This window comes from Cervus elaphus, chromosome 9, assembly GCF_910594005.1.
Source record: "Cervus elaphus chromosome 9, mCerEla1.1, whole genome shotgun sequence".
Classification (NCBI taxonomy): domain Eukaryota; kingdom Metazoa; phylum Chordata; class Mammalia; order Artiodactyla; family Cervidae; genus Cervus; species Cervus elaphus.
Genome location: NC_057823.1, coordinates 20,088,831 through 20,229,142, shown reverse-complemented (window position 1 = coordinate 20,229,142; position 140,312 = coordinate 20,088,831). Strand labels below are relative to the sequence as shown.

The following is a 140,312-nucleotide window of genomic DNA, read 5'->3' as shown; positions in this document are numbered from 1 at the left end:
TATACAGTAAGACCTTGATTAGTTTATATATAGTTGTGTGTGTCTGTTAAACTCTGAATTTATCCCTCCCCCTGCCCCTTTGGTGACCATAAGTTTGTTTTCTATGTCTGTGAGTCTATTTCTGTTTTGTAAATAAGTTCATTTGTATCATTTTTTAGACTCCGCATATGATGTTTGTCTTTCTCTGTCTGATTTGCTTCACTTAGTATGAGAATCTCTAGGCCCAAGTATGTTGTTATAAATGACATGATTTCATTCTTTTTCATGGCTGAGTAGTATTCCATCGTATGCATATGCCACATCTTCTTTATCCACTCCTCCATCAATGGACGTTTAGGTTCCTTCCAGAAGTAGACATGTTTTTCAGTAGATGAGAAAACTGAGGATCAAAGAGGGGATCACATTTTAAGGTCACATGCTAAGTGGTTGGAGCTGGAATGTGAGTGTGATGGACCGAAATGTGTCACCATCTCTGAACAAAACACGTTTGTTAAAGTCTAACTCCAGGTCCTCAGAGTGTGACTGTGCTTGGAGATGGCGGTCTTCACAGAGGTGATGAAGCTAAATGAGGTCATCAGGGTGGGCTCTGATCCACGAGGACTGCGTCCTTAGGAGAAGAGGAGGTTAGAACACGGACACCTGAGCAGAGGGAGAACCGTGTGAGAACACAGGGAGAAGACGGTTGTCTACAAGACGAGCAGAGAGGCCACAGAGAGACCCAGCCCTGCTGACATCGTGACTGTGGGCAACTAGCCTCCGGACCACGAGAGAATATCTATCTGTTGCTTAAGCCACCTACGTGTGTATGTGTGTGTGTGTGTGTGTGTGTATTTGTGCACATGCGTGCTCAATTTTGTCTGCCTCTTGGTGACTCCATGTAGCCTGCTAGGCTCATCTGTCTATGGGATTCTTCAGGCAAGAATACTGGAGTGGGTTGTCATTTCTTTCTCCTGGGGATCTTCCCAACCCAGGGATGAAGCCCAGGTCTCTTGCATCTCCTCTTTGGCAGGCAGATTCTTTCCCACTAGCACCACCTGTAGTATTTGGTTATGGAAAGTCCCAGCAAATGAATGCACTGATACGAGTTCTATCCGCCAGTGTATTCTAAGCTCGTGGACAGAATTATCACTTGTTTGGGCTGTCTTGTTCTTTTTTGGCCATGCCATGTGTGGCATGTGGGATCTAGTTTCTTCATCAGGGACTGCACATTTGCCCCCTGCATTGGAAGCACAGAGTCTTAACCACTGAACCCCCGGGGAAGTCCTCAAGGGCTGTCTCCTTCTGATGTTCCTCTCCTTCCAGAATCTTTGACAGTTGCAGAGGCTCAGACCTGGAGGCCCACTTTCTTCTTACACTGTTGGAGAATTGCTTCTTCAAATTCTGGCCCCTAATTATCCTGTGTTTGGGGAGCAAATATGAAGACTTCTTATTTTTCTCTCACAGCTCTGTCTGTCCACATCCTCTTCTGTTGATACTTTTGGTTCTGTCCAAACAAGGTCTACTTACAGTTCCTCTAGCTGTGAGATGGAATAATCACTAGAAAACCATTCAGAGAACTAAATTTCTGCAGATATTTTGCAGAGGGAGAGTAGGTGCGCAACAATGTCTGCAAACACCAGCAATGCACTCAGAGAGGAACGTTCCATTAGATTACACGAGATTAATGTAGGTTCATGTAACTATGTAGGTTCATGGGTGTAACCATGCTGTAACTGTGGATGAGGCAGGACTTCCAAGGAACATTTCTTATCTGTCCGGGTGCAGTTAGGAAACACAAAATGTATTAGTGTTTGTTGTTTCATTTCAGTTTTAAAGGGAGTGTACATTTAGATTGTTTCTAAGCTTTCTAAGGTCTTTATAGTTGTGTATTTATAGTTGTGAAATAAGATCAGCTATCTATTTTAAAAAATATTTCTTTAGCTACGCCTGGCTTAAGTCGGGGCATTGCAAGATCTTTGAACTATGTTGCAGCATGCGGGATCTTTAATTGCAACATGAGGGATCTAATGACTTGACCAGGGATCAAATCCTCCTGTCCTGCATTGAGAGCTCAGAGTCTTAGCCACTGCATCACCAGGAAAGTCCCAAAATTAGCTATTTATTTAAACAAATGCTTAAATGAAAAAGAGAACACAATTCACTAGCAATCCTCTAAGCACATGTCTTCTGATCCACTTATATAATATAAAAATAATTTGGTCCCTTTATACATACTATGCAAAATCTAACAATCTTGTCCCTTCATGCGGCATGCACAATAAAATAATTAGAATGCTGGGTACTCTTCATTTTGGAGTTAATCTTAGCAATTTTACCAAGAGAGTGATTTACATACAACAGACTGTTTCTTTTCACAGTATAAGATTTGATGCATTTTGACAAACTCTGATGCAATCAAGATAGAGAACATTTTTGTCATTCCTCCTAAATTTTCTTCATTCCTTTGATCATCCTTCCCTCCCTCCACTCCTGGCCCTAGGCAACCCTGGAAGATTGAACCTGTTCTTCTTGGTTTTTTTTGTTTGTTTGTTTGTTTGTTTGTTCATTTGTTTTTTAATGTTTTTTTTTTTTTTTTTTTGCTGCAACACGTGGCATTTGGATCTTAGTTACCCAATCAGGGATCAAACCCAGGCCCCCTGCCTTGGAAGCGTGGAGTCTGAACCACCGCACAACATGGGAAGTCCCAGTATTTGCCTCCTGTTGATTTGCTTTGTATCTCACTGAGAGGATGGCTATATGCCAAGTTCTAAGAGTCATCCTAGGGAGTCATTGAACTGGGCATGGTTCTGGGGGGTTGTCAATAAATCAGCCCTACTTGGCGGGGGTCTGAGGAGCCCAGGATAACTAGGAATCTTTCAGAGAAAGCAGGGGCTCTGGTCTTTGTCAACTGTTTCCTTCTCAGAGCTCCTTTTCCTTTAGTCTAGTAGAAAGGCTGTTGCTGCTCACCCCCAAATCCGTCAAATCTCTGGTCATCTTTCTGGGGTCAGGGGAGGATCAGGATATTCACTAGTTCCCCTTTTGTCTTCTTCCTCTTTTGCCTCTTCATTTTCTAGGATACAACGTCCCACGGAATCCCTTTCCAGCCGCTGTGATGCTCCCAGTCTTTGAAGGAAGCAGACTTGGTGGCTCAGACAGTGAAGAGTCTGCCTGTAATGCAGGAAACCCGGGTTCTATCCCTGGATCTGGAAGTTATCCTGAAGAAGGAAATGGCAACCCACTCCAGTATTCTTGCCTAGAGAATTCCATGGACAGAGGAGCCTGGTGGGCTACAGTTCATGGGGTTGCAAAGAGTCAGACACGATGGAGCAACTAACACTTCACTTTCATCCTTTCCAATAAGCATAGATGATGCTGAGCATTGGGATTTGGGGGAGTACAGAAGTCTCTAATCTTGAAGTGAAGGGCAGGGAGGGTTTCCTGTAAGAGGTGATATTTATATGGGAAAGCTTCTTGGGGGAGATGATAATTACACTGGGAGGCTCCCTGGTGGAGGTGATAGTTACATGGGAAGTCTCCCTGGAAGACGTGATATTTACACTAGAAAGCTCTGCTGCCCTCTCAAGAGGTGATGTTTACATAGGAAATATACATAGGATATGGGACCCATGAGCATCCATGACAGACCTCAGTTCCTAAGACAGCTCAGTTCAGTTCAGTTCAGTTGCTCAGTCGTGACTCTTTGCGATCCCATGGACTGCAGCGTTCCAGGCATCCCTGTCCATCACCAACTTCCGGAGCCAACTCAAACTCTTGTCCACTGAGATGGTGATGCCATCCAACCATCTCATCCTCTGTTGTCCTCTTCTCCTGCCTCCAATCTTTCCCAACTCTTTTCCAGTGAGTCCGTTCTGCACATCAGGTGGCCAAAGTATTGGAGTTTCAGCTTCAGCATCAGTCCTTCCAGTGAATATTCAGGACTGATTTCCCCTAGGATTGACTGGTTGGATCTACTCATTGTCTAAGGGACTTGCAAGAGTCTTCTCTAGCACCGCAGTTCAAAAGCATCAGTTCTTCAGCACTCAGTTTTCTTTATAGTCAAACTTTCACATCCATACATGACTTTTAGAAAAACTACAGCTTTGGACCTTTGTTGGCAAAGTAATGTCTCTGCTTTCTAATATGCTATCTAGGTTGGTCATAACTTTTCTTCCAAGGAGTAAGCGTCTTTTAATTTCATGGCCGCAGTCACCATCTTCAGTGATTTTGGAGCCCCCCAAAATAAAGTCTCTCACTGTTTCCATTGTTTCTGCATCTATTTGCCATGAAGTGATGGGACCAGATGTCATGATCTTAAGTTTCCTGAATGTTGAGCTTTAAGCCAACTTTTTCACTCTCCTCTTTCAATTTCATCAAGAGGCTTTTTAGTTCCTCTTCACTCTCTGCCATAAGGGTGGTGTCATCTGCATATCTGAGGTTATTGATAATTCTCCTGGCAGTCTTGATTCCAGCTTGTGCTTCAACCAGCCCGGCATTTCTCATGATGTACTCTGCATATAAGTTAAATAAGCAGGGTGACAATCTACAGCCTTGACGTACTCCTTTCCCAATTTAGAACCAGTCTGTTATTCCATGTCCACTTGTAACTGTTACTTTTTGACCTGCATACAGATTTTTCAGGAGGCAGGTCAGGTGGTCTGGTATTCCCACCTCTTTAAGAATTTTCCACAGTTTGTTGTGATCCACACAAAGGCTTTGGCATAGTCAATAAAGCAGCTGTAGATGTTTTTCTGGAACTCTCTTGCTTTTTCAATGACCTAATGGATGTTGGCAATTTGATCTCTGCCTTTTCTAAATCCAGCTTGAACATCTGGAAGTTCACAGTTCACATACTGTTGAAGCCTGGCTTGAAGAATTTTGAGCATTATTTTGCTAATGTGTAAACAATTGTGTGGTAGTTGAACATTCTTTGGCATTGCATTTCTTTGGAATTGAAATGAAAACTGACCTTTTACAGTCCTGTGGCCACTGATGAGTTTTCCAGATTTGCTGGCATATTGAGTGCAGCACTTTCACAGCATCATCTTTTAGAATTTGAAATAGCTCAACTGGAATTTCATCACCTCCACTAGCTTTGTCCATAGTGATGCTTCCTAAGGCCCACTTGACTTCGCATTTTAGGATGTCTGGCTCTAACTGAGTGATCACACCATCATGGTTATCTGGGTCATGAAGACGCTTTTTGTATAGTTCTTCTGTGTTTTCTTGCTGTTTCTTCTTAATATCTTCTGCTTTTTTTAGTTCCATACCATTTCTGTCCTTTATTGTGCCCATCTTTGCATGAAATGTTCCCTTGGTATCTCTAATTGTCTTGAAGAGATCTCTAGTCTCTCCCATTCTATTGTTTTCCTTTATTTCTTTGCACTGATCACTGAGGAAGGCTTATTTATCTCTCCTTGCTATTCTTTGGAACTCTGCATTCAAATGGGTATATCTTTCCTTTTCTCCTTTGCCTTTAGCTTCTTTTCTTTTCTCAGCTATTTGTAAGTCCTCCTCAGACAACCATTTTGCCTTTTTGCATTTCTTTTTCTTGGGGATGGTCTTGATCACAGCCTCCTGTACAATGTCACAAACCTCTGTCCATAGTTCTTCAGGCACTCTGTCTATCAGATCTAATCCCTTGAATCTATTTGTCACCTCCCCTGTACAACCATAAAGGATTTGATTTAGGTCATACCTTGATGGTCTAGTGATTTGCCACACTTTCTTAAATTTAAGTTTGAATTTGGCAATAAGGAGTTCAAAATCTGAGCCACAGTCAGCTCCCAGTCTTGTTTTTGCTGACTGAATAGTTTCTCCATCTTTGGCTGAAAAGAATATGATCAATCTGATTTTGGTGTTGACCATCTGGTGATGTCCATGTGTAGAGTCTTCTCTTGTGTTGTTGGAGACAGCTTAGTGTCTAATGGTGGGAAGGGGTTCTTAGGCTCCCCTGAAAGCTGACTCTGCCATGAGGATTCTTATTTTGGGGTTGATTGATGGAGGGGATAGCAGAGGATGAGTGAGGGGAAGAGGGTTTGTGTGCAAACCCTCTAAATGGTGTCCAACTCTTTGTGACCCCATGGACTGCAACAGCAGACTTCTCTGTCCTTTACCATCTCCTGGAGTTTGCTCATACTCATGTCCATTGAGTCAGTGAAACCATCTAAGCACCTCATCCTCTATTGCCCCCTTCTTTTGCCTTCAATCTTTCCCAGCATCAGGGTCTTTTCCAAGGAGTCAGCTCTTCTCATCAGGTGGCCAAAATATTGGACCTTCAGCTTCAGCATCAGTCCTTCCAATGAATATTCAGGGTTGATTTCCTTTATGATTGACTGGTTTGATCTCCTTGCTGTCCAAGGGACTCTCAAGATTCTTTTTCAGTACTACAGTTTGAAAGCATCAGATCTTTGGTGCTCAGCCTTCTTTATGGTTTAACTCTCACATCCATACATGATTACTGGAAAAACCATGGCTTTGACTATCTGAACCTTTGCCGTCAAAGTGATGTCTTTGTTTTTTAATATGCTTTCTAGGTTTGTCATAGTTTTCCTTCCAAGGACTAAGCATTTCTTAAATTCCATGGATATAGTCATGGTCCTCAGTGATTTTGGAGCCCAGTCTGTCACTGTTTTCACTTTTTCCCATCTATTTGCCATGGAGTGATGGGACCAGATGCCATGATCTTAGTTTTTTGAATGTTGAGCTTCAAGCCAACTTTTTCACTCTCCTCTTTTATCCTCATGAAGAGGCTCTTTAGTTCTTTGCTTTCTGCCATTAGAGTGGTATCATCTGCATATCTGAGGTTGTTGATATTTCTCCCAGCAATTTTGATTCCAGGTTGTGATTCATCCAGCCCAGCATTTCACATGATATATTCTGCATAGGAATTCAATGAGCAGGGAAGGAGGGTAAGATGGAAGAAAGAGTTGAGCAAGGAGGTGGTCCTACCTGGAGCCTAGGCTTAGCCTGACCCCATAGGGCTCCCTGGAGCCTGAATAACACCCCCGAGTTGACTTCACCTTGGGGCGAGGTTTTTACCTTCACGACCATTGGTTATTGGCCACGAGTCAGGTCTGAGGGTTTGTGCAGGCATTGAACTGAAGAGCAGTTGTCTGGAGAAGGGGAAGCTGTGAGCTGTTAGCAGGGAACACCCATAGAAACTGAAACTGGGGGATGGGCGCTCCAGCAGCTAAAGGAGGCTGGACAAGGTCACCAACAGCGTCCATTACAGGAAACTTGGGTTGGTTTAGGATGACTGGAGCTTTGGAGGGATGAGGGTGCAATGAGGCCAGAGGCGGACCAGTGTAAGGCTGGTCAGGGTCTTTGTGTGTGTGTGTGTGTTTGCATTGTTCTTCTTTTAATTTTTAAAGATTTATTTATTTTTAATTGAAGAATAATTGCTTACAAGATTGTGTTGGTTCCTGCCATATATCAGCATGAATCAGCCATAGGTAGACCCGTGTCCCCTTCCTCCCTCCCACCTCCCATCCCATCCCGCCCCTCTAGGCTGTCACAGAGTCCTGGTTTGAGTTCCCTGAGTCATACACCAAATCCCCACTGCTGTTTATTTGACATATGTTAGTATGTGTGTTTCCATGCTCCTCTGTCCGCTCGTCACACCCTCTCCTTCCTGCCCCTGTGCCCCCAAGTCTGTTCTCTCCGTCTGCTTCTCCGTTGCTGTCCCGCAGATAGGTTCATCAGTGCCATCTTTCTAGGTTTCATATATATGCACTAATATACAATATTTGTTTTTCTCTTTCTGACTTACTTCACTCTGTGTACAAGGCTCTAGGTTCATCTATCTCATCAGAACTGACTTAAATGTGTTCCTTTATATGGCTGAGTAATATTCCACTGTATATACGTACCACAGCTTTTTTATCCATTCATCTGTTGATCGACATCTAGGTTAGTTCCATGTTCTAGTTATCATCAATAGTGATGCAATAAACATTGGGGTACATGTGTCTTTTTCAATTATGGTTTCCTTAAGGTGTGTGCCCAGTAGTGGGACTGTTGGGTCATATGGTAGTTATATTCCTAGCTTCTTAAGGAATATGCATACTGTCTTCCATAGCAGCTGTATCCATTTACATTCCCAGCAATAGTGCAAGAGGGTTCCCTTTTCTCCAAACCCTACCCAGCATTTATTGTTTGTAGACTTTTGATGATGGCCATTCTGACTGGTATGAGATGCTATCTCATTGTAGTTTTATTTTGCATTTCTCTAATAATGAGTGATGTTGAGCATCTTTTCATGTGTTTATTAGCCATTTGTGTGTCTTCTTTGCAGAAATGTCTGTTTAGATCTTTGGCCCATTTTTTGATTGGGTCATTTATTTTTCTGGTATTGAGCTGCAGGAGTTGCTTGTATATTTTTGAGATTAACCTTTTATCAGTTATTTCACTTGCTATTATTTTCTCCCATTCTGAAGGCTGTCTTTTTGCCTTGTTTATGGTTTCCTTTGCTGTGCAAAAGCTTTTAAGTTTAGTTAGATCCCACTTGTTTATTTTTGTTTTTATTTCCATTACTCTAGGAAGGAGGTCATAGACAATTTATGTCATAGGGTGTTGTGCTTACATTTTCCTCTAAGAGTTTTATAGTTCCTGGTCTTACATTTAGGTCTGTAATCCATTTTAGTTTATTTTTGCATATTATTTTTATTTTTTATTATAATTTTTATTGGAGTATTGTTGATTTACAAAGTTACGTTAGTTTCTGCTGTATAGCAGAGTGAATCAGTTAAACGTATATATATCCACTCTTTAAAATTCTTTCACCATATGGGTCATTACAGAGTATTGAGTAGAATTCCCTGTGCTATACAGTAGGTCCTTATTAGTTATCTATCTTATATGGAGTTGTGTGTATATGTCACACCCAATCTTCCAGTTTATATCCCACCCTACTTTTCCTTCCAGTACCCATAAGTTTGTTTTCTGCATCTATGACTCTATTTCTATTTTGTAAATAAGTTTATTTGTACCATTTCTTTTCAGATTCCACACGTAATCGATACCGTATGATATTTGTTCTTCTCTGCTCACTCAGTCTGACAATCCCTAGGCCCATCCATGTTGCTGCAAATGGTATTACTTTGTTATTTTTTTTATAGTGGAGTAGCGTTTCACTGTATATAAGTACCCCATCTTCTTTACCCAGGCCTCTGTCGATGAACATTCAGGTTGCTTCTATGTCTTGGCTGTTGTGAATAGCGCTGCTCTGATCACTGGGGCGCGTGCATCTTTCTGAATTATGGTTTGCTCTGGGTATATATGGGCTTCCCTGGTGGCTCAGATGGTAAAGAATCTGCCTGCAATGCAGGAGACCTGGGTTCAGTCCCAGGGTTGGGGAAGCCCCTGGAGAAGGGAATGGCTACCCACTCCAGTATTCCTACCTGGAAAATTCCACAGACAGAGGAGCCTGGTGGGCTATACAGTCCTGGGGGTCGCAAACAGTCAGACACAACTGAGTGACTGACACTTTCACTGGGTATATTAGGCAGGGTCTTGAGTGCTGTATTAATGAGCCCTGCACTTCATCAAGGTTAATAGGAAGCCATGGGAGGATTTAGGGTATAGGAGGAATGTAGTTTAGCCCGGCAGGGCTGTCCTGGAGCCATCCCTCCCCCCACACTCATTAAGAGTACAGTTGAGTGACGTCTCTGGGGCCTCTCCAAACTGACTTCTTGAGTCATGAATGTTCTTTCAATTTCCCCTTTGCCAGGAAAGTCACAAAGGTTAGTCTTCCGCAAGTCACTTGAGTAGAGTTGAACATTTCCTTCCCTTTCTTCTCTCCTTACGCCCCCGCTCATCCCTAGAGGATCTCTGCCATCCAGATGTCATAGCCTTGGTCACCTCTTTAGTGTCTGAAGAATGACTGACATCTTCAATCCTCAGTCACTCACCAGGACCCCAGACCCTCTCTGTGGTTGGTAGAATGATGAGCCTCCCTTCCAATCCCAGCCAGGTTGACCACATTCTAGTCCCCAGAAATGGTGAATATATGACCTTATACAGCAAAAAGCACTGTATAGGTGCGATGAAGTTAAGGATCTTAAGACAGGAGATTATTCTGGATTATCTGAGTAGGTCTAATGTACTTACAAAGTCCTTTTAAGTGGGAAGGAAGGAGGGTCAGAGAGAGAGAGATGGAGATGAAGAGAGAGAGAGAGGTTGAAGACAGAGAAATCTATCTACCTTTTGTCTATCTATCGTTTATCTATCATCTATTGTCTGTCTATCTATTGTCTGTTAATCTGTCTGTCTATCTATCTATCCATCCAGCCATGGAGTGAATGTGTGTGATAGAGGGAGAGAGAGGTAGATTTAGAAGATACTACATTCCTGGCTTTGAAGGTGGAGGAAGGTGCTTTTTTTTTTTTCCCAATTATTTTTATTAGTTGGGCGCTAATTACTTTACAATATTGTAGTGGTTTTTGCCATACATTGACATGAATCAGCCATGGATTTACATGTGTTCCCCATCCTGAACCCCCCTCCCACCTCCCTCCCCATCCCATCCCTCTGGGTCATCCCAGTGCACCAGCCCCGAGCACTTGTCTCATGCATCCAACCTGGGCTGGTGATCTGTTTCACACTTGATAATACACATGTTTTGATGCTGTTCTCTCAGATCATCCCACCCTCGCCTTCTCCCATAGAGTCCAAAAGTCTGTTCTATACATCTGTGTCTCTTTTTCTGTCTTGCATATAGGGTTATCATTACCATCTTTCTAAATTCCATATGTATGCCTTAGCATACTGTATTGGTGTTTATCTTTCTGGCTTACTTCACTCTGTATAATGGGCTCCAGTTTTATCCATCTCATTAGAACTGATTCAAATGTATTCTTTTTAATGGCTGAGTAATATTCCATTGTATATATGTACCACAGCTTTCTTATCCATTCGTCTGCTGATGGGCATCTAGGTTGCTTCCATGTCCTGGTTATTATAAACAGTGTTGCGATGAACATTGGGGTGCACGTGTCTCTTTCAGATCTACTTTCCTTGGTGTGTATGCCCAGAAGTGGGATTGCTGGGTCATATGGCAGTTCTATTTCCAGTTTTTTAAGAAATCTCCACACTGTTCTCCATAGTGGCTGTACTAGTTTGCATTCCCACCAACAGTGTAAGAGGGTTCCCTTTTCTCCACACCCTCTCCAGTATTTGTTGCTTGTAGACTTTTGGATAGCAGCCATCCTGACTGGCGTGTAATGGTACCTCATTGAGGTTTTGATTTGCATTTCTCTGCTAATGAGTGATGTTGAGCATCTTTTCACATGTTTGTTAGCCATCTGTATGTCTTCTTTGGAGAAATGTCTGTTTAGATCTTTGGCCCATGTTTTGATTGGGTCACTTATTTTTCTGGAACTGAGCTGCAGGAGTTGCTCGTATATTTTTGAGATTAATCGTTTGTCTGTTTCTTCATTTGCTATTATTTTCTCCCATTCTGAAGGCTGTCTTTTCACCTTGCTTAAAGTTTCCTTTGTTGTGCAAAAGCTTTTAAGTTTCATTAGGTCCCATTTGTTTAGTTTTGCTTTTATTTCCAATATTCTGGGAGGTGGGTCATAGAGGATCCTGCTGTGATTTATGTCAGAGAGTGTTTTGCCTATGTTCTGCTCTAGGAGTTTTATAGTTTCTGGTCTTACATTTATATCTTTAATCCATTTTGAGTTTATTTTTGTGTATGGTGTTAGAAAGTGTTCTAGTTTCATTCTTTTACAAGTGGTTGACCAGTTTTCCCAGCACTTGTTAAAGAGGTTGTCTTTTTTCCATTGTATATCCTTGCCTCCTTTGTCGAAGATAAGGTGTCCATAGGTATGTGGATTTATCTCTGGGCTTTCTATTTCGGGGCTTTGAACCAAGGAATATGGACTACCTCCAGCAGCTGGAAAAGACAGAGAATGGATTCTTCCTTCAGTTCAGTTCAGTTCAGTTCAGTTGCTCAGTTGTGTCCGACTCTTTGTGATCCCATGAACCGCAGCACACCAGGCCTCCCTGTCTATCACCAGCTCCCGGGGTTTACTCAAACTCATGCCCATCAAGTCGGTGATGCCATCCAGCCATCTCATCCTCTGTTGTCCCCTTCTCCTCCTGCCCCCAATCCCTCCCAGCATCAGGGTCTTTTCCAATGAGTCAACTCTTTGCATGAGGTGGCCAAAGTACTGGAGTTTCAGCTTCAGCATCAGTCCTTCCAGTGAACACCCAGGACTGATCTCCTTTAGGATGGACTGGTTGGATCTCCTTGCAGTCCAAGGGACTCTCAAGAGTCTTCTCCAACACCACAGTTCAAAAGCATCAGTTTTTCAGAGCTCAGCTTTCTTCACAGTCCAACTCTCACATCGAACCTCTAAAAGGAACGCAGCCCCCCTGACACCTTGATTTCAGGCCCTTATCCGCTGGATCATCAAAAAAGCAAGAGACTTCCAGAAAAACATCTATTTCTTCTTTGTTGACTACGCCAAAGCCTTTGACTGTGTGGATCACAATAAACTGTGGAAAATTCTGAAAGAGATGGGAATACCAGACCACCTGACCTGCCTCTTGAGAAACCTGTATGCAGGTAAGGAAGCAACAGTTAGAACTGGACATGGAACAACAGACTGGTTCCAAATAGGAAAAGGAGTACGTCAAGGCTGTATATTGTCACCCTGCTTATTTAACTTATATGCAGAGTACATCATGAGAAATGCTGGGCTGGAGGAAGCACAAGCTGGAATCAAGATTGCCAGGAGAAATATCAATAACTTCAGATATGCAGATGACACCACCTTTATGGCAGAGTCAAGAGGCACTAAAAAGCCTCTTGATAAAAGTGAAAGAGGAGAGTGAAAATGTTGGCTTAAAGCTCAACATTCAGAAAACTAAGATCATGGCATCTGGTCCCATCACTTCATGGCAAATAGATGGGGAAACAGTGGAAACAGTGTCAGACTTTATTTTTTTGGGCTCCAAAATCACTGCAGATGGTGACTGCGGCCATGAAATTAAAAGACGCTTACTCCTTGGAAGGAAAGTTAGGACAAACCTAGATAGCATATTAGAAAGCAAACACATTACTTTGCCAGCAAAGGTCCGTCTGGTCAAGGCTATGGTTTTTCCAGTGGTCATGTATGGATGTGAGAGTTGGACTGTGAAAAAAGCTGAGCTCTGAAAAATTGATGCTTTTGAACTGTGGTGTTGGAGAAGACTCTTGAGAGTCCCTTGGACTGCAAGGAGATCCAACCAGTCCATCCTAAAGGAGATCAGTCCTGGGTGTTCACTGGAAGGACTGATGCTGAAGCTGAAACTCCAGTACTTTGGCCACCTCATGCAAAGAGTTGACTCATTGGAAAAGACCCTGATGCTGGGAGGGATTGAGGGCAGGAGGAGAAGGGGACGACAGAGGATGAGATGGCTGGATGGCATCACCGACTTGATGGGCATGAGTTTGAGTAAACTCCGGGAGTTGGTGATGGACAGGGAGGCCTGGCGTGCTGTGATTCATGGGGTCCCAAAGAGTCGGACATGACTGAACGGCTGAACTGACTGACTGACTGAAGACTCATTTGGGATTCTGACCTCCAGACCTGTAATGTAATAAATTTGTGTTGTCACAAGCCACTAAGTTTGTGGCGATTTGTTTTGGTGCAGCAGGAAACCCATACACCACCTCATCCCTCCCCCATCACCCCTGGGGAATCTGCGCTGGATTGAAAAACCTGATTCTTTAGTGCAATCTCCAAAGGTCAGTTCCTCCATTGGTTCCAGACTCCCTGCCCACATCCAGGCATTCCCCCCATTCTGCTGTTCCTCTCCATCTCCACAGCCCTTGCCCTAGTCCAGGTCATTACCCTTTTCTTCTCCCCATCTCCCCACCCATGACCACATCCTGCCTGACACCCGTGCTACACAACGTGAGTGTTGTAAGATACCAGCGTGACCGTTACTCCCTTGCTGAAATGTCTTCTATTGCCCTACAGAGAAGGTCTAAACTAGCTCACACATACTGGAAAGTCCTGCCTGAAGTGAAATTGCTGAAATTGCTGACATTACGGGTACCGCACCTTTGATGAGTAACTGTGACCACATAGCAAGTGGGATAATAAAAATGTCGATAGTAACTGATAGTATTGAGCATTTTTTTTTTTTTTTTGAATCAGGAAGGATTTAGGGTTTTGTCACATTAAACTTTAAACCCTGTGATATCATGATTATACTTTTTTTTTTTTTAACTGACAAGGACTATTGCTTCTAAGTATATCAGTCAGCTTTTGTTATGTAACAAGTTGCTCTCCAAATGTAACAGCATTAAAACAATACATTTTTATTTTCTTTGCAGTTTCTGAGGGTTGGGAGTCTGAAGTTGGCTTAACTGGATAGAGCTGGATCAGGTCTTCTCAGGAGAACATTGTCAAGTTATTGGTTGGAATCTTAGCTCTCCCTCTTGTGGGCATCTCCACAGTGCTACTTGAGTGTCCCCACAACATGATAAACTAGCTTCCCCCCACCCCACCCAGTGAATTATCTTGAAAGAAAGAGGGGAAACCACCATGACTCTTACAATCTCAGATGCACTCTTACAATCTCAGACACCACACAATGTCACATCTTTCCTTTTTCTGATCTTTAGAAGCAAGTCACTCTGTTCAGCTCATACCCAAGAAGGGAAGGATTAGGTTCCCCCTCTTGAAGGGAAGAATATCAAAGAATTTGAGTAACAGCCAAGCCTTGGAGCTTTCCCTGAATGCCAGGCTCTCTTCTAAGAATGTCACAAACAGCCACTCCTCTGATGCTCACCTCAACCCCAAGAGATAGAGCCTACTATTATCAAGCCCATTTTATAGATGGCAATGTTGAGGCAGAGAGAAATTAAATGCTGGAGAGGGTGTGGAGAAAAGGGAACCCTCGTACATTGTTGGTGGTAATGTAAATGATATAGCTACTATGGAGAACAGTAGGAGGTTTCCTTAAAAAATGAAAAAATAGAGTTAGCATATGATCCTGCAGTGCCATCCCTGGGCATTTATCTGGAGGAAAACACAACTCAAAAGATACATGCACCCCTATCACAGCAGCACGATTTACAGTAGCCAAGACATGGAAGTAACCTAAATGTCCATTAGCAGGTGAATAGATAAAGAAGATGTGATATGTTTATACATGGGAATATTGTGTGTGTGTGTGCTAAGTCACTTTAGTCGTGTCCAACTCTTTGCAACCCCATGGACTGTAGCCTGCCAGACTCCTCTGTCCATGGGATTCTCCAGGCAAGAATACTGGAGTGGGTTGCCGTGCCTTCCTCCAGGGGATCTTCTTGACCCAGGGATCAAATCCACATCTCTTGCATCTCCTGCATTGGCAGGTGGGTTCTTTACCACTAGCACCACCTGGGAAGCCCATTGTGGAATATTACTCAGCCATAAAAAGGATGAAATGCCATGTGCAGTAACATGGATGGACCTTAGATTGTCATACTAAGTGAGATATTAATACAATAAATCAGAGAAAGACAAATGTTATATGATGTCACTCATAGGTAGAATCTAAAAGATCATACAGATGAATATATTTACAAAACAGAAACAGACTCATCAACATAAACAGCAAACTTATGGTCACCAAAGGAGAGGAGGGAAAAGGGATAAATTAGGAGTTTGGGGTCAAAAAATACACACTACTATATATAAAATAGGTAACCAACAAGGGCTTACTCTATAGCACAGGGAACTATACTCAATATCTTGCAATAACTATAATGGAAGAGAATATTTAAAAAGAGTATATATATATGTATATATATGTATCTGAATCATTTTACTATACACCTGAAATAACACAAATTGTAAATTAACTGTATTTCAATAAAAATAATAAAAAAAGAACTCGCCCAGGATCACACATAACCAGCAAGTGGTTCAGACAGTATCTGAACCCCCAACAATCTGATGCCAGAGTCTTGTGTTTATCTTCTGCTGCTGCGGCTGCTAAGTCGCTTCAGTCGTGTCCGATTCTGTGCGACCCCATAGACGGCAGCCCACCAGGCTCCTCCGTCCCTGGGATTCTCCAGGCAAGAACACTGGAGTGGGTTGCCATTTCCTTCTCCAATGCATGCATGTATGCTAAGCTGCTTCAGCCATGTCCGTCTCTTTGCGACCCGATGGCACTTCTCTTAAACATGACATGGCTCTGCTTACCCTGCTTCTTGGGGGACTTTGCTGGCTTGTAACTGCAGCCTCACCATGTAGGGTCTCTTGATGAATGGTCAGAACCACTGATGAATCTGCTTCAGTCATCATCACTCCAAGGTGGATATTTTGCCTTGCACAGAGCAAAAACGAGAATATAAAAACAAGCAGCGGGACTTCCCAGGTGGGCCAGTGGTGAAGACTCTGCATTTCCACACACTGTTGTATTTTAAATGGATAACCGATAAGGACTTGCTGAGCACAGGGAACTCTGCTCAATGTTATGTAGCAGCCTGGATGGGAGGGGAGCGTGGGGGCGAATGGGTACATGGATATGTATGGCTGAGTACCTTCGCCGTTCACCTGAAACTATTACAAAGTAGTTTGCTAATTGGCTATGTGCTGTGCTTAATTGCTCAGTTGTGTCTGACTCTTTGTGACCCCATGGACTGTAGCCCACCAGGCTCCTCTGTCCATGGGGGTTCTCCAGGCAAGAATACTGGAATGGGTTGCCATGCCCTCCTCCAGGGGATCTTCCCAAATCAGGGATGGAACCCAGCTATCTTGCATTGCAGGCAGATTCTTTACTGTCTGAACCACCACTCCAATACAAAATAAAAAGTTTTAATAAAAATGAGTGAAAGAAAGAAATAAACAAAATAGTAGGACAAAAAAAGACTGCACTTTCAATGCAGGGCACAGAGGTTTGATTACTGGTGAGTAAGCTAAGATCCCATATGTCTCATGATGTTGCCAAAAAAATGAAAAAAAAAAAAAAAGCAACAAAGTAACATTTTTTTGGAAACCATTGGTTATACAATTAAATCTAGGACTAAAACTGTTTAAAAAAAATAAAAGTGGAACTCTCATTCCAAAAACACAGGGGTGGTCTTTGCACCTAAGTTTTTTTTTTTGGGGGGGGGTTTTGTTAATAGTGTTTCTTTTTTTTTCCATTTATTTTTATTAGTTGGAGGCTAATTACTTTACAATATTGTAGTGGTTTTTGTCGTACATTGACATGAATCAGGAGTGGGGATCGGGATGGGGAATCCATGGCTGATTCATGCACCTAAGTCTTAGCGTAGAGCAGATGTTTTGGGAGCCTGCCCACACCTGTGACCCTCAATCCTTCAAGGCATGCTAGACTAACATCTGCCAGTCACTGCATTTTGTTATCAATCGGGTTGGTACGTTATGAGCCCATTCTATCTGCTTGGAGGCCAGGTCTTGGGTTGTGTGTGTGTGCACACGCACATGCGCACTCTGCTTGGTTGTGTCTGACTCTTTGTGGCCTCATGGACTATAGCCCACCAGGCTCCTCGCTCCATGGGATTCCCCAGGCAAGAATACTGGAGTGGAGTTGCCATTTCCTCCTCCTGGGGATCTTCCCAATCCAGGGACTGAACCAGAGTCTCCTGTGTCTCATGCATTGGCAGGTGGATTCCTAACTACTCAGCCACCTGGGAAGCCCAAGTCTGGAGCTGACACAGCCTTAATCAGTGACTTACAGTAGCTGGTGGATAAATACAACTCCTTCGCTCCCTGGTTGGGATAACTCTAAGAGTGTGCTCTAAGCTGCCTTCCAGAAGTCCCCAGCCGCCTTAAGTTTTAGTTTCTACTAGATAACTTGCTTGAGAACATCCACTGTACGTTCTTTCCCTTCCCTCTCTCACTTCCCCCATCCCCAGCTGGAGTTTTCTGGGGTCACCTCTCTGATGAACTATAATATTATGGAAAACCCCAAAAGAACTTTTTGGCCAACCCAATGCTTTCATTAGAATCCTTGTCTCAGGGTCTATACCTGGGGGACCCTAACTAAGACATTCCTCGATCACCATATTTATGAGATGGGGTGTGTGTGTGTGTGTGTGTGTGTGTGTGTGTGTATGTGTGTGTGTGTGTGCTGGGTTGGGGATGGTACTAGGAACTGGGTATAAGTATCACTGTCCAGTGATCAGGTATTGTAGGGAAATGAAAACAAGTAAAATGGTGAAAACTCTAGACCTTGGAGTCAGAGGATCCTGGTTTCAAATCTTGGGTTCAGATAATCTTAGACAAGTCATGTCTCCTCTCCAAGCCTTGGTTTCCATTTTTAAAAAGTAATTTTGTTTATTTATTTTTGGCTGTGCATCTCTGTTGCTGGGCCGGCTTTTCCCTAGTTGTGGAAGGCAGGGGCTAATTTCTAATTGTGGTGCACGGGCTTCTCATTGTGCTGGCTTCTCTTGTTGCGGAGCAAGGGCTGTAAGGCACTTGGACTACAGTAGTCGCAGCTTCTGGACTCTAGGGCACGGGCTCAATAGTTATGGTGGGCGGACTTAGTTGCTTCTCGGCACGTGGGATCTTCCTGGACTAGAGATGGAACCCATGTCTACTGTATTGGCAAGTGGATTCTTTATCATTGAGCTGCCAGGGAAGCCCTTGGTTTCCATTCTGATTGTACTTTTTTTTTTTTTTTTTTTGGTGAAATAGGCAGAGGTAAGAATCCCTACTATGTGACATTGAATGATGATGAGATTAAATTTTATTGGACACATGTTTAACAGTGTGTGATGCTCGATGGCTATGATGTTGTTTGTATGGGGCAGGTTGAGAGGGGACCCTTGAGTTTGGGGCTGGCTTCCTTGAGGTTAGGTAGTGGTAGCTCATTTATTATTGGGTACAATAAAATAAATGGGCTTTCCTCGGTGGCTGAAGAACCTGCCTGCCAATGCAGGAGACACGAGAGATGCGGGTTCAATCCCTGGGTCAGGAAGATGCCCTGGAAGAGGGCACGGCAACCCACTCCAATATTCTTGCCTGGAGAATCCCACAGTGAGAGGAGCCTGTAGGGCTACAGTCCATGGGGCCACAAAGAGTTGGACATGACTGAAGCAACTTAGCATGCATGCAATAAAATAAGGCGATGAGATATGGGAGATAGATCTTGGTAGGGGTAAGGGAAAAGTGAGTGGGAAGAAAAGAGAGAGAGAGGGAGATAGACCCACACAATGACCCACTAACCAGATGAACTTATCTTCATTGTGGAGAAAGGAGAGACTTAGAGGCTTGTCAGAATTTCCTTTCTGAGGAGAGGCAGCTCAGCAGAAAAGGACGTGATGCTCTGGTTGCCTTGAGCAATTCACGCTCTGCCCTCCCCTTCTCTCCACGCCCTCAGTTGTTGAAAACCCTGGGAACAGAGGAGAAGTACTCCTCTTTGAATGGCAGGACCTGCACGATGTGGAGCTTCAGTTTTCTCCTCTTTTGGGGTGAGTGTGAGGTGGAATAGGAGGCCTGGGGGAAACAGACTGTGAGGAAGAGGGAGGACCTCGACTGTCTAGCCAGGACATCATGATTCTAGGCTGGATGCTGTACAATTTCATTGGGGAACTTTGACCAAAAAATCAGTCCAGGGAATTCATCCATCAAGGAAGAGTTTTGTTACAGTCCTTCATTTATGTATTTCTTGAGCACCTACTATGTGCCAGGTGCTGTTTTAGGCACCAGGGATAGAGCCGTGAATGAACAGACAAGGTTCCTGCCCTTGAGAAGCTGACAGGAAGGAGACAGGAAGAAAGGCAACCTCTGACGGTAATAGCAACCTTCTAAGTTCCTGAAACAGACTGCATTCAACCTTCACTAAATTCCTCTGATATCAGTTCATGAAAAATCCCATTTTACAAAGGAGAAAAAATGAGGCAAAGGAGACGCAATCACTTGCCCAATCCCAGTTAGCTAGTAAGGGGTTACAGCCAGGATTTAAAAGTGGGCAGCCTGGTGACTCAGATGGTAAAGAATCTGCCTGCAATGTGAGAGATGTGAGTTCGATTCCTGGGCTGGGATGATCCCCTGGAGAAGGGAATGGCTACCCCCTCCAGTATTCTTGCCTGGAGAATTCCTTGGGCAGAGGAGCCTTGTTGGCTACAGTCTATGGGGTAGCAAAGAGTTAGACACAACCCAGCAACTAACACTAACAACCCGGTTGCAGAGTCTGCAATTTTTTTCTAAACTGTGCTGCTCCAAATAACAAGTAAACAGAAGCATTTCAGGGAGTGACAATTGCTAGGGAAGAAATTGCCATAGAGTGTGACTAGGGATTATGTAGAAGGGGGAAGTCAGGGAAGCTATTTCTGAAGAACAGTGAGATGGAGATAACCTTGTTCTTTTTCTTCAGATGTCAGCTTTCTCTAGGTTTGATTTTTTTTTTTTACAGAAATATTTATTTATTTACTTGTCTGCGCCATGTCTCAGTTGTGGCATGTAGAATCGTTTTTGGTTTCGGCACATGGGGTCTAGTTCCCTGATTGAATCTGAGTCCCCTATATTGGAAGCTCGGAGTCCTAATCACTGGATGACCAGGGTAGTCCTCTTATAACAAATTTTTAAACCTAAGCATTTTGACTCTGGAGCTGATATGCTTAAACGTGATGCTTTGTTGCCTCTAAAATAATTAAAGAGCAAGAGAATTTCAGTTAGTGATAAGGCTTCCTGATAGCTCAGTTGGTAAAGAATCCACCTGCAATGCAGAAGACCCGGGTTCAATTCCTGGGTAGGGAAGATCCCCTGGAGAAGGGATAGGCTACCCGCTCCAGTATTCTTGGGCTTCCCTTGTGGCTCAGCTGGTAAAGAATCTGCCTGCAGTGCAGGAGACCTGGCTTCAGTTCCTGGGTTGGGAAGATCCCCTGGAGAAGGGAAAGGCTACCCACTCCAGTTTTCTGGCCTGGAGAATTCCATGGACTGTATAGTCCATGGAGTCGCAAAAAGTCAGACACGACTGAGTGATTTTCAAAAAAAAAAAAAAGAAAGGTGGGAGTTAGGTTCCTTGGGACTTGTTGACTGGAAGGATGCATTAGAAGGAGCAGGTCACTTGTGGACCACACCATCTTAGCAAGTGCTAAAATGTAGACTTGCTTCTTTGAAGTGTCAGCACTAGTGCTGGCCATTAGCGCTCCAATCCTGCCCTTAATATGCAAAGAGTGGTGATGATGATGGTGGTGATAATGATGGTGCTGGTGGTGACAATGGTGATGCTGAAGACAATGATAATGGCAAAGATACGGTGGTGGTAGTGGTGATGATGAAGATGATGGTGATTATGATGGTGTTAGTGATGGTGATAGAGAAGAGCTTAATTCTGCAGTAGCTGAAATGCCTTTTAGACATTAAAAAAAAAAAAAGAATTGTGGGCTTCCCTGATGGTCCAGGGGTTAAGATTCTGTGCTTCCACTGCAGAGGGCCCCGGTCTGATTCCTCGTTGGGGAACTATGATTCCCCTGTGCCGAGTGGCATGGCCAAAATAAAATTAAGAATCGTCTTACCCTCCCATCCAATTTAATACTATGGATATACTATGAGTTTCCCCGGTGGCTCAAATTGTGAAGAGTCTGCCTGCAATGCAGGAGAGACCTGGATTTGATCCCTGGGTAGGGAAGATGCCCTGGAGAAGGAAATGGCTACTCATTCCAGTATTCTTCCTTGGAGAATTCCACGGACAGAGGAGCCTAGTGGGCTATAGTCCACGGGGTCACAAAGAGTCAGACATGACTGAGCGACTAACACTTAACACATGGCAACTCTATGGATATGCTATATACTTATTTATATATTATGTGCATATCTGTATGTGTTCTATACATAAAATAGCAAGATTTTTTTCATCTCTTCCCAAGAGCCAAGGTTTGCCTTTTTAAGGGAGAGGTTATTCCCTTTGAGAATGCTTGTTTAAATGTATGTTTTAGAAAAATAAACTTGAACAGATAGAGAAACCCAAGCTAAAAGTTAGTAATTGTATTTTAGTAATTACAACCACCGAAACATATGATTATAGTTTTAAAGCATTGAAATTTCTTTGCGTAGAATTTGTCGAGGCTCCTTCTCCAGCATGAAATAAACTGGAAGTGTAAGGATAAATCTCCCTGAGGCAGATACAGGCTGGAACCTGAGAACTTAGAAGGTGGACTTTCATTGTGTTGGTCTAAGTTTTCTCTTTTGCCTTGTAACTCTGATTTCGTTGGTTCATCAACTTGTGTTTTACAGCCTGTTACTGAAAGGTGGTGAGTCCAGCCGCTCACTGCTCAAAAGCCAGTAAAAAGGCCAGGTTGGTGGGAAGTTTGCTTTATTTCCAATGTTGGCAACTGAGGATGGAGGGCAGACATCTGTCCAAAGGCTAACTCCCCTACACTGGCAACCAGTGGGACAAGAGTTTTTATGGACAGAGGAGGAGGCCACACGCAGAAACATCATGGTCATCTTTGACAGTCATCTTCAGAGTGGTCATCAGTGGTCTAACCAGGTTGTTTTAGGTACAGTTAATCTTCAGTTCCAGGATCGGTTTATTTCCATTTCTTTGAGGCCAGTTCTCAGAATTGTGGCAGTTTATGTCGTGGTTACTGTCTGGTTATCATGCAGTTAACTTCTCCACCTGGTGGGGCTTTCAGTATAAGGCAGCTCACAGGCTGTGGCTCGGAAAATTATCTGTAGCCCTGGAGAAGGAACTGAAAGTCCTTGACTATGCTTAACGACTACATTAATTATTATTTGGTCTCCTTTGTTTCTCCCTGTTCTCATTTCTCTGATTAAACTTATTCTTTAATTAAAATTTCCCACAGATAAAAGGCAGGCAGAGGACCTGGAGGCTGGGGGGAGGCACAAGGACTGTAGGGTCTTGCTCCATTTCAAGCCCAGAAAAAAAAATGTATGTTTTTGAAAATCAGCTGGAACTCTTTGTAACTGAAAAGGAAATGAAGGTAATACAAACAAAATGAAACACAAAGATGAAGTGCCAAAAGCAGGAATGGTTGCTGTGAAGACTATGTAATAACTCATGCTTGTCACTCAGCTGGGGCTTTCATCTAGGCTCATCAGACTTGTTTCTAGAGACTTCCCTGGTGGTCCAGTGGCTAAGACTTTGAGCTACCAATGCAGGGGACCTTGGTTCAATCCCTGATCAGGGAACTAGATCCTGCATGGCACAACTAGAGTCTGCAAGCCACAGTGAAGATCAAAGATCCAGTGTACTGCAGCTAAGACCTGGCACAGCCAAATAAATTAATAAATATTAAAAAACCCTGCTTCTATGAGACCACTCCAATTTTTCAGGTTGAGTCCAGAGAACTTCGTGACGCATCGTGGTGTTTTTCTTTTCTTTCCTCACAGGGTGTTGTGGTATATACTCCTGGGAAATGTTAACATCATCCTCACTGGAATCAATGACATGGCGTAAGTTGGACAAAGAGAATCCATATGCCCAATGTGGTGGGGAGGGGATGCTTCTGTCCCAGGAGGCTGCACCACCTCTGGACACTTGTCCAGTGTCTGGACACTAGTCAGTGGCCAAGAGTGGGATAACATCCCGTCTCCTGGTTCCCACCCGAGCTCTTTCCCTTGTGCCTTAAAATTGCTGTGTGACCTCAGGCAAGTCACACAACCTCTCTGATCTTCAGTTTCCTCAGCTGCAAAATACAGGTAATAAGGGTTCCTATCACACAGGAATGTTGTGAAGCTTAAATCCAAAGAGGTAACTTTGCCAATCATCTGGCTTCATAAATGGTGGTGCCATGGGAATGGGTATGGAGTTGAATCAAACTACAACTCAATGTGAAAAGAAATGCATTTTTGGATGTTTTGTTAGGTATTCTCATCTTCCACGCAAGCTCCTGCTGGATTCAGGAAGAGAAACATTGTCAATTCTTAATGTTCTCAGTGTCTCAGTTTTCTGGTTCAGCATTGTTTGGGAAACTCAGTCTATATTGTAGGAAGAGTTAATCTTTCAAATTTTCTCACCCTACTCTTGTTCCTACCAAGATGATGTGTGGGTGTTGTCACAGGGGAAGCCTGTGGGATCTTGCAGCTGTGAAGTATGGACTCTGAATGAGGTGTTTTGTCCATTGGTAAAGCATGGTAATGGCACTGGAGTAAACTAATGTATATTTACCCCTGGGAACTGGCTGGAAAACTTGTTGCATTTGTTAGAGTACCCCAAGCTACAAATACACCCCAGTCAGTGGCTTAAGAAAAAGAAATTTAATTCTTGTTTGTTCAAAAGTCCAATGAGGAAATCTCTTGCTAGTGGGTGGTTTTCTTACACGAGGTGATTCAGGCCCAGATGCTTTCTGTTTGTGACTCAGCCACACTAGTGCCTTGGAGTCTCTGCAGACAGTGGAGAAGGCACCTTATTAAAACTCATGCTTAGCAGTGACACTTGTCACTTCCACTCAGGGTCACATGACCATACCTGGATACAAGGTGAGCTGGGAAATATAGTCCAGGACAGGGTAGTTGCCTTCCACAGTCAATTTTATACCATAGAAAAGAAAGTGTGGTGTTTTTGTTTGATCTTGGGCTACTGAGCTATCTCTGGCACAGTTAGAGCCCATTTTAATGGAATACTATGCAGCTCTTAGGAAAGCGTGAGTTCAGTCATGTGAACTGGCTTGGCACATTGCCCAAAACATCATTTTCTTAATTTTTTTAAATTATAGAAATAAACATTCAAAGGTGAGGAAAATAGTATAACAAATTCTCACATACGTATCGCCCAACTTCAACACTTGGCAAGTTTTTCTGCTCTTGGCTTGTAAGACTTACTGTAACATGAAACAAAAAGTTATAAGTAGAACAGAGTGGTTGAAAAAAACTTTCAGTGAACATGTCCTAGATCTACAGTAGTCACTAGTCAGTGGAGCTTCTGAGAACTTGGAGTGTGGCTAGTGTAACTGAAGAATTAATGCTTCATTTTACTTAATTTTAATAGATTTCAGTATAAACAGCCATCTACTGTATTGGACGGTATATTGCATGATACCATTCGCATTAAGAAAATTGTGTTAATTTGTACATTTATTTATATTTAATATATTTACATGACTGAGTTTGTGAACAGGACCTAACCTAAAGTATTCACTCTTTTTGATGGTGGTGATCTCTTGGTGTAAGAATGGAGCACAGGGGAATCTTCACTTTTAATTTTATATACTTCTACATTGTTTGAATTTTTACAATAAGTAATTATTATCTCCTTAGAAAAAGATGAAAGCAAATGAAACAACAGATACACAGCACTATATATAAAATAAATAAGCAACAAGGTCCTACTGTATAGCATGGGAAACTATATTCAGTATCTTGAAATAATATATAATGAAAAAGAATCTATGTATGTATATATATGAATCATTTTGCTATATCCCAGAAGCTAATACAATGTTGTAAATCAACTACAATAAAAAAGGAAGCAAAGTTCAGTTCAGTTGCTCAGTTGTGTCCGACTCTTTGTGACCCCCATGGACTGCAGCACTCCAGGAGTCCCTGTCCATCACCATCTCCAAGAGCTTGCTCAAACTCATGTCCACTGAGTTGGTGATGCGATCCAATCATCTCATCCTCTGTCGTCCCTTTCAGGACCAGCACCTGCTTTTGGTTAGTTTCCAAAGAAGCAGAGTCAGAGATGAGGATTCTTGCGAGTAACTTACTAAGGGAGGACTCCCAGGAGACACTTGCAGGGGAGGAAGGGGAACAGAGATTGGGCAGGGGGAAGAACAAGTCATTCAGAAGGTGTTTCAGGAAAGTTCTAGTCACAGCCTGATCCTGCCAGGAGCTCTGGAGTATGAATTACACCGGAGGCTGTTACACTCCCACGTCTGTCAAGCAATGCTTCTAGGCCAGCGAGACAGTGTGAGATGGGATGCCAATCAGGTAAAGTGAAAGCAGGCAGTATCAAGAATGGCTGTTATTTCCCCCTACCTATTTTTTTAAACTTTTTTTTTTTTTTTGACTGCACTGCACAGCATGTCTGATCTTAGTTCCCTTACCAGGGATTGAACCTCTGGCTCCTGCGATGGAAGCAGAGTTTTAACCACTGGACCACCAGGGAATTCCCCCACCCCCTTTTTAAGGGCTTCCCAGGTAGTGCTAGTGGTAAAAAAACCTGCCCGCCAATCCAGAAATGTAGGGAGACATAAGAGACACAGATTGGATCCCTGGGTGGGGAAGATGCCCTGGAGGAGGGCATGTCAACCCACTCCAGTATTCTTACCTTATCATGGACAGATGGGCCTGGAGGGCTACAGTCCATAGGGTCGCACAGAGTTGGACATGACTGAAGCGACTTAGCACACACGTACCCCTTTTTAAAAACTGTTTTTAATTTTTTTCCATTTATTTTTATTAGTTGGAGGCTAATTACTTTACAATATTGTAGTGGTTTTTGCCATACATTGACATGAATCAGCCATGGATTTACATGTGTTCCCCATCCTGATCCCCCCTCCTGCCTCCCTCTCCATCTCATCCCTCTGGGTCTTCCCAGTGCACCAGCCCTGAGCACTTGTCTCATGTATCCAACCTGGGCTGGTGATCTGTTTCACCCTTGATTTTTTTTTAAATTGAAGTATAGTGAATTTACAATGTTGTGTTAGTTTCAGATATCCAGCAAAGTGATATACATATATATGTATATATATATTCTTTTTCATATTCTTTTCCATTATAGGTTATTATAAGCCACTGAATATAGTTTCCTGCGCTGTATAATAGGTCTTTGTTGTTTATTTTATATACAATGGTGTGCATCTGCTAATCCCAAAGTCCTCATTCATCCCTCCCCAACACCCTTTCCACTTTGGCAACCAGAGATTTGTTATCTGTGTCTGTGAGTCTATTTCTGTTTTGTAAATAAGTTGTCTGTATCATATTTTTAAAGATTCCATATATAAGCCATGTCATATGATATTTGTCTTTCTCTGATTTACTCCACTTAGTATGATAATCTCTGTTGCTGTAGATGACATTATTTCATTCTTATTTATGGCTGAGTGATATTGCATGGTATATATGTACCACATCTTCATCCATTCATCTGTGGGTGGACAAGGGTTACTTCCATGTCTTGGCTATTATAAATAGTGCTGCCATGAACATTGGTATCCACCCTTTGTTACCTGGCACGGTGTGAAGAATTCATGAGGAGTTCCTTCCTCCTACCTGATGAAGGCAAATCCTCAGGAAGAGGCTGGGTTTTCCTCTTTACATCTCCACTCCCACTTTCACAACTCACCACCGTGATCATTGGTGTCCAGAGAAACAGGGAGCCTGGTTTGAGACAATGGGACACAGCCAGCTCTCAAAGGATCTACTGACTTCTTTTTTCTTGCAGGTGAACGGCCACGGCGGTCACCATCGAATCTTGGTAAGAGACTCCCCCATCTCGAAGGCAGTTAGACCTTGGGCAAGTGCCTCCCTCTCTTGGTTTTGTCACCTGATTACTAGGTATAGTGTGATGTGTGTATGCTAAGTTGCTTCAGTCATGTCCAACTCTTTGCACCCACCAGGCTCTTCTGTCCATGGGATTCTCCAGGCAAGAATATTGGAATGGGTTGCCCTCCTCCAGGAGATCTTCCCCACCCAGGGATTCAACCTGCATCTCCTACCTCTCCTGCACTGGCAGATGGGTTCTTTACCACTAGTACCACCAAAGTGAGGATTCAACTCCATGTGGAGTTGTCACGAGATGGGCTGTGGAATTGCCCTTCCTGGGTTTGAATCTTGGTTCTAGGGCTCATGACTCCGACAACTGTCATGGCAGTCCGAGCGCATGTTGGAAAAGAATTTCCAGACACGAGCGTTTCAGAAGGAAGTATGTTTATTAAGGGCAAGGAGCAGAGATAATAAAAGTGAAAGTGAAAGTCGCTCAGTCGTGTCTGACTCTTTGCGACCACCTGGACTGTAGCCCACCAGGCTTCTCTGTCCATGGGATTCTCCAGGCAAGGATATTGGAGTGAGTAGCCATGCTCTCCTCCACGGGATCTTCCCAAACCAGGGATCGAACCCAGGTCTCCTGCATTAGCAGGCAGATTCTTTACCGTCTGAGCCACCTGGGAAGCCCACATATAAATATGTGCAAAGATTTATTGTAAGGAATTGGCACACATGATTTTGGCAAGATCTGCAGACCAGAGAAAATTTGGAGAACTGAGCAAAGGTGAATGTGGCTAGCGGGACCAGGTCGAAGATGAGCCAGGAAGGCTGACAGGTGCCCGGTCACACAGGACTGACTGTGTTGCTACTCTGGTTTGGGATGGGTTTGAGTTATGAGAGGTAGAGCTAGAGGAAAGTGATAGGAAACTCAGAGTTGAGAGATCACAAGTGGTAATACACCAGAAATCTGCAAAAAGAAGTTTTGCCTCTGCAGATGAAAGAGGAAGCTGGAAATGAGAAGAAAGATAGAACCTCAGGCATCATGCAGGGAAGGGAAATAAACAAGGCATGTTGTAGGTGACAAAGAGTCTGGCTCTCAAGACCTTAGTAATGAACAGCCATAATTTTCATAGTTTTTAAAATGAATTAATTTTAAATTGGCATATAATTGCTTTACAATGGTGGTTTCTGCTGTATAGTGAAGTGAATCAGCCATAAGTACACATGTATCCCCTCCCTCTTGGGGCCCCCTGGCCCCCACCCCACCCATCTAGGACATCACAGAGCATGAGCTGAGTGCCCTGTGCTAGACAGCAGTTTCCCACTGGCTGTCTATTCTACACATGATAGCATATATATGTCAGTGCTACTGTCTCAGTTTGCGCCCCCCTCTCCTCCCCCTGCTGCGTCCACAAGCCTGTTCTCTACGTCTGCGTCTCTATTCCTGCCCTGTGCATAGGTTCATCAGCACCATTTTTCTAGATTCCATACATGTGCTTTAATATGTGATATTGTTTTTCTCTTTCTGACTTACTTCACTCTGTAAAACAGGCTTAGGTTTCATCCACTTTACTACAACAGACTCAAATTTGTTCTTTTTATGGCTGAATTGTATTCCATTGTATAAATGTACCACAACTTCTTTATCCATTCATCTGTCAATGGGACATCCAGGTTGCTTCCATGTCCTGGCTATAGAAAATAGTGCTGCAATGAACATTGATATACATGTGTCTTTTTGAATTATGGTTTTCTCAGGGTATATGCTCAGTAGTGGGATTTCTGGGTCATATGGTAGTTTCATTCCTAGTTTCTTCAGACTATACTACAAAGCTCCACTCATCAAGATAGTATGGTACTGGCACAAAGACAGAAATATAGATCAGTGGAACAAAATAGAAAGCCCAGAGATAAATCCACACACCTATGGATACCTTATCTTTGACAAAGGAGGCAAAAATATACAATGGAGAAAAGACAATTTCTTTCACAACTGGTGCTGGGAAAACTGGTCAACCACCTGTAGAAGAATGAAACTAGAACACTTTCTAACACCATACACAAAAATAAACTCAAAATGGGTTAAAGATCTAAATGTAAGACCAGAAACTATAAAACTCCTAGAGGAGAACATAGGCAAAACACTCTCTGACATAAATCACAGCAGGATCCTCTTTGACCCACCTCCCAGAGTAATGGAAATAAAAGCAAAAATAAACAAATGGGACCTAATGAAACTTAAAAGCTTTTGCACAACCAGGGAAACTTTAAGCAAGGTGAAAAGACAGCCTTTAGAATGGGAGAAAATAGTAAATGAAGCAACTGACAAAGAATTAATCTAAAAAATATAAAAACAGCTTATGCAGCTCAATACCAGAAAAATAAATGACCCAATAAAAAAATGGGCCAAAGAACTAAACAGACATGTCTCCAAAGAAGACATACAGATGGCTAACAAACACATGAAAAGATGCTCAGCGTCACTCATTATCAGAGAAACACAAATCAAAACCACAGTGAGGTACCATCTCACACTGGTCAGAATGGCTGCCATCAAAAACTCTACAAACAATAAATGTTGGAGAGGGTGTGGAGAAAAAGGAACCCTCTTACACTGTTGGTGGGAATGCAAACTAGTACAGCCACTATGGAGAACAGTGTGGAGATTCCTTAAAAAACTGCAAATAGAACTGCCATACAACCCAGCAATCCCACTGCTGGGCACACACACTGAGGAAACCAGAATTGAAAGAGACTTGTGTACCCCAGTGTTCATCACAGCACTGTTTACAATAGCTGGGACATGGAAGCAATCTAGACGTCCGTTGGCAGATGAATGGATAAGGAAGCTGTGGTACATATACACAATGGAATATTACTTGGCCATTAAAAAGAATGCATTTGAATCAGTTCTGATGAGGTGGATGAAACTGGAGCCTATTATACAGAGTGAAGTAAGTCAAAAAGAAAAACACCAATACAGTATATTAACACATACATATGGAATTTAGAAAGATGGTAACGATAAACCTATATGTGAGACAGCAAAAGAGACATAGAGATAAAGAGCAGACTTTTGGACTCTGTGGGAGAAGGCGAGGGTGGGATGGTTTGAAAGAATAGCATTGAAACATGTACATTACCATATGTGAAATAGATCCCCAGTCCAACTTCAATGCATGAAACAGGGCACTCAAAGTTGGTGCCCTGGCACGACCCAGAGCAATGGGATGGGGAGTGGGGTGGGAGCGGGGTTCAGGATGGGGGACACTTGTACACCTGTGGCTGATTCATATCAGTGTATGGCAAAAACCACCACAATATAGTAAAGTAATTAGCCTCCAACTAAAATAAATACATTAATTAAAAAAAAAAATCTCCATGCTGTTCTCTGTGTGTATGTTTGTTAGTAACTCAGTCGTGTCTGACTCTTTGTGACCCCGTGGCCTGTAGCCTGCCAGGCACCTCTGTCCACGGGATTCTCCAGGCAAGAATACTGGAGTGGGTAGCCATTCCCCTCTCCAGGGGATTTTTCCAAGCCAGGGATCAAACCCAGGTCTCCTGCATTGAGGGCAGATTCTTTACTGTCTGAGCCACCAGGGAAGCCTGCTGTTCTCCACAGGGCTTCAGTTTTGGCTCATCCTCTTGTTTAAAGCTCTGCTGCTCACTGTGCGGTCCAAGGACCAGCACTGTCAGCATCATTCAGGGACTTGTTAGAAATACAGAATCTCAGGTCCCTCCTGAGACCTGAATCAGCATCTGATTTCCCCAAGATCTCCTGGGGAATCCCAGGTGAGGCAGATGCTACTGGTTGTGGACCCCACTTGGAGTAGCGAGTACCCAGGACAGTGGTTCTCATGCTTTTATGGCACACAGGTCACCTGAGGATCTTGCTAAAAGGCAGATTCAGATTTAGTAGCAAGGGGTGGGGCAGGGCCTGAGATTCTGGGCATCTCCATCAGACTCCCAGGCTATGGGGAAGCTGCTGGTCCATGGATCACACTAGGAGCACAAGGGTCTGGGGCTTACCAGGTCCTTCACTGAGCATGCTTGGTGACTATTAGTTTTCGAAGGCTTCCAAAAGGACCATAAACCAAGTGGCTTAAAGCAACAGAAATTTATCCTTTCATAGTTCTGGAGGCCAGAAGTCCAAAATCAAGGTGCTTTCTCTGAGGGATGTAGGCGAGAATCAGGGCCAGTCTCTCCTGGCTTCTGGTGTTGCTGGGTCATTGTTGGTGGTCCTTAGCTTGTAGATGCATCCTTCTGATCTCTGCCTCAATCATCATGTTTTGCTCTCCATCTCTGCCTCATCTCTTGTCCTTAGAAGGATGCCAATCACACCAGATTAAAGGGCCATCCTGCTCTAATATGGGGGCTTCCCAGTTGGCACTGGGAAAGTAGTAAAGAATTCTACCCATACCAGTCACCTTCCTCCTCTCCCTCGCAGCTCCACTCGGGGCTCTAACCCAGATTTCTTCTCCGTTGCCTAGATGCGAAGGGGTGTACAGATACCACCATGTGTCCAGCGCATGCAACCTGCACCAACACTTCAACAAGTTACTACTGCGCTTGCAAAGGAGGCTTCTTGTCCAGCAACGGATTGAAGACATTCAAGGGCCCAGGAGTGGAATGCAAAGGTGAGTTCATGCCCCATCAAACCCTGCGCCCGCCCCCGCCTACCCCCAGCATTTGGTAGTAAAATCAGATAGAAGCTGGCTGGGCAGCCGGTGTAGGTAGGTATCCCCAAGCATTGTTTTCTTTCTTTCTTCCTTCCTTCCTCTGCCTCTCCCTCCTCCTTCCTTCCCCCATCTCTTTCTTTCTTAATTTCTTTCTAATATAAGAATAATTCCTGTTCACTAAAAACTCTAATGATTTGAGTCAGAATAAAAAAAAGAGGAACTTCCTGGTGGTCCAGCTAAGATGCCATGCTCCCAATGCAGGGGACCTGGGGTTCGATCCCTGGTCAGAGAACTTGATCCCACATGCTGCAACTAAATATCCTGCATGCTGCAACTAAGACCTGGTACAGGCAAAAAAATTCTCATAAAAACAAAAAGCAACTTATGCTGTATGTCAATATCCAGAAATAAACACTGATTTTCTTCCTGTCACTTCTTCATGCAAATAATTTCTAATATGTATTGAGTACCAGGCCCTGTGTGGAGGTCTTTATGTGCATTTACAAATAGGCACTGTGATGATCTCCATTGTACAGATGAGAAGACTGAGGCTTGGGGAGCTAAAATGACTTGTTTATGGTCATTGAACAATTGAACTGGAATTCAAATCCAGGTTTTTTTGAGTCTAATGGCAGTCTCTCAATCACTTACCTATTTGTCACACTCCAGATGTGAGGCATTGGGGAAATGTATTTAATCTCTCTAAGCTTCAATCTTTCCATCTGTAAAATGGGTGTAAAGAGTACCTACCTTAAAGGATATTTGAGAAGATTAAATGCAGTAATGTATGCAGTGTGCTAGGCACATGTACAATCCTAACAGCTACTATTAATATAAATAATAGAAACTAAAATAATTTCTAGAATGAGCTAAGTTTTTGGTCTATATTCCATATATTTAGACCCAAACTCTTCTCTTGACAGTAAAGGTCTGACTGTGCCTCTGACATAATTTGCAAGGGTCTGCAATCTATTTCTATAAGGGGTCAGATAGTAAATATTTTGGAGACTGCAATTTGTATGATCTCTGTCTTAAGTACTCAATACTCCAGTTGTAGTGCAAAAGCAGCCGGCAACAATACCTAAATGAATGAGCAGAGCTGTGTTCTAATAAAACTTTATTTACACAAATAGGTGACAGTCCAGATTTGATTCATGGGCTATAGTTTATTGAACTCTGAACAAGATTTCCATTTAATAAGTTATTTCCATTATTATAGTTCCCAGGGAGCTCCAAACATCATTTTCTTAAAAAAAATTATTCATTGACATATAGTTGATTTACAATATTATGTTAGTTTCAGGTATTCAGCAGAGTGATATATATATATATATATATATATATATATATATATATTCTTTTCCACTATGGTTTATTATAGGATATTTAATATCATTCCCTGTGTTATTCAGTAGGACCTTGTTTATCCATCCTATATACTATACTTTGCTTCTGCTAATCCTAAACTCCCAATCTACCCACCCCCACCCTTGGCAACTACAAGTCTGTTCTGTATATCTGTGAGTCTATTTCTATTTTGTAAATAAATTCATTTGTGTCATATTTTAGATTCCACATATAAGTGATGTCATATGGTATCTGTCTTTTTCTGTCTGACTTACTTCACATGGTATAATAATCTCTAGGTTCATCCATGTTGCTACAAATGGTATTATTTATTCTTTTTTATGGCTGAGTAATATTCCTTTGTATATATGTACCACACTTTCTTTATCCATCCCTTTGTCAATGAAAATTTAGGTTACTTCCATGTCTTGGCTATTGTAAATACTGCTGCTATGACTATTGGGGTATATGTATCTTTTTAAATTATAGTTTTGTCCTGGTATACGCCCAGGAGTGGAATTGCTGGATCATAAGCAATTCTGTTCTTAGTGTTTTGAGGAACTGCCATACTGTTCTCCATAGTGGCTGCACCGATTTACATTCCCACCAACAGTGTGTAAGTGTCCCCTTTCTCCACACTCTCTCCAGCATTTATTATTTGTAGAATTTTTAATTATGGGCATTCTGACCAGTGTGAGGTGGTACCTCATTGTAGTTTTGGTTTGCATGTTTCAAATAGTTAGTAATGTTGAGTATTTTTCCATGTGTCTATTGGCCATCTGCACAAACATTTAAAAACAAATCTTTGAGCTACAGTTTATGGGTTACTCAGTAAACATAGTAGCCTTGTTGGGCTCTTGTTTTTAGATTAAGGATGGAAGCAACATTTCCCATCTAGAAAATGGTGGATACTACATAAAAATCTTCTCTACTCTATGTCTTTGACCTGTGGTACCTAATACATTGTGACTATTTTATAGTTCCTTGTCAAATGAAGGAATGTGCTACCTTATTCCTTATGTCAGCTCTAGACTTACTCACCCTGCAGTTGATAGACAATTATGTGCTTCTAATGTTTCATTACTTAAGGCTTGAATGAACATTACTAATTGCATGACAAGTGCATAGAAAGTGTTTATTTAGGGTGATTTGGCAGAGCAGGGCTAAAGGAAATTAGGGGAGGACCAGCCTTCAGATGGTAAAGAATCTGCTTGCAATGCAGGAGACCTGAGTTCAATCCCTGGGTCAGGAAGATCCCCTGGAGAAGAGAAAATCTACCCACCCCAGTAGAAGTACCTGGAGAATTCCATGGAGAGAAGAGTCTGGCGGGCTCCAGGGGGTTTCAAAGAGTCAGACATGTCTGAATGACTTTTACTTTCCCTTTTTTTCTTTTCACCCCATGGTACCATGACTGCACAATTCTATTGGCACTTCAATGAGTAAATTTGTATAATGGGTTTGCAAAATGTTCTGGTTTATTTCTGGGTAGCAGCAAACTTTGTGCATTAAAACACCAATGATCATTTATTTTGCTCCTGAATGAATCTTCTATTGGGCTGAGTTCGCTGACAATGGCTTGACTTTGTTCCACACAGTGTCAGTTGAGTTGGCTCAACTGGGAACTAGAGGATTCATTTTGAAGGAGGCTCACCCACAAGGCTGGCAAGCTAGTGATGGCTGTTGCCTGGTTGCTCTGCCAGGGCTGTGGGCTGGAGGTCTTAGCTCTTCTCCATGAAAGCTATTTTTTCATGGCTTATTGAGCTTCCTCACAGTATGGCAATTGAGCCAAGCATGAGCATCTCAAGAGAAGGTGTGGAAGTGTGTGATATTTTGATGACTTATTGTGGTATTTTGATGACTTAATGTCACCACCAACATAGTCACAAGTATGCTCAGATTCAAGTAGAGGAAATATAGACCCCACTGCTTGATAGAAGTACCAAAAAAGGGCATTAAATTAAGGGTATATGGAACAGAAGGCATTGTTTCAAACATCTTTGGAAAATACAAACTGTATTTGAAGAAGATTTGTAACTCTGACTCTTTTTCTCTCCAGATATAGATGAATGCTCTCAGAGGCCCACACCATGTGGCTCTAACTCAATCTGCAGAAACCTGCCTGGGAGATATAGGTGCAGCTGTAGGACTGGCTTCTCTTCTCCCACTGGAAATAACTGGACACCAGGAAAGGGAGGTCGCTTCACCTGTAGAGGTAAGAGCTCAGACTCTCCGGCATGGGTCTTTGGTGGACAGCTCCTATTGTTAGGAACGTGTGTTTCTAACTTTAGACAACTAATTCTTTGCCTGCTCACTCTCCTCCACTGCTCCTCAGACATTAATGAATGCCTCTCTCGTGGGGTCTGCCCAGGGGATAGTCTGGGTATTTGGGAACATCAGGTGGCAAACAGGTGGAGTGAATCTCCTCTTTTCAGTCTCCTGTCCACACTTCCTCCCCTGCCTTCAATGGGGTTTTCATTTCTACTCACCAGATGTGGATGAATGTGCCAATTCCAAAAGTTGCCCAGAGCATTCGACTTGCCATAACAGTCTTGGAAGCTACTCTTGCGTCTGCAACCCAGGATATGTATCCAGAAGTGGAAAGAAGAGTTTCCAGGGACCAGGGGAGACGTGTCAAGGTAGGTGCAGGGGTCTTCTGGGAATCATGTCCAATCTCTTTGGAAAGACAGCAGTGCTGGAGGAAGAGTTCGAAGTTGAGGCAGGTCTCAGCTGAGTTCAAAGTCTTGTCTGCAGAACTGAAGCCAGTAGTCATTCATCCATTCATGCATTCATTCAACAAACACTTCTTGAGCACCTACTATATAGAACAGCACTCTTCAAGGGATGGAGGATACTGCAGTGAGTAACACAGGCAAAAATGTTTGTTCTCCTGAAACTTCTTGATGAGGCTGGGTAGAAACAGATAATAAGCAACATACGTGAATGCATCTGCTATTCAGGCTGACTTTGGTGAGGATGACTTAACTTTGTTCCACAAAGTGTCAGCTGAGCTGGTTCAACTGGGGGCTAGAAGATCCACTTTAAAGGGGCCTCACTCACAAGGAGAATCTGGTGCTGAATGAAGCTGTGGGATGGAGGTCTTAGTTGTTCTCCACACGGGCTGTTTGATCACAGCTCTCTGAGCTTCCTCACAGTATGGTGGCTGAGTCCAACATGAGCATTCCAAAAGAACAAGGTGAAAGTGCCTGAGATTTTTATGACTTAGCACAGTCATTTTTTTACCGAGTGTCAGCACTGCCTAGTCACAAACATGCTCAGATTCCAGAGGAGGGAATATAGACCCTGCTTGATGGAAGAAGTACCCAAGAAAAGACATTGAGTTAAGGGCATATGGAATAGAAGACATTGTTTCAACCATCTTTGGAAGGTCCCAGCTGGATTTGAAGAACATCTGTAACTGTGACTCTCTTTCTCTCCAGATATAGATGAATGTTCTCAAAAGCCCCCACCTTGTGGTCCTAACTCAGTCTGCAGAAACCTGCCAGGAAAGTATGAGTGCAGCTGTTTGACTGGTTTCTCTTCTCCCACCGGAAATAACTGGATCCCTGGAAAGCCGGGAAATTTCACCTGTAAAGGTAATGAGCTCAGACTCTCAGGCATTTGTAGACTGCTCATATTGAGCTGAGTACATGGTGTGCTAAACTGAGACACCTAATCGTTGGTCTGCTCACTCTCCTCCACTGCTCCTCAGACATTAATGAATGCCTCTCCCGTGGGGTCTGCCCTGAGCATTCTGAGTGCACCAACTCTTTGGGAAGCTACCGTTGCAGCTGCAAAGTTGGATTCACCTCTAAAAACTCCATCTGCGAAGGTACAGAGAACCGGATCTTTTTTAGCTACTCAATGAATTAAGAACTTTATTTGATGATGCTATGAGCTAGAGATTTTGATCTTCATTATAGGGATGATCCAAATAAGGCCCAGAAAGGTAAAGTGACTAGCTCAAGGATGCACAGCTAATAAGTAGAAAAACATGGATTGGAACCCTTGTTGAGGGTGTGCTATGAGTGAAGCTGTGGGTCAAGCAGTATTTGAGAGTACTGGAGGATTCAGTCCCTAGCCTGATTTATGCCCTGCTTGGGGCGGGGGTGATATTTACAATGTCTGGAGACTCTTTTGTCCAAACTGGTGGTGGTGGTGGGTTGGTTTGTGTAACAGTCCACTGGTGGGTAGAGACCAGAGATCTTGCTAGACATCCTCCAATGCACAGAATAACCTGCCCACAAGCAAGAAGGCTCGACCCCAAATTTAAATAGCACTGAGATAGAGATGCTCTTTCCCAGGGAGATCTCAGACCCAAACAATCGAACTTTGCCCTAAAAGGTATAAGACCTGAGAGGGATTCTTGATCCTTGCCCCCTTTCCATATTAAATGATTCATCATGTCATTGGGCAATCTACCTGCAAATGTGTCTTGAGTCTCTCCACTCTTTTCCATCCTTGTTGTAGGTTTCAACATTATTGCAGCAGTCTTCTCACTGTTCCTAATGGTCCTCCCTCAAATCTATCATTTACACTGCAGCCAGAATGTAATACTCTCACCAAGAGATAATGGCTCCGTTTTCCTGAGTCTGCACAACACTATTATTTATTTATAGTGAGGATGGCTCCACCAAGGAAGGCATGGAGTGATCCTCTTGGATACATCATCTTGTAGTTAGAGATATTTGAAGTCATCTCTGACATTTCTGATCTATTTGTAGCATTTAGCCATTGTTGGGTAAAAAATCACCCCGAAAGTTAGAGGCTAAAACAACCACAATTGTTTATCTCTTGATTCCATGTGTTGGCACCTTAGGTTCGACCCTGCTGCTCAGTTCTTCTGGTCTCCACTGGGCTTGTTCATGTGTCTGTGGTCAGCTGTGTGTCAGCTTTGGCAGTCTTGCCTGGGCTGTCTTTCCTATCTGGGACTCATCTGGGATGATCCATCTCTCTTTCACTTTGTATTTTTCTTATTAGCCTGGGGTTTGTTCAAATGGCAGAGGCAAGGGAACCAGTGTACGAGCAGAAATAAATAGGTTTCTTGAGGTCTAAGTTTGGAAGTGACACCACATTGCCTCTGCCATTTTAATTGTACAGTGCAAGTCACAGAGCCAGCTAGAGTTAAGGGCTGCTGACCCAAAGTCCACATCTTAAAGAGAGGAGTGGTAAGGTCACATCGTGTAGCACAAACCTCATCCCAAGGTGCGGACACGGGGAGGAATAAAGGATGACAACCATTCCTGCAATATATGATCATTACAGTTTGAAATGAATGCCAGCCTTTTGCTTGCATACAATCAGCCAGAATTGATTCTCATGTCATGCCTATTTGCAAGGGAACTTAGAAAGAGTGAGAAAGTCTGGATATTGGGCGGGCAGCTGGTGGAGAAAGGTGGGGTGAATCTCTTGTTTGCAGCATTCTGTTCTCACTGCTTCTTCTATCTTGACCCGGGCTTTTATTTCTACTTACCAGATGTAGATGAATGTGCCAATTCCAAAAGTTGCCCAGAGCATTCGACTTGCCATAACAGTCTTGGAAGCTACTCTTGCGTCTGCAACCCAGGATATGTATCCAGAAGTGGAAAGAAGAGTTTCCAGGGACCAGGGGAGACGTGTCAAGGTAGGTGCAGGGGTCTTCTGGGAATCATGTCCAATCTCTTTGGAAAGACAGCAGTGCTGGAGGAAGAGTTCGAAGTTGAGGCAGGTCTCAGCTGAGTTCAAAGTCTTGTCTGCAGAACTGAAGCCAGTAGTCATTCATCCATTCATGCATTCATTCAACAAACACTTCTTGAGCACCTACTATATAGAACAGCACTCTTCAAGGGATGGAGGATACTGCAGTGAGTAACACAGGCAAAAATGTTTGTTCTCCTGAAACTTCTTGATGAGGCTGGGTAGAAACAGATAATAAGCAACATACGTGAATGCATCTGCTATTCAGGCTGACTTTGGTGAGGATGACTTAACTTTGTTCCACAAAGTGTCAGCTGAGCTGGTTCAACTGGGGGCTAGAAGATCCACTTTAAAGGGGCCTCACTCACAAGGAGAATCTGGTGCTGAATGAAGCTGTGGGATGGAGGTCTTAGTTGTTCTCCACACGGGCTGTTTGATCACAGCTCTCTGAGCTTCCTCACAGTATGGTGGCTGAGTCCAACATGAGCATTCCAAAAGAACAAGGTGAAAGTGCCTGAGATTTTTATGACTTAGCACAGTCATTTTTTTACCGAGTGTCAGCACTGCCTAGTCACAAACATGCTCAGATTCCAGAGGAGGGAATATAGACCCTGCTTGATGGAAGAAGTACCCAAGAAAAGACATTGAGTTAAGGGCATATGGAATAGAAGACATTGTTTCAACCATCTTTGGAAGGTCCCAGCTGGATTTGAAGAACATCTGTAACTGTGACTCTCTTTCTCTCCAGATATAGATGAATGTTCTCAAAAGCCCCCACCTTGTGGTCCTAACTCAGTCTGCAGAAACCTGCCAGGAAAGTATGAGTGCAGCTGTTTGACTGGTTTCTCTTCTCCCACCGGAAATAACTGGATCCCTGGAAAGCCGGGAAATTTCACCTGTAAAGGTAATGAGCTCAGACTCTCAGGCATTTGTAGACTGCTCATATTGAGCTGAGTACATGGTGTGCTAAACTGAGACACCTAATCGTTGGTCTGCTCACTCTCCTCCACTGCTCCTCAGACATTAATGAATGCCTCTCCCGTGGGGTCTGCCCTGAGCATTCTGAGTGCACCAACTCTTTGGGAAGCTACCGTTGCAGCTGCAAAGTTGGATTCACCTCTAAAAACTCCATCTGCGAAGGTACAGAGAACCGGATCTTTTTTAGCTACTCAATGAATTAAGAACTTTATTTGATGATGCTATGAGCTAGAGATTTTGATCTTCATTATAGGGATGATCCAAATAAGGCCCAGAAAGGTAAAGTGACTAGCTCAAGGATGCACAGCTAATAAGTAGAAAAACATGGATTGGAACCCTTGTTGAGGGTGTGCTATGAGTGAAGCTGTGGGTCAAGCAGTATTTGAGAGTACTGGAGGATTCAGTCCCTAGCCTGATTTATGCCCTGCTTGGGGCGGGGGTGATATTTACAATGTCTGGAGACTCTTTTGTCCAAACTGGTGGTGGTGGTGGGTTGGTTTGTGTAACAGTCCACTGGTGGGTAGAGACCAGAGATCTTGCTAGACATCCTCCAATGCACAGAATAACCTGCCCACAAGCAAGAAGGCTCGACCCCAAATTTAAATAGCACTGAGATAGAGATGCTCTTTCCCAGGGAGATCTCAGACCCAAACAATCGAACTTTGCCCTAAAAGGTATAAGACCTGAGAGGGATTCTTGATCCTTGCCCCCTTTCCATATTAAATGATTCATCATGTCATTGGGCAATCTACCTGCAAATGTGTCTTGAGTCTCTCCACTCTTTTCCATCCTTGTTGTAGGTTTCAACATTATTGCAGCAGTCTTCTCACTGTTCCTAATGGTCCTCCCTCAAATCTATCATTTACACTGCAGCCAGAATGTAATACTCTCACCAAGAGATAATGGCTCCGTTTTCCTGAGTCTGCACAACACTATTATTTATTTATAGTGAGGATGGCTCCACCAAGGAAGGCATGGAGTGATCCTCTTGGATACATCATCTTGTAGTTAGAGATATTTGAAGTCATCTCTGACATTTCTGATCTATTTGTAGCATTTAGCCATTGTTGGGTAAAAAATCACCCCGAAAGTTAGAGGCTAAAACAACCACAATTGTTTATCTCTTGATTCCATGTGTTGGCACCTTAGGTTCGACCCTGCTGCTCAGTTCTTCTGGTCTCCACTGGGCTTGTTCATGTGTCTGTGGTCAGCTGTGTGTCAGCTTTGGCAGTCTTGCCTGGGCTGTCTTTCCTATCTGGGACTCATCTGGGATGATCCATCTCTCTTTCACTTTGTATTTTTCTTATTAGCCTGGGGTTTGTTCAAATGGCAGAGGCAAGGGAACCAGTGTACGAGCAGAAATAAATAGGTTTCTTGAGGTCTAAGTTTGGAAGTGACACCACATTGCCTCTGCCATTTTAATTGTACAGTGCAAGTCACAGAGCCAGCTAGAGTTAAGGGCTGCTGACCCAAAGTCCACATCTTAAAGAGAGGAGTGGTAAGGTCACATCGTGTAGCACAAACCTCATCCCAAGGTGCGGACACGGGGAGGAATAAAGGATGACAACCATTCCTGCAATATATGATCATTACAGTTTGAAATGAATGCCAGCCTTTTGCTTGCATACAATCAGCCAGAATTGATTCTCATGTCATGCCTATTTGCAAGGGAACTTAGAAAGAGTGAGAAAGTCTGGATATTGGGCGGGCAGCTGGTGGAGAAAGGTGGGGTGAATCTCTTGTTTGCAGCATTCTGTTCTCACTGCTTCTTCTATCTTGACCCGGGCTTTTATTTCTACTTACCAGATGTAGATGAATGTGCCAATTCCAAAAGTTGCCCAGAGCATTCGACTTGCCATAACAGTCTTGGAAGCTACTCTTGCGTCTGCAACCCAGGATATGTATCCAGAAGTGGAAAGAAGAGTTTCCAGGGACCAGGGGAGACGTGTCAAGGTAGGTGCAGGGGTCTTCTGGGAATCATGTCCAATCTCTTTGGAAAGACAGCAGTGCTGGAGGAAGAGTTCGAAGTTGAGGCAGGTCTCAGCTGAGTTCAAAGTCTTGTCTGCAGAACTGAAGCCAGTAGTCATTCATCCATTCATGCATTCATTCAACAAACACTTCTTGAGCACCTACTATATAGAACAGCACTCTTCAAGGGATGGAGGATACTGCAGTGAGTAACACAGGCAAAAATGTTTGTTCTCCTGAAACTTCTTGATGAGGCTGGGTAGAAACAGATAATAAGCAACATACGTGAATGCATCTGCTATTCAGGCTGACTTTGGTGAGGATGACTTAACTTTGTTCCACAAAGTGTCAGCTGAGCTGGTTCAACTGGGGGCTAGAAGATCCACTTTAAAGGGGCCTCACTCACAAGGAGAATCTGGTGCTGAATGAAGCTGTGGGATGGAGGTCTTAGTTGTTCTCCACACGGGCTGTTTGATCACAGCTCTCTGAGCTTCCTCACAGTATGGTGGCTGAGTCCAACATGAGCATTCCAAAAGAACAAGGTGAAAGTGCCTGAGATTTTTATGACTTAGCACAGTCATTTTTTTACCGAGTGTCAGCACTGCCTAGTCACAAACATGCTCAGATTCCAGAGGAGGGAATATAGACCCTGCTTGATGGAAGAAGTACCCAAGAAAAGACATTGAGTTAAGGGCATATGGAATAGAAGACATTGTTTCAACCATCTTTGGAAGGTCCCAGCTGGATTTGAAGAACATCTGTAACTGTGACTCTCTTTCTCTCCAGATATAGATGAATGTTCTCAAAAGCCCCCACCTTGTGGTCCTAACTCAGTCTGCAGAAACCTGCCAGGAAAGTATGAGTGCAGCTGTTTGACTGGTTTCTCTTCTCCCACCGGAAATAACTGGATCCCTGGAAAGCCGGGAAATTTCACCTGTAAAGGTAATGAGCTCAGACTCTCAGGCATTTGTAGACTGCTCATATTGAGCTGAGTACATGGTGTGCTAAACTGAGACACCTAATCGTTGGTCTGCTCACTCTCCTCCACTGCTCCTCAGACATTAATGAATGCCTCTCCCGTGGGGTCTGCCCTGAGCATTCTGAGTGCACCAACTCTTTGGGAAGCTACCGTTGCAGCTGCAAAGTTGGATTCACCTCTAAAAACTCCATCTGCGAAGGTACAGAGAACCGGATCTTTTTTAGCTACTCAATGAATTAAGAACTTTATTTGATGATGCTATGAGCTAGAGATTTTGATCTTCATTATAGGGATGATCCAAATAAGGCCCAGAAAGGTAAAGTGACTAGCTCAAGGATGCACAGCTAATAAGTAGAAAAACATGGATTGGAACCCTTGTTGAGGGTGTGCTATGAGTGAAGCTGTGGGTCAAGCAGTATTTGAGAGTACTGGAGGATTCAGTCCCTAGCCTGATTTATGCCCTGCTTGGGGCGGGGGTGATATTTACAATGTCTGGAGACTCTTTTGTCCAAACTGGTGGTGGTGGTGGGTTGGTTTGTGTAACAGTCCACTGGTGGGTAGAGACCAGAGATCTTGCTAGACATCCTCCAATGCACAGAATAACCTGCCCACAAGCAAGAAGGCTCGACCCCAAATTTAAATAGCACTGAGATAGAGATGCTCTTTCCCAGGGAGATCTCAGACCCAAACAATCGAACTTTGCCCTAAAAGGTATAAGACCTGAGAGGGATTCTTGATCCTTGCCCCCTTTCCATATTAAATGATTCATCATGTCATTGGGCAATCTACCTGCAAATGTGTCTTGAGTCTCTCCACTCTTTTCCATCCTTGTTGTAGGTTTCAACATTATTGCAGCAGTCTTCTCACTGTTCCTAATGGTCCTCCCTCAAATCTATCATTTACACTGCAGCCAGAATGTAATACTCTCACCAAGAGATAATGGCTCCGTTTTCCTGAGTCTGCACAACACTATTATTTATTTATAGTGAGGATGGCTCCACCAAGGAAGGCATGGAGTGATCCTCTTGGATACATCATCTTGTAGTTAGAGATATTTGAAGTCATCTCTGACATTTCTGATCTATTTGTAGCATTTAGCCATTGTTGGGTAAAAAATCACCCCGAAAGTTAGAGGCTAAAACAACCACAATTGTTTATCTCTTGATTCCATGTGTTGGCACCTTAGGTTCGACCCTGCTGCTCAGTTCTTCTGGTCTCCACTGGGCTTGTTCATGTGTCTGTGGTCAGCTGTGTGTCAGCTTTGGCAGTCTTGCCTGGGCTGTCTTTCCTATCTGGGACTCATCTGGGATGATCCATCTCTCTTTCACTTTGTATTTTTCTTATTAGCCTGGGGTTTGTTCAAATGGCAGAGGCAAGGGAACCAGTGTACGAGCAGAAATAAATAGGTTTCTTGAGGTCTAAGTTTGGAAGTGACACCACATTGCCTCTGCCATTTTAATTGTACAGTGCAAGTCACAGAGCCAGCTAGAGTTAAGGGCTGCTGACCCAAAGTCCACATCTTAAAGAGAGGAGTGGTAAGGTCACATCGTGTAGCACAAACCTCATCCCAAGGTGCGGACACGGGGAGGAATAAAGGATGACAACCATTCCTGCAATATATGATCATTACAGTTTGAAATGAATGCCAGCCTTTTGCTTGCATACAATCAGCCAGAATTGATTCTCATGTCATGCCTATTTGCAAGGGAACTTAGAAAGAGTGAGAAAGTCTGGATATTGGGCGGGCAGCTGGTGGAGAAAGGTGGGGTGAATCTCTTGTTTGCAGCATTCTGTTCTCACTGCTTCTTCTATCTTGACCCGGGCTTTTATTTCTACTTACCAGATGTAGATGAATGTGCCAATTCCAAAAGTTGCCCAGAGCATTCGACTTGCCATAACAGTCTTGGAAGCTACTCTTGCGTCTGCAACCCAGGATATGTATCCAGAAGTGGAAAGAAGAGTTTCCAGGGACCAGGGGAGACGTGTCAAGGTAGGTGCAGGGGTCTTCTGGGAATCATGTCCAATCTCTTTGGAAAGACAGCAGTGCTGGAGGAAGAGTTCGAAGTTGAGGCAGGTCTCAGCTGAGTTCAAAGTCTTGTCTGCAGAACTGAAGCCAGTAGTCATTCATCCATTCATGCATTCATTCAACAAACACTTCTTGAGCACCTACTATATAGAACAGCACTCTTCAAGGGATGGAGGATACTGCAGTGAGTAACACAGGCAAAAATGTTTGTTCTCCTGAAACTTCTTGATGAGGCTGGGTAGAAACAGATAATAAGCAACATACGTGAATGCATCTGCTATTCAGGCTGACTTTGGTGAGGATGACTTAACTTTGTTCCACAAAGTGTCAGCTGAGCTGGTTCAACTGGGGGCTAGAAGATCCACTTTAAAGGGGCCTCACTCACAAGGAGAATCTGGTGCTGAATGAAGCTGTGGGATGGAGGTCTTAGTTGTTCTCCACACGGGCTGTTTGATCACAGCTCTCTGAGCTTCCTCACAGTATGGTGGCTGAGTCCAACATGAGCATTCCAAAAGAACAAGGTGAAAGTGCCTGAGATTTTTATGACTTAGCACAGTCATTTTTTTACCGAGTGTCAGCACTGCCTAGTCACAAACATGCTCAGATTCCAGAGGAGGGAATATAGACCCTGCTTGATGGAAGAAGTACCCAAGAAAAGACATTGAGTTAAGGGCATATGGAATAGAAGACATTGTTTCAACCATCTTTGGAAGGTCCCAGCTGGATTTGAAGAACATCTGTAACTGTGACTCTCTTTCTCTCCAGATATAGATGAATGTTCTCAAAAGCCCCCACCTTGTGGTCCTAACTCAGTCTGCAGAAACCTGCCAGGAAAGTATGAGTGCAGCTGTTTGACTGGTTTCTCTTCTCCCACCGGAAATAACTGGATCCCTGGAAAGCCGGGAAATTTCACCTGTAAAGGTAATGAGCTCAGACTCTCAGGCATTTGTAGACTGCTCATATTGAGCTGAGTACATGGTGTGCTAAACTGAGACACCTAATCGTTGGTCTGCTCACTCTCCTCCACTGCTCCTCAGACATTAATGAATGCCTCTCCCGTGGGGTCTGCCCTGAGCATTCTGAGTGCACCAACTCTTTGGGAAGCTACCGTTGCAGCTGCAAAGTTGGATTCACCTCTAAAAACTCCATCTGCGAAGGTACAGAGAACCGGATCTTTTTTAGCTACTCAATGAATTAAGAACTTTATTTGATGATGCTATGAGCTAGAGATTTTGATCTTCATTATAGGGATGATCCAAATAAGGCCCAGAAAGGTAAAGTGACTAGCTCAAGGATGCACAGCTAATAAGTAGAAAAACATGGATTGGAACCCTTGTTGAGGGTGTGCTATGAGTGAAGCTGTGGGTCAAGCAGTATTTGAGAGTACTGGAGGATTCAGTCCCTAGCCTGATTTATGCTCTGCTTGGGGCGGGGGTGATATTTACAATGTCTGGAGACTCTTTTGTCCAAACTGGTGGTGGTGGTGGGTTGGTTTGTGTAACAGTCCACTGGTGGGTAGAGACCAGAGATCTTGCTAGACATCCTCCAATGCACAGAATAACCTGCCCACAAGCAAGAAGGCTCGACCCCAAATTTAAATAGCACTGAGATAGAGATGCTCTTTCCCAGGGAGATCTCAGACCCAAACAATCGAACTTTGCCCTAAAAGGTATAAGACCTGAGAGGGATTCTTGATCCTTGCCCCCTTTCCATATTAAATGATTCATCATGTCATTGGGCAATCTACCTGCAAATGTGTCTTGAGTCTCTCCACTCTTTTCCATCCTTGTTGTAGGTTTCAACATTATTGCAGCAGTCTTCTCACTGTTCCTAATGGTCCTCCCTCAAATCTATCATTTACACTGCAGCCAGAATGTAATACTCTCACCAAGAGATAATGGCTCCGTTTTCCTGAGTCTGCACAACACTATTATTTATTTATAGTGAGGATGGCTCCACCAAGGAAGGCATGGAGTGATCCTCTTGGATACATCATCTTGTAGTTAGAGATATTTGAAGTCATCTCTGACATTTCTGATCTATTTGTAGCATTTAGCCATTGTTGGGTAAAAAATCACCCCGAAAGTTAGAGGCTAAAACAACCACAATTGTTTATCTCTTGATTCCATGTGTTGGCACCTTAGGTTCGACCCTGCTGCTCAGTTCTTCTGGTCTCCACTGGGCTTGTTCATGTGTCTGTGGTCAGCTGTGTGTCAGCTTTGGCAGTCTTGCCTGGGCTGTCTTTCCTATCTGGGACTCATCTGGGATGATCCATCTCTCTTTCACTTTGTATTTTTCTTATTAGCCTGGGGTTTGTTCAAATGGCAGAGGCAAGGGAACCAGTGTACGAGCAGAAATAAATAGGTTTCTTGAGGTCTAAGTTTGGAAGTGACACCACATTGCCTCTGCCATTTTAATTGTACAGTGCAAGTCACAGAGCCAGCTAGAGTTAAGGGCTGCTGACCCAAAGTCCACATCTTAAAGAGAGGAGTGGTAAGGTCACATCGTGTAGCACAAACCTCATCCCAAGGTGCGGACACGGGGAGGAATAAAGGATGACAACCATTCCTGCAATATATGATCATTACAGTTTGAAATGAATGCCAGCCTTTTGCTTGCATACAATCAGCCAGAATTGATTCTCATGTCATGCCTATTTGCAAGGGAACTTAGAAAGAGTGAGAAAGTCTGGATATTGGGCGGGCAGCTGGTGGAGAAAGGTGGGGTGAATCTCTTGTTTGCAGCATTCTGTTCTCACTGCTTCTTCTATCTTGACCCGGGCTTTTATTTCTACTTACCAGATGTAGATGAATGTGCCAATTCCAAAAGTTGCCCAGAGCATTCGACTTGCCATAACAGTCTTGGAAGCTACTCTTGCGTCTGCAACCCAGGATATGTATCCAGAAGTGGAAAGAAGAGTTTCCAGGGACCAGGGGAGACGTGTCAAGGTAGGTGCAGGGGTCTTCTGGGAATCATGTCCAATCTCTTTGGAAAGACAGCAGTGCTGGAGGAAGAGTTTGAAGTTGAGGCAGGTCTCAGCTGAGTTCAAAGTCTTGTCTGCAGAACTGAAGCCAGTAGTCATTCATCCATTCATGCATTCATTCAACAAACACTTCTTGAGCACCTACTATATAGAACAGCACTCTTCAAGGGATGGAGGATACTGCAGTGAGTAACACAGGCAAAAATGTTTGTTCTCCTGAAACTTCTTGATGAGGCTGGGGAGAAACAGATAATAAGCAACATACGTGAATGCATCTGCTATTCAGGCTGACTTTGGTGAGGATGACTTAACTTTGTTCCACAAAGTGTCAGCTGAGCTGGTTCAACTGGGGGCTAGAAGATCCACTTTAAAGGGGCCTCACTCACAAGGAGAATCTGGTGCTGAATGAAGCTGTGGGATGGAGGTCTTAGTTGTTCTCCACACGGGCTGTTTGATCACAGCTCTCTGAGCTTCCTCACAGTATGGTGGCTGAGTCCAACATGAGCATTCCAAAAGAACAAGGTGAAAGTGCCTGAGATTTTTATGACTTAGCACAGTCATTTTATTACTGAGTGTCAGCACTGCCAAGTCACAAACATGCTCAGATTCCAGAGGAGGGAATATAGACCCTGCTTGATGGAAGAAGTACCCAAGAAAAGACATTGAGTTAAGGGCATATGGAATAGAAGACATTGTTTCAACCATCTTTGGAAGATCCCAGCTGGATTTGAAGAACATCTGTAACTGTGACTCTCTTTCTCTCCAGATATAGATGAATGTTCTCAAAAGCCCCCACCTTGTGGTCCTAACTCAGTCTGCAGAAACTTGCCAGGAAAGTATGAGTGCAGCTGTCTGACTGGTTTCTCTTCTCCCACCGGAAATAACTGGATCCCTGGAAAGCCGGGAAATTTCACCTGTAAAGGTAATGAGCTCAGACTCTCAGGCGTTTGTAGACTACTCGTATTGAGTTGAGTACATGCTGTGCTAAACTGAGACACCTAATCGTTGGTCTGCTCACTCTCCTCCACTGCTCATCAGACATTAATGAATGCCTCTCCCGTGGGGTCTGCCCTGAGCATTCTGAGTGCACCAACTCTTTGGGAAGCTACCGTTGCAGCTGCAAAGTTGGATTCACCTCTAAAAACTCCATCTGCGAAGGTACAGAGAACCGGATCTCTTTTAGCTACTCGATGAATTAAGAACTTTATTTGATGATGCTATGAGCTAGAGATTTTGATCTTCATTATAGGAATGATCCAAATAAGGCCCAGAAATGTAAAGTGTCTAGCTCAAGGATGCACAGCTAGTAAGTAGAAAAACATGGATTGGAACCCTTGTTGAGGGTGTGCTATGAGTGAAGCTGTGGGTCAAGCAGTATTTGAGAGTACTGGAGGATTCAGTCCCTAGCCTGATTTATGCTCTGCTTGGGGCGGGGGTGATATTTACAATGTCTGGAGACTCTTTTGTCCAAACTGGTGGTGGTGGTGGGTTGGTTTGTGTAACAGTCCACTGGTGGGTAGAGACCAGAGATCTTGCTAGACATCCTCCAATGCACAGAATAACCTGCCCACAAGCAAGAAGGCTCGACCCCAAATTTAAATAGCACTGAGATAGAGACGCTCTTTCCCAGGGAGATCTCAGACCCAAACATTCGAACTTTGCCCTAAAGGGTATAAGACCTGAGAGGGATTCTTGATCCTTGCCCCCTTTCCATATTAAATGATTCGTCATGTCATTGGGCAATCTACCTGCAAATGTGTCTTGAGTCTCTCCACTCTTTTCCATCCTTGTTTTAGGTTTCAACATTATTGCAGCAGTCTTCTCACTCTTTTTAATGGTGCTCCCTCAAATCTATCATTTACACTGCAGCCAGTATGTAATACTCTCACCAAGAGATAACGGCTCCGTTTTCCTGAGTCTGCACAACACTATTATTTATTTATAGTGAGGATGGCTCCACCAAGGAAGGCATGGAGTGATCCTCTTGGATATGTCATCTTGAAGTTAGAGATATTTGAAGTCATCTCTGACATTTCTGATCTATTTGTAGCAATTAGCTATTGCTGAGTGAAAAATCACCCCAAAAGTTAGTGGCTAAAACAACCACAATGGTTTATCTCTTGATTCCATGTGTTGGCACCTTAGGTTCGACCCTGCTGCTCAGTTCTCTGGTCTCCACTGGGCTTGTTCATGTGTCTGTGGTCAGCTGTGTGTCAGCTTTGGCAGTCTTGCCTGGGCTGTCTTTCCTATCTGGGACTCATCTGGGATGATCCATCTCTCTTTCACTTTGTATTTTTCTTATTAGCCTGGGGTTTGTTTAAATGGCAGAGGCAAGGGGCCCAGTGTACGAGCAGAAACAAATAGGTTTCTTGAGGTCTAAGTTTGGAAGTGACACCACATTGCCTCTGCCATTTTAATTGTACAGTGCAAGTCACAGAGCCAGCTAGAGTCAAGGGCTGCTGACCCAAAGTCCACATCTTAAAGAGAGGAGTGGTAAGGTGACATCGTGTAGGACAAACCTCATCCCAAGCTGCGGACACAGGGAGGAATAAAGGGCGACAAATTTCTGCAATCTATAATCATTACAGTTTGAAATGAATACGAGCCTTTTGCTTGCATACAATCAGCCAGAATTGATTCTCATGTCATGCCTATTTGCAAGGGAACTTAGGAAGAATGAGAAAGTCTGGATATTGGGCGGGCAGCTGGTGGCGCAAAGTGGGGTGAATCTCTTGTTTGCAGTGTTGTGTTCTCACTGCTTCTTCTACCTTGACCCGGGCTTTTATTTCTACTTACCAGATGTGGATGAATGTGCCAATTCCAAAAGTTGCCCAGAGCATTCGACTTGCCATAACAGTCTTGGAAGCTACTCTTGCGTCTGCAACCCAGGATATGTATCCAGAAGTGGAAAGAAGAGTTTCCAGGGACCAGGGGAGACGTGTCAAGGTAGGTGCAGGGGTCTTCTGGGAATCATGTCCAATCTCTTTGGAAAGACAGCAGTGCTGGAGGAAGAGTTCGAAGTTGAGGTAGGTCTCAGCTGCGTTCAAAGTCTTGTCTGCAGACCTGAAGCCAAAAGTCACTCATCCATTCATGCATTCTTTCAACAAAGAGTTCTTGAGCACCTATTATATAGAAAAGCACTATTCGAGGGATGGAGGATACTGCAGTGAGTAACACAGGCAAAAATGTTTGTTCTCCTGAAACTTCTTGTTGAGGGTGGGGAGAAACAGATAATAAGCAACATACGTGAATGCATCTGCTATTCAGGCTGACTTTGGTGAGGATGACTTGACTTTGTTCCACAAAGTGTCAGTTGAGCTGGTTCAACTGGGGGCTAGAAGATCCACTTTAAAGGGGGATCTCTCACAAGGAGAATCTGGTGCTGAATGAAGCTGTGGGATGGAGGTCTTAGTTGTTCTCCACACGGGCTGTTTGATCACAGCTCTCTGAGCTTCCTCACAGTATGGTGGCTGAGTCCAACATGAGCATTCCAAAAGAACAAGGTGAAAGTGCCTGAGATTTTTATGACTTAGCACAGTCATTTTATTACTGAGTGTCAGCACTGCCAGGTCACAAACATGCTCAGATTCCAGAGGAGGGAATATAGACCCTGCTTGATGGAAGAAGTACCCAAGAAAAGACATTGAGTTAAGGGCATATGGAATAGAAGACATTGTTTCAACCATCTTTGGAAGATCCCAGCTGGATTTGAAGAACATCTGTAACTGTGACTCTCTTTCTCTCCAGATATAGATGAATGTTCTCAAAAGCCCCCACCTTGTGGTCCTAACTCAGTCTGCAGAAACTTGCCAGGAAAGTATGAGTGCAGCTGTCTGACTGGTTTCTCTTCTCCCACCGGAAATAACTGGATCCCTGGAAAGCCGGGAAATTTCACCTGTAAAGGTAATGAGCTCAGACTCTCAGGCGTTTGTAGACTACTCGTATTGAGTTGAGTACATGCTGTGCTAAACTGAGACACCTAATCGTTGGTCTGCTCACTCTCCTCCACTGCTCATCAGACATTAATGAATGCCTCTCCCGTGGGGTCTGCCCTGAGCATTCTGAGTGCACCAACTCTTTGGGAAGCTACCGTTGCAGCTGCAAAGTTGGATTCACCTCTAAAAACTCCATCTGCGAAGGTACAGAGAACCGGATCTCTTTTAGCTACTCGATGAATTAAGAACTTTATTTGATGATGCTATGAGCTAGAGATTTTGATCTTCATTATAGGAATGATCCAAATAAGGCCCAGAAATGTAAAGTGTCTAGCTCAAGGATGCACAGCTAGTAAGTAGAAAAACATGGATTGGAACCCTTGTTGAGGGTGTGCTATGAGTGAAGCTGTGGGTCAAGCAGTATTTGAGAGTACTGGAGGATTCAGTCCCTAGCCTGATTTATGCTCTGCTTGGGGCGGGGGTGATATTTACAATGTCTGGAGACTCTTTTGTCCAAACTGGTGGTGGTGGTGGGTTGGTTTGTGTAACAGTCCACTGGTGGGTAGAGACCAGAGATCTTGCTAGACATCCTCCAATGCACAGAATAACCTGCCCACAAGCAAGAAGGCTCGACCCCAAATGTAAATAGTACTGAGATAGAGACGCTCTTTCCCAGGGAGATCTCAGACCCAAACATTCGAACTTTGCCCTAAAGGGTATAAGACCTGAGAGGGATTCTTGATCCTTGCCCCCTTTCCATATTAAATGATTCGTCATGTCATTGGGCAATCTACCTGCAAATGTGTCTTGAGTCTCTCCACTCTTTTCCATCCTTGTTTTAGGTTTCAACATTATTGCAGCAGTCTTCTCACTCTTTTTAATGGTGCTCCCTCAAATCTATCATTTACACTGCAGCCAGTATGTAATACTCTCACCAAGAGATAACGGCTCCGTTTTCCTGAGTCTGCACAACACTATTATTTATTTATAGTGAGGATGGCTCCACCAAGGAAGGCATGGAGTGATCCTCTTGGATATGTCATCTTGAAGTTAGAGATATTTGAAGTCATCTCTGACATTTCTGATCTATTTGTAGCAATTAGCTATTGCTGAGTGAAAAATCACCCCAAAAGTTAGTGGCTAAAACAACCACAATGGTTTATCTCTTGATTCCCTGTGTTGGCACCTTAGGTTCGACCCTGCTGCTCAGTTCTTCTGGTCTCCACTGGGCTTGTTCATGTGTCTGTGGTCAGCTGTGTGTCAGCTTTGGCAGTCTTGCCTGGGCTGTCTTTCCTATCTGGGACTCATCTGGGATGATCCATCTCTCTTTCACTTTGTATTTTTCTTATTAGCCTGGGGTTTGTTTAAATGGCAGAGGCAAGGGGCCCAGTGTACGAGCAGAAACAAATAGGTTTCTTGAGGTCTAAGTTTGGAAGTGACACCACATTGCCTCTGCCATTTTAATTGTACAGTGCAAGTCACAGAGCCAGCTAGAGTCAAGGGCTGCTGACCCAAAGTCCACATCTTAAAGAGAGGAGTGGTAAGGTGACATCGTGTAGGACAAACCTCATCCCAAGCTGCGGACACAGGGAGGAATAAAGGGCGACAAATTTCTGCAATCTATAATCATTACAGTTTGAAATGAATACGAGCCTTTTGCTTGCATACAATCGGCCAGAATTGATTCTCATGTCATGCCTATTTGCAAGGGAACTTAGGAAGAATGAGAAAGTCTGGATATTGGGCGGGCAGCTGGTGGCGCAAAGTGGGGTGAATCTCTTGTTTGCAGTGTTGTGTTCTCACTGCTTCTTCTACCTTGACCCGGGCTTTTATTTCTACTTACCAGATGTGGATGAATGTGCCAATTCCAAAAGTTGCCCAGAGCATTCGACTTGCCATAACAGTCTTGGAAGCTACTCTTGCGTCTGCAACCCAGGATATGTATCCAGAAGTGGAAAGAAGAGTTTCCAGGGACCAGGGGAGACGTGTCAAGGTAGGTGCAGGGGTCTTCTGGGAATCATGTCCAATCTCTTTGGAAAGACAGCAGTGCTGGAGGAAGAGTTCGAAGTTGAGGTAGGTCTCAGCTGCGTTCAAAGTCTTGTCTGCAGACCTGAAGCCAAAAGTCACTCATCCATTCATGCATTCATTCAACAAACACTTCTTGAGCACCTATTATATAGAAAAGCACTATTCGAGGGATGGAGGATACTGCAGTGAGTAACACAGGCAAAAATGTTTGTTCTCCTGAAACTTCTTGTTGAGGGTGGGGAGAAACAGATAATAAGCAACATACGTGAATGCATCTGCTATTCAGGCTGACTTTGGTGAGGATGACTTGACTTTGTTCCACAAAGTGTCAGTTGAGCTGGTTCAACTGGGGGCTAGAAGATCCACTTTAAAGGGGGATCTCTCACAAGGAGAATCTGGTGCTGAATGAAGCTGTGGGATGGAGGTCTTAGTTGTTCTCCACACGGGCTGTTTGATCACAGCTCTCTGAGCTTCCTCACAGTATGGTGGCTGAGTCCAACATGAGCATTCCAAAAGAACAAGGTGAAAGTGCCTGAGATTTTTATGACTTAGCACAGTCATTTTATTACTGAGTGTCAGCACTGCCAGGTCACAAACATGCTCAGATTCCAGAGGAGGGAATATAGACCCTGCTTGATGGAAGAAGTACCCAAGAAAAGACATTGAGTTAAGGGCATATGGAATAGAAGACATTGTTTCAACCATCTTTGGAAGATCCCAGCTGGATTTGAAGAACATCTGTAACTGTGACTCTCTTTCTCTCCAGATATAGATGAATGTTCTCAAAAGCCCCCACCTTGTGGTCCTAACTCAGTCTGCAGAAACCTGCCAGGAAAGTATGAGTGCAGCTGTCTGACTGGTTTCTCTTCTCCCACCGGAAATAACTGGATCCCTGGAAAGCCGGGAAATTTCACCTGTAAAGGTAATGAGCTCAGACTCTCAGGCGTTTGTAGACTACTCGTATTGAGTTGAGTACATGCTGTGCTAAACTGAGACACCTAATCGTTGGTCTGCTCACTCTCCTCCACTGCTCATCAGACATTAATGAATGCCTTTCCCGTGGGGTCTGCCCTGAGCATTCTGAGTGCACCAACTCTTTGGGAAGCTACCGTTGCAGCTGCAAAGTTGGATTCACCTCTAAAAACTCCATCTGCGAAGGTACAGAGAACCGGATCTCTTTTAGCTACTCGATGAATTAAGAACTTTATTTGATGATGCTATGAGCTAGAGATTTTGATCTTCATTATAGGAATGATCCAAATAAGGCCCAGAAATGTAAAGTGTCTAGCTCAAGGATGCACAGCTAGTAAGTAGAAAAACATGGATTGGAACCCTTGTTGAGGGTGTGCTATGAGTGAAGCTGTGGGTCAAGCAGTATTTGAGAGTACTGGAGGATTCAGTCCCTAGCCTGATTTATGCTCTGCTTGGGGCGGGGGTGATATTTACAATGTCTGGAGACTCTTTTGTCCAAACTGGTGGTGGTGGTGGGTTGGTTTGTGTAACAGTCCACTGGTGGGTAGAGACCAGAGATCTTGCTAGACATCCTCCAATGCACAGAATAACCTGCCCACAAGCAAGAAGGCTCGACCCCAAATGTAAATAGTACTGAGATAGAGACGCTCTTTCCCAGGGAGATCTCAGACCCAAACATTCGAACTTTGCCCTAAAGGGTATAAGACCTGAGAGGGATTCTTGATCCTTGCCCCCTTTCCATATTAAATGATTCGTCATGTCATTGGGCAATCTACCTGCAAATGTGTCTTGAGTCTCTCCACTCTTTTCCATCCTTGTTTTAGGTTTCAACATTATTGCAGCAGTCTTCTCACTCTTTTTAATGGTGCTCCCTCAAATCTATCATTTACACTGCAGCCAGTATGTAATACTCTCACCAAGAGATAACGGCTCCGTTTTCCTGAGTCTGCACAACACTATTATTTATTTATAGTGAGGATGGCTCCACCAAGGAAGGCATGGAGTGATCCTCTTGGATATGTCATCTTGAAGTTAGAGATATTTGAAGTCATCTCTGACATTTCTGATCTATTTGTAGCAATTAGCTATTGCTGAGTGAAAAATCACCCCAAAAGTTAGTGGCTAAAACAACCACAATGGTTTATCTCTTGATTCCCTGTGTTGGCACCTTAGGTTCGACCCTGCTGCTCAGTTCTTCTGGTCTCCACTGGGCTTGTTCATGTGTCTGTGGTCAGCTGTGTGTCAGCTTTGGCAGTCTTGCCTGGGCTGTCTTTCCTATCTGGGACTCATCTGGGATGATCCATCTCTCTTTCACTTTGTATTTTTCTTATTAGCCTGGGGTTTGTTTAAATGGCAGAGGCAAGGGGCCCAGTGTACGAGCAGAAACAAATAGGTTTCTTGAGGTCTAAGTTTGGAAGTGACACCACATTGCCTCTGCCATTTTAATTGTACAGTGCAAGTCACAGAGCCAGCTAGAGTCAAGGGCTGCTGACCCAAAGTCCACATCTTAAAGAGAGGAGTGGTAAGGTGACATCGTGTAGGACAAACCTCATCCCAAGCTGCGGACACAGGGAGGAATAAAGGGCGACAAATTTCTGCAATCTATAATCATTACAGTTTGAAATGAATACGAGCCTTTTGCTTGCATACAATCGGCCAGAATTGATTCTCATGTCATGCCTATTTGCAAGGGAACTTAGGAAGAATGAGAAAGTCTGGATATTGGGCGGGCAGCTGGTGGCGCAAAGTGGGGTGAATCTCTTGTTTGCAGTGTTGTGTTCTCACTGCTTCTTCTACCTTGACCCGGGCTTTTATTTCTACTTACCAGATGTGGATGAATGTGCCAATTCCAAAAGTTGCCCAGAGCATTCGACTTGCCATAACAGTCTTGGAAGCTACTCTTGCGTCTGCAACCCAGGATATGTATCCAGAAGTGGAAAGAAGAGTTTCCAGGGACCAGGGGAGACGTGTCAAGGTAGGTGCAGGGGTCTTCTGGGAATCATGTCCAATCTCTTTGGAAAGACAGCAGTGCTGGAGGAAGAGTTCGAAGTTGAGGTAGGTCTCAGCTGCGTTCAAAGTCTTGTCTGCAGACCTGAAGCCAAAAGTCACTCATCCATTCATGCATTCTTTCAACAAAGAGTTCTTGAGCACCTATTATATAGAAAAGCACTATTCGAGGGATGGAGGATACTGCAGTGAGTAACACAGGCAAAAATGTTTGTTCTCCTGAAACTTCTTGTTGAGGGTGGGGAGAAACAGATAATAAGCAACATACGTGAATGCATCTGCTATTCAGGCTGACTTTGGTGAGGATGACTTGACTTTGTTCCACAAAGTGTCAGTTGAGCTGGTTCAACTGGGGGCTAGAAGATCCACTTTAAAGGGGGATCTCTCACAAGGAGAATCTGGTGCTGAATGAAGCTGTGGGATGGAGGTCTTAGTTGTTCTCCACACGGGCTGTTTGATCACAGCTCTCTGAGCTTCCTCACAGTATGGTGGCTGAGTCCAACATGAGCATTCCAAAAGAACAAGGTGAAAGTGCCTGAGATTTTTATGACTTAGCACAGTCATTTTATTACTGAGTGTCAGCACTGCCAGGTCACAAACATGCTCAGATTCCAGAGGAGGGAATATAGACCCTGCTTGATGGAAGAAGTACCCAAGAAAAGACATTGAGTTAAGGGCATATGGAATAGAAGACATTGTTTCAACCATCTTTGGAAGATCCCAGCTGGATTTGAAGAACATCTGTAACTGTGACTCTCTTTCTCTCCAGATATAGATGAATGTTCTCAAAAGCCCCCACCTTGTGGTCCTAACTCAGTCTGCAGAAACCTGCCAGGAAAGTATGAGTGCAGCTGTCTGACTGGTTTCTCTTCTCCCACCGGAAATAACTGGATCCCTGGAAAGCCGGGAAATTTCACCTGTAAAGGTAATGAGCTCAGACTCTCAGGCGTTTGTAGACTACTCGTATTGAGTTGAGTACATGCTGTGCTAAACTGAGACACCTAATCGTTGGTCTGCTCACTCTCCTCCACTGCTCATCAGACATTAATGAATGCCTTTCCCGTGGGGTCTGCCCTGAGCATTCTGAGTGCACCAACTCTTTGGGAAGCTACCGTTGCAGCTGCAAAGTTGGATTCACCTCTAAAAACTCCATCTGCGAAGGTACAGAGAACCGGATCTCTTTTAGCTACTCGATGAATTAAGAACTTTATTTGATGATGCTATGAGCTAGAGATTTTGATCTTCATTATAGGAATGATCCAAATAAGGCCCAGAAATGTAAAGTGTCTAGCTCAAGGATGCACAGCTAGTAAGTAGAAAAACATGGATTGGAACCCTTGTTGAGGGTGTGCTATGAGTGAAGCTGTGGGTCAAGCAGTATTTGAGAGTACTGGAGGATTCAGTCCCTAGCCTGATTTATGCTCTGCTTGGGGCGGGGGTGATATTTACAATGTCTGGAGACTCTTTTGTCCAAACTGGTGGTGGTGGTGGGTTGGTTTGTGTAACAGTCCACTGGTGGGTAGAGACCAGAGATCTTGCTAGACATCCTCCAATGCACAGAATAACCTGCCCACAAGCAAGAAGGCTCGACCCCAAATGTAAATAGTACTGAGATAGAGACGCTCTTTCCCAGGGAGATCTCAGACCCAAACATTCGAACTTTGCCCTAAAGGGTATAAGACCTGAGAGGGATTCTTGATCCTTGCCCCCTTTCCATATTAAATGATTCGTCATGTCATTGGGCAATCTACCTGCAAATGTGTCTTGAGTCTCTCCACTCTTTTCCATCCTTGTTTTAGGTTTCAACATTATTGCAGCAGTCTTCTCACTCTTTTTAATGGTGCTCCCTCAAATCTATCATTTACACTGCAGCCAGTATGTAATACTCTCACCAAGAGATAACGGCTCCGTTTTCCTGAGTCTGCACAACACTATTATTTATTTATAGTGAGGATGGCTCCACCAAGGAAGGCATGGAGTGATCCTCTTGGATATGTCATCTTGAAGTTAGAGATATTTGAAGTCATCTCTGACATTTCTGATCTATTTGTAGCAATTAGCTATTGCTGAGTGAAAAATCACCCCAAAAGTTAGTGGCTAAAACAACCACAATGGTTTATCTCTTGATTCCCTGTGTTGGCACCTTAGGTTCGACCCTGCTGCTCAGTTCTTCTGGTCTCCACTGGGCTTGTTCATGTGTCTGTGGTCAGCTGTGTGTCAGCTTTGGCAGTCTTGCCTGGGCTGTCTTTCCTATCTGGGACTCATCTGGGATGATCCATCTCTCTTTCACTTTGTATTTTTCTTATTAGCCTGGGGTTTGTTTAAATGGCAGAGGCAAGGGGCCCAGTGTACGAGCAGAAACAAATAGGTTTCTTGAGGTCTAAGTTTGGAAGTGACACCACATTGCCTCTGCCATTTTAATTGTACAGTGCAAGTCACAGAGCCAGCTAGAGTCAAGGGCTGCTGACCCAAAGTCCACATCTTAAAGAGAGGAGTGGTAAGGTGACATCGTGTAGGACAAACCTCATCCCAAGCTGCGGACACAGGGAGGAATAAAGGGCGACAAATTTCTGCAATCTATAATCATTACAGTTTGAAATGAATACGAGCCTTTTGCTTGCATACAATCGGCCAGAATTGATTCTCATGTCATGCCTATTTGCAAGGGAACTTAGGAAGAATGAGAAAGTCTGGATATTGGGCGGGCAGCTGGTGGCGCAAAGTGGGGTGAATCTCTTGTTTGCAGTGTTGTGTTCTCACTGCTTCTTCTACCTTGACCCGGGCTTTTATTTCTACTTACCAGATGTGGATGAATGTGCCAATTCCAAAAGTTGCCCAGAGCATTCGACTTGCCATAACAGTCTTGGAAGCTACTCTTGCGTCTGCAACCCAGGATATGTATCCAGAAGTGGAAAGAAGAGTTTCCAGGGACCAGGGGAGACGTGTCAAGGTAGGTGCAGGGGTCTTCTGGGAATCATGTCCAATCTCTTTGGAAAGACAGCAGTGCTGGAGGAAGAGTTCGAAGTTGAGGTAGGTCTCAGCTGCGTTCAAAGTCTTGTCTGCAGACCTGAAGCCAAAAGTCACTCATCCATTCATGCATTCTTTCAACAAAGAGTTCTTGAGCACCTATTATATAGAAAAGCACTATTCGAGGGATGGAGGATACTGCAGTGAGTAACACAGGCAAAAATGTTTGTTCTCCTGAAACTTCTTGTTGAGGGTGGGGAGAAACAGATAATAAGCAACATACGTGAATGCATCTGCTATTCAGGCTGACTTTGGTGAGGATGACTTGACTTTGTTCCACAAAGTGTCAGTTGAGCTGGTTCAACTGGGGGCTAGAAGATCCACTTTAAAGGGGGATCTCTCACAAGGAGAATCTGGTGCTGAATGAAGCTGTGGGATGGAGGTCTTAGTTGTTCTCCACACGGGCTGTTTGATCACAGCTCTCTGAGCTTCCTCACAGTATGGTGGCTGAGTCCAACATGAGCATTCCAAAAGAACAAGGTGAAAGTGCCTGAGATTTTTATGACTTAGCACAGTCATTTTATTACTGAGTGTCAGCACTGCCAGGTCACAAACATGCTCAGATTCCAGAGGAGGGAATATAGACCCTGCTTGATGGAAGAAGTACCCAAGAAAAGACATTGAGTTAAGGGCATATGGAATAGAAGACATTGTTTCAACCATCTTTGGAAGATCCCAGCTGGATTTGAAGAACATCTGTAACTGTGACTCTCTTTCTCTCCAGATATAGATGAATGTTCTCAAAAGCCCCCACCTTGTGGTCCTAACTCAGTCTGCAGAAACCTGCCAGGAAAGTATGAGTGCAGCTGTCTGACTGGTTTCTCTTCTCCCACCGGAAATAACTGGATCCCTGGAAAGCCGGGAAATTTCACCTGTAAAGGTAATGAGCTCAGACTCTCAGGCGTTTGTAGACTACTCGTATTGAGTTGAGTACATGCTGTGCTAAACTGAGACACCTAATCGTTGGTCTGCTCACTCTCCTCCACTGCTCATCAGACATTAATGAATGCCTTTCCCGTGGGGTCTGCCCTGAGCATTCTGAGTGCACCAACTCTTTGGGAAGCTACCGTTGCAGCTGCAAAGTTGGATTCACCTCTAAAAACTCCATCTGCGAAGGTACAGAGAACCGGATCTCTTTTAGCTACTCGATGAATTAAGAACTTTATTTGATGATGCTATGAGCTAGAGATTTTGATCTTCATTATAGGAATGATCCAAATAAGGCCCAGAAATGTAAAGTGTCTAGCTCAAGGATGCACAGCTAGTAAGTAGAAAAACATGGATTGGAACCCTTGTTGAGGGTGTGCTATGAGTGAAGCTGTGGGTCAAGCAGTATTTGAGAGTACTGGAGGATTCAGTCCCTAGCCTGATTTATGCTCTGCTTGGGGCGGGGGTGATATTTACAATGTCTGGAGACTCTTTTGTCCAAACTGGTGGTGGTGGTGGGTTGGTTTGTGTAACAGTCCACTGGTGGGTAGAGACCAGAGATCTTGCTAGACATCCTCCAATGCACAGAATAACCTGCCCACAAGCAAGAAGGCTCGACCCCAAATGTAAATAGTACTGAGATAGAGACGCTCTTTCCCAGGGAGATCTCAGACCCAAACATTCGAACTTTGCCCTAAAGGGTATAAGACCTGAGAGGGATTCTTGATCCTTGCCCCCTTTCCATATTAAATGATTCGTCATGTCATTGGGCAATCTACCTGCAAATGTGTCTTGAGTCTCTCCACTCTTTTCCATCCTTGTTTTAGGTTTCAACATTATTGCAGCAGTCTTCTCACTCTTTTTAATGGTGCTCCCTCAAATCTATCATTTACACTGCAGCCAGTATGTAATACTCTCACCAAGAGATAACGGCTCCGTTTTCCTGAGTCTGCACAACACTATTATTTATTTATAGTGAGGATGGCTCCACCAAGGAAGGCATGGAGTGATCCTCTTGGATATGTCATCTTGAAGTTAGAGATATTTGAAGTCATCTCTGACATTTCTGATCTATTTGTAGCAATTAGCTATTGCTGAGTGAAAAATCACCCCAAAAGTTAGTGGCTAAAACAACCACAATGGTTTATCTCTTGATTCCCTGTGTTGGCACCTTAGGTTCGACCCTGCTGCTCAGTTCTTCTGGTCTCCACTGGGCTTGTTCATGTGTCTGTGGTCAGCTGTGTGTCAGCTTTGGCAGTCTTGCCTGGGCTGTCTTTCCTATCTGGGACTCATCTGGGATGATCCATCTCTCTTTCACTTTGTATTTTTCTTATTAGCCTGGGGTTTGTTTAAATGGCAGAGGCAAGGGGCCCAGTGTACGAGCAGAAACAAATAGGTTTCTTGAGGTCTAAGTTTGGAAGTGACACCACATTGCCTCTGCCATTTTAATTGTACAGTGCAAGTCACAGAGCCAGCTAGAGTCAAGGGCTGCTGACCCAAAGTCCACATCTTAAAGAGAGGAGTGGTAAGGTGACATCGTGTAGGACAAACCTCATCCCAAGCTGCGGACACAGGGAGGAATAAAGGGCGACAAATTTCTGCAATCTATAATCATTACAGTTTGAAATGAATACGAGCCTTTTGCTTGCATACAATCGGCCAGAATTGATTCTCATGTCATGCCTATTTGCAAGGGAACTTAGGAAGAATGAGAAAGTCTGGATATTGGGCGGGCAGCTGGTGGCGCAAAGTGGGGTGAATCTCTTGTTTGCAGTGTTGTGTTCTCACTGCTTCTTCTACCTTGACCCGGGCTTTTATTTCTACTTACCAGATGTGGATGAATGTGCCAATTCCAAAAGTTGCCCAGAGCATTCGACTTGCCATAACAGTCTTGGAAGCTACTCTTGCGTCTGCAACCCAGGATATGTATCCAGAAGTGGAAAGAAGAGTTTCCAGGGACCAGGGGAGACGTGTCAAGGTAGGTGCAGGGGTCTTCTGGGAATCATGTCCAATCTCTTTGGAAAGACAGCAGTGCTGGAGGAAGAGTTCGAAGTTGAGGTAGGTCTCAGCTGCGTTCAAAGTCTTGTCTGCAGACCTGAAGCCAAAAGTCACTCATCCATTCATGCATTCTTTCAACAAAGAGTTCTTGAGCACCTATTATATAGAAAAGCACTATTCGAGGGATGGAGGATACTGCAGTGAGTAACACAGGCAAAAATGTTTGTTCTCCTGAAACTTCTTGTTGAGGGTGGGGAGAAACAGATAATAAGCAACATACGTGAATGCATCTGCTATTCAGGCTGACTTTGGTGAGGATGACTTGACTTTGTTCCACAAAGTGTCAGTTGAGCTGGTTCAACTGGGGGCTAGAAGATCCACTTTAAAGGGGGATCTCTCACAAGGAGAATCTGGTGCTGAATGAAGCTGTGGGATGGAGGTCTTAGTTGTTCTCCACATGGGCTGTTTGATCACAGCTCTCTGAGCTTCCTCACAGTATGGTGGCTGAGTCCAACATGAGCATTCCAAAAGAACAAGGTGAAAGTGCCTGAGATTTTTATGACTTAGCACAGTCATTTTATTACTGAGTGTCAGCACTGCCAGGTCACAAACATGCTCAGATTCCAGAGGAGGGAATATAGACCCTGCTTGATGGAAGAAGTACCCAAGAAAAGACATTGAGTTAAGGGCATATGGAATAGAAGACATTGTTTCAACCATCTTTGGAAGATCCCAGCTGGATTTGAAGAACATCTGTAACTGTGACTCTCTTTCTCTCCAGATATAGATGAATGTTCTCAAAAGCCCCCACCTTGTGGTCCTAACTCAGTCTGCAGAAACCTGCCAGGAAAGTATGAGTGCAGCTGTCTGACTGGTTTCTCTTCTCCCACCGGAAATAACTGGATCCCTGGAAAGCCGGGAAATTTCACCTGTAAAGGTAATGAGCTCAGACTCTCAGGCGTTTGTAGACTACTCGTATTGAGTTGAGTACATGCTGTGCTAAACTGAGACACCTAATCGTTGGTCTGCTCACTCTCCTCCACTGCTCATCAGACATTAATGAATGCCTCTCCCGTGGGGTCTGCCCTGAGCATTCTGAGTGCACCAACTCTTTGGGAAGCTACCGTTGCAGCTGCAAAGTTGGATTCACCTCTAAAAACTCCATCTGCGAAGGTACAGAGAACCGGATCTCTTTTAGCTACTCGATGAATTAAGAACTTTATTTGATGATGCTATGAGCTAGAGATTTTGATCTTCATTATAGGAATGATCCAAATAAGGCCCAGAAATGTAAAGTGTCTAGCTCAAGGATGCACAGCTAGTAAGTAGAAAAACATGGATTGGAACCCTTGTTGAGGGTGTGCTATGAGTGAAGCTGTGGGTCAAGCAGTATTTGAGAGTACTGGAGGATTCAGTCCCTAGCCTGATTTATGCTCTGCTTGGGGCGGGGGTGATATTTACAATGTCTGGAGACTCTTTTGTCCAAACTGGTGGTGGTGGTGGGTTGGTTTGTGTAACAGTCCACTGGTGGGTAGAGACCAGAGATCTTGCTAGACATCCTCCAATGCACAGAATAACCTGCCCACAAGCAAGAAGGCTCGACCCCAAATGTAAATAGTACTGAGATAGAGACGCTCTTTCCCAGGGAGATCTCAGACCCAAACATTCGAACTTTGCCCTAAAGGGTATAAGACCTGAGAGGGATTCTTGATCCTTGCCCCCTTTCCATATTAAATGATTCGTCATGTCATTGGGCAATCTACCTGCAAATGTGTCTTGAGTCTCTCCACTCTTTTCCATCCTTGTTTTAGGTTTCAACATTATTGCAGCAGTCTTCTCACTCTTTTTAATGGTGCTCCCTCAAATCTATCATTTACACTGCAGCCAGTATGTAATACTCTCACCAAGAGATAACGGCTCCGTTTTCCTGAGTCTGCACAACACTATTATTTATTTATAGTGAGGATGGCTCCACCAAGGAAGGCATGGAGTGATCCTCTTGGATATGTCATCTTGAAGTTAGAGATATTTGAAGTCATCTCTGACATTTCTGATCTATTTGTAGCAATTAGCTATTGCTGAGTGAAAAATCACCCCAAAAGTTAGTGGCTAAAACAACCACAATGGTTTATCTCTTGATTCCCTGTGTTGGCACCTTAGGTTCGACCCTGCTGCTCAGTTCTTCTGGTCTCCACTGGGCTTGTTCATGTGTCTGTGGTCAGCTGTGTGTCAGCTTTGGCAGTCTTGCCTGGGCTGTCTTTCCTATCTGGGACTCATCTGGGATGATCCATCTCTCTTTCACTTTGTATTTTTCTTATTAGCCTGGGGTTTGTTTAAATGGCAGAGGCAAGGGGCCCAGTGTACGAGCAGAAACAAATAGGTTTCTTGAGGTCTAAGTTTGGAAGTGACACCACATTGCCTCTGCCATTTTAATTGTACAGTGCAAGTCACAGAGCCAGCTAGAGTCAAGGGCTGCTGACCCAAAGTCCACATCTTAAAGAGAGGAGTGGTAAGGTGACATCGTGTAGGACAAACCTCATCCCAAGCTGCGGACACAGGGAGGAATAAAGGGCGACAAATTTCTGCAATCTATAATCATTACAGTTTGAAATGAATACGAGCCTTTTGCTTGCATACAATCGGCCAGAATTGATTCTCATGTCATGCCTATTTGCAAGGGAACTTAGGAAGAATGAGAAAGTCTGGATATTGGGCGGGCAGCTGGTGGCGCAAAGTGGGGTGAATCTCTTGTTTGCAGTGTTGTGTTCTCACTGCTTCTTCTACCTTGACCCGGGCTTTTATTTCTACTTACCAGATGTGGATGAATGTGCCAATTCCAAAAGTTGCCCAGAGCATTCGACTTGCCATAACAGTCTTGGAAGCTACTCTTGCGTCTGCAACCCAGGATATGTATCCAGAAGTGGAAAGAAGAGTTTCCAGGGACCAGGGGAGACGTGTCAAGGTAGGTGCAGGGGTCTTCTGGGAATCATGTCCAATCTCTTTGGAAAGACAGCAGTGCTGGAGGAAGAGTTCGAAGTTGAGGTAGGTCTCAGCTGCGTTCAAAGTCTTGTCTGCAGACCTGAAGCCAAAAGTCACTCATCCATTCATGCATTCATTCAACAAACACTTCTTGAGCACCTATTATATAGAAAAGCACTATTCGAGGGATGGAGGATACTGCAGTGAGTAACACAGGCAAAAATGTTTGTTCTCCTGAAACTTCTTGTTGAGGGTGGGGAGAAACAGATAATAAGCAACATACGTGAATGCATCTGCTATTCAGGCTGACTTTGGTGAGGATGACTTGACTTTGTTCCACAAAGTGTCAGTTGAGCTGGTTCAACTGGGGGCTAGAAGATCCACTTTAAAGGGGGATCTCTCACAAGGAGAATCTGGTGCTGAATGAAGCTGTGGGATGGAGGTCTTAGTTGTTCTCCACACGGGCTGTTTGATCACAGCTCTCTGAGCTTCCTCACAGTATGGTGGCTGAGTCCAACATGAGCATTCCAAAAGAACAAGGTGAAAGTGCCTGAGATTTTTATGACTTAGCACAGTCATTTTATTACTGAGTGTCAGCACTGCCAGGTCACAAACATGCTCAGATTCCAGAGGAGGGAATATAGACCCTGCTTGATGGAAGAAGTACCCAAGAAAAGACATTGAGTTAAGGGCATATGGAATAGAAGACATTGTTTCAACCATCTTTGGAAGATCCCAGCTGGATTTGAAGAACATCTGTAACTGTGACTCTCTTTCTCTCCAGATATAGATGAATGTTCTCAAAAGCCCCCACCTTGTGGTCCTAACTCAGTCTGCAGAAACCTGCCAGGAAAGTATGAGTGCAGCTGTCTGACTGGTTTCTCTTCTCCCACCGGAAATAACTGGATCCCTGGAAAGCCGGGAAATTTCACCTGTAAAGGTAATGAGCTCAGACTCTCAGGCGTTTGTAGACTACTCGTATTGAGTTGAGTACATGCTGTGCTAAACTGAGACACCTAATCGTTGGTCTGCTCACTCTCCTCCACTGCTCATCAGACATTAATGAATGCCTCTCCCGTGGGGTCTGCCCTGAGCATTCTGAGTGCACCAACTCTTTGGGAAGCTACCGTTGCAGCTGCAAAGTTGGATTCACCTCTAAAAACTCCATCTGCGAAGGTACAGAGAACCGGATCTCTTTTAGCTACTCGATGAATTAAGAACTTTATTTGATGATGCTATGAGCTAGAGATTTTGATCTTCATTATAGGAATGATCCAAATAAGGCCCAGAAATGTAAAGTGTCTAGCTCAAGGATGCACAGCTAGTAAGTAGAAAAACATGGATTGGAACCCTTGTTGAGGGTGTGCTATGAGTGAAGCTGTGGGTCAAGCAGTATTTGAGAGTACTGGAGGATTCAGTCCCTAGCCTGATTTATGCTCTGCTTGGGGCGGGGGTGATATTTACAATGTCTGGAGACTCTTTTGTCCAAACTGGTGGTGGTGGTGGGTTGGTTTGTGTAACAGTCCACTGGTGGGTAGAGACCAGAGATCTTGCTAGACATCCTCCAATGCACAGAATAACCTGCCCACAAGCAAGAAGGCTCGACCCCAAATGTAAATAGTACTGAGATAGAGACGCTCTTTCCCAGGGAGATCTCAGACCCAAACATTCGAACTTTGCCCTAAAGGGTATAAGACCTGAGAGGGATTCTTGATCCTTGCCCCCTTTCCATATTAAATGATTCGTCATGTCATTGGGCAATCTACCTGCAAATGTGTCTTGAGTCTCTCCACTCTTTTCCATCCTTGTTTTAGGTTTCAACATTATTGCAGCAGTCTTCTCACTCTTTTTAATGGTGCTCCCTCAAATCTATCATTTGCACTGCAGCCAGTATGTAATACTCTCACCAAGAGATAACGGCTCCGTTTTCCTGAGTCTGCACAACACTATTATTTATTTATAGTGAGGATGGCTCCACCAAGGAAGGCATGGAGTGATCCTCTTGGATATGTCATCTTGAAGTTAGAGATATTTGAAGTCATCTCTGACATTTCTGATCTATTTGTAGCAATTAGCTATTGCTGAGTGAAAAATCACCCCAAAAGTTAGTGGCTAAAACAACCACAATGGTTTATCTCTTGATTCCCTGTGTTGGCACCTTAGGTTCGACCCTGCTGCTCAGTTCTTCTGGTCTCCACTGGGCTTGTTCATGTGTCTGTGGTCAGCTGTGTGTCAGCTTTGGCAGTCTTGCCTGGGCTGTCTTTCCTATCTGGGACTCATCTGGGATGATCCATCTCTCTTTCACTTTGTATTTTTCTTATTAGCCTGGGGTTTGTTTAAATGGCAGAGGCAAGGGGCCCAGTGTACGAGCAGAAACAAATAGGTTTCTTGAGGTCTAAGTTTGGAAGTGACACCACATTGCCTCTGCCATTTTAATTGTACAGTGCAAGTCACAGAGCCAGCTAGAGTCAAGGGCTGCTGACCCAAAGTCCACATCTTAAAGAGAGGAGTGGTAAGGTGACATCGTGTAGGACAAACCTCATCCCAAGCTGCGGACACAGGGAGGAATAAAGGGCGACAAATTTCTGCAATCTATAATCATTACAGTTTGAAATGAATACGAGCCTTTTGCTTGCATACAATCGGCCAGAATTGATTCTCATGTCATGCCTATTTGCAAGGGAACTTAGGAAGAATGAGAAAGTCTGGATATTGGGCGGGCAGCTGGTGGCGCAAAGTGGGGTGAATCTCTTGTTTGCAGTGTTGTGTTCTCACTGCTTCTTCTACCTTGACCCGGGCTTTTATTTCTACTTACCAGATGTGGATGAATGTGCCAATTCCAAAAGTTGCCCAGAGCATTCGACTTGCCATAACAGTCTTGGAAGCTACTCTTGCGTCTGCAACCCAGGATATGTATCCAGAAGTGGAAAGAAGAGTTTCCAGGGACCAGGGGAGACGTGTCAAGGTAGGTGCAGGGGTCTTCTGGGAATCATGTCCAATCTCTTTGGAAAGACAGCAGTGCTGGAGGAAGAGTTCGAAGTTGAGGTAGGTCTCAGCTGCGTTCAAAGTCTTGTCTGCAGACCTGAAGCCAAAAGTCACTCATCCATTCATGCATTCTTTCAACAAAGAGTTCTTGAGCACCTATTATATAGAAAAGCACTATTCGAGGGATGGAGGATACTGCAGTGAGTAACACAGGCAAAAATGTTTGTTCTCCTGAAACTTCTTGTTGAGGGTGGGGAGAAACAGATAATAAGCAACATACGTGAATGCATCTGCTATTCAGGCTGACTTTGGTGAGGATGACTTGACTTTGTTCCACAAAGTGTCAGTTGAGCTGGTTCAACTGGGGGCTAGAAGATCCACTTTAAAGGGGGATCTCTCACAAGGAGAATCTGGTGCTGAATGAAGCTGTGGGATGGAGGTCTTAGTTGTTCTCCACACGGGCTGTTTGATCACAGCTCTCTGAGCTTCCTCACAGTATGGTGGCTGAGTCCAACATGAGCATTCCAAAAGAACAAGGTGAAAGTGCCTGAGATTTTTATGACTTAGCACAGTCATTTTATTACTGAGTGTCAGCACTGCCAGGTCACAAACATGCTCAGATTCCAGAGGAGGGAATATAGACCCTGCTTGATGGAAGAAGTACCCAAGAAAAGACATTGAGTTAAGGGCATATGGAATAGAAGACATTGTTTCAACCATCTTTGGAAGATCCCAGCTGGATTTGAAGAACATCTGTAACTGTGACTCTCTTTCTCTCCAGATATAGATGAATGTTCTCAAAAGCCCCCACCTTGTGGTCCTAACTCAGTCTGCAGAAACCTGCCAGGAAAGTATGAGTGCAGCTGTCTGACTGGTTTCTCTTCTCCCACCGGAAATAACTGGATCCCTGGAAAGCCGGGAAATTTCACCTGTAAAGGTAATGAGCTCAGACTCTCAGGCGTTTGTAGACTACTCGTATTGAGTTGAGTACATGCTGTGCTAAACTGAGACACCTAATCGTTGGTCTGCTCACTCTCCTCCACTGCTCATCAGACATTAATGAATGCCTCTCCCGTGGGGTCTGCCCTGAGCATTCTGAGTGCACCAACTCTTTGGGAAGCTACCGTTGCAGCTGCAAAGTTGGATTCACCTCTAAAAACTCCATCTGCGAAGGTACAGAGAACCGGATCTCTTTTAGCTACTCGATGAATTAAGAACTTTATTTGATGATGCTATGAGCTAGAGATTTTGATCTTCATTATAGGAATGATCCAAATAAGGCCCAGAAATGTAAAGTGTCTAGCTCAAGGATGCACAGCTAGTAAGTAGAAAAACATGGATTGGAACCCTTGTTGAGGGTGTGCTATGAGTGAAGCTGTGGGTCAAGCAGTATTTGAGAGTACTGGAGGATTCAGTCCCTAGCCTGATTTATGCTCTGCTTGGGGCGGGGGTGATATTTACAATGTCTGGAGACTCTTTTGTCCAAACTGGTGGTGGTGGTGGGTTGGTTTGTGTAACAGTCCACTGGTGGGTAGAGACCAGAGATCTTGCTAGACATCCTCCAATGCACAGAATAACCTGCCCACAAGCAAGAAGGCTCGACCCCAAATGTAAATAGTACTGAGATAGAGACGCTCTTTCCCAGGGAGATCTCAGACCCAAACATTCGAACTTTGCCCTAAAGGGTATAAGACCTGAGAGGGATTCTTGATCCTTGCCCCCTTTCCATATTAAATGATTCGTCATGTCATTGGGCAATCTACCTGCAAATGTGTCTTGAGTCTCTCCACTCTTTTCCATCCTTGTTTTAGGTTTCAACATTATTGCAGCAGTCTTCTCACTCTTTTTAATGGTGCTCCCTCAAATCTATCATTTACACTGCAGCCAGTATGTAATACTCTCACCAAGAGATAACGGCTCCGTTTTCCTGAGTCTGCACAACACTATTATTTATTTATAGTGAGGATGGCTCCACCAAGGAAGGCATGGAGTGATCCTCTTGGATATGTCATCTTGAAGTTAGAGATATTTGAAGTCATCTCTGACATTTCTGATCTATTTGTAGCAATTAGCTATTGCTGAGTGAAAAATCACCCCAAAAGTTAGTGGCTAAAACAACCACAATGGTTTATCTCTTGATTCCCTGTGTTGGCACCTTAGGTTCGACCCTGCTGCTCAGTTCTTCTGGTCTCCACTGGGCTTGTTCATGTGTCTGTGGTCAGCTGTGTGTCAGCTTTGGCAGTCTTGCCTGGGCTGTCTTTCCTATCTGGGACTCATCTGGGATGATCCATCTCTCTTTCACTTTGTATTTTTCTTATTAGCCTGGGGTTTGTTTAAATGGCAGAGGCAAGGGGCCCAGTGTACGAGCAGAAACAAATAGGTTTCTTGAGGTCTAAGTTTGGAAGTGACACCACATTGCCTCTGCCATTTTAATTGTACAGTGCAAGTCACAGAGCCAGCTAGAGTCAAGGGCTGCTGACCCAAAGTCCACATCTTAAAGAGAGGAGTGGTAAGGTGACATCGTGTAGGACAAACCTCATCCCAAGCTGCGGACACAGGGAGGAATAAAGGGCGACAAATTTCTGCAATCTATAATCATTACAGTTTGAAATGAATACGAGCCTTTTGCTTGCATACAATCGGCCAGAATTGATTCTCATGTCATGCCTATTTGCAAGGGAACTTAGGAAGAATGAGAAAGTCTGGATATTGGGCGGGCAGCTGGTGGCGCAAAGTGGGGTGAATCTCTTGTTTGCAGTGTTGTGTTCTCACTGCTTCTTCTACCTTGACCCGGGCTTTTATTTCTACTTACCAGATGTGGATGAATGTGCCAATTCCAAAAGTTGCCCAGAGCATTCGACTTGCCATAACAGTCTTGGAAGCTACTCTTGCGTCTGCAACCCAGGATATGTATCCAGAAGTGGAAAGAAGAGTTTCCAGGGACCAGGGGAGACGTGTCAAGGTAGGTGCAGGGGTCTTCTGGGAATCATGTCCAATCTCTTTGGAAAGACAGCAGTGCTGGAGGAAGAGTTCGAAGTTGAGGTAGGTCTCAGCTGCGTTCAAAGTCTTGTCTGCAGACCTGAAGCCAAAAGTCACTCATCCATTCATGCATTCTTTCAACAAAGAGTTCTTGAGCACCTATTATATAGAAAAGCACTATTCGAGGGATGGAGGATACTGCAGTGAGTAACACAGGCAAAAATGTTTGTTCTCCTGAAACTTCTTGTTGAGGGTGGGGAGAAACAGATAATAAGCAACATACGTGAATGCATCTGCTATTCAGGCTGACTTTGGTGAGGATGACTTGACTTTGTTCCACAAAGTGTCAGTTGAGCTGGTTCAACTGGGGGCTAGAAGATCCACTTTAAAGGGGGATCTCTCACAAGGAGAATCTGGTGCTGAATGAAGCTGTGGGATGGAGGTCTTAGTTGTTCTCCACACGGGCTGTTTGATCACAGCTCTCTGAGCTTCCTCACAGTATGGTGGCTGAGTCCAACATGAGCATTCCAAAAGAACAAGGTGAAAGTGCCTGAGATTTTTATGACTTAGCACAGTCATTTTATTACTGAGTGTCAGCACTGCCAGGTCACAAACATGCTCAGATTCCAGAGGAGGGAATATAGACCCTGCTTGATGGAAGAAGTACCCAAGAAAAGACATTGAGTTAAGGGCATATGGAATAGAAGACATTGTTTCAACCATCTTTGGAAGATCCCAGCTGGATTTGAAGAACATCTGTAACTGTGACTCTCTTTCTCTCCAGATATAGATGAATGTTCTCAAAAGCCCCCACCTTGTGGTCCTAACTCAGTCTGCAGAAACCTGCCAGGAAAGTATGAGTGCAGCTGTCTGACTGGTTTCTCTTCTCCCACCGGAAATAACTGGATCCCTGGAAAGCCGGGAAATTTCACCTGTAAAGGTAATGAGCTCAGACTCTCAGGCGTTTGTAGACTACTCGTATTGAGTTGAGTACATGCTGTGCTAAACTGAGACACCTAATCGTTGGTCTGCTCACTCTCCTCCACTGCTCATCAGACATTAATGAATGCCTCTCCCGTGGGGTCTGCCCTGAGCATTCTGAGTGCACCAACTCTTTGGGAAGCTACCGTTGCAGCTGCAAAGTTGGATTCACCTCTAAAAACTCCATCTGCGAAGGTACAGAGAACCGGATCTCTTTTAGCTACTCGATGAATTAAGAACTTTATTTGATGATGCTATGAGCTAGAGATTTTGATCTTCATTATAGGAATGATCCAAATAAGGCCCAGAAATGTAAAGTGTCTAGCTCAAGGATGCACAGCTAGTAAGTAGAAAAACATGGATTGGAACCCTTGTTGAGGGTGTGCTATGAGTGAAGCTGTGGGTCAAGCAGTATTTGAGAGTACTGGAGGATTCAGTCCCTAGCCTGATTTATGCTCTGCTTGGGGCGGGGGTGATATTTACAATGTCTGGAGACTCTTTTGTCCAAACTGGTGGTGGTGGTGGGTTGGTTTGTGTAACAGTCCACTGGTGGGTAGAGACCAGAGATCTTGCTAGACATCCTCCAATGCACAGAATAACCTGCCCACAAGCAAGAAGGCTCGACCCCAAATGTAAATAGTACTGAGATAGAGACGCTCTTTCCCAGGGAGATCTCAGACCCAAACATTCGAACTTTGCCCTAAAGGGTATAAGACCTGAGAGGGATTCTTGATCCTTGCCCCCTTTCCATATTAAATGATTCGTCATGTCATTGGGCAATCTACCTGCAAATGTGTCTTGAGTCTCTCCACTCTTTTCCATCCTTGTTTTAGGTTTCAACATTATTGCAGCAGTCTTCTCACTCTTTTTAATGGTGCTCCCTCAAATCTATCATTTACACTGCAGCCAGTATGTAATACTCTCACCAAGAGATAACGGCTCCGTTTTCCTGAGTCTGCACAACACTATTATTTATTTATAGTGAGGATGGCTCCACCAAGGAAGGCATGGAGTGATCCTCTTGGATATGTCATCTTGAAGTTAGAGATATTTGAAGTCATCTCTGACATTTCTGATCTATTTGTAGCAATTAGCTATTGCTGAGTGAAAAATCACCCCAAAAGTTAGTGGCTAAAACAACCACAATGGTTTATCTCTTGATTCCCTGTGTTGGCACCTTAGGTTCGACCCTGCTGCTCAGTTCTTCTGGTCTCCACTGGGCTTGTTCATGTGTCTGTGGTCAGCTGTGTGTCAGCTTTGGCAGTCTTGCCTGGGCTGTCTTTCCTATCTGGGACTCATCTGGGATGATCCATCTCTCTTTCACTTTGTATTTTTCTTATTAGCCTGGGGTTTGTTTAAATGGCAGAGGCAAGGGGCCCAGTGTACGAGCAGAAACAAATAGGTTTCTTGAGGTCTAAGTTTGGAAGTGACACCACATTGCCTCTGCCATTTTAATTGTACAGTGCAAGTCACAGAGCCAGCTAGAGTCAAGGGCTGCTGACCCAAAGTCCACATCTTAAAGAGAGGAGTGGTAAGGTGACATCGTGTAGGACAAACCTCATCCCAAGCTGCGGACACAGGGAGGAATAAAGGGCGACAAATTTCTGCAATCTATAATCATTACAGTTTGAAATGAATACGAGCCTTTTGCTTGCATACAATCGGCCAGAATTGATTCTCATGTCATGCCTATTTGCAAGGGAACTTAGGAAGAATGAGAAAGTCTGGATATTGGGCGGGCAGCTGGTGGCGCAAAGTGGGGTGAATCTCTTGTTTGCAGTGTTGTGTTCTCACTGCTTCTTCTACCTTGACCCGGGCTTTTATTTCTACTTACCAGATGTGGATGAATGTGCCAATTCCAAAAGTTGCCCAGAGCATTCGACTTGCCATAACAGTCTTGGAAGCTACTCTTGCGTCTGCAACCCAGGATATGTATCCAGAAGTGGAAAGAAGAGTTTCCAGGGACCAGGGGAGACGTGTCAAGGTAGGTGCAGGGGTCTTCTGGGAATCATGTCCAATCTCTTTGGAAAGACAGCAGTGCTGGAGGAAGAGTTCGAAGTTGAGGTAGGTCTCAGCTGCGTTCAAAGTCTTGTCTGCAGACCTGAAGCCAAAAGTCACTCATCCATTCATGCATTCTTTCAACAAAGAGTTCTTGAGCACCTATTATATAGAAAAGCACTATTCGAGGGATGGAGGATACTGCAGTGAGTAACACAGGCAAAAATGTTTGTTCTCCTGAAACTTCTTGTTGAGGGTGGGGAGAAACAGATAATAAGCAACATACGTGAATGCATCTGCTATTCAGGCTGACTTTGGTGAGGATGACTTGACTTTGTTCCACAAAGTGTCAGTTGAGCTGGTTCAACTGGGGGCTAGAAGATCCACTTTAAAGGGGGATCTCTCACAAGGAGAATCTGGTGCTGAATGAAGCTGTGGGATGGAGGTCTTAGTTGTTCTCCACACGGGCTGTTTGATCACAGCTCTCTGAGCTTCCTCACAGTATGGTGGCTGAGTCCAACATGAGCATTCCAAAAGAACAAGGTGAAAGTGCCTGAGATTTTTATGACTTAGCACAGTCATTTTATTACTGAGTGTCAGCACTGCCAGGTCACAAACATGCTCAGATTCCAGAGGAGGGAATATAGACCCTGCTTGATGGAAGAAGTACCCAAGAAAAGACATTGAGTTAAGGGCATATGGAATAGAAGACATTGTTTCAACCATCTTTGGAAGATCCCAGCTGGATTTGAAGAACATCTGTAACTGTGACTCTCTTTCTCTCCAGATATAGATGAATGTTCTCAAAAGCCCCCACCTTGTGGTCCTAACTCAGTCTGCAGAAACCTGCCAGGAAAGTATGAGTGCAGCTGTCTGACTGGTTTCTCTTCTCCCACCGGAAATAACTGGATCCCTGGAAAGCCGGGAAATTTCACCTGTAAAGGTAATGAGCTCAGACTCTCAGGCGTTTGTAGACTACTCGTATTGAGTTGAGTACATGCTGTGCTAAACTGAGACACCTAATCGTTGGTCTGCTCACTCTCCTCCACTGCTCATCAGACATTAATGAATGCCTCTCCCGTGGGGTCTGCCCTGAGCATTCTGAGTGCACCAACTCTTTGGGAAGCTACCGTTGCAGCTGCAAAGTTGGATTCACCTCTAAAAACTCCATCTGCGAAGGTACAGAGAACCGGATCTCTTTTAGCTACTCGATGAATTAAGAACTTTATTTGATGATGCTATGAGCTAGAGATTTTGATCTTCATTATAGGAATGATCCAAATAAGGCCCAGAAATGTAAAGTGTCTAGCTCAAGGATGCACAGCTAGTAAGTAGAAAAACATGGATTGGAACCCTTGTTGAGGGTGTGCTATGAGTGAAGCTGTGGGTCAAGCAGTATTTGAGAGTACTGGAGGATTCAGTCCCTAGCCTGATTTATGCTCTGCTTGGGGCGGGGGTGATATTTACAATGTCTGGAGACTCTTTTGTCCAAACTGGTGGTGGTGGTGGGTTGGTTTGTGTAACAGTCCACTGGTGGGTAGAGACCAGAGATCTTGCTAGACATCCTCCAATGCACAGAATAACCTGCCCACAAGCAAGAAGGCTCGACCCCAAATGTAAATAGTACTGAGATAGAGACGCTCTTTCCCAGGGAGATCTCAGACCCAAACATTCGAACTTTGCCCTAAAGGGTATAAGACCTGAGAGGGATTCTTGATCCTTGCCCCCTTTCCATATTAAATGATTCGTCATGTCATTGGGCAATCTACCTGCAAATGTGTCTTGAGTCTCTCCACTCTTTTCCATCCTTGTTTTAGGTTTCAACATTATTGCAGCAGTCTTCTCACTCTTTTTAATGGTGCTCCCTCAAATCTATCATTTACACTGCAGCCAGTATGTAATACTCTCACCAAGAGATAACGGCTCCGTTTTCCTGAGTCTGCACAACACTATTATTTATTTATAGTGAGGATGGCTCCACCAAGGAAGGCATGGAGTGATCCTCTTGGATATGTCATCTTGAAGTTAGAGATATTTGAAGTCATCTCTGACATTTCTGATCTATTTGTAGCAATTAGCTATTGCTGAGTGAAAAATCACCCCAAAAGTTAGTGGCTAAAACAACCACAATGGTTTATCTCTTGATTCCCTGTGTTGGCACCTTAGGTTCGACCCTGCTGCTCAGTTCTTCTGGTCTCCACTGGGCTTGTTCATGTGTCTGTGGTCAGCTGTGTGTCAGCTTTGGCAGTCTTGCCTGGGCTGTCTTTCCTATCTGGGACTCATCTGGGATGATCCATCTCTCTTTCACTTTGTATTTTTCTTATTAGCCTGGGGTTTGTTTAAATGGCAGAGGCAAGGGGCCCAGTGTACGAGCAGAAACAAATAGGTTTCTTGAGGTCTAAGTTTGGAAGTGACACCACATTGCCTCTGCCATTTTAATTGTACAGTGCAAGTCACAGAGCCAGCTAGAGTCAAGGGCTGCTGACCCAAAGTCCACATCTTAAAGAGAGGAGTGGTAAGGTGACATCGTGTAGGACAAACCTCATCCCAAGCTGCGGACACAGGGAGGAATAAAGGGCGACAAATTTCTGCAATCTATAATCATTACAGTTTGAAATGAATACGAGCCTTTTGCTTGCATACAATCGGCCAGAATTGATTCTCATGTCATGCCTATTTGCAAGGGAACTTAGGAAGAATGAGAAAGTCTGGATATTGGGCGGGCAGCTGGTGGCGCAAAGTGGGGTGAATCTCTTGTTTGCAGTGTTGTGTTCTCACTGCTTCTTCTACCTTGACCCGGGCTTTTATTTCTACTTACCAGATGTGGATGAATGTGCCAATTCCAAAAGTTGCCCAGAGCATTCGACTTGCCATAACAGTCTTGGAAGCTACTCTTGCGTCTGCAACCCAGGATATGTATCCAGAAGTGGAAAGAAGAGTTTCCAGGGACCAGGGGAGACGTGTCAAGGTAGGTGCAGGGGTCTTCTGGGAATCATGTCCAATCTCTTTGGAAAGACAGCAGTGCTGGAGGAAGAGTTCGAAGTTGAGGTAGGTCTCAGCTGCGTTCAAAGTCTTGTCTGCAGACCTGAAGCCAAAAGTCACTCATCCATTCATGCATTCTTTCAACAAAGAGTTCTTGAGCACCTATTATATAGAAAAGCACTATTCGAGGGATGGAGGATACTGCAGTGAGTAACACAGGCAAAAATGTTTGTTCTCCTGAAACTTCTTGTTGAGGGTGGGGAGAAACAGATAATAAGCAACATACGTGAATGCATCTGCTATTCAGGCTGACTTTGGTGAGGATGACTTGACTTTGTTCCACAAAGTGTCAGTTGAGCTGGTTCAACTGGGGGCTAGAAGATCCACTTTAAAGGGGGATCTCTCACAAGGAGAATCTGGTGCTGAATGAAGCTGTGGGATGGAGGTCTTAGTTGTTCTCCACACGGGCTGTTTGATCACAGCTCTCTGAGCTTCCTCACAGTATGGTGGCTGAGTCCAACATGAGCATTCCAAAAGAACAAGGTGAAAGTGCCTGAGATTTTTATGACTTAGCACAGTCATTTTATTACTGAGTGTCAGCACTGCCAGGTCACAAACATGCTCAGATTCCAGAGGAGGGAATATAGACCCTGCTTGATGGAAGAAGTACCCAAGAAAAGACATTGAGTTAAGGGCATATGGAATAGAAGACATTGTTTCAACCATCTTTGGAAGATCCCAGCTGGATTTGAAGAACATCTGTAACTGTGACTCTCTTTCTCTCCAGATATAGATGAATGTTCTCAAAAGCCCCCACCTTGTGGTCCTAACTCAGTCTGCAGAAACCTGCCAGGAAAGTATGAGTGCAGCTGTCTGACTGGTTTCTCTTCTCCCACCGGAAATAACTGGATCCCTGGAAAGCCGGGAAATTTCACCTGTAAAGGTAATGAGCTCAGACTCTCTGGCATTTGTAGACTGCTCATATTGAGCTGAGTACATGGTGTGCTAAACTGAGACACCTAATCGTTGGTCTGCTCACTCTCCTCCACTGCTCATCAGACATTAATGAATGCCTCTCCCGTGGGGTCTGCCCTGAGCATTCTGAGTGCACCAACTCTTTGGGAAGCTACCGTTGCAGCTGCAAAGTTGGATTCACCTCTAAAAACTCCATCTGCGAAGGTACAGAGAACCGGATCTCTTTTAGCTACTCGATGAATTAAGAACTTTATTTGATGATGCTATGAGCTAGAGATTTTGATCTTCATTATAGGAATGATCCAAATAAGGCCCAGAAATGTAAAGTGTCTAGCTCAAGGATGCACAGCTAGTAAGTAGAAAAACATGGATTGGAACCCTTGTTGAGGGTGTGCTATGAGTGAAGCTGTGGGTCAAGCAGTATTTGAGAGTACTGGAGGATTCAGTCCCTAGCCTGATTTATGCTCTGCTTGGGGCGGGGGTGATATTTACAATGTCTGGAGACTCTTTTGTCCAAACTGGTGGTGGTGGTGGGTTGGTTTGTGTAACAGTCCACTGGTGGGTAGAGACCAGAGATCTTGCTAGACATCCTCCAATGCACAGAATAACCTGCCCACAAGCAAGAAGGCTCGACCCCAAATGTAAATAGTACTGAGATAGAGACGCTCTTTCCCAGGGAGATCTCAGACCCAAACATTCGAACTTTGCCCTAAAGGGTATAAGACCTGAGAGGGATTCTTGATCCTTGCCCCCTTTCCATATTAAATGATTCGTCATGTCATTGGGCAATCTACCTGCAAATGTGTCTTGAGTCTCTCCACTCTTTTCCATCCTTGTTTTAGGTTTCAACATTATTGCAGCAGTCTTCTCACTCTTTTTAATGGTGCTCCCTCAAATCTATCATTTACACTGCAGCCAGTATGTAATACTCTCACCAAGAGATAACGGCTCCGTTTTCCTGAGTCTGCACAACACTATTATTTATTTATAGTGAGGATGGCTCCACCAAGGAAGGCATGGAGTGATCCTCTTGGATATGTCATCTTGAAGTTAGAGATATTTGAAGTCATCTCTGACATTTCTGATCTATTTGTAGCAATTAGCTATTGCTGAGTGAAAAATCACCCCAAAAGTTAGTGGCTAAAACAACCACAATGGTTTATCTCTTGATTCCCTGTGTTGGCACCTTAGGTTCGACCCTGCTGCTCAGTTCTTCTGGTCTCCACTGGGCTTGTTCATGTGTCTGTGGTCAGCTGTGTGTCAGCTTTGGCAGTCTTGCCTGGGCTGTCTTTCCTATCTGGGACTCATCTGGGATGATCCATCTCTCTTTCACTTTGTATTTTTCTTATTAGCCTGGGGTTTGTTTAAATGGCAGAGGCAAGGGGCCCAGTGTACGAGCAGAAACAAATAGGTTTCTTGAGGTCTAAGTTTGGAAGTGACACCACATTGCCTCTGCCATTTTAATTGTACAGTGCAAGTCACAGAGCCAGCTAGAGTCAAGGGCTGCTGACCCAAAGTCCACATCTTAAAGAGAGGAGTGGTAAGGTGACATCGTGTAGGACAAACCTCATCCCAAGCTGCGGACACAGGGAGGAATAAAGGGCGACAAATTTCTGCAATCTATAATCATTACAGTTTGAAATGAATACGAGCCTTTTGCTTGCATACAATCGGCCAGAATTGATTCTCATGTCATGCCTATTTGCAAGGGAACTTAGGAAGAATGAGAAAGTCTGGATATTGGGCGGGCAGCTGGTGGCGCAAAGTGGGGTGAATCTCTTGTTTGCAGTGTTGTGTTCTCACTGCTTCTTCTACCTTGACCCGGGCTTTTATTTCTACTTACCAGATGTGGATGAATGTGCCAATTCCAAAAGTTGCCCAGAGCATTCGACTTGCCATAACAGTCTTGGAAGCTACTCTTGCGTCTGCAACCCAGGATATGTATCCAGAAGTGGAAAGAAGAGTTTCCAGGGACCAGGGGAGACGTGTCAAGGTAGGTGCAGGGGTCTTCTGGGAATCATGTCCAATCTCTTTGGAAAGACAGCAGTGCTGGAGGAAGAGTTCGAAGTTGAGGTAGGTCTCAGCTGCGTTCAAAGTCTTGTCTGCAGACCTGAAGCCAAAAGTCACTCATCCATTCATGCATTCTTTCAACAAAGAGTTCTTGAGCACCTATTATATAGAAAAGCACTATTCGAGGGATGGAGGATACTGCAGTGAGTAACACAGGCAAAAATGTTTGTTCTCCTGAAACTTCTTGTTGAGGGTGGGGAGAAACAGATAATAAGCAACATACGTGAATGCATCTGCTATTCAGGCTGACTTTGGTGAGGATGACTTGACTTTGTTCCACAAAGTGTCAGTTGAGCTGGTTCAACTGGGGGCTAGAAGATCCACTTTAAAGGGGGATCTCTCACAAGGAGAATCTGGTGCTGAATGAAGCTGTGGGATGGAGGTCTTAGTTGTTCTCCACACGGGCTGTTTGATCACAGCTCTCTGAGCTTCCTCACAGTATGGTGGCTGAGTCCAACATGAGCATTCCAAAAGAACAAGGTGAAAGTGCCTGAGATTTTTATGACTTAGCACAGTCATTTTATTACTGAGTGTCAGCACTGCCAGGTCACAAACATGCTCAGATTCCAGAGGAGGGAATATAGACCCTGCTTGATGGAAGAAGTACCCAAGAAAAGACATTGAGTTAAGGGCATATGGAATAGAAGACATTGTTTCAACCATCTTTGGAAGATCCCAGCTGGATTTGAAGAACATCTGTAACTGTGACTCTCTTTCTCTCCAGATATAGATGAATGTTCTCAAAAGCCCCCACCTTGTGGTCCTAACTCAGTCTGCAGAAACCTGCCAGGAAAGTATGAGTGCAGCTGTCTGACTGGTTTCTCTTCTCCCACCGGAAATAACTGGATCCCTGGAAAGCCGGGAAATTTCACCTGTAAAGGTAATGAGCTCAGACTCTCAGGCGTTTGTAGACTACTCGTATTGAGTTGAGTACATGCTGTGCTAAACTGAGACACCTAATCGTTGGTCTGCTCACTCTCCTCCACTGCTCATCAGACATTAATGAATGCCTCTCCCGTGGGGTCTGCCCTGAGCATTCTGAGTGCACCAACTCTTTGGGAAGCTACCGTTGCAGCTGCAAAGTTGGATTCACCTCTAAAAACTCCATCTGCGAAGGTACAGAGAACCGGATCTCTTTTAGCTACTCGATGAATTAAGAACTTTATTTGATGATGCTATGAGCTAGAGATTTTGATCTTCATTATAGGAATGATCCAAATAAGGCCCAGAAATGTAAAGTGTCTAGCTCAAGGATGCACAGCTAGTAAGTAGAAAAACATGGATTGGAACCCTTGTTGAGGGTGTGCTATGAGTGAAGCTGTGGGTCAAGCAGTATTTGAGAGTACTGGAGGATTCAGTCCCTAGCCTGATTTATGCTCTGCTTGGGGCGGGGGTGATATTTACAATGTCTGGAGACTCTTTTGTCCAAACTGGTGGTGGTGGTGGGTTGGTTTGTGTAACAGTCCACTGGTGGGTAGAGACCAGAGATCTTGCTAGACATCCTCCAATGCACAGAATAACCTGCCCACAAGCAAGAAGGCTCGACCCCAAATGTAAATAGTACTGAGATAGAGACGCTCTTTCCCAGGGAGATCTCAGACCCAAACATTCGAACTTTGCCCTAAAGGGTATAAGACCTGAGAGGGATTCTTGATCCTTGCCCCCTTTCCATATTAAATGATTCGTCATGTCATTGGGCAATCTACCTGCAAATGTGTCTTGAGTCTCTCCACTCTTTTCCATCCTTGTTTTAGGTTTCAACATTATTGCAGCAGTCTTCTCACTCTTTTTAATGGTGCTCCCTCAAATCTATCATTTACACTGCAGCCAGTATGTAATACTCTCACCAAGAGATAACGGCTCCGTTTTCCTGAGTCTGCACAACACTATTATTTATTTATAGTGAGGATGGCTCCACCAAGGAAGGCATGGAGTGATCCTCTTGGATATGTCATCTTGTAGTTAGAGATATTTGAAGTCATCTCTGACATTTCTGATCTATTTGTAGCAATTAGCTATTGCTGAGTGAAAAATCACCCCAAAAGTTAGTGGCTAAAACAACCACAATGGTTTATCTCTTGATTCCCTGTGTTGGCACCTTAGGTTCGACCCTGCTGCTCAGTTCTTCTGGTCTCCACTGGGCTTGTTCATGTGTCTGTGGTCAGCTGTGTGTCAGCTTTGGCAGTCTTGCCTGGGCTGTCTTTCCTATCTGGGACTCATCTGGGATGATCCATCTCTCTTTCACTTTGTATTTTTCTTATTAGCCTGGGGTTTGTTTAAATGGCAGAGGCAAGGGGCCCAGTGTACGAGCAGAAACAAATAGGTTTCTTGAGGTCTAAGTTTGGAAGTGACACCACATTGCCTCTGCCATTTTAATTGTACAGTGCAAGTCACAGAGCCAGCTAGAGTCAAGGGCTGCTGACCCAAAGTCCACATCTTAAAGAGAGGAGTGGTAAGGTGACATCGTGTAGGACAAACCTCATCCCAAGCTGCGGACACAGGGAGGAATAAAGGGCGACAAATTTCTGCAATCTATAATCATTACAGTTTGAAATGAATACGAGCCTTTTGCTTGCATACAATCGGCCAGAATTGATTCTCATGTCATGCCTATTTGCAAGGGAACTTAGGAAGAATGAGAAAGTCTGGATATTGGGCGGGCAGCTGGTGGCGCAAAGTGGGGTGAATCTCTTGTTTGCAGTGTTGTGTTCTCACTGCTTCTTCTACCTTGACCCGGGCTTTTATTTCTACTTACCAGATGTGGATGAATGTGCCAATTCCAAAAGTTGCCCAGAGCATTCGACTTGCCATAACAGTCTTGGAAGCTACTCTTGCGTCTGCAACCCAGGATATGTATCCAGAAGTGGAAAGAAGAGTTTCCAGGGACCAGGGGAGACGTGTCAAGGTAGGTGCAGGGGTCTTCTGGGAATCATGTCCAATCTCTTTGGAAAGACAGCAGTGCTGGAGGAAGAGTTCGAAGTTGAGGTAGGTCTCAGCTGCGTTCAAAGTCTTGTCTGCAGACCTGAAGCCAAAAGTCACTCATCCATTCATGCATTCTTTCAACAAAGAGTTCTTGAGCACCTATTATATAGAAAAGCACTATTCGAGGGATGGAGGATACTGCAGTGAGTAACACAGGCAAAAATGTTTGTTCTCCTGAAACTTCTTGTTGAGGGTGGGGAGAAACAGATAATAAGCAACATACGTGAATGCATCTGCTATTCAGGCTGACTTTGGTGAGGATGACTTGACTTTGTTCCACAAAGTGTCAGTTGAGCTGGTTCAACTGGGGGCTAGAAGATCCACTTTAAAGGGGGATCTCTCACAAGGAGAATCTGGTGCTGAATGAAGCTGTGGGATGGAGGTCTTAGTTGTTCTCCACACGGGCTGTTTGATCACAGCTCTCTGAGCTTCCTCACAGTATGGTGGCTGAGTCCAACATGAGCATTCCAAAAGAACAAGGTGAAAGTGCCTGAGATTTTTATGACTTAGCACAGTCATTTTATTACTGAGTGTCAGCACTGCCAGGTCACAAACATGCTCAGATTCCAGAGGAGGGAATATAGACCCTGCTTGATGGAAGAAGTACCCAAGAAAAGACATTGAGTTAAGGGCATATGGAATAGAAGACATTGTTTCAACCATCTTTGGAAGATCCCAGCTGGATTTGAAGAACATCTGTAACTGTGACTCTCTTTCTCTCCAGATATAGATGAATGTTCTCAAAAGCCCCCACCTTGTGGTCCTAACTCAGTCTGCAGAAACCTGCCAGGAAAGTATGAGTGCAGCTGTCTGACTGGTTTCTCTTCTCCCACCGGAAATAACTGGATCCCTGGAAAGCCGGGAAATTTCACCTGTAAAGGTAATGAGCTCAGACTCTCAGGCGTTTGTAGACTACTCGTATTGAGTTGAGTACATGCTGTGCTAAACTGAGACACCTAATCGTTGGTCTGCTCACTCTCCTCCACTGCTCATCAGACATTAATGAATGCCTCTCCCGTGGGGTCTGCCCTGAGCATTCTGAGTGCACCAACTCTTTGGGAAGCTACCGTTGCAGCTGCAAAGTTGGATTCACCTCTAAAAACTCCATCTGCGAAGGTACAGAGAACCGGATCTCTTTTAGCTACTCGATGAATTAAGAACTTTATTTGATGATGCTATGAGCTAGAGATTTTGATCTTCATTATAGGAATGATCCAAATAAGGCCCAGAAATGTAAAGTGTCTAGCTCAAGGATGCACAGCTAGTAAGTAGAAAAACATGGATTGGAACCCTTGTTGAGGGTGTGCTATGAGTGAAGCTGTGGGTCAAGCAGTATTTGAGAGTACTGGAGGATTCAGTCCCTAGCCTGATTTATGCTCTGCTTGGGGCGGGGGTGATATTTACAATGTCTGGAGACTCTTTTGTCCAAACTGGTGGTGGTGGTGGGTTGGTTTGTGTAACAGTCCACTGGTGGGTAGAGACCAGAGATCTTGCTAGACATCCTCCAATGCACAGAATAACCTGCCCACAAGCAAGAAGGCTCGACCCCAAATGTAAATAGTACTGAGATAGAGACGCTCTTTCCCAGGGAGATCTCAGACCCAAACATTCGAACTTTGCCCTAAAGGGTATAAGACCTGAGAGGGATTCTTGATCCTTGCCCCCTTTCCATATTAAATGATTCGTCATGTCATTGGGCAATCTACCTGCAAATGTGTCTTGAGTCTCTCCACTCTTTTCCATCCTTGTTTTAGGTTTCAACATTATTGCAGCAGTCTTCTCACTCTTTTTAATGGTGCTCCCTCAAATCTATCATTTACACTGCAGCCAGTATGTAATACTCTCACCAAGAGATAACGGCTCCGTTTTCCTGAGTCTGCACAACACTATTATTTATTTATAGTGAGGATGGCTCCACCAAGGAAGGCATGGAGTGATCCTCTTGGATATGTCATCTTGAAGTTAGAGATATTTGAAGTCATCTCTGACATTTCTGATCTATTTGTAGCAATTAGCTATTGCTGAGTGAAAAATCACCCCAAAAGTTAGTGGCTAAAACAACCACAATGGTTTATCTCTTGATTCCCTGTGTTGGCACCTTAGGTTCGACCCTGCTGCTCAGTTCTTCTGGTCTCCACTGGGCTTGTTCATGTGTCTGTGGTCAGCTGTGTGTCAGCTTTGGCAGTCTTGCCTGGGCTGTCTTTCCTATCTGGGACTCATCTGGGATGATCCATCTCTCTTTCACTTTGTATTTTTCTTATTAGCCTGGGGTTTGTTTAAATGGCAGAGGCAAGGGGCCCAGTGTACGAGCAGAAACAAATAGGTTTCTTGAGGTCTAAGTTTGGAAGTGACACCACATTGCCTCTGCCATTTTAATTGTACAGTGCAAGTCACAGAGCCAGCTAGAGTCAAGGGCTGCTGACCCAAAGTCCACATCTTAAAGAGAGGAGTGGTAAGGTGACATCGTGTAGGACAAACCTCATCCCAAGCTGCGGACACAGGGAGGAATAAAGGGCGACAAATTTCTGCAATCTATAATCATTACAGTTTGAAATGAATACGAGCCTTTTGCTTGCATACAATCGGCCAGAATTGATTCTCATGTCATGCCTATTTGCAAGGGAACTTAGGAAGAATGAGAAAGTCTGGATATTGGGCGGGCAGCTGGTGGCGCAAAGTGGGGTGAATCTCTTGTTTGCAGTGTTGTGTTCTCACTGCTTCTTCTACCTTGACCCGGGCTTTTATTTCTACTTACCAGATGTGGATGAATGTGCCAATTCCAAAAGTTGCCCAGAGCATTCGACTTGCCATAACAGTCTTGGAAGCTACTCTTGCGTCTGCAACCCAGGATATGTATCCAGAAGTGGAAAGAAGAGTTTCCAGGGACCAGGGGAGACGTGTCAAGGTAGGTGCAGGGGTCTTCTGGGAATCATGTCCAATCTCTTTGGAAAGACAGCAGTGCTGGAGGAAGAGTTCAAAGTTGAGGTAGGTCTCAGCTGAGTTCAAAGTCTTGTCTGCAGAACTGAAGCCAGTAGTCATTCATCCATTCATGCATTCATTCAACAAACACTTCTTGAGCACCTATTATATAGAACAGCACTCTTCAAGGGATGGAGGATACTGCAGTGAGTAACACAGGCAAAAATGTTTGTTCTCCTGAAACTTCTTGTTGAGGGTGGGGAGAAACAGATAATAAGCAACATACGTGAATGCATCTGCTATTCAGGCTGACTTTGGTGAGGATGACTTAACTTTGTTCCACAAAGTGTCAGTTGAGCTGGTTCAACTGGGGGCTAGAAGATCCACTTTAAAGGGGGATCTCTCACAAGGAGAATCTGGTGCTGAATGAAGCTGTGGGATGGAGGTCTTAGTTGTTCTCCACACGGGCTGTTTGATCACAGCTCTCTGAGCTTCCTCACAGTATGGTGGCTGAGTCCAACATGAGCATTCCAAAAGAACAAGGTGAAAGTGTGTGAGATTTTTATGACTTAGCACAGTCATTTTATTACTGAGTGTCAGCACTGCCAGGTCACAAACATGCTCAGATTCCAGAGGAGGGAATATAGACCCTGCTTGATGGAAGAAGTACCCAAGAAAAGACATTGAGTTAAGGGCATATGGAATAGAAGACATTGTTTCAACCATCTTTGGAAGATCCCAGCTGGATTTGAAGAACATCTGTAACTGTGACTCTCTTTCTCTCCAGATATAGATGAATGTTCTCAAAAGCCCCCACCTTGTGGTCCTAACTCAGTCTGCAGAAACCTGCCAGGAAAGTATGAGTGCAGCTGTTTGACTGGTTTCTCTTCTCCCACCGGAAATAAATGGATCCCTGGAAAGCCGGGAAATTTCACCTGTAAAGGTAATGAGCTCAGACTCTCAGGCGTTTGTAGACTACTCGTATTGAGTTGAGTACATGCTGTGCTAAACTGAGACACCTAATCGTTGGTCTGCTCACTCTCCTCCACTGCTCCTCAGATATTAATGAATGCCTCTCCCGTGGGGTCTGCCCTGAGCATTCTGAGTGCACCAACTCTTTGGGAAGCTACCGTTGCAGCTGCAAAGTTGGATTCACCTCTAAAAACTCCATCTGCGAAGGTACAGAGAACCGGATCTCTTTTAGCTACTCGATGAATTAAGAACTTTATTTGATGATGCTATGAGCTAGAGATTTTGATCTTCATTATAGGAATGATCCAAATAAGGCCCAGAAATGTAAAGTGTCTAGCTCAAGGATGCACAGCTAGTAAGTAGAAAAACATGGATTGGAACCCTTGTTGAGGGTGTGCTATGAGTGAAGCTGTGGGTCAAGCAGTATTTGAGAGTACTGGAGGATTCAGTCCCTAGCCTGATTTATGCTCTGCTTGGGGCGGGGGTGATATTTACAATGTCTGGAGACTCTTTTGTCCAAACTGGTGGTGGTGGTGGGTTGGTTTGTGTAACAGTCCACTGGTGGGTAGAGACCAGAGATCTTGCTAGACATCCTCCAATGCACAGAATAACCTGCCCACAAGCAAGAAGGCTCGACCCCAAATGTAAATAGTACTGAGATAGAGACGCTCTTTCCCAGGGAGATCTCAGACCCAAACATTCGAACTTTGCCCTAAAGGGTATAAGACCTGAGAGGGATTCTTGATCCTTGCCCCCTTTCCATATTAAATGATTCGTCATGTCATTGGGCAATCTACCTGCAAATGTGTCTTGAGTCTCTCCACTCTTTTCCATCCTTGTTTTAGGTTTCAACATTATTGCAGCAGTCTTCTCACTCTTTTTAATGGTGCTCCCTCAAATCTATCATTTACACTGCAGCCAGTATGTAATACTCTCACCAAGAGATAACGGCTCCGTTTTCCTGAGTCTGCACAACACTATTATTTATTTATAGTGAGGATGGCTCCACCAAGGAAGGCATGGAGTGATCCTCTTGGATATGTCATCTTGTAGTTAGAGATATTTGAAGTCATCTCTGACATTTCTGATCTATTTGTAGCATTTAGCCATTGCTGAGTAATAAATCACCCCAAAAGTTAGTGGCTAAAACAACCACAATTGTTTATCTCTTGATTCCCTGTGTTGGCACCTTAGGTTCGACCCTGCTGCTCAGTTCTGGTCTCCACTGGGCTTGTTCATGTGTCTGTGGTCAGCTGTGTGTCAGCTTTGGCAGTCTTGCCTGGGCTGTCTTTCCTATCTGGGACTCATCTGGGATGATCCATCTCTCTTTCACTTTGTATTTTTCTTATTAGCCTGGGGTTTGTTCAAATGGCAGAGGTAAGGGGCCCAGTGTACGAGCAGAAACAAATAGGTTTCTTGAGGTCTAAGTTTGGAAGTGACACCACATTGCCTCTGCCATTTTAATTGTACAGTGCAAGTCACAGAGCCAGCTAGAGTCAAGGGCTGCTGACCCAAAGTCCACATCTTAAAGAGAGGAGTGGTAAGGTCACATCGTGTAGCACAAACGTCATCCCAATGTGCGGACACAGGGAGGAGTAAAGGATGACAACCATTTCTGCAATCTATAAGCATTACAGTTTGAAACGAATGCCAGCCTTTTGCTTGCATACAATCAGCCAGAATTGATTCTCATGTCATGCCTATTTGCAAGGGAACTTAGAAAGAGTGAGAAAGTCTGGATATTGGGCAGGCCTCTGGTGGAGCAAAGTGGGGTGAATCTCTTGTTTGCAGTGTTCTGTTCTCACTGCTTTTTCTACCTTGACCCGACTTTTATTTCTACTTACCAGATGTGGATGAATGTGCCAATTCCAAAAGTTGCCCAGAGCATTCGACTTGCCATAACAGTCTTGGAAACTACTCTTGTGTCTGCAAGCCCGGTTATCAATCCAGAAGTGGAAGGAAAAGTTTCCAGGGACCAGGAGAGACGTGTGAAGGTATTTTCAGGTGTCTTCCGGGGAATCAAGTCCAATGTTTTTAAAAGACAGAAGTGATGGGGAGAAGTTGAGGTGGATCTCAGTTGAGTTCAAGGCCCTCATATGCAAAGTTGGAGCCATAGGAATTGATTCATTCATGCATTCATTCAACAAACAGTTTTTTTTTTCTTTTTTTTAGTTGGAGGCTAATTACTTCACAACATTTCAGTGGGTTTTGTCATACATTGACATGAATCAGCCATAGATTTACACGTATTCCCCATCCCGATCCCCCCTCCCACCTCCCCCTCCACCCGATTCCTCTGGGTCTTCCCAGTGCACCAGGCCCAAGCACTTGTCTCATGCATCCCACCTGGGCTGGTGATCTGTTTCACCATAGATAGTATACATGCTGTTCTTTCGAAACATCCCACCCTCACCTTCTCCCACAGAGTTGAAAAGTCTGTTCTGCATTTCTGTGTCTCTTTTTCTGTTTTGCATATAGGGTTATCATTACCATCTTTCTAAATTCCATATATATGTGTTAGTATGCTGTAATGTTCTTTATCTTTCTGGCTTACTTCACTCTGTATAAGGGGCTCCAGTTTCATCCATCTCATTAGGACTGGTTGAAATGAATTCTTTTTAATGGCTGAGTAATATTCCATGGTGTATATGTACCACAGCTTCCTTATCCATTCATCTGCTGATGGGCATCTAGGTTGCTTCCATGTCCTGGCTATTATAAACAGTGCTGCGATGAACATTGGGGTGCATGTGTCTCTTTCAGATCTGGTTTCCTCAGTGTGTATGCCCAGAAGTGGGATTGCTGAGTCATATGGCAGTTCTATTTCCAGTTTTTTAAGAAATCTCCACACTGTTTTCCATAGCGGCTGTACTAGTTTGCATTCCCACCAACAGTGTAAGAGGGTTCCCTTTTCTCCACACCCTCTCCAGCATTTATTGCTTGTAGACTTTTGGATAGCAGCCATCCTGACTGGCGTGTAATGGTACCTCATTGTGGTTTTGATTTGCATTTCTCTGATAATGAGTGATGTTGAGCATCTTTTCACATGTTTGTTAGCCATCTGTATGTCTTCTTTGGAGAAATGTCTGTTTAGTTCTTTGGCCCATTTTTTGATTGGGTCATTTATTTTTCTGGAATTGAGCTGCAGGAGTTGCTTGTATATTTTTGAGATTAATCCTTTGTCTGTTTCTTCATTTGCTATTATTTTCTCCCAATCTGAGGGCTGTCTTTTCACCTTGCTTATAGTTTGACAAACCATTAGCAAGACTCATTAAGAAACAAAGAGAGAAAAACCAAATTAACAAAATTAGAAATGAAAATGGAGAGATCACAACAGACAACACTGAAATACAAAGGATCATAAGAGACTACTACCAGCAGCTCTATGCCAATAAAATGGACAACTTGGATGAAATGGACAAATTCTTAGAAAAGTATAACTTTCCAAAACAGAACCAGGAAGAAATAGAAGATCTTAACAGACCCATCACAAGCAAGGAAATCGAAACTGTCATCAGAAATCTTCCAGCAAACAAAAGCCCAGGACCAGATGGCTTCACAGCTGAATTCTACCAAAAATTTAGAGAAGAGCTAACACCTATCTTACTCAAACTCCTCCAGAAAATTGCAGAGGAAGGTAAGCTTCCAAACTCATTCTATGAGGCCACCATCACCCTAATTCCAAACCAGACAAAGATGCCATAAAAAAAGAAAACTACAGGCCAATATCACTGATGAACATAGATGCAAAAATCCTTAACAAAATTCTAGCAAACAGAATCCAACAACATATTAAAAAAATCATACACCATGACCACGTGGGCTTTATCCCAGGAATGCAAGGATTCTTTAATATTTGCAAATCAATCAATGTAATACACCACATTAACAAATTGAAAGATAAAAACCATATGATTATCTCAATAGATGCAGAGAAAGCCTTTGACAAAATTCAACACTCATTTATGATTAAAACTCTCCAAAAAGCAGGAATAGAAGGAACACACCTCAACATAATAAAAGCTATATATGACAAACCCACAGCAAGCATCACCCTCAATGGTGAAAAATTGAAGGCATTTCCCCTGAAATCAGGAACAAGACAAGGGTGCCCACTCTCACCACTACTATTCAACATAGTGTTGGAAGTTCTGGCCACAGCAATCAGAGCAGAAAAAGAAGTAAAAGGAATCCAGATAGGAAAAGAAGAAGTAAAACTCTCACTGTTTGCAGATGACATGATCCTCTATATAGAAAACCCTAAAGACTCTACCAGAAAATTACTAGAGCTAATCAGTGAATATAGTAAAGTTGCAGGATATAAAATTAACACACAGAAATCCCTTGCATTCCTATATACTAACAATGAAAAAACAGAAAGAGAAATTAAGGAAACAATACCATTCACCATTGCAACAAAAAGAATAAAATACTTAGGAGTATATCTACCTAAAGAAACAAAGGACCTATACATAGAAAACTATAAAACACTGATGAAAGAAATCAAAGAGGACACAAACAGATGGAGAAACATACCGTGTTCATGGATTGGAAGAATCAATATTGTCAAAATGGCTATTCTACCCAAAGCAGTCTATAGATTCAATGCAATCCCTATCAAGCTACCAACGGTATTTTTCACAGAACTAGACCAAAGAATTTCACAATTTGTATGGAAATACAAAAAACCTCGAATAGCCAAAATAATCTTGAGAAAGAAGAATGGAACTGGAGGAATCAACCTGCCTGACTTCAGACTCTACTACAAAGCCACAGTCATCAAGACAGTATGGTACTGGCACAAAGACAGAAATATAGATCAATGGAACAGAATAGAAAGCCCAGAGATAAATCCACGAACCTATGGACACCTTATCTTTGACAAAGGAGGCAAGGATATACAATGGAAAAAAGACAACCTCTTTAACAAGTGGTGCTGGGAACACTCGTCAACCACTTGTAAAAGAATGAAACTAGAACACTTTCTAACACCATACACAAACATAAACTCAAAATGGATTAAAGATCTAAATGTAAGACCAGAAACTATAAAACTCCTAGAGGAGAACATAGGCAAAACACTCTCCGACATAAATCACAGCAAGATCCTCTATGACCCACCTCCCAGAATATTGGAAATAAAAGCAAAACTAAACAAATGGGACCTAATGAAACTTAAAAGCTTTTGCACTCATCAGTGTTTTATAGTTTTCTATGTATAGGTCTTTTGTTTCTTTAGATAGATATATTCCTAAGTATTTTATTCTTTTTGTTGCAATGGTGAATGGCATTGTTTCCTTAATTTCTCTTTCTATTTTTTCATTGTTAGTATATAGGAATGCAAGGGATTTCTGTGTGTTAATTTTATATCCTGCAACTTTACTATATTCATTGATTAGCTCTAGTAATTTTCTGGTACAGTCTTTAGGGTTTTCTGTGTAGAGGATCATGTCATCTGCAAACAGCGAGAGTTTCACTTCTTCTTTTCCTATCTGGATTCCTTTTACTTCTTTTTCTGCTCTGATTGCTGTGGCCAAAACTTCCAACACTATGTTGAATAGTAGTGGTGAGTGTGGGCACCCTTGTCTTGTTCCTGATTTCAGAGGAAATGATTTCAATTTTTCACCATTGAGGGTGATGCTTGCTGTGGGTTTCTCATATATAGCTTTTATTATGTTGAGGTGTATTCCTTCTATTCCTGCTTTTTGGAGAGTTTTAATCATAAATGAGTGTTGAATTTTGTCAAGGGCTTTCTCTGCATCTATTGAGATAATCATATGGTTTTTATCTTTCAATTTGTTAATGTGGTGTATTACATTGATTGATTTGCAAATATTAAAGAATCCTTGCATTCCTGGGATAAAGCCCACTTGGTCATGGTGTATAATTTTTTTAATATGTTGTTGGATTCTGTTTGCTAGAATTTTGTTAAGGATTTTTGCATCTATGTTCATCAGTGATATTGGCCTGTAGTTTTCTTTTTTTGTGGCATCTTTGTCTGGTTTTGGAATTAGGGTGATGGTGGCCTCATAGAATGCGTTTGACAGTTTGCCTTCCTCTGCAATTTTCTGGAAGAGTTTGAGTAAGATAGGTGTTAGCTCTTCTCTAAATTTTTGGTAGAATTCAGCTGTGAAGCCATCTGGTCCTGGGCTTTTGTTTGCTGGAAGATTTCTGATTACAGTTTCGATTTCCTTGCTTGTGATGGCTCTGTTAAGATCTTCTATTTCTTCCTGGTTCTGTTTTGGAAAGTTATACTTTTCTAAGAATTTGTCCATTTCTTCCAAGTTGTCCATTTTATTGGCATAGAGCTGCTGGTAGTAGTCTCTTATGATCCTTTGTATTTCAGTGTTGTCTGTTGTGATCTCTCCATTTTCATTTCTAATTTTGTTAATTTGGTTCTTCTCTCTTTGTTTCTTAATGAGTCTTGCTAATGGTTTGTCAATTTTGTTTATTTTTTCAAAAAACCATCTTTTAGCTTTGTTGATTTTTGCTATGGTCTCTTTAGTTTCTTTCGCATTTATTTCTGCCCTGATTTTTAAGATTTCTTTCCTTCTGCTAACCCTGGGGTTCTTCATTTCTTCCTTCTCTAATTGCTTTAGGTGTAGAGTTAGGTTATTTATTTCGTTTTTTTCTTGTTTCTTGATGTAAGCCTGTAATGCTATGAACCTTCCCCTTAGCACCGCTTTTACAGTGTCCCATAGGTTTTGGGTTGTTGTGTTTTCATTTTCATTCATTTCTATACATATTTTGATTTCTTTTTTGATTTCTTCTATGATTTGTTGGTCATTCAGAAGCGTGTTATTTAGCCTCCATATGTTTGAATTTTAAACAATTGTTTTCCTGTAATTGAGATCTAATCTTACTGCACTGTGGTCAGAAGAGATGACTGGAATGATTTCAATTTTTTTGAATTTTCCAAGACCAGATTTATGGCCCAGGATGTGATCTATTCTGGAGAAGGTTCCGTGTGCACTTGAGAAAAAGGTGAAGTTGATTGTTTTGGGGTGAAATGTCCTATAGATATCAATTAGGTCTAGCTGGTCCATTGTGTCATTTAAGGTTTGTGTTTCCTTGTTAATTTTCTGTTTAGTTGATCTATCCATAGTTGTGAGTGGGGTATTAAAGTCTCCCACTATTATTGTGTTACTATTAATTTCCTCTTTCATACTCGTTAGTGTTTGCTGTACATATTGCAGTGCTCCTATGTTGGGTGCATATATATTTATAATTGTTATATCTTCTTCTTGGATTGATCCTTTGATCATTATGTAGTGTCCTTCTTTGTCTCTTTTCACATCCTTTATTTGAAAGTCTATTTTATCTGACATGAGTATTGCGACTCCTGCTTTCTTTTGTTCTCCGTTTGCATGAAATATTTTTTTCCAGCCCTTCACTTTTAGTCTGTATGTGTCTCTTGTTTTGAGGTGGGTCTCTTGTAGACAGCATATATAGGGGTCTTGTTTTTGTATCCATTCAGCCAATCTTTGTCTTTTGGTTGGGGCATTCAACCCATTTACATTTAAGGTAATTATTGATAGGTGTGGTCCCGTTACCATTTACTTTGTTGTTTTGGGTTCACGTTTATACAACCTTTCTGCATTTCCTGTCTAGAGAAGATCCTTTAGCATTTGTTGAAGAGCTGGTTTGGTGGTGCTGAATTCTCTCAGCTTTTGCTTGTCTGTAAAGCTTTTGAATTCTCCTTCATATCTGAATGAGATCCTTGCTGGATACAGTAATCTAGGTTGTAGGTTATTCTCTTTCATTACTTTCAGTACGTCCTGCCATTCCCTTCTGGCCTGGAGGGTTTCTATTGATAGATCAGCTGTTATCCTTATGGGAATCCCTTTGTGTGTTATTTGTTGTTTCTCCCTTGCTGCTTTTAGTATTTGTTCTTTGTGTTTGATCTTTGTTAATTTGATTAATATGTGTCTTGGGGTGTTTTGCCTTGGGTTTATCCTGTTTGGGACTCTCTGGGTTTCTTGGACTTGGGTGGCTATTTCCTTCCCAATTTTAGAGAAGTTTTCAGCTATTATCTCCTCGAGTATTTTCTCATGGCCTTTCTTTTTGTCTTCTTCTTCTGGGACTCCTATGATTCGAATGTTGGGGCGTTTCACATTGTCCCAGAGGTCCCTGAGGTTGTCCTCATTTCTTTTGATCCTTTTTTCTTTTTTCCTCTCTGCTTCATTTATTTCCACCATTTTATCTTCTACCTCACTTATCCTATCTTCTGCCTCCGTTATTCTACTCTTGGTTCCCTCCAAAGTGTTTTTGATCTCACTCATTGCATTATTCATTTTTAATTGACTCTTTTTTATTTCTGCTAGGTCTTTATTAAACATTTCTTGCATCTTTTCAATCTTTGTCTCCAGGCTATTTATCTGTAACTCCATTTTGTTTTCAAGATCTTGGATCATTTTTAGTATCATTATTCTAAATTCTTTTTCAGGTAGATTCCCTATCTCCTCCTCTTTTGTTTGACTTGGTGGGCATTTTTCATGTTCCTTTACCTGTTGGGTATTTCTCTGCCTTTTCATCTTGTTTAGATTGCTGTGTCTGGAGTGGGCTTTCTGTATTCTGGAGGTCTGTGGTTCCTTTTTATTGTGGAGGATTTACCCAGTGGGTGGGGTTAGACGATTGGCTTGTCAAGGTTTCCTGGTTAGGGAAGCTTGCGTCAGTGTTCTGGTGCGTGGAACTTGATTTCTTCTCTTTGGAGAGCAATGGAGTGCCCAGTAATGAGTTTTGAGATGGGTCTATGTGTTAGGTGTGACCTTGGGCAGCCTGTATGCTGACGTTCAGGGCTATGTTCCTGCATTGCTGGAGAACTTGCGTGGTATGTCTTGCTCTAAAACTTATTGGCTCTTGGGTGGTGGTTGGTTTCAGTGTAGGTATGGAGGCTTTTGGACGGTCACTTATTACTTAAAGTTCCATGTAGTCAGGAGTTTTCTGGTGTTCTCAGGTTTTGGGCTTAAGTCTCCTGCCTCTGGATTTCAGTTTTATTCTTCCTGTAGTCTCAGGACTTCTCCAACTATACAGCACTGATAAGAAAACTTCTAGGTTAATGGCGAAAAGATTCTCCCCCCGTTAGGGTCACCCAGAGAGGTTCACAGAGTTACATGAAGAAGAGGAGAGGGAGGAGGGAGATAGAGATGAGCAGGAGGAGAAAAAGGGGGACTCAAGAGGAGAGAGACAGATCTACGCAGCTGTCTGTTCCCAGAGTGTTCTCCGTAGCCCAGACACCCACAAAGATTCACAGAATTGGATTGGGAAGAGAAGGGGAAAGGAGGAAATAGAGGTGTTCTGAGGTAGAAAACAGAGAGTCAAGGTTGGGAGAGAATAATCTTCGGTTTAAAAATAGGGCTTCTCTTCTTTTTTTTTTTGTAACGTTATAGTGTATTGAAAATGAAAATTAAGGAGTAGTAGAGGAGTACTAGAGGACTTTAAAAGAAATAAGAGAAAAAGAAAAATAGAAAATAGAGGAGAAAAAGGAAAGAGAAAAAAAATAAGAAAAAAAGAAAAAGAAATTAAAGAAAAAAAAATTAAAAAAAATTTTTTTTTTCCTAATTAAAAAAAATCGTAAAAATCTATGGAAATGAAAGTTAAGGAGTAATGGGGGAGTAATAGGGAATTTTATAGGAAAATAAAAGAGAAAAAATAAAAAAGAAAATATATATATATATATATTTTTTTTCTTACTTAAAAAAAAAAAAGTAAAAATATATCTAGGAATTTCTCTGGAGCTGTTGCAGTCAGTGGTGTTCGGTTCAGTTTGAGATAGCTCCTCGTTCCAGCTTACACTTCTCGATATCTACAGGCCCCTTCTGGTGTAGTCGGTGTTTTCTACAGGGATTTTAATCTGTTGCACCAGTCCCTTCTGAAGCGGTTCCCTTTTATTTGGCTTCTGTTTGCCGGTCTCTTCAGAGCCTCATTTCCGCCCTGACACAGGCGGGCGGAGGTGGACTCTTATTCAGGTAGCTAGTTCCGTCGCTCTGCAGGAGGGGCTGGTGCTGCAGGGAGGGGCTGGCGCTGAGGGGAGGGGCTGGCGCTGCGGGGAGGGGCTTGCGCCGTGGGGAGCCCCGCGGGGACGGGCTGGCGCTGCGGGGAGGGGCTGACACTGCTTTCTCCGTCTGCGCTGCTCAGGCTCCCGGCTGTTCTATATGGAGCGCGCCCCGCGCTGCGCGAGGTTCCAGCCCTCGGGTGTTCCACAAAAGCGCGGAGCGAAAAGCTGCGCCTGCTCTCTGTGCCTTCCCCGTCAGAGCGGTCCAGGCAGCCAGGGGCTTGGTGGGCGCACTCTACCCAGGTGTGGCGCGCCCACTCCCTTCCACGGACCCAGTTTCAGTTTCCGCTGGCGCCAGTCGGGTGCGTGCGCCCTCTGCCCTCCGCGTCCCCAGCCCCAGTCCCCACCCGCGCCGGTCGGGTGCCTGCGCCCTGTGTCTCGCCGCGACCTTCCCCTCCCCCCTGCCTCCTGCCTCCGGCAGGGCTGGGCCGGTCCGCAGCCTGCGAGCTCTTCTCTGGACTTTCTCGGTCTCTTTGTTCTGCGAACGGCCGGCAGTGTGTTCGGGCCGGTTAATTTTCTCTCTCTCTTTTGCTCTCCCACAGTTCAAGTTGGCAACTCACAGAAGCTCCCTCTGATTGTCCTCAGGGCACTCAGGCCCGGACCCTACCCCAAGCAATGCCGCCTAAGACTCCCTTCCCGGGACGGATCTCCGTCCTTAGCTCTTTTGTCTCACTTTTTTTTTTTTTCTTTTTTTTTTTTATTATTTTTTTTTTCCAGTGGGTTTTGTCATACATTGATATGAATCAGCCATGGATTTACATGTATTCCCTTTTTATCTTTTATATTTTGTCCTACCTCCTTTCGAAGACAATGGGCTGCTTTTCTGGGCGCCTGATGACCTCAGCTAGTGATCAGAAGTTGTTTTGCGAAGTTTGCTCTGCGTTCAGTTATTCTTTTGATGAATTTGTAGGAGAGAAAGTGGCCTCCCCGTCCTAATTCTCCGCCATCTTGGCTCCTCCCCCCCCCCACCCCCCCCCAACAAACACTTCTTAAGCACCTACTATATGACAAGCATTATTCTAAGGATGGAGGATACAGAATTAACACAGAAAAAGATATTTATTCTACTGGAACTTTTTATCAATGGTGAGAGAATCAGACAACAAACAAAATGCAGTTATTTATTTGGGCTATCTGCTATTTGGGCTGAGTTTCAAGATGGTGGCTTGACATTCTTCCATATTGTAGCAGTTGTGTTGGCTCAACTGAGGACTAGAATATCCACTTTGAAAGAGACTCACTCACAAGGTGAAGGCAGGGCTGGCTGTTGGCTGGCAGCTCTGCCAGAGTTGTAAGCTGGAGGTCTAAGTTCTTCTCCATGACAGCTGTTTTTTTCATGGCTAGTTGAGCTTCCTCACAATATGGCAGCCGAGTCCAGCATGGGCATCTGAAGAGAACTAGGTGGAAATGTGTGATATTGTGATGACTTAGCATGGTATTTTTATGACCCAGTGTCACCACCACCATAGTCACAAGCATGCTCAGATTCAAGGGGAAGAAATACAGACCTCATTGCTTGATGGACGGAGTATCAAAGAAAGGACGTTGAACTAAGGGCATTAGGAATGCAAGACATTGTTTCAACTATCTTTGGAAAATACAAACTATTTTACAAGATGAAGAAAGTCTGTAGCTCTGACTCTCTTTCTCTCCAGATATAGATGAATGTTCTCAAAGGCCCCTACCTTGTGGTCCTAACTCAGTCTGCAGAAACTTGCCAGGAATATATGAGTGCAGCTGTTTGACTGGTTTCTCGTCTCCCACTGGAAATAATTGGATCCCTGGAAAGTCAGGTCATTTTACCTGCACAGGTAATGTGCTCGGCCTCTCAGGCTTAGGTCTTTGGTAGACAACTTCTACTGAGTTGGGTATGTGGTGTGCTAAACTTAGACACCTAATCTTTGGTCTGATCACTCTCCTCCACTGCTTCTCAGACATTAATGAATGCCTCTCCCGTGGGGTCTGCCCTGAGCATTCTGAGTGCACCAACTCTTTGGGAAGCTACCGCTGCAGCTGCAAAGTTGGATTCACTTCTAAAAACTCCATCTGTGAAGGTATAGAGAACTTGATCTTCTTTTTCAGCTACTTGGTTAATTAAGAACTTTATCTGATGTTCCTATGAGGTAGAGATTATGTTCCTAATTAATGATCCACTTGAGGCTCAGAGAGGTAAAGTCATTAACCCAAGGATACACAGCTATGAAGTAGAAGACGCTGAACTTAAACTCCTGTTGAATGTCTACTATGAGTTAAGCTGTGGCTCAGGCAGTCCTTGAGAATACTTCAGGGCTCAAGCTCTAGCCTGATTTATACCTCATTGGTGGGAGATGTGACAGTATCTGGAGACAGTTTTGCTTTTCTGTTCTGGTGATGTTGGTGAGTAGTTTGTGTTAATCAACTGGTTAATCTCTGGGTAGAGACTAGAGATCCTGCTAAACATCCTCCAATGCACATCACAGCCTCTCCACAACCAAGAATAATCTGGTCCCATGTATCAGTAGCACTGAGATAAACTCTGTCCTGTGGAGAGCTCAGATCCAAAATTCAGAATTTTTTCCTGAGAGGCATTTGAATGAAGACCTGAGAGTTATTCTTGATATTCCCTCTACTTCCATATTAAATCAGTCATTGTGTTTTGGGCAATCTACCTGCTAAATATGTCTTGAATCTCTCCACTCTTTTCCATCCTTGGTTTAAGTTTCATCATTATTACAGTGGCCTCCTCACTAGTCTCTCCATTTTTCTAGTGTTGCTTTCTCAAATCTATTCTGCACACTGCAACTAGAACACTGTCACCAAGAGATATGGGCTCCAATTCCTGAGTCTGCTGCAGTGTTATTAATTATCTGAAGGGAGGGTGATTCCATAAGCAAGGCATGGAGTGATCAAGCCCTCAAGTGATATTCCCTTGGCTCAGAGTTAGAGATATTTGAAATCATCTCTGACACTTTTGATCTATTTGTAGCTGTTAGCTACTGCTGAGTAACAAATGACTCCAGAAGTTAGTGGCTAGAACAACCACCATTTGTTTATTTCTTAACTCCACATGTTGGAAGTTTAGGTTGGGCTCTGCTCTGGTCAGTTTTTAGGTCTCCACTGTCTGGTTCATGTGTTGGTGGTCAGCTGTGTGTCAGCTTTGCTAATCTTGACTGGGCTGCCTCATATATCTGCAGCTCATCTGGGATGATCTTTGTCTCTTTCACTTTGTCTTTTCCTTACTATCCTGGAGTTCATATGACAAAGGCAAGGGACCCAAAGTATGAGTAGAAATAGGTTTTTTGAGGTCTATGTTTGGAAGTGCCACCATGATACTTCTACTGTATTTATTGGTGAGTGCAAGTCATAGAGCCAGCTAGAGTGAAGGGCTGCAGAATCAAACCCCACACATTAGAGAGATGATTGGCAATGTCACATTGTATGGCACAAGCCTCAAACCAAGGTTGGACACAAGGAGGAGTAAAACATGGCAGTCATTTCTACAATCTATGATCATTATGGTTTGAAACTATTTGTCACCTTTTGTGTGCATACAGTTGGCCAGAATGTATTCTCATGACCATGCCTAACTTAAAGTGAGGTTAGGGAGAAGGGGAAAGTCTGGATATTGGGGAGGGTCAAGGGGAGTAGTGTCCCATCTTCACCACTTCTCCTTCTTTGACCTGGGTTTTAATTTCTACTCACCAGATGTGGATGAATGTGCCAATCCCAGAAGCTGCCCAGAGCATTCGACTTGCCACAACAGTCTTGGAAACTACTCTTGTGTCTGCAACACAGGATATGAATCCAGAAGTGGAAAGAAGAATTTCCAGGGACCAGGAGAAACATGTGAAGGTAAGTGAAGGGCAAGTGAAGGTAAGTGAAGAATCAAGTCCAGTCTGTTTGCAAAGACAGCAGTGGTGGGGGAGAAGTTGAAGTGGGTCTCAGCTGAGTCCAAAGCCCTTGTCTGTAGAGCTGAAGCCAATAGTCACTCATTCATTCACACATTCATTCTACAAATACTTCTTGAGCACCTACTATATGCCAAGCATTATTCTAGGGATGAAGGATACAGTAGTGAGTAACACAGGTAAAAATTACTTGTTCTCCTGGAACTTATCATGAAATGTGGGGAGAGGAAGGTAACAACAAAATGCATGCAGGAAAATCTTGTGTGTTAGGGATAGTTCAAGGAAAGGTGAATAGGGTATACATGAGGGTGATGTTGTAGTTTTAATAGAATGGTAGGGAGAGGTCATGCTAAGAAGCTGATTTTTGATATAAGACCTGAGGGAGTGAGATGCTGGGTATCTGGGGAAGGGTGTTCCAGGAAGAGGAAACAGTAGGTGCAGTGGTCTGGAGGCAGGATCCCAGTCAAGACACTAAGCTCTTCCAAACATGTGTTCGTTCAGTCCTCCCAACAAACTGATGGTACAATGGTATTTTATACCCATCTTACAGATGAGGAAACAGCCTCCATTGTGATGAAATCACCAAGGTCAAATAGAAAGGAAATAAGAGAGTTAAGATTCACCTCTTCCCTGTGTGACTTCATACACCAACCACCGTGCCCTGCTCCCTCTGAATCAGGTTGCAACCGCTAGCAACTCAGGGTGGGCTTGTGCAGGACAGATATCAATTTAATTCCCAAATTCCCAGTGTCTGAGACTCAAGACAGTTTGGAAAGCTGTCATGTAAAAATACCAGAGCCAGACAGAACCTGGATATAAATAGCAGTTGTGCTTTTCACAAGATATGTGATTTCACACAGTTTTGAAGCCTCAGTTTTCTCCTCTGAAAAAATGGAAATATTAGTTTGCAATTCATAGGGCTGCTGTGAGCTTTCATGAAGTGGATGCCTATAAAAGATTTTCCTCATTGCCTGCCACAAAAGAAGTGCAACACGTTTGCAGTGCATTTTTTATGTTAGCTAGTGAATATGTCTATAATATTTGCTCTGTCCCAGATTCCATTCTGTGTATTTAAAGATACTTGTTGTTGTTCAGTCACTAAGTCATGTCTGTCTCTTTGTGAACTGCAGCACGCCAGGCTTCCCTGTTTTTCACTATGTCCCGTAGTTTGCTCAAGCTCATGTCCATTGAGTTGGTGATGCCATCCAACCATCTCGTCCTCTGTCGCCCCCTTCTGCCCTCAATCTTTCCCAGCATCAGGGTCTTTTCCGATTAGATGGCCTTTCACATCAGGTGGCCAAAGTATTGGAGCTTCAGTTTCAGCATCAGCCCTTCCAATGAATATTGAGGGTTGATTTCCTTTAAGATTGACTGGTTTGATCTCATCATCTTATTTGATCCTCTGAACAACTCAATTGGTGGGTTCTATTATTGCTTTCATTTCAAAGATGAGGAAACAGAGACACAGAGAGAAGAATTTTCTTATCCAGTGTATTAGCTCAGACTGCCATAACAAGGTACCCTAGACTGGGGGTGGGGGCTTCACCAACAGAGATTTATTATCTCACAGTCTTGGAGGCTGGAGGTCCAAGATGAAGTATCAGTATGGTAGGGTTCTGGAGAGAGCTCGCTTTCTGCCTTATACACAGCTGCATTCTTGCTGTGTCCCCACATGGCAGAGAGAGAGCTAGCTCTTGTGTTTTGCCTCTTTTTTTCAAAAGTATAACAGGTATTTCTTTTTCACACATGGTTGCATTTATTTACTTGGCTGTGCTGTGTCTTAATTGCGGCACTCATGGTCTTCCTTGTGATTCACGGACCCTTTCGTTGTGGCACACATGCTCTGTAGTTGTGGTGTGGGGGCTTAGCTGCTCCATGGCACGTGGGATATTAACTCCCTGACCAGTCACTGGACCTGCATCCCCTGCATTGCAGGGCAGATTCTTAACCACTGGGCCATCAGGAAAGCCCCTCTTCCTCTTCTTTTTAGGGCATTCATCCCATCATAAGAGTTCCACACCCAAGATCTCCTCTAAACCTAATTGTTTTCCACATCCAAATGCCATCCCACTGGGGGAGAGGAGGGCTTCAACTTAATGAATTTTGGGGAGACATAATTCACTCAATAACATCCAGTAAGAAACAGATTATAAGGGTCAGAGCCAGGGTTTGAACTCATGACATCCATGTTCTCTACCCCTCCACTTGGATATAGTGATTCCTTGGAAAGGAATTGAAATTCGTTAACAAAAGAGGGGAGTGACAGATTTGAGGCTGAGGGAACACAGGTGAGAGAGAATGAGCCTCACGGACCTACAGGTTATCGATGAATTTGAATCATGAATTATGAAGGCATTAGAAGCAAAATATGAGAGACTTCCCTGGCAGTCCAGTGGCTAAGATTTCTCCTTCCAGTGCAGTGGATACAGGTCTGACCCCTGGCTGGGGAGTTAAGATCCCACTTGCTTCACAGCCAAAATCCAAAAATATAAAACAGAAGCAATATTGTAACAAATTCAGTAAAAACTTTAAAATAATGTTGTTTGGTTGCTAAGTCATGTCTGATTCTTTTGCAGCTCCATGGACTGTAGACTCCTCTGTCCATGGGATTATCCAGGCAAGAATACGGGGTTGGTTTACCATTTCCTTCTCCAGGGTATCTTCTGGACCGAAGGATCGAACTCATGTGTCCTGCTTTGGCAAGCAGATTCTTTACCACTGACTCACCAGGGAAGCCTTGGTCCACATAAAAAAATCTTAGAAAAAAAAAGAAAAGGAAAGATGAGCTCAGCTGGCAACAGACTTTCAGGGTCTTACATGTTCTAATGAGGAGTGTGGATTTTGTCCAGAGCTGTTGGGGATCCTCATCAGAAGATTTGCATGGGTCACACACATGTCTCTAAATGCTTTCTGTTCGTAGTGACACAAATTTGTTTAAGAAGGTGAGCCTGAAGGAGTCAGGGAAACCGACTGGCTTTAGTCAGTGATGGGACTGTGAACTGCTACTGTACTCTCATCATTCTTCTGCATTTTGATTTTCCGCTTAGATGTGGATGAATGTTCCAGGAACTCAGCTCTTTGTGGTCCCAGTTCTATCTGCACCAACATCCCAGGAAAATACAGTTGCTCCTGCTTGCCGGGGTTCTTTTCACCTGGTGTGTGGAGCCCTGAAAAACCTGAGGCCTTCAAGTGTGCAGGTAACTCTTCCAGCCATTCTGGGGACTTCCCAGTGGGTGTCAAGCTACCCTGAAGCATGGTGACTTATCACAACAGTCATTTGTTCTTTTAAAAAAAGTATTTCTTTATTTGGCTGCTTTGGGTCTTGTCGTGGCACGTGGGCTCTTTCATTGGGGTGTGCAGGCTTAGTTGCTCCATGGCATTTGAAATCTTAGTTCCCCAACCAAGGATTGAACCTGTGTCCCCTGTTTTGGAAGATGGATTCTTAACTATTGGACCACCAGGGAAGTCCCCAGTCATTTGTCTTTGCCCATGATTCTGTGGGTTGATATTGACCATATGGTTTTCTGGGGGCCCTAGCATGGTTGGCAGGTCCAAAATAACCTTGCTTACGTGACTGGTAGTTGGCATTGGCCTCTGGCTGGGAGTTCAGCTGGCCCTTCATTTTCCTTATGGACTTTTCCTCATGGCTGCTTGGGCTTCCTCAGAGCATGGCAGCTGGCTCAGAAACCCTCAGAGGGACATTGGTTATACGGCCAGGGTTCCTCAACTTTGGTACTATTGACTTTAGGGGCTGGATAGCTCTTTGTTCTATGTTGGGGATGCTGACCTGTGCATTATAGGATATTTGGCAGGGTCTTTGGTCTCTACCCATTGGATCCAAGTGACCACTAAAAATTTCTCCAGATATTGCCCAAGGTCCCTCAGTTGAGAACCACTAGCTCAACACAATAGAAATTTCTTACTCTCACACCAGTTCAGTACAGATATACTTGGCCGAGGGGCAAATTTCCTCCATGGAGTGATATAGGGAACCAGTCTCTTTGTATCTCTTGGTTCATCTATCCCTTAAGACATTAGAATTCCTGGTTCCAGGGACTTCTCTGGTGGTCCAGTGGTTAAGACTCCATGCTCCCAATGCAAGGACTGCAAGTTCCACCCTTGGTTAGGGGACTAAGGTCCCATAGGCCATGTGTGTGTGGCCAAAAGATTTAAAAAAGAAATTCCTAGTTACAGTCAGTGGTGGGGAAAAAGAAAAAAGGTACAGCGACTTCTTAACCCCTTGGCCCAGAAGTTACATGTCATACTCCTTCACATCTCATAAATGAAAGCTAGTCATATGATCCATCTAGCTGCAGAGGATTCTGGGAAATGTAGTCCCTGGTTGGGCTGTTATGTTTTAGCAAGAACTCTTTGCTTTGAGGGGCTTCCCTGGTGGCTCAGTGGTAAAGAATCTGCCTGCAATGCAGGAGGAGGTGCAGGTGACATGGGTTCCATCCCTGGGTGGGGAAGATCCCCTGGAGGAGAACATGGCAACCCACTCCAGCCTTCTTCCCTAGAGAATCCCGTGGACAGAGGAGCCTGGTGGGCTACAGTCCACAGGGTTGCAAAGAGTCAAACTGAAGAATTGAGCACATGTGCTCCCTCTGCTTTGAAAGGGGAAGAGTGATTTTTGTTGGCTTGGTCTCTACTCCACAGATGTCGATGAGTGCCTTGACAGGTGCCAGTATCTCCTAACTTCTCTGCACTGCTTGATATCTTGGAGTTTTTTGCAGATATTGATGAGTGCCTTCAGGATCCCTCACGATGCGGCCCAAATTCTGTCTGTACCAACACCCCGGGCTCCTACAGCTGTGGCTGCATTGTAGGTTTTCATCCCAATCCAGATGACTCCTGGAAACACGGCAACTTCAGCTGCCAAAGTAATAATCTCCTTACATATCTTGGCAATGGAATCTGTGTCTTGCTTTGTAGAATTCTCACTTTTTCTCATTCTCTGGATTCTCCTCTTTTTTTTTTTTTTTTTTTTTACTTTATCTACATAGTCTCTTATTTTCTGTTCACTTGTTCATTTATTAATCACTCATTTGATAAATTATTTTTGGAGCATGTGCTAATTAATAAATTCAACAGTCCCCTTCACTAGGTCCTGAGGATTTAATCCTGGATATGATAGACATGATAGCTACCCTCATGGAGCTTATAGCCTAGGGAAGGGAGCACATGCATAATTATTTAATAACCACAATGAATGTGACAATTGAAAAATTGCAGTGCACTTTGTTGTGCATTGTGTAGTAGGATATTTAATATGCTCTGTGAAGTGCCATTTAAACAGAAACTTAAAGAAAGAGTGTGGATTATCTAGATTAAGAGTAGAGTTCATGGTGCTCCAAATGATAGCATGTGCAAAGGCCCTGAGGCTAATGCAAAGTGAGGAGGGCATGGGAAAATGGCATTTATTTCATCTGAGGATGTGGGCAGAGGTCAGCTTCTATAGGACTTGTGTGCTGTGTAAAGAATTTTGTAGTCTTTTTGCTGAGAACCATGGGGAACTTTGAAAGGTTTAAAATTTTTTAAGTTATGGACTATTTGTTGTGTTAAAAGTATAGATAACTTATATGGAGGCAAAGGGATATAATAATAAAATGAGTATATCTTAAGTCCTTAGCAACATGAGAACTAGAACATCATCAATGCCAATACATATCCCTGACTCCTCTGAAGAGAGGCCCACTTGGAACTTTGTTTCTAATTCCTGTACTTAAAATATTCCCCCACTAAACATTCCTTGTTTAGTATGGTTTGCTTTGGAGCTTTGTAAAAATGGTATTGTATTATGTATAGTCTTTTCTGACCTGCTTTCTTCACTTGCTATCATGCTTCTCAGAATCACTGCTGTAGTGTGTAGCTATAGTTTGTTCATTTCCACGGTTGTATTGTATAACATGGCAATGGATGGATTTCAAGCAGGGGATGATGAACGCAGACTTGCTGGGGTTAAGTTTGATTTGGTTGCTTCTGTTTTCTCCTGAGGGATTCCCTTCAAGTGTAAAGATGATGTGGTACCCGACAACAAGCAGGTCCAGTTATGCCATGTGGGAGCAGCAGTGGAGCCTAAATATGTAAGTATTTTTGAAGGTTCCTAGTTTTCGAGGTTTTTCCCAGAAGGCACTTAGGTAGGATGTTGTCCTGCAGCTTTTACAAAGACAAAAATAATCGTGGCCTAGACCAGATAGATGTTTTTTCTCTCTTTGTAGCAATCTGGATGTAAGCTGCTGAGATCTGACATGATGGTTCCATAATACTCTTCCATCATCAACACAAGACTCCCTTATTGTGGTCCAAAATGGCTGCTGCAGCTCCTGCCATCAAATCTGCATTCCAGTTGGTGGGCAGGGGAGAAGGGCAAGTGAAAGGCACAGTCCTTCCCTTTAAGCATATGACCTAGTATCACTTTTGCTTACCTAGCTTCAAGGAAAGCTGGAAAAGAAGGACATTTGTTATCTAAAACGGGAATTCATTTACTCAAACAAGTAAGAATGTTGGAGTCTCACTTTTTGTGAGGTATATTGCTGCATCTGTGTGATGTGGAATGGATGATACACAGCCTCCAAGCCAGGCAAAGAGGAATTTGGATATCTTGATTTCCTAATGAAGTCGTTCTAGTGAGTAAAGACTCCAGAAGCATTTTCAGAAATTGATGTCACTATATTAAATATGAACTTATAAATTAGCTTTGGACTTCCCATGTACTTAAGACCACAGTTGGCTTTTTTAAATTGTGAAATACACATAAAATTTATCATTTTAAAGTGTACAATTCAGAGGCATTTAGTACACTCACAGTGGTGTGCAAACACCACTTCTATCTCCAAAGCTTTTTCATCACCACCAAAATAAACCCTATATGCCCGTTAGCAGTCTTCCCTCCTGTCCTCAATCCCCCAAAGACAGTGATCTAATTTCTATCTCTATAGACTTGCTCATTCTGGATATTTCATATAAATGAAATCACATGCTATGTGGTCTTCTGTGTCTGGCTTCTCTCACTGAGCATCATGCTCTCAAGGCCCAACCACCTTGTAGGGAGTATCAGTGCTTCAGTCCTTTTCATAGCTGAAATATATTCCACTTGGACCACTGGTCTTTTCACACATTTTCTGTCTTTCTTTGTTCTTGTTGTTCAGTCACTCAGTTGTGTCAGACTCTTTGCAACTCCATGAATTGCAGCACGCAGGTTCTACATTTCCCGGTCCTTCCCTATCTCCTGGAGTTTGTTCAAACTCATGTCCACTGAGTCAATGATGACATCCAACCATCTCATCCTCTGTCACCCCCTTCTCCTCCTGCCCTCAATCTTTCCCAGCATCAGGGTCTTTTCCAATGAGTCGGCTGTTCGCGTTAGGTGGCCAAAATATTGGAACTTCTGTCTTTTTACCCCACTCAATAGTTTTGCTGTTGGTTGATGGTTTCTTTTTTACTCATGGGAGAGAAAGGTGCTGTGATTTCAATTCTGATTGAAGGGTGAGTTTTATTTTCCTGAGAATACTATAGCCTCTTGACACCCCAGGAATTCAAGACCACCCCATGTGGAGGGCTCAGTGGCCCAGTTTGTACATTTCATGCTTGATCAATGCTCACAGATGCTCTTCCCGCTCGGATACAGGTTTCCTTTTGTGCGCTGATGAATGCCACTGTCGACGTTCTGGACAATGTCTGTAAAAACAAAACCACTGTCGTCTCTTTGAAGGTAACACTGAAGTCTTTGTAATTATGTTTTGAGTTTCGAACATCTTGGGGGTGTACCTTGGGTGCAGAACATCCTCTTTAACATAAAAGGGTTGTGAGTTACTCCAGTTGTAAGGTTTGAAAAATTAACAGGCAGAAAAATTGCCTTTTTTCTGTACAGTTTTGTGGGGTTTATAACCTGAGTAGGTTTGTGTAATTACCACCACAATTAGACAATAGAACTGTTCCATCCCTCTCCCCCCAACAACTTCCTCGGCCTTCCTTTTTTTTTTTTTTAACTTAAAAAATTTAAAAAATAGTTTTTTGGCCGCATGGCATGTGGGATCCTAGTTCCCCAACCAAGGATCAAACCTGCACCCCTGGCAGTGGAAGTGCAGAGTCTTAACCACTGGACCACTGAAGAAGTTCCTTGGGTTTCCTCTTTACAGCCATATATTCAATCCCTTCACCGTTAACTCCTGCGAATTCCTTATCTGTTCTCTGTCATTTTAATTTTATCTTTTCAAGAATGTTTTTATTTTTATTTTTTTTTAAAGATAAGATTGAGTTTAATCATTTGCCTTTGGATTTTTATCTTCTTTTTATTTATTTATTTATTTATTTTTTTATTAGTTGGAGGCCAATTTCTTCACAACATATCAGTGGGTTTTGTCATACATTGATATGAATCAGCCATAAATTTACACGTATTCCCCATCCCGATCCCCCCTCCCACCTCCCTCTCCACCCGATTCCTCTGGGTCTTCCCAGTGCACCTGGCCCGAGCACTTGTCTCATGCATCCCACCTGGGCTGGTGATCTGTTTCACCATAGATAATATACATGCTGTTCTTTCGAAACATCCCACCCTCACCTTCTCCCACAGAGTTCAAAAGTCTGTTCTGTATTTCTGTGTCTCTTTTTCTGTTTTGCATACAGAATCACACAATAAGTGGCCTTTAGAGTCTAGCTTCTCTTGGTAAGCACTGTGTTTTCAAGTTTCATCCACTTTGTAGCATGTCAGTGCTTCACTCCTTTTTGTGGCTGAGTAGTATCCCATTTTCTGGGTGGACCACAGCAGGTTTATCCACTCATCTTTGAAGGATATTTGAATTGTTTCCACTTGACCAAGATCTCTTCATTCCTCCACCCCCACCTCAACTTTTGGTGATTATCAATAGAGCCATGATAAACATTTATCTGTGTGTGTGTGTGAATCTGAATTTTCATTTTTCCAGGGTAAATACATAGAAGTGGAATGACTAGATCATTATAGTTGCAGATTTTATATAGATCTTTTTATTGATATATAGTTGATTTACAGTGTTGTGTTAATTTCTGTCATACAGCAAAGTGATTCAGTTACACATGTATATACATTAAAAAATATTCTTTTCCATTATGGACTTATCATAGGATGCTGAATATAGTTCTCTACAGTTGCAGATATTAAACATTAATTTCTACTAAGTCTTTAAGTTGCAACTAATGGATGTTATTTCATTGATAAATTCAAATGAAAATAAGAATAACATTTTCATCTGTATTCTGGTGAATTTTAAATTAATTTGTATAACATTTATTCATGAAGTGTATATTCATTCATAAAGTTTTCAGATTAAATTTGTATAAACAATGAGCCCTTTCAACAAACATTTAAATTCCTGCAAACATTTTCTACCATGTTTATATATATTCTCATTTCTCCCCAAATTTTAAGTACTGAATGAAGATTTACAAACCTCAGGCAAGGTTACTATACCCTTACATGCCGTGTGTGTCAAGTCGTCTCAGTCATGTCCAACTCTTTGTGACCCTTTGGAGTATAGCCTGCCAGATTCCTCTGTCCATGGAATTCCCCAGGCAAGAACACTGGAATGGGTTACCATCTCCTCCTCCAGGGGATCTTCCTGATTGAACTCGTATCTCTTATGTCTTCTGCATTGGCAGGCAGGTTCTTTACCGCTAGTGCCACCTGAGAAGCCCTTCCTATGTTCTTAAAGGATTTATAAATCCAGTGAACCACACATATGAATATAATAATTCAGATTTTTTAAATGTGCAATGCAGTATGTCAGCTGTAAAATTGTTCTCTTAAATTGTTCAGATAAAAATCACAAGTCTAATTGCTTTTTGGCATGAAATCATCTGATTGGTTTGCTTCTCTAATACATCAAATTGTTCCAACCATTAAGGATCAGATTTCCAAATTAAGCCAAAGATTAAAAGATGTCCTAAAATTAACCATTCAGCTTCCCTGGTGGCTCAGATGGTAAAGCATCTACCTGCAATGCGGAAGACCCGGGTTCGATCCCTGGGTCGGGAAGATCCCCTGGAGAAGGAAATGGCAACCCACTCCAGTACTCTAGCCTGGAAAATTCCGTGGACTGAGGAGTGTGGTAGGCTACAGTCCATGGGGTTGCAAAGAGTCGGACATGACTGAGCAACTTCTCTTTAAAATTAACACACATGTTTTACCATTATGGAGTTTTAGCCTGCCTGCTATTTTTTTCTTTCCTGAAGAAATAAACTAAACTTCCTAGCTAAGATGAATAAATTTAATGTCAAAGGAAATTTTGATGAGGTTTCTTCTGCTATAGAACTGAGAATCACACTTTTTCAGGATGATTCTAGTTGAGATTTTTCTGCTTCATCAGTGGAGAGGGACCCCAAATTCATGCCTTTCATTTGGGATATGGTTACAAAACTCAGTACATCTTGTTTTTCCCAGACAAACATCTCTCAAGTTTCAATCTGACTCCATTTTTACTAACGTTCTTTTCATCTTCTTGATATCAAATTTGGGTAGATAGAAATTGGTTTCCCTGCCAAGATTTCTGTTAATTTCCTTCCCCATTGGACTGGATTCAATTAATTTCTTCCCTTTCTTAGGTTGTGAATTATTTTCTGATTTTTTTGTTGGGGTCACTTTTTAATAGTCAATTTATTGACAATAATCAACAATCAAGGAAACGGTATCAGCATTAATATTAATATAATTATTGCTATTCTTTCCTTAACTCTGTTCCTTAGAACCAAATGTTAACATTTAGATGTGTATCTTTCCATAGCTTTTTTTACTTTGTGACTACATGGATAACAGATCCACACCACACACACACATTGAAGCATTTATTGAGTACCTACTGAGTGGTTTATAGCAGTGATTAAGAATCCAACCTCTGATGCTAGACCCCCAAGGTTCAAATCTTGGTCCTGCTACCTACAAGATATGTACTCATGTTTTCCTATCCAAAGTGGTATTAACAGTAGCCTCTATTTCATAGTTATCATAAAATTAAATAATATATAATATCATTTAAATAATATATAATAAATTAAACAATATAGATAATAGATCATAAAATTAAATAATATATAAGATTATATAATATATAATATTTATATGTTATATATAAAGAATACATATTATTCATATATAATACTTATATATTATATATATTAAATATATAATGTATATAATTATATATAATATATAAAATAATATATATATTAAATATATAATGTATATAATTATATATAATATATAAAATAATATATATTAAATATACATAATATATATTTAATATATAAGTTAAATACAATTAACTTAATTATAAATTACATACTATATATTAAATAATATATATGTTTATATGTAAATCTTCATATATATTATATATAATAAAAATATATATAACTTATATATATTAAATATATACATTTAATATATATTAAATAATATATTTAAATAATATATATTATTAAATAAATAATATATAATAAATATGTGTTATTTTATAAATTATATAAATTTATATATTATATATATGTATAATATATATTTAATATATATAATATGCATTTATATATTTATATATAATATATGTTTATATATAATATATGTTTATATATAATATATATATTTAATAATATATATAACCAATACTTGGTTCATAATAAGTATTAATTATGTTTATTTTAAAATTTCAATTAGTGCCAGAAACATAAATACCATAAATATGAAAGTTTAAATTAAAATGTTTGCTGTTTTAAAAGCAAAATGAGATAATATAACACATGGTTCTGTAACAGATTTATAGACTTAAAGAATTAACTTATGGCTATGGGGGGGATGGGTGGGGAGAGAGATAGATTGGGGGTTTGGAATTGACATGTACATAATGCTATGCTTAAAATAGACAGCCAGAGTTTCTGGCTTTTCCCTGTAGAACACAGGAAACTCTGCCCAATATTCTGTAATAACCTAAATGGGAAAAGAATTTGAAGAAGATTAGATTCTTGTCTACGTATCACTGAATCACTTTACTGTACGCCTGAAACCAACAGAATATTATTCAGCAATGATACTCTAATATAAAATAAAAATTTTTTAACAGGACAAATAATTGTAGACTCACAGGAAGTTGCAAAAATAGACATAGAATCCTATGCAACCTTCCAAATTTCCCCGGTGGTGATATCTCATATAATGAAGAAAATGTCAAAACCAGATAAAAAACAACAACAACAAATGTGATTCTGTACTTTGCTTTACTTAAAAATAGCTCATGAACCTTTCTGCTTGTTAATGTATATAGACATACTATATCATTCTTTTATTAGCAACTGCATGTGGGGCTTCCCCTGTATATGGAGGATCCCCTGGAGAAAGGCATGGCTACCCACTCCAGTATTCTTGCCTGGAGAATCCCATGGACAGAGAAGCCTGGCGGGCTACAGTCCATGGGGTCACAAAGAATCAGATACGACTGAGTAACTTGCACACTATCCCATGATTTGATTTTAGCATGTTTCATTTAACCAATTGCTTGGACATTCAGGCTTTCCAGATTTTTGCTATCAAAAACCATGCTGAGATGAACATCATTACACAAGATCCTTGCACAATTTTAAAGTATTTCTTGAAGGAGGGAATTCCCGGAAGGGAAATTGCTGAGTCAAAAGGGTACGTGTAATTTACAAAGCAACAAGTGCTGACTTACTGCATACCAAGTTGCATCCCTAGTAGGGCTTCCTGAATCAGGAAAAAGAGGCTGAGGAAATGTCTTTTTTTTTTTTTTTTTTTTTTTGCTTTTAAGATTTTTTTTTAAAGTCTTTATTGAATGTGTTACAATATTGCTTATTTTATGTTTTGGGTTTTTTTGGCCAAAAAAGAAAAAAATGTAGGATGATGTATGGGATCTTAGCTCCCCAACCAGGGATGGAACCCACGCCACCTGCATTGTATGGAGGAGTCTTAACCACTGGACCACCAGGGAAGTCCCTAGTGAATGGCCTTTTACATTTTTTATCATCCCAGACTGTCAACCCATTCTCATGGTGAGAGATGGGGGACAGCTGCTGTTTCATTGATGAGAGAGAGAGCAAACACACCTTTCTTTGCAGAGTACGGCTAAGAGATTTGCCTCTGTGATTGAAAACACATCCAAGTGGTCCAACTTCACCAAAGAAGAGACCTCTACACTGGCCACAGTCTTGCTGGAGAGCGTGAAAAGCACCACGTTGGCAGCTTTTCTGAAACCCTCAGCGAATGTCAGTCAGACTATTCAGACGAAACACTTAGGTAGGATATATCTTTGGTGTCAAGGTCACACCTGGGGGCTGACTTAGGTGGGTGACTTTGACATTGTGATTCCCCATGGCTTTCTCATATGCCACATTCAACTTGTGTCTTCTGCGTTGGCAGGTGGATTCTTTACCACTGAACCACCTGGGAAGCCCTAAAGTGGAGTGGAGGACAGTAAAATCTGTAGGAGAAGGGATCAGAAAAGAGAGAGGCAGATTTTGTAGACAAACACTGGCTTCCCTGATGTCTTAGTGGTAAGGAATCTGCTTGCAATGCAGGAGATGCAGGACACCTGGGTTCGATCCCCGGGTCAGGAAGAACCCCTGGAGGAGGAAATGGCAATCCACTCCAGTATTCTTGCCTGGGAAATCCCATGGATGGAGGAGCCTGGCAGGCTACAGTCCAAGGGGTCCCAAAGAGTTGGAGGTGACTGAACACAAGCAGGGAATCACAATTTGACTTGAGGTAATGGGAGGGAGTGGGATTGAAAAGTTTGAGAATAAACATAGTCTCATCTAGCTCATATTTTAAAAGGACACCTCTGGTTCCATTACCTATCTTGTTTTTATCATAAGTCCTGTAATTATTGCCATGTTACAGGTAAGAAATCTGAGGCTCAGAGAGGTTAAGTCATTGGTCAAGTTTAGACAGCAGGTGAGTGGTAGAGCTGGGCCACCTACTTTGTGCAGAACCTGAGCCCTTTTCCACCATGCTGGGCTTGCTCCAGACCCTCCCGATTTCCTTTGGTTTTGGAAAACCAGTCTAACTTTGGAATAGTCAGAGGCTCATGACTGCGTTATCTTCCATCCTTGTTCACTTCAAGTTCATTTTTCCCTGAAGCATCTCATAAGATGTGAACCCTTACTCCTAGAGTTCCAACTGGGTTTCGAATTTGTCTGGTGACTCTATCTGCCTGTCATTAATCAAGGGCCTCAAGATCTTTCCCATGACACACCATTCTTTCTGTTCTTTCCCTCGCTTAAAATTAGAGATGCATTCCTTTCTTAGCCAGAAACCAAATTCAGATCCCACTTTCTGGGTGACCTCCTGCCACTTCTCCCTTTCTCCCTTTTAGATATCGAGAGCAAAGTGATCGACAAAGAATGTGCTAAGGAGAACGAGACATTTAAGTTGAAAGCAAAAGGGGATGAAATGAAGATTTGGTGTTCCACGATCAAAGAATCTGAATCCACAGGTACAAACCCATTCCTGAGAAACAAAGGGGAGGGTTATGGTGCATTCAAGCGGCAGATATTCATGGATTGATTGCTTTTTTAAAAAATTTAATTTTTAATGTTTTTTAATTGGAGTGTACTTGCTTTACAATGTTGTGTTCATTTCTGCCGTACAACGAAGTGAATCAGCTATGTGTGTGCTCAGTCGCTTAGTCATGTCCGACTCTTGGCAACCCCATGTATTGTATAGCCCACCGGCTTCCTTTGTCCATGGGATTTCCCAGGAAAGAATACTGGAGTGGATTGCCATTTCCTTCTCCAGAATCAGCTATATGTATTCATATATCCCCTCCCTCCTGAGCCTCCCTCCCACCCTGCCCACAGATTGACTGCTTTTTAGACCTTTTTTTTAATTAAACAGAATTTTTATAGTAAGCCCTTATTGGTTGGGCTTCCCTGGTGGCACTAGCTGTAAAGACTCTGCCTGCTAGTGCAGGAGATGCAAGAGATGTGGGTTCAATCCCTGGGTCACGAAGATCCTCTGGAAGAGGAAGTGGTGACCCACCCCAGTATTCTTGCCTGGGAAATCCCATGGACAGAGGAGCCTGGTGGGCTACAGTCCATGGGGTAGCAAAGAGTGGAACTTGACTGAGCACAACAAAAACAACATTTTGTTCGTTATCTGTTTCAAACAGAGCAGTGTGATCCTATCAATCCCAAACTCCCCCTACGTATCCTTTCCCCAGACTCTCCCCACCCGATCCCCTCAGTTACCATAAATTCATTCTCTACATCTGCAAGTCTGTTTCAGTTTTGTAAGTCATTTTGTAAGATCATTTTTAAAAATTCTGCATTTAAGTGACATCCTATGGTTTATTTCCTCTGTCTGACTTACTTCACTTTGTATGATAATCTCCAGCTCCATCCATGTTTATGCAAATAGCATTATTTCATTCTTTTTTATGGCCGAGTAGTATTCCATTGTTGATATGTACCATATCTTCTTTATCCATTCACCTGTCCATGGATATTTAGATTGCTTCCATGCCACACACTGAGGAAACCAGAACTGAAAGAGACACATGAACCCCAATGTTCATCACAGCACTGTTTATAATAGCCAGGACATGGAAGCAGCCTAGATGGCCATCAGCAGACGAATGGATAAGAAAGCTGTGGTACATATACAACACAATGGAATATTACTCAGCCATTAAAAACAATACATTTGAATCAGTTCTAATGAAGTGGATGAAACTGGAGCCTATTATACAGAGTGAAGTAAGCCAAAAAGAAAAACACCAATACAGTATACTAATGCATATATATGGAATTTAGAAAGATGGTAATGATAACTCTATATGCAAGACAGCAAAAGAGACACAGATGTATAGAACAGTCTTTTGGACTCTGTGGGAGAAGATGAGGGTGGAATGATCTGAGAGAATAGCACTGAAACATGTATATTATCATATGTGAAACAAATCGCCAGTCCAGGTTTGATGCATGAGACAGGGTGCTCAGGGCTGGTGCACTGGGATGACCCAGAGGGATGGGATGGGGAGGGAGGTGGGAGGGGGTTCAGGATGGGGAACACATATAAATCCTGGCTGATTCATGTCAATGTATGGCAAAAACCACTACAATATTATAAAATAATTAGCCTCCAATTGAAATAAATAAATTTTTTTAAAAAGTAAAAAAAAAACCAAACAAACAAATGAAAAGAAAGATTGCTTCCATGCCTTGACTATTGTAAACATTGCTGCAATGAACACTGAGGTGCATCTATTTTTTAATTTTAATTTTTTATTATTTTGAGCAGATATTTATTGAAAATAAAATAATGATAGAGGCAGAAATAGCCCAAGCCCTCAGGGAGTTTCCCATCTTCTAGGGAAGTCAGACATTAAATAATCTCTGGGAGTAGAGTCTAGAAGAGTGTGGATATTTGTATATGTGTGGAAGGTCTATGAAAAAGACCCTGATGCTGGGAAAGACTGAGGGCAGGAGGAGAAGAGGGTGACAAAGGATGAGATGGTTGGATGGCCTCAGCGACTCAATGGACATGAGTTTGAGAAAACCCTGGGAGACAGTGAAGGACCCAGAAACCTGGAGTGCTGTAGCCCACGGGGTCATAAAGAGTCAGACATGGCCTAGAGACTGAACAACAATGGCTGGTTTACTTTGGTATACAGCAGAAACTAAGACAGCACTGTAAATCAACTATATCTCAACAAAAAATTAATTCAAAAATAATCTTACAATATGGGAATGTCAAGATGTTTCCTGTCTAGTCCAGCAGCCATTGGTCACATTTTAGTACTGAGAGCTTTAAGTGTGGTTAGACTGTGAGTGTAATATACATACTGGATTTCAATGTCTTGGTGCCAGAGATGAAGGAATTAAAATATCTTATGAATAATTTTTAGAATGACTACATGTTGAAATGAAAATATTTTGCAGGTAGTGAGTTCATATATAATTTAAATGATCCTTTATTTATTTATTTATTGTTCTGAAACATGGATACTGGAAATTTTTAAATTACACATGTGACTCATACTGTATTTCTAACATACAGTGCTAATCAGTATCAGGGATTAGCAAACGCTTCCTGTAAACTGTGGTTGGTAAATGTTTAAGGCGTTGAGCGAGATAGGATCTGTTGCAATTATTTCAACTCTGTCGTCAGGGTGTGCAAAAGCATTCCTAGGCAATATGTAAATTAATGGGTGAGACTGTGTTGCAATGAGATTTTTGTTCACACACACACACGCAAAACAGGCAATGGGGCCTACCCTTAAAGTTCACTGGTTAAGAATCCACCTATCGACGCAGGAGACGTGGGTTTGATCCCAGATCAGAGAAGATCGTACATGCTGCAGGGAAATGAAGCCTGCGTGCCACCACTACTGAGCCCATTACTGGAGCTACTGCAGGCTGCATGTAGAGCCCATGCTCTACAACAAGAGAAGCCACCACAACGAGAAGCCCATGCCTTGCAAAACGAGAGTAGCCCCTACTCACTGCATCTAGATAAAGCCTGCTTGCAGCCATGAAGACCAGCACAGCCTAAAAAAGTTTTTTTTTAATTAAAAAAAAAAAAGCAGAGATGGCCAGATTGGCTTGTAGGTCATTGTTCATCACTCCCCTGATCTATATGCTGTCTGGATGGCCCAGGAACAGGCTAGGACACAGACCACCAACACTGAAAGGGGAAGCCCACCCAAGAGATTGAACAAGAGTAACCATAAATGTGAGAAGGGAAACTTATTTCCCACTGCTGAGTTGAATCATCCCTTAAAAACACAAATTCAAATTAATTTTTAAATGTAGCCAAGATTTTTTTTTTTTAGTACCACCTCAGGAATTTTTTTTCAAGTTGATTTATTTATTTGGCTGTGTTGAGGCTCTGTTGTGGCATGTGGTCTCTCTACTTCTGGTGCTTGGACTCAATTGCCCTGCGGCATGTGGGATCTTAGTTCCCTGACCAGGGATCGAACCTGAGTCCCCTACGTTGTGATGTAGATTCTTAACCATTGGACCACCAGGGAAGTCTCAGATTGTTTTTAAAGTTTCTGATGAGGGTTAACTATCTGGAAGTCCACTGGTGTTTCAGTCCTCAGAGGAGGCCAGTGAAGATACAGAAATACATGAGATATTAAAGTGTGTGTGTATGTATGGATGAGTTGGGTCATCTGTAATAACTACTAAGCAAATGATTGGCTTTTTCTTTTTTTAATTTGGGGAAATTTTCAGGGATCAACGGGGTGGCTTTCGTTTCCTTTGCGGGTATGGAGTCTGTTTTGGATGAGCGCTTCTTGCAAGATCTTCAGAACCCCTGGGCCAACTCCAAGAAGAAGCTGAAGATGAATTCTCGTGTTGTTGGGGGCATCATAACAGGAGGGAAGAAAGACGGGTTCTCTAAACCAGTCATCTATACTCTGGAGAACATCAAGGTTGGTGATGAGGTTTTCACGGGGCCCCCAGCTATCTACTGGGAACTCCACGTCCTCTGTTGGCTTAACTCTCAGTTTTTGACAGGGACCCGTTAAGCAGAGGTTCCCTGGTGGCTCAGTGATAAGGAATCTACCTGCTAATGCAGGAGATGTGGGTTTGATCCCTGGGTTGGAACATTCCCCTGGAGAAGGAAATGGCAACCCACTCCAGTATTCTTTCCTAGAAAATCCTATGGACAGAGGAGCCTGGTGGGCTACAGTCCATGAATTTGCAAAGAGTCGGACACGACTTAGTGACAACATTAAGCAGCAAGTGTCCACAATTTCTGATAACTCAACGACTTCCCAAAATCCACTGCTAGAAAAATGAGCGCTTCTATTTCAATGTGGCATTTTTCCATTCATCAATGGGCAAGGTTGAGGTTAGATTAAGTAATGTTGATGCAGGAACATTTACATGAACTTTATTTATAGTAATTATAACCAAGTTGGTAATGGATACAGGTCTGGCACCTGAGACATTTCTTTTCGTCACTGCACATTGAAATATCAGCATTTTTCTCCATTCTGTACAGAACATGCCCACATTTTCTTGAGGTTGGTCAGGTTGAATCCATTCAAGATGGATTCTCAGGTAACTAAAGTTTCTGAATTTTCAGCCAAAGCAGGATTTTGAGACTGCTATCTGCGTTTCCTGGAGACCAGATGTGGAGGGAGGCAGATGGACAACCTCAGGCTGTGTGCTCCTTGAAGCTTCCAAGACGCATACTGTCTGCGGCTGTAATCGAATGGTGAACTTGGCTGTCGTCATGGCTTCTGGGGAGCTCACGGTCAGTAATGACGCTCTGTAGTCTGGGTCCTCAAATCCAATGGGAAAACACTGATTAGCATCCATTGTGTGCCTCTCATGGAATTGGGCAGTGTGGGAGGGAGTCAAGGGGACAGAAGGGGTGTGTGCCATATCTCTGCCCTTAGAGAATTCATGGTCTGGTTGAGAAGCCATGACACTTGTATATGAAATGAGAACTGACTCTAAACAGGTGCAGGCATGATAATAACTACAAACCCCACTTATAGAAAACCTGGGCTTCCCAGGTGGCGCTAGTGGTAAAGAAACCACCTGCCAATGCAGGAGATGTAAAGTGATGTGGGTTTGATCCCTGGATCAGGAAGATCCCCTGGAGAAGGACATGGTAACTCACTCCAGTATTCTTGCTTGGAGAATCCCATGGACAGAGGAGCCTGGCAGGATATGGTCCATGGGGTCGAAAAGAGCCAGACACGACTGAAGCGCCTTAACACACACTATGTGCTTGACTCTTTAGCTGTTTTTAGATGCCCTTTTCAGGACAGGAGGCTGGACCTCAGTAGTCTGTTTAGTCATGAAGCCAGTAATTAGTAGAGATGGGATTCAAACCCAGGATGGTCTGAGTCCAGAGGCCTCTTTCTCCAAAATCGTCTATAGGCATACTTCATTTTATTGCACTTTGCAGATATCACTTTTTTTAAAAAAAGAGAAAACAAATTGAAGGTTTGTGGCGACCCTGTGCGCATTGAGCAAGTCTGTTGGCCCTGTTTTACCAACAGCATTTGCTCACTCCATATCTCTGTGTCACATTTTGGTCATTTTTTAAACGTCTCAAACCTTCCACCAGCAAAAAGATTATGACTCACTGAAGGCTCAGATGATGGCAGCATCTTTTAGCAATAAAGTATTTTTTAATAAAGGTATCTACATTTTCCAGACATATGCTATTATACACTTTAAACGTGTATGGTGAGTATGGTGGCATGTAAACATAACTTTTATATGCACTGGGAGATAAAAATTCATGTGACTCATTTTTATTGCCAATATTTGCTTTATTGCGGTGGTCTGGAATTGAACCTGCACTGTCTCTGAGGTCTGCCTATAAATGGTGCAAGAATTTGTGTTACAGAAACTGAGAGTTGTGTCACTGAGAAGTGGGGTTAGGTCAGGGAGGTGGTGGAACATGAAATAAGCCTCAGTGAGAAGCTAGGTTTGGTAGCGAGGAAAGACATGCTCATCAGTGCTGTGATGGGTATCCTTGTCTATCGCAAGATCCCGAGTTCAGTTCTCTGCCAAGCAGGTCCTAAATTGCTACTTAGAGGAATGTAAGGCTTAAGACAAGAAAATTCGATCCAGAGCAAGTCCAGCCTAGTTTCAAGTCCCATCTCAATCACTTCATAGCTGTGTTTCCATTGGCATATCACTCAGCCTCTCTGAGCTGAGCCAAATGTTTTCATCTTAAAAATGAGAACAAGAGAAAAATGATGACTCAGGAGTTCCCTGGCAGTCCAGTGATCAGGACTCAGCACTTTCACTTCCATGTCCTGGGTTCAGTCCTGGGTCTAGGAACTAAGATACCACAAAGTGTGGCCCAAAGACAAAAACAAAAAATAAAAAGCATCAGCATTTAATTAGGGAAAAAATGATGATGAAAATGAACATTTATGCATGTTTTCTGCACTGTTGTAAGTACTTTAAGCATTTTCATTGAATCCTCTTGGAATTGTTCCACATGATAGTTACTGTTAGTATCCTCATTTTAACAGAGGAGGAAATGGGCACGGAGCAGTTAACTATCTTGCCCAAGCTTAAACAGCCAGAAACTGGCAGAATTGTAACCACTACATCACAACATCATAGAGAAGCTGGTGTCTGGCATATCTTTAACACACAGAAAGTACCCCAATAAAATTAATTACAAATAATGGCATAGCGAAAGACTCAACTTGTCACCTCCACTCCTGGAAGTTGGAGCATCTCGGAACACCTATTATCAGTCCTGGTTCAGTGCAGGTAACAGGAACCTCTCAAGGTATGTCAAGCAGGAAAGTATTTAATACAGGGGCTTGGATGATCACAGAATTCTTGGAAGGGATGGAGGACTTGAAGTCAGGGGTTTCTGCCACTTGAATTTGGCTTCAAGATCACCCCTCTGCAGCTGAAATCCAGGGGTCATAAATTACCTTTGGCATTTCACCCCACATCCATGAAATTAAAGATCAGATAGTCAGAATGTGGAGTCCAACCACAGCTCACTCCTGTCTGCAGAACACTGGTATCTGCCTCCATCCTGCCTTTTAAAACCTTCATGTGTGCATCTCACTGGAGAACCTAAATGATGTTCAGGACCTTAGCCCCAAGAGATTATGGGAAATGTAGTTTGTAGATGTCTTACCCTGTAGGAATAGGGCATAGGTCAGGGATGAGAATGGGTGCTATGGATGCCGAAGGGTGATGATGAACAATGTCTAGTTCACACCGAGCACCCAAGGGAGAAAAAGTTTCCAAGCTCTATATACCCAAGCCAAGAGTCTGGATAGTTCTTTTTCCTGCCTGGGGGTTATACTGGTCTTTCTCTGAGGCCAACAATGTATCTCTTTTCTGACAGATGGAGTTCACCCTGTACCTCATCAGTCACGTGGGCACGATCATCTCACTGGTGTGTCTCGCCACGGCCATCATCACCTTCCTGGTGTGTCGCACCATCCGAAACCAGAACACCTACGTCCACCTGCACCTCTGCATATGCCTCTTCTTGGCCAAGATACTGTTTCTCACTGGTGCGGACAAGACCGACAACCAGGTCTCGTATCCCTCAGGCTGTGTCCCCATCCATCCCCACCATCTCCCCATCTGCTTCTGCTCCTCCTCACCTAACTCCCTCAATGCTAGTTTCCACCTCAGGACCTTTGCACATGCTTTTCCCTCTTTCCATGCTCATCTGCCAGCTTCTAGTTGATGCCTTCTTGTGATAGGTCTCAGTTTAGGATGATTTTTCTGATCATGTTATGTATGGGGGTGGTCTCTCTTCCTACTCTTTAAGCCTTTGGTTCTTACCTGGGATGATTCCATGCCCTCAGGGGACACTTGGCAATATCTGGAGATGTTGTTAGTTGTCATCTTTGGGAGGGGATGCTGCTAAACATCTTACAATGCACAGGACAGTCTCCCCCATCTTCCCACAGCAGAAAATAATAAGGCAATATTGTTACAAATGTCTTCCCTCGTGGCCTAGCTGGTAAAGAATCCGCCTGCAATGCAGGAGACCCGGGTTCAGTCCCTGGGTCAGGAAGATCCCCTGGAGAAGGAAATGGCAACCCAATCCAGTATTCTTGCCGGAAAATCCCATGGATGGAGGAGGTTACAGTCCATGGGGTCGCAAAGAGTCAGTGTTACAAATAGGGACTTCCCAGGTGGCTCAGTTAGTAAAGAATCCCCCTGCCAGTACAGGAGTCAAAGGAGACCTGGGTTCAATCCCTGGATCAGGAAGATCCCTGGAGGAAGAAATGGTTACCCATTCCATTCCTGCCTGGGGAATCCCATGAACTGAGAACCCTGGTGGGCTCGTCTGGGGTTACAAAGAATCAGACATGACTGAACACAGCACAGCAGTAGCAGTGTTATAAATATTAGTAATGCTACCATTGAGAAATGCTTTGTTTAAAAACTGAGATATAGTTGATTTACAGTGTTGTGACAATCTCTGTTATACAAAAAATTGACTCATTTATATACATATGTACATTTTTTTTAATTAATTTATTTATTTTTTCAGTGGGTTTTGTCATACATTGACATGAATCAGCAATAGATTTACACGTATTCCCCATCCCGATCCCCCCTCCCCCCTCCCTCTCCACCCGATTCCTCTGGGTCTTCCCAGTGCACCAGGTTCAAGCACTTGTCTCATGCATCCCACCTGGGCTGGTGACCTGTACATTCTTTTTTAATATTCTTTTCCATTATGGTTTATTACTAGATATTCAACATAGTTCTCTGTGCTATACAATAGGACCTTGTGTCTATCCATTCTAAATTTAATAATTTGCATCTTACAACCCCAAACTCCCAGTCCATCCCTCTCCCTCCCCCCACCTTGGTGACGATGAGTCTGCTCTCTATGTCTGTGAGTCTGTTTCTGTTTTGTAGGTAGGTTCATTTGTATCACAGTTTAGATTCCACATATAAATGATATCATACAGTAGTTGTTTCTCTTTCTGACTTACTTCACTTAGTGGGATCATCTCTAGTTGCATCCATAGGTGAGAATTTCTACTTTTTATCACTCTCTTTTGCATCTTTTCCCAGCACCTATTAATATTTGAAACCATATTGATTTTTTTTGTTGTTTTACTTATTGTGTATCTACCTCTTCCACAAGACTGTGTGCCCCATGAGAACAAGAACTTTTGGCCAATTAAGCTCCAATAACTGTGTCAGAAACAGTAGGTTCTCAGGGTATTTCCAAAGGAAGCACTAGTGACGTTTCAGGTGGGATGATCATTCTTGAAGCAGAACTACCCTCTCACTACGGGATGTTTCACTTCCTAGACCCCTTGGGAGCCAAAGGCTAGTAGCACTCCCCACCTCTTATCATGGGACCTAGGGTGAACAAAATATTCCTGTAAAGAAGCAGGTAAAAGTATCTTTAATTTTGCAGATGCTGTGGTCTCCATTGGCAACTACTCAACTATGCCATTTTAGCATGAAAACAGCCATGTTGTTGTTTAGTCACTCAGTCGAGTCTGACTCTCTGAGACCCCATGGACTGTACCCTGTCAGGCTCCTCTATCCATGGGGCAAGAATACTGGAATGGGTTGCCATTTCCTTCTCCAGGGGATCTTTCTGACCCAGAGGCTGAACCTCCCCCCACCCATCTCCTGGCATTGGCACACGGGTTCTTTACCCACTGAGAAACCAGGGAAGCCTGAAAGCGGCCATAGAGATACATAAATGGGGAAGGCTGTGTGTCAATGAGATGTTAATTACAAAACCTGCAACCGGTCCATGGCTGTAGTTTGTAGATCCCTTCTCCTCCCCCCACCCCTGTATCTTCAAACATTCCCTAAAGTAGGGTGATCATCTATCTGTTTTTCTCTCAGACTCTCCCAGTTTTAGCACTGGAAGTTGTACATCCTGAGGAAACTCATTTCTAGGGAAATCAGAGTGATTGGTGTCCCTACTAAAGGGATGGAACTACCTGTAGTGAAGAATATATCTATAAATATTTGTGGAATGAATGAAGAGGCCGTGTTTGGGGAAGTCCAGTCAAAGTAGCCCCTTTATGGTTTTTTTTTTAATCAGAAGATAATTGCTTTACAATTTTGTGCTGGCTTCTGCCATACATCAACATGAATCAGAGAAGGAGGCAGGACACAACCCTGAAACAATGACATAGCTGTCGAGGATACAATATAAACTGATTAGACCCAACTAGGTCCAAGATGGCAGAAGATTCAACTTGCGGTAGACCTTGAGCCTCATTATACACTACTGTAATACATAGGATGCTAAATGACCACCCACAGGCACCCAGGTCCACCATCAAAGACTAAAAAGTGGGCAGTGGCCCAATTCCTGGAAATCCCTGCTCCTTCCCCCAAATATATAGTTGAAATAATCCTCCTACTTGTTAGCCTATGAAATTACCCAGCCCATAAAAACTAACCACCCTGTGTTCACAGCTGCTTTCTTCTTTTGAGACGGACAGAATTCTGTCATGGAATGTGTGTGTGTGTGTGTGTGTGTGTGTGTGTGGTGTGTGGTGTGCATGCCCAGTCATGTCTGACTTTTTGTGACCACATGGACTGTAGCCCACCAGGTTCCTCTGTCCATGGGATTCTCAAGGCAAGAATACAGGAGTGGGTTGCCATGCCCTCCTCCAGGAGATCTTCCCAACCCAGGGATTGAACCCATGTGTCTTGCATCTCCATTCTTTACCACTGAGCCACTTGGGAAGCTATATGGAATGTATAGATATACATTCTAAATAAATAATGCACACTCTAAATAAATCCACTTCTTACCTATCAAAAGCAACAAAAACAGCAACAGAGGAACTGCTTCTCCGCCCTCTTCCTCTGAACATACTCCCTGGAGTAAGGGAGACTGAAGGTGCCTGATTCTTCTCCGCAGATGGGCTGCGCCCTCATCGCAGGCTTTCTGCACTACCTTTTCCTTGCATGCTTCTTCTGGATGCTGGTGGAGGCTGTGATGCTCTTCCTTATGGTCAGGAACCTGAAAGTGGTGAATTACTTCAGTACTCGGAACATCAAGATGCTGTATCTCTGCACCTTTGGCTATGGGCTCCCGGGGCTAGTGGTGGCTGTCTCTGCTGGCTTACAACCACAGGGTTATGGGATGTATAATCGGTAAGTGACATTCTTCTCTTTCCCTGAAAAGTATTGTTGTTATTAATTATTCCATGGTGATAATTAAATGAACACACAAAAGAGCAATAACAGGAGCAGTAGTCATGCCTACCATTTACTGAGCTCTTACTTTATGGGCTGTAGGTCTCAGGGCTGCCATGGGCAGTAGCACAGTTTGTGCACTGCACAAATCCGGAAGCCATTGTTTGCACTATAGTATCGGTGGGTAGTGGCAATGTAAACAGTAAACTTGATTGCAAAGTTTTCAGTTCGTGGACTCTAGAGCCAACTTGCTTGGGTCTGGATCCTGGCTACACCACTGTCTAGCTGTGCTCCCTTGGGCAAGTTACTTAAACTCTGTATGCTCTCATTTCCTCATCTATTATATGCAAGCTGATGACAATGCCTATATTATAGTGTTATTGTGAGTGTTGAATGAGTTAGTATCTGCAAAATATTTAGACAGTGTCTGGCACAATGTAAAGCATTATACATGTTATTATTGCCACCATTCTTTTGCCATGGTCTCTTTTTTTTTTTTTCATTTAGTTTTTAATTGGAGGAAAATTGCTTTACAATGTTGTGTTGGTTTCTACCATACAACAATGTGAATCAATCATAAGTATGTATTTGTCCCCTCCCTCATCAGCCTCCCTCCCCTCTACCACCCCACTCTCTCTAGGTTGTCACAGAGCACCAAGCTGGGCTCCCTGTATTACACAGCAGCCTCTCACTAACAACCCCACGGACAATAGGAGCCTGGCAGGCTACAGTCCATAGGGTTGCAAAGAGTCAGACAGGAGTGAAGCAATTTAGCATGCTTGCACTGGCTATCTATTTTACACATGAGTGTGTGTATATGTCAATGCTACTTTCTCAATTCGTCCCACCCTCTCCTTCCTCCACTGTGTTCACAAATCTGTTCTCTACATCTGCATCTTCATTCCTTCTCTGCAAATATGTTCATCAGTACCATTTTTCTAGATTCTACGTATATGCATTATTATACAGTATTTGTTTTTCTCTTTCTGACTTACTTTGCTTTGTATAATAGGCTCTAGGTACATCCACCTCACTACAACTGACCCAAATTGGTCCCTTTTTATGGCTTAAAAATATTCTGCATGGTCTGTTTTAAAGTGAGGTAGATTTATCGAAGGTCCTATGTGAGAAGATAGTAGTTACAGTTGTTGTTCAGTCTCTCAGCCGTGTCCAACTCTTTGTGACCCCATGGACTACAGCACGCCAGGTTTCCCTGTCCTTCACTATTTCTGGAATTTACTCAAACTCATGTCCATTGAGTCAGTGATGCCAGCCAACCATCTCCTCTGTCACCCCCTTCTCCTCCTGCCCTCAATCTTTCCCAGCATCAGGGTCTTTTCCAATGAGTCAGCTCTTCTTATCAGGTGGCCAAAGTATTGGAGCTTCAACTTCAACATCAATCCTTCCAATGAATATTCAGGGTTGATTTCCTTTAGGATTGACTGGTTTAATCTCCTTGCTGTCCAAGGGACTCTCAAGAGTCTTCTCCAGTACCATAGTACAAAAGCATTAATTCTTCAGCACTCAGCCTTCTTTATGGTCCAACTCTTGGACCATACATGACTACTGGAAAAACCATAACTTTGACTATATGGACCTTTGTCAACAAAGTCTGGGCTCACTAAAATCATTCTTTTCATTTGCATCCCAGCTATCTGGGGCCAATATCCTGGTTTTTCACATTCCCACCCCTAGGTCTTCAGTGCTCACCAAGGGGAGTGGTTTATGGCTGCCTGATAGCAGGTATTGTTTTTCCTGATCGCCCTCCAGGCTCAGAAATTCACTTTTGGAGGACTGGAATCGCTGATGGCTGTGACATCCTTGTTTACTGATATGTCAGGAAACACTCCATTTCTCACTTCATTTCTATTAACAAATAATTACAGAATGCCTCATCCATGCCAGGCTTTGCACTGCGTGATGGGTATTCAGAGATAAACAAAACATTCAAAGTCCAAATTCTCCTGCAGCTCATAGTCTAGTAGGGAAAGATAGACAATGTAAACAAACAACTGAGCAAGATAATTTATGATACTGATAGATGTCATGAAAAAAAAAAAAGCAGCAAATTCTGCTAGGAAAGGACCAGACACAGTGTGACTTTTGAGAGGAGGTGATATTTGAGCTGAATGACAAAGTGTACCGTGGAGAGTTCTGGAGAGAGAGAGTACAAAGGTTATGAACTGAGAAATGATCTCTATCCCAGGCGTTAAGAGCACATTTCAGGAACGTTCACTAAGGAAGAAGGTCTGAAAGAAAATTTTCACTTCAACCTCATCCTCCAGTACTCTTCCATAAGCATATCTGGCAGGGCATGAGTCATTTGAGGGTTGGGACTTAGATACAATGACTGACTCCTGTTTTTCTTCATAGCTGCTGGCTGAATACAGAAACAGGGTTCATCTGGAGCTTCCTGGGGCCGGTGTGCACAATTATAGTGGTAAGCTGATTGCTTGGTTTGGTGTATTTTGGAGGAGGATCAAAGAGACCCAGGGCTTCCCAGGTGCGCTTTGTGGTAAAGAACCCGCCTGCCAATGCAGGAGATGTAAGAAAAGTGGGTTCAATCCCTGGGTCGGGAAGATCCCCTGGAGGAGGGCATGGCAACCCACTCCAGTATTCTTGCCTGGAGAATCCTATGGACAGGGGAGCCTGGCGGGCTGCAGTCCACGGGGTTGCAAAGAGTCGGACACAACTGAGCACTAATACACGTGGTAAGGGACTCAGCCACTTTGATTTGTCAAATCACTTGCTTTCGTCAGAGACTCAAAAACAGGCAGATGAGTGGGAAAGTTTTATAGAGAAAAAAGGGAAGGCTTCAGGTATGCCCTGCTCAGAGGCTGTTGACACAAGGACTCTACAGGTAGGCTGACTAAATGCAGGGCATCCTAGGTAATCGGTAAGGGTTACATACTGGCTTTCTCCTTTTGGCCCTACGTTGGAAGCAGAGGCAGAAATGAGGGAGGCTGTCAATTATCAGTCAAGTCCTAATCCTCTGGGGTTGGTTGCTGAAGGAGTTATTGTTTGGGCTTCCTGGAGTGGTTACTGCAGACTGTAGATCAAAGTTCTCTTTTCATAAATGGTCTGACCATCATCCATTTGTATATCCAGACTTTCCATCCCTTCTGCTTGGCTCCGCAGGTCAACTCCATCCTCCTGACTTGGACGCTATGTATCCTGAGGCAGAAGCTTTCTAGTGTCAGTGCGGAAGTCTCCACGCTCAAAGACACCAGGTACAGTCCAGCCTCGCTTTCCCCTCATCTTCTTGTCTCCTTTCCTTCTTTCCCCAAATATTCACTGAGTACCTTTTGTAAGCCTGGTCCCGCACTCCAAATGGAATATAGCCCAGTGTCTAGATCAGGAAGGCACGTGAAGCATGCCTTAGCACCATTGCTAGGAGGAACGAGTTATTCCAATACTAAAATCTGTTGACAATACCTTTTTTTAAGATACAGTGTTTCAGTGTAAGGATGGAACACAGTTTATTTAAATGATCTGGTGGCTCAGATGGTTAAGAATCCACCTGCCATGTGGAAGACCTGAGTTTGATCCCTGGGTTGGGAAGATCCCCCGGAGAAGAGCACTCTAGTATTCTTGCCTGGAGAATTCCATAGACAGAGGAGCCTGGCAGGCTACAGCCCATGGGGTCACAAAGAGTCAGATCCCACTGAGTGACTGAACACACACACCAACTCCAAACTCTCAGTTCACCCCTCCCCCACACCCCCTCCTCCTTGGTAACCACAAGTCTGTTCTCCGTGTCTGTGAGTCTGTTTGTTTTGTAGATAGCTTCATTTGTGCCATATTTCAAATTCCCCATACAAGTGATATCATATGGTATTTGTCTTTCTCTGTCTGACTTACTTCACTTAGTATGATCATCTCTAGGTCCATCCAAGTTGCTGCAAATGGCATTATTTCATCCTTTTTCAGGGCCGTGTAATATTCCATTGTCTATATGTACCATATCTTCTTTATGCATCCGTCTGCTGATGACCATTTAGGTTGCTTCCATGGCGTGGCTACTTTATGTCCAGCCTTTTATTACCATAGACAATATTGCATTAAATACATGTGTCCACACATCTTTGTGACCATGTGTATCTGTAGGCCAATTGCCTTTTCAATGGCTGTAGGATTTGACTTCCCTACCTCTAGGCTTGGAAACCTGTGTTCCACATTTATTCTTACCCAGGTGATGGGTCACATGGTGGTAACCTCAGAGTATACCTGGGAACATGGTGGCCCATGAGGATGACAGCCAGAACTATATCCTCTGCAAATCTTCCCCTCCAGGTTACTGACCTTCAAAGCCTTTGCCCAGATCTTCATCTTGGGGTGCTCCTGGGTGTTGGGCATTTTCCAGATTGGACCCGTGGCCAATATCATGGCTTATCTGTTCACCATCATCAACAGCTTGCAGGGGGCCTTCATCTTCCTCATTCATTGTCTGCTCAACCGCCAGGTGTGTACCTGCTGCCCTCCCAGCCCCACTCCTTCCCAGGGAGCTTGCCCCTGCCACACACACTCCCCCTGTATCTAAGAGTGATTCATCTCCCCGTGGTGTGCATCCGCCTTCAGGTACGGGAAGAATACAGAAGATGCATGACCAGGAAGACTAAACCCAGCTCTGAGACCCAGACCTCAGGGATCTTACTGTCATCCATTCCCTCCACTTCCAAGACGGTGAGAGATTGTGTGTTGTCAGCATGTTCTGGTCAAACCAAGTGTTATGTGTTGAGTACCTGCTGTAAGCTAAGCATCTGTTGTTATTCAGTCACTCATTCGTGTCCAACTCTTTGTGACCCCATGGACTGCAGCACAATAGGCTTTCCTGTCCTTCACTATCTCTCAGAGTTTGCTCAAACTTATGTCCATTGAGTTGGTGATAACCATCCAACCATCTCATCTTATGTTGTCCCCTTCTCCTACTGCCCTCAATCTTTCCTAGCATCAGGGTCTTTTGCAGTGAGTTGACTCCTCCCATCAGGTGGCCAAAGTACTGGAGCTTCAGCTTCAGCATCAGTCCTTGCAATGAGTAGTCAGGGTTGGTTTCCTTTAGGATTGACTGGTTTGATCTCCTTGCTGTCCAAGGGACTCTTAAGAGTTTTCTCTAGCGCTGCAGTTCAAAAGCAGAGAAGGAAATGGCAACCCATTCCAGTGTTCTTGTCTCGAGGGTTCCATGGACAGAGGAGCCTGGTGGGCTGCAGTCCATGGGGTCGCAAGAGTCAGACATGACTGAGTGACTAAACCACCACCCCCACAATTCAAAAGCATCAATTTTTTGGTGCTCAGCCTTATTTAGGGTTCAACTCTTGTATCCGTATATGGCTACTGGAAAAACCATAGCTTTGACATTCATGTGTATGAACTCATTTGATAAACTGTGGTATTTAAAAGTGGGGATTGGGGAACTAGGCTGCCTGGGTTTAAATCCCAGCTCTGTGCTTCAGTAGCTGTGCAAACTACAAAAGATAAAATCATGACTCGTGGATATGAAATAAGCATATGTTAAGGATTTTATTCTGCTTATTAATCATTGAAGGAATGAAGAGATGTTGTAACTGGCTCATAAGAGAATGCAAAGAACAGACATGTCTGTGTATTCCATCACACATATAATATATACAGTGTATACATAATGCATAGCACTCATATAATGTATGCAATGTTCACAATGTATACATAATACATAATATTATTCTACTTTTAATTTATATATATGCATGCTCTTTGTGTTGTCTTTTGAACCAGTTATAACATCTGCCTGGTTTCCTCATTGGTAAATAAATGTAATATATATAATATGACATAATTATATATCATACAATTATATTCATAATTATACATAAACAGATATCACATCTAATTATTCATATTATAATATATAAATTTTATATTTGTTATTGTTGTTTAGTTGCTAAGACATGTCACACTCTTTGTGACTCCATGGACTATAGTCTGCCAGGCTCCTCTGTCCATGGGATTTCCCAGGTAGGAACACTGGAGTAGGTTGCCATTTCCTACTCCAGGGGATCTTCCCAACCCAGGGATTGAACCCATGTCTCTTGCATTGGCATGTGGCTTCTTTACCACTGAGCCACAGGGAAGCCCAACTATATATTAATAAATATAAACATATATAAGTATAAATACATATAAGTATACAAATACATGTAAGTACAAATATATAAGTATAAATACATATATAAAAATTTTATATGTAATATATAAATCATACATATAATTGTATATACAGCCTTTGTATATGTAATTATTCATATTGTATAATATATGCATTTCAAATTATGTACTATATAAATATAAATTTATATTATATATAAATTGTACATAAAATTTAAATATATGGACATTATATATAATTATTCATATTATTTAATATATATAATGTACATATAATGTAAATATTCAGAAGTTATATAGAATCATTTATATTACATAACACATAAAATTCATAATTGTGTTTATTTGTGTATTAATATATTATAATACATATACAATCACAATAATACCAAAATGAATGCACAATTAGAGGCAAAACTATTTTTTCCATGAACTTATTTCCCATCACTGTCAGTTGTTTAAACCTGATAAAATTGTTAAGTAGTTCCACTATAGATCAGAGCCAGATAACCTGAAGGGGAGGAGGTATCCCCTGACAACACATCATTTTCCATCAAAGTGCACATTGTCTTCTACACAGTGGATCTCATCCAGTCTCATGGCTATACCACCAACTATTAGCAATGACTCCCAAAATTTAAATAATGTGCTGTCCAGCCCTGTCTCCTGAATTATATACTCGTATAACCTACCACCTACCAAATGCCTACTTAGATATCTAATAGATATTTCAGAGGTAGCCTGTCCCAAATGAGCTTCTCATTTGCAATATGTCACATCATCAGATTCCCCCACCTCTCATTTCCACAGAGGGTCCTCTATTTTTCTATTGTTCAAGAGTGAAGTTGTGAAATTGACGTTGACTCTGCTTGACTCTGCTTTTCGTCTCCCCTTCCCTCATCTCTGCTCCCTCAGCAAATCCTGCTGACTCTTCCTCAAAATAGATCTAGAATCTGGTTGCTTCTTTTTCCCTTCATTCCTTCTACTGTGGTCCAAGTCCTATTGTCTCTATCCACAATGATGGAAATAAGCTCAAAAGAAATCTACCTTGCTGCCTCTCTAATCTTTTCCCTGTCTTATCTTGCTCAGGTCTCCTTGTAGCAACCGGAGGGTGCTCGTGAACGCCCAAGTCAGATATCTTCCCTTCTCTACCTACAACACTCCATGGCTCCCACCTTATTCAGAGTCAAAGCCAACGTCCTCCTTGTGGCCCACAGGACCTTGTCTGATCTAATTCTCTTTTCCTTCCTGTCCTGTCATCTACTAATAGACCCCTCATTTCACTCTGCTCCACCCACACTGGGCTGCTCAAGATTCTTTAGACATGCCAGGCTCACTTCCTCTTTTGGAGTCTTGAACTGAATGTTCTTGAATGCCTTGAATGTTTTTGTCCTGACACCCACATAGACAACTCCCTCACTTCCTTCAAATCTCTGTTCCAGTCATTTCTTTTCAATAGAATTTCCTCTGATAACTCCATTTTGTGCAGCTTCCTATTCACCCACCCAGGTATTCATGCTTGTCCCACACCCTTATCTTGATTTTCTTTTCAGTACTTTCTACTTTCTAACACTACAATTTCCTTATTTATTTGCATTTATCTTTTGTGGTCCTACATCTCCTACCAGAATGTCTTATTATTTTTCCCCTCTGATGTATTCCAAGAACAAGTAACTAAGATCCAGTAGCTTAAAAGGCGAAAGATTTATACGATCTGAAGAGAAACCAGAGTATGATCCAGTGGCTTAAATAAATAGGAAATTATTTTTATTGCAAGAATAGAAGCTCAGAGTTAGGCATTTCTGGTATTGGTTCTGTTGCTTGGCAAGGTTGCTAAGGATCTAAACTCTTCCTAGTTTTCCATCTGACCAATAACATGCTGACTTTTCATCAATTATTTTCATGGTTACAAGGTGGCTGCCATAGCTCCAGTCATCATGACCATGTTCAAGGCAGGAAGGAGAATGATGGGACAGAGTGGCAAACTCACCTTTCAACCCTCTCTCTTCAACGGGAAACAAAAGCTTTTCCAGAAGCCCCTTAGTGGATTTCCCTTTCACCTAATTGGTCAGAACCGTATCACATGAACACTCATAGTTACAGAGAAATTTGACAAAACAAGTATTTCTAGCTTCTAGAATGGGAACATCAATAGTCAAGAGGCTGAGAATAGCTTTTGAGTTTGTCAGCAGTGCCTGCCACACTGGAGGTAATCATTGTTAACATTTTAATGTTTATCCTTCTAGTTTTTGTTGCCATATTTATCTCTGCCTATATTTGTAAGACCTGTGCCCACATACGTATGATCCCTGAGTTCAAATTGTACTAATCCTGCCATTGATTCTGACTCTGATTTCTCTCACAGGGTTGAAGTCCCTTCTTGCTTTCAAACACACAACGGAACAACATCTCAGGAAACCAGGTGCCTGCAGAAGCCTTCTCTGAAATCTCTCCTCAGCTTAGTGTGGAAATGCAGTATCTCGCCAGCCCTAGAACTCTCTGGGCAATTTGGATTATGGATGATTGGGTGGGGAGGTCTTCCCATGGCTTCCTTCCCTGGTGAGAAAAGAAGAGCTTCTGTTCCAGCTTACCATTTTATCTTCCGTTTTCTGCAACTCTGACTTTTCAGAGTTTTGTGGAGATAACAGATCCCAGTGCAATGGCAGGACCAAGGACTTCTGGCTACCACTTTGATTTGTCCTAAGTCCATTGATGTGTGGCTTTAAGCATGCCTCTCCAGCTTCTATCACATGCTTCACACACAGAGTAACCCTCAATAAATGATTTGTTTTCTGACTGGCTGGCTTGCTTTTCAACGAAGAACCCTCCAGCTCTTTTTAAAACTTACCCCCCGCCTGGTACTGGGGTATAGCCGATTAACAAACAGTGTTGTGATAGTTTCAGGTGAACATCAAAGGGACTCAGCCACACACACACATGTATCCATTCTCCCTCAAACTCCCCTCCCATCCAGGCTGCCACATAACCCTGAGCAGAGTTCTCTGTGCTATACCGTAGGTCCTTGTTGGTTACCCATTTTAAATACAGCAGGGTAACATGTCCATCACATACTCCCCCCTGGTAGCCATAAGTTCATTCTCTAAGTCTGTGAGTCTCTTTCTGTTTTGAACAGAAGTTAATTTGTATCATTTCTTGTTAGATTCCATATATAAGGGGTGTCATATGATATTTCTCCTTCTCTGTCTGACTTACTTCACTTAGTATAGCAAGGTTCATCCATTTTGCGGCAAATGGCATTATTTCACTCTTTTTAGTGGCCAAGTCATATTCCATTGTATATGCTTACCACATCTTCTTTATCCATTTCTCTGTCCATGGACATTTAGATTGTTTCCATGTCTTGGCTATTTTGTAAACAGTGCTGCTATGAACATTAGGGTGCATGTACCTTTTCAAATTAGACTTTTCACCTTTCCCTGATATATGTCTGGGAGTAGGATTGCTGGAACATATGATCACTCTGTTTCTAGTTTGTTTGTTTGTTTGTTTTTTTTTGTGGCTGTTGTTTTGAGGAAGCTCCACACTGTTTTCCACTGAACACTACTATTTCTAAAATAACAACAGGTGACTTAAGTCAGGTTTCCTAAAAGCAGAACGTGGGAGGGGTGATTTTGGTGCTCATGATTTATTGACAGAATGCTCTGAAAAGAGAGAAAAAGTGAAGGAAACGAGATGAATAGAAGGAGCCAGGCAAGTTTACAGTCTTGACTGGAACTTACCTCCGTGAATTGTATCTCAGCCTCATCCCATTTTGACACAAGGGAAGCAGCCATTTTTTAAAAATCTCTGTCAGTCCATTACTGGACTGACATCTTCCCCACTGTGATGGGAAGATGTTTAACAGCTCCTGCTTCATGGAGACCAATTTCCAGCAGAGCATTGCAGGGCTGGTGGCTGAGACAGTAAAGAATCCCATAGCTAGAATGGGAATGCCTGCAATGCTGGAGACACAGGTTTGATCCTTGGTTGGGAAATCCCCTGGAGAAGGGAATGGCAACCCACTCCAGTATCCTTGCCTGGAGAATCCCACGGACAGAGGAGCCTGGCAGGCTACAGTCCATGGGATCTCAAAGAGTCGGACATGACTGAGCATCTTCAGGAGAAGAGGGCAGACAACTGACCCAGGGAGACACGCCAACAATAATAACGACTGCCCATCCTCATGACCAGCAAACACGACAGAAGAACTTGTATTCGCATTTAGATGTGTGTTTGGAGCTCATTCTAATGAGATTCTGAACTGCACTAAGAAGATGTTTATTTCAAATGATGTTCCAAGCTTCTGAGACATTCTGATGAAACCTTTCCCTTTCTGAAAGATCTTAGAGATTGCTTACCATACCATTTGACTTTTTAAATGATCTTTTAAATTTATTTTTATTTGGAGTCTAACTTCTCTACAATGCTGTGTTGATTTCTGCTGTACAACCTTAGGAATCAGCTCTATGTGTATCGCTTCCCTTTGAGCCACCCTCCCACCTCCCCCCACCCCCCCCCCAGGTCATCACAGAGCTCCGAGTTGGGCTCCCTGTGCTCACAGCAGCTTCCCACTAGCTAGCTGTTTTACACAGGAGAGTGTATATATGTCAGTGTTAACGCTCTCAATTCATCTCACCCTCTCCTTCCCGCCCCGCGTCCACAAGTCTGTTCTCTACAAGGGCATCTTCATTTCTGCCCTGCAAACAGGTTCATCGGCCTCATTTTCCATTGGGCTTTATCGAGACTAGACTGCAACGTGGTTTTTTTTCAATTGAAGTATAGTTGATTTAAAATGTGTCACATGGAGCTCTGCTCAGTGTTATGTGGCCGCCTAGGGGGGAGGACAGTTTGGGGGAGAATGTATACTTGTATACATATGGCTGAGTCCCTTCACTTTTCACCTGATGCTATCAGAACATTGTGAATTGGCTATATCCCAATACAAAATTAAAAGTTTTTAAAATGTGTTAATTTCAGGTATACATCAAATTAATTCATATATATATATATTCTTTTTCAGTTTATTTTCCATTATAGGTTATTTTGTTGTTGTTCAGTCACTCCGTCGTGTCTGACTCTGCAACCCCATGGACAGCAGCACTCCAGGCTTCCCCATCCTTCACTATTTCCCAGAGTTTGCTCAAACTCATGTCCATTGAGCTGATAATGCTGTCCGACCATCTCATCCTCCATCGCCTCCTTCTCCTCCTGCCCTCAATTTTTCCCAGCATCAGGGTCCTGCCCAATGAGATGGCTGGCCAGTCTTGGAGCTGTAGCTTCAGCATCAGTCCTTCCAATGAATATTCAATGTTGATTTCCCTTAGGATTGACTGTATTGATTTCCTTGTGTACAAGGGGCTCTAGAGGGTCTTCTCCAGCACCATAGTTCAAAAGCATCACTTCTTTGGTGCTCAGTCTTCTTTATGGTCCAACTCTCACATCCACCCATGACTACTGGAAAAACAGTAAAGAAACCACCTGCCAATGCAGGAGGCCTAGATTTGATTCCTGGGTTGGGAAGATACTCTGGAGAAGGGAATGGCTACCCACTCCAGTGTTCTTACCTGGAGAATTCCATGGACAGAGGAGCCTGGCGGGCTATACTCCATGGGGTCTCAAAGAGTTGGACACGCGAAGATTCAGACACAACTGAGCAACTACCACTTTAAAGGTTGCTACAAGATATTAAATATGTGATTAGACTGCAGGGCTCTGATACTTCCAAATACATTTTTGATAAAGTGTTTTCATCTTTTAAAAAGTAGGAAAAGCAGCAGAAGGAGACATTATTAATGCTTTTCTTGGGATGGAGCACGTCTTCTCTTTTGCAGTTCTGTAAGGTACAGCATCCAATGCTATTTGCTATTTTTACCCCCAGGCGGCGCTAGTGGTAAGGAAACTACCTGCCAATGCAGGAGACATGAGACATGAATTCCATCCCTGGGTCAGGAAGATCTCCTGGAGGAGGGAACGGAAACCCACTCCAGTATTCTTGCCTGGAGAATCCCACGGACAGAAGAGCCTGGCGAGCTACAGTCCATAAGGTCACAAAGAGTTGGACACGACTGAAGTGACTTAGCACACAAGCATCTCACTTCTTTATAATCAATATTCCATCTTCTGAAATCTTACCCAACATTGCCCAACATTGATAAAAAATCACCCAGTTTTCATGTAATTTTGAAACTCTCAAGCTTCATCTGCGTTGGCTACATATATGGGTTGGCTCAGCTTCCATGTCTAGGTTTGAACCGCAGGATCTCAGATTGTCTTCCTTCCTCTTTCTTAGTTCTCAGAAAAAATTCCCCCTCAGGAGTTTGTGGGTGTTGCTGAAGTATTATTTGATATCTGCTCAGGGTGTGTTTCTCCCGTCCTTTTCTCTGCTTTCAGCTTGAAAGTCCTTCGTATGCCTCTCCAGGGTATCTTTCCCTGCTCAGCACAGCAATCTCTACCCACGGCCAGGTCAAGTCTACAGAATGCTGAGATGCAGCTTGACCTGGGCTATAAGAAGCAGTTCTGTACCCATTGTGGGGGCTGCCATTGTCTCCTGGGCTCCAGAGCTGCTGCACTTGGGCACAGAGTTACGGACACTCATGAACACTGCAGCACCATCTCCCAGTCTATCCTTAACTTAAGGGGCCTTCACGTAGCCACATAGGTCTTTTCAGTTCAGTTCAGTCGTGTCCGAGGTCTTCTGGACACACTGATTCTCTCCACCCTTCTGACTTCTCTCTTGTCCTTTCAGTGGCAACTTCTCAAAACCTCCATATCTATCAGCTCACTCAGGTAGGTGTTTTGGAAGCTTTATAAGGGTGTATCTTAATCATTATACAGGAGTATGGAAATTCCATTTCTCGTTCAGTCCATATGCCGAGAAAAAAGGCAAGAAAATCTTTTAGGTAGCTGGAAAAACCCAGGAG

The 140,312-nt window shown here is 43.1% G+C and overlaps 2 protein-coding genes and 3 long non-coding RNA genes across 5 annotated transcripts; all 5 read left to right on the top strand.

Annotated features, from left to right (window-relative positions):
* The first annotated feature begins 19,317 nt into the window (after nucleotides 1-19,317).
* LOC122700723 (adhesion G protein-coupled receptor E1-like) lies at nucleotides 19,318-37,216 on the top strand. Its single transcript, XM_043913794.1, has 8 exons — nucleotides 19,318-19,396; nucleotides 23,283-23,345; nucleotides 27,280-27,312; nucleotides 31,811-31,957; nucleotides 35,403-35,558; nucleotides 35,836-35,982; nucleotides 36,784-36,939; nucleotides 37,056-37,216. Exons 1-8 carry the CDS (start codon nucleotides 19,366-19,368, stop codon nucleotides 37,214-37,216), a joined length of 894 nt encoding a protein of 297 aa, XP_043769729.1. The 5' UTR covers nucleotides 19,318-19,365.
* A 1,615-nt stretch (nucleotides 37,217-38,831) lies between these two features.
* LOC122699609 lies at nucleotides 38,832-40,159 on the top strand. The gene is made up of 3 exons (XR_006342647.1): nucleotides 38,832-38,966; nucleotides 39,768-39,923; nucleotides 40,040-40,159. It is a non-coding gene; the product is annotated as an uncharacterized LOC122699609 (long non-coding RNA).
* Nucleotides 40,160-41,815: 1,656 nt separating this feature from the next.
* Nucleotides 41,816-43,143, top strand: LOC122699608. The gene is made up of 3 exons (XR_006342646.1): nucleotides 41,816-41,950; nucleotides 42,752-42,907; nucleotides 43,024-43,143. It is a non-coding gene; the product is annotated as an uncharacterized LOC122699608 (long non-coding RNA).
* Nucleotides 43,144-44,799: 1,656 nt separating this feature from the next.
* On the top strand, nucleotides 44,800-46,127 carry LOC122699607. The gene is made up of 3 exons (XR_006342645.1): nucleotides 44,800-44,934; nucleotides 45,736-45,891; nucleotides 46,008-46,127. It is a non-coding gene; the product is annotated as an uncharacterized LOC122699607 (long non-coding RNA).
* A 1,439-nt stretch (nucleotides 46,128-47,566) lies between these two features.
* On the top strand, nucleotides 47,567-136,188 carry LOC122700722 (fibrillin-1-like). Its single transcript, XM_043913792.1, has 58 exons — nucleotides 47,567-47,918; nucleotides 48,720-48,875; nucleotides 48,992-49,111; nucleotides 50,753-50,899; nucleotides 51,701-51,856; nucleotides 51,973-52,092; nucleotides 53,735-53,881; nucleotides 54,683-54,838; nucleotides 56,717-56,863; nucleotides 57,665-57,820; nucleotides 59,699-59,845; nucleotides 60,647-60,802; nucleotides 62,681-62,827; nucleotides 63,629-63,784; nucleotides 63,901-64,020; nucleotides 65,663-65,809; nucleotides 66,611-66,766; nucleotides 66,883-67,002; nucleotides 68,645-68,791; nucleotides 69,593-69,748; nucleotides 69,865-69,984; nucleotides 71,627-71,773; nucleotides 72,575-72,730; nucleotides 72,847-72,966; nucleotides 74,609-74,755; nucleotides 75,557-75,712; nucleotides 75,829-75,948; nucleotides 77,591-77,737; nucleotides 78,539-78,694; nucleotides 78,811-78,930; nucleotides 80,573-80,719; nucleotides 81,521-81,676; nucleotides 81,793-81,912; nucleotides 83,555-83,701; nucleotides 84,503-84,658; nucleotides 84,775-84,894; nucleotides 86,537-86,683; nucleotides 87,485-87,640; nucleotides 87,757-87,876; nucleotides 89,517-89,663; nucleotides 99,379-99,534; nucleotides 99,658-99,777; nucleotides 101,408-101,554; nucleotides 104,658-104,807; nucleotides 106,344-106,490; nucleotides 107,605-107,693; nucleotides 109,238-109,321; nucleotides 114,709-114,886; nucleotides 115,965-116,084; nucleotides 119,827-120,026; nucleotides 120,686-120,856; nucleotides 123,446-123,640; nucleotides 126,974-127,209; nucleotides 129,625-129,691; nucleotides 130,390-130,481; nucleotides 131,545-131,713; nucleotides 131,830-131,934; nucleotides 135,758-136,188. The coding sequence occupies exons 1-58, from the start codon at nucleotides 47,567-47,569 to the stop codon at nucleotides 135,761-135,763; spliced, it is 8,346 nt and encodes a 2,781-aa protein (XP_043769727.1). The 3' UTR covers nucleotides 135,764-136,188.
* Nucleotides 136,189-140,312: the final 4,124 nt, after the last annotated feature.

Coding starts and splice junctions, on each gene's coding strand:
- LOC122700723 (XM_043913794.1), top strand. CDS start 19,366: ATGTGGAGCTTCAGTTTTCTCCTCTTTTGGG. Junction 19,397..23,282: donor CAGTTTTCTCCTCTTTTGGG/GTGAGTGTGAGG, acceptor CTTTCCTCACAG/GGTGTTGTGGTATATACTCC. Junction 27,313..31,810: donor GCGGTCACCATCGAATCTTG/GTAAGAGACTCC, acceptor TCCGTTGCCTAG/ATGCGAAGGGGTGTACAGAT.
- LOC122700722 (XM_043913792.1), top strand. CDS start 47,567: ATGAATGCCAGCCTTTTGCTTGCATACAATCAGCCAGAATTGATTCTC. Junction 48,876..48,991: donor GGGAAATTTCACCTGTAAAG/GTAATGAGCTCA, acceptor ACTGCTCATCAG/ACATTAATGAATGCCTCTCC. Junction 63,785..63,900: donor GGGAAATTTCACCTGTAAAG/GTAATGAGCTCA, acceptor ACTGCTCATCAG/ACATTAATGAATGCCTCTCC.